Genomic DNA, 121896 nt, shown 5'->3' on the forward strand with positions numbered 1-121896 from the left:
TAGTTGGTGAGGGAGGGGGAGAAAATTCACACAAATTCTGGGGAGAGCATATCTTTCCAAATGAAGAATGTGTGGACCCTTTGAATGAGCAAGTCTGCCTCTGAGCGTGCATCCTATAGATGGTCTCTTTTGTGTAAAAGAATTACATGTGGACAAGGTGAGCGAGGGCAACATTGTTCATAACACCAAATGGTTTGAAATAGTCTAAAGGTATCCACAGGGAAGTGGCTAAACAAATCACAATACATTCACAAAATAGATTAAGAAGTATTTACTTTTTTAAATTTTTATTTCTCTATTTGAGAGACAGACAGAGCTCCCACTTGCTGACTCACTCCCCAAATGCCCACAACAGCTGCGACTGGGCCAGGCCAAAGCCAGGAGCCAGGAGTTCAGAACTCAATCTAGGTCTCCGCTGCGGGTGGCAGAAAACCAATCACTTGGGCTGTCAGCGCTGGCACCCTGGTGCGCCTTAGCATAAGGAAGCTAGACTGAGCCAGAACCAGGGATAAAACCCAGGAATTCCAACATGCAATGCAGGGGCCTCGATCGCTGTCTTCACCTCTAGGCCAAATGTCTGCCCAGAATTAAGGATGATTTTGAATAAGCTCTTTATATACCAACATGGAACTACCTTAAAAATAAAAGGTTCAGAATAATGCTTAATGGAGACACCAATTGTGTTTAAATAAAGACAGAAGGAAAACAAACAAACAAAAACAGAGGGAGCGTCTTCAATATCAATCCAAAAGTTAAAGACAAAATTTAAAAAAGAGGAAGGAAAACCTTACCTAGTTACTGGAATATTCAGGGACCTGCACACACGCCGGCTCCTTCCTCTGGGGAGGAAGACTGGGTGCTGACACCCTTTGTTCTAAGTTCTACACTGTAAAAGAGCACAAGAGGATTTCAAAAAGTTCATGGAAAATGGAATTAATCAAAAGATAAATTTATTTTGGTGCAAAAAAAAAAAACCACTTTATCCACACACAGCTTTTTCACAATATGTATTTCCATGAACTTTTTGAAAACTTCTACATTATTTTAAAAATTAAATTTAAAAAATCCTGGCATCTGGGAAGGAGATAGGTGAAGACGTGAATTCAGACAGGCAAGATGGCTACAGTACAGCAAGGAAGCCCAGAGAATGCATCACTGCATGGCCACCCACCATACTAGCTATTCTACTCATCTATTGCATTTTCCCCTCCTTTAGATTGTTCACTGAGGGAAAGGATTTTGTTTACTTTTTTTTTTTTTTTTGCTCCCACAGTTATATCCATTTTTCAATATACTGCACAATTTTTGCTTTGCATGCAAAAAAACTTTGCTTCTCTGTTGACCTTTACCTACATCTCATCCTCAAATTCCTTGTGTCGAAGACAAGAACCTGAACCCAGCCACCCTGTGACACTAACTTGAACAGTCTGCTCTCAGGCTAGTCTCAGCAGCATTCCTCTTTTTTTTTTTTTTCTTTTATTTAATGAATATAAATTTCCAAAGTACGACTCATGGGTTACAATGGCTTTCCCCCCCATACCGTCCCTCCCACCCACAACCCTCCCCTTTCCCACTCCCTCTCCCCTTCCATTCACATCAAGATTCATTTTCGATTATCTTAATATTCAGAAGATCAGCTTAGTATACCTTAAGTAAGGATTTCAACAGTTTGCTCCCACACAGAAACATAAAGTGAAAAATAATAGATGATTTTTTAAATGATGATGAAATCAGATCAAACCTATTGTCATGTTTAATCCCAGTGAGAGTCAAGTTGGGAATTGATAATTTCTTTTTTTTTTTTTTTACAGAAGATCAGTTTAGTGTACATTAAGTAAAGATTTCAATCGTTTGCACCCCCATAGAAACACAAAGTGAAATATACTGTTTGAGTACTCGTTATAGCATTAAGCCTCAGTGTACAGCACATTAAGGACAGAGATCCTACATGAGGAGTAAGTGCACAGTGACTCCTGTTGTTGACTTTACAAATTGACACTCCTGTTTATGGCATCAATAATCTCCCTATGCACCAGTCATGAGTTTCCAAGGCTATGGAAGCCCCTTGAGTTCTCCGACTCTTATCTTGTTTAGACAAGGTCATAGTCAAAGTGGAGGTTCTCTCCTCCCTTCAGAGAAAGGCACCTCCCTCTTTGAAGACCTGTTCTTTCCACTGGGATCTCACTCACAGAGATCTTTTTGCCAGAGTGCCTTGGCTTTCCATGCCTGAAATACTCTCATGGGCTTTTCAGCCAGATCCGAATGCCTTTAGGGCTGATTCTGAGGCCAGAGTGCTATTTAGGACATCCGCCATTCTATGAGTCTGCTGAGTATCTCACTTCCCATGTTGGATCACTCTCCCCTTTATTTATTCTATCGGTTAGTGTTAGCAGATACTAGACTTGTTTATGTGCTCCCTTTGACTCTTAGTCCTTTCATTATGATCAATTGTGAACTGAATTTGATCACTTGGAATAGTGAGATGGCATTGGCACCTGCCACCTTGATGGGATTGAATTGGAATCCCCTGGTATGTTTCCAACTCTACCAATTGGGGCAAGTCAGCTTGAGCATGTCCCAAATTATACATCTCTTCCCTCTCTTATTCCCACTCTTATGTTTAACAGGGATCACATTTCAGTTAATTTTCAACACTTAAGAATAACTGTGTGATAATTACAGAATTAAACCAGTCATATTAAGTAGAACAGACAAAAAAAAAATACTATGAGGGATAATGTATTAAGTTGTCCATTAGCAGTCAGGGCTATGCTGATCAAGTCACCATTTCTCATAATGTCCATTTCACTTCAGGAGGTTTCCTTTTTGGTGTTCAGTCAGTTGTTACTGATCAGGGAGAACATATGGTATTTGTCCCTTTGGGACTGGCTTACTTCACTCAGCATGATGTGTTCCAGATTCCTCCATTTTGTTGCAAATGACTGGATTTCGTTGTTAGCAGCATTCCTCTTGTGGTGACCATTCATAAAAGTGTACATTCCTGCCGGCGCCGCAGCTCAATAGGCTAATCCTCCACCTGTGGCGCTGGCACACCAGGTTCTAGTCCCGGTTGGGGCACCGGATTCTGTCCTAGTCGCTCATCTTCCTGTCCAGCTCTCTGCTGTGGCCAGGGAATGCAGTGGAGGATGGCCCAAGTCTTTGGGCCCTGCAACCGCATGGGAAATCACGAAAAGCACCTGGCTCCCGGCTTCAGATCAGCGCGGTGCGCCAGCCGCAGTGCGCCGGCTGCCCAGCCATTGGAGGGTGAACCAACGGAAAAAAAGGAAGACCTTTCTCTCTCTCTCTCTCACTGTCCACTCTGCCTGTCAAAAAAAAAATTAAAAAAAAAAAAGTGTACATTCCTGGGGCCAGTGCTGTAGCGCAGCACGTTAACGCCCTGGCCTAATGTACCGGCACCCCATATGGGTGCCAGTTCGAGTCCTATCCAGCTCTCTACTATGGCCTGGGCCCTTGTACCTGCGTGGGAGACCCTGAAGAAGCTCCTGGCTCCTGGCTTCGGATCGGCGCAGCTCCAGCCATTGTAGCCAATTGGGGAGTGAACCATAGGATGGAAGACCAATCTCTCTCTCTCTGCCTCTCCTCTAACACTTTCAAATAAATAAATAAATCTTTTTTTTTAAAGTGCACATATTCCTGAGGTCAGCCTTGTGGCACAGTGGGTTAAACCATGGCCTGCAATGCCAACATCCCATATTAGCTCCAGTTCAAGTCTCAGTTGCTCCACTTCCAATCCAGCTCCTTGCTGATGGCCTGGGAAAGCAGTGGAGGATGGCCTAAGTGCTTGGGCCCCTGCACCCACACGGAAGGCCTGGAAGAAGCTCCTGGCTCCTGGCTTCAGTCTGGTCCAGCTCTGGCCATTGCTGCCAACTGGGGAGTGAACCAGAGGGTGACGATCTCGATCTCTCTATCTCTCTGCCTTTCAAAATCTTTTTTAAAAATAAAGTAAAAAATGTACATCCCAGGAAGACTGTGGCTTCCAAAGTGAGAACCAACAGGTAAAACAAGCTCAGAAACTTGTGCTTCAGGAAGGGATACAGTTGTCCCTTAGTGTCCACGGGGAATAAGTTCCAAGACCCCAAAATCTGTGGATGCTCAAGTCCCTTACATAAAGTGGCACAGTATTTGCATATAACCTATTGAATCCTCCCAAATTCTTTTTTTTTGCCCTGTCTCGGGTTTATTTGTACAAACAGCACAGGAGGACACTAGCCCCACGCAGACAGCAGCCCAGGGGCCACACCAGTCCTTCTGCTCCTCCCAAATTCTTTAGATCATCTTTAAGTCCCTTGTAATATGAAATATAACGTAAATGCTATGTAAATAGATGTTACATTTTATTGTTTAGGGAATAATGACAAAAAATAGTCTGTACCATCCAGTACAGATGTAATTTTTTATTGGCAGTTTTGTTTATTTATTTTTATTTGAAAGAAAGAGTGACAGAGAAAAGGAGAGCAATCCTCCATCTGCTGGTTCATTCCCCAAATGCCCACAAGAGCTGCGGCTGGTCTAGGAAAAAGATCTACAAAGTCAGGAGACAAAATCTCCATCTGGGTCTCCCCCGTGGGTGGCAGGGACTCAAGGACTTGAGCCACTATCACTGCCTCCTGGGGTCTGCATTAGCAGGAAGCTAGGGTCAGGAGCCTGAGCCTGGTGTCCAATCACCCTGGCTGCCTTAACCGCCATCTTAACTACTAGGCCAAATGCCCAGACCCAAGGGCACAAGGGGGCCTTCAGAAGGTTTATGGAAAATGTGCACTATGGAAAAAAAAATCAGCTTATTTTTAGATTCCATTTTCCCAGAAAGTTTCTGAAGTACTCTCATATTTTATGGTTTTTTTGTTGTTGTCGTGAAATTTTTTTCCATTTGTTATCTGGTTCTGCTCTGTTATATGTAAATATTGTTTTAGCTTATTTTCAGTGTTGCTGTATAACTTAGAAGATCTTCAAAAAATAATTTTGTCTCCATTTCAATAGTTCCGCAATTTTTGTTTCTAGTCTTAATGTTTTGCCATAACTTCAGAAAACTGCATTGAACACTAAGGGCGACAGCAGGCTTATCTTGCTGCCAAGAAAAAAAAATCTAAGGAAACACAACAACACATTCTAGTTATAAGAGATTTTTAAAAAGGAACAGTACAGGAGGGCCAGCACTGTGGCACAGGGAGTAGGCTGCCTCTGGGGATGCCTGCGTCCCGTATCAGTGCCTGGGACAGAGTCCCACTTCTGCTTCTAAGCTAGCTCCCTGCTAATGATGAACCTGGGAGGCAGCAGATGCTAACCAAGTACCTGGGCCCCTGCAACCCATGTGAGAGAGCTGGGTGGAGGTCCAGCCTCAGCTATTGTGGGCGTCTGGGGAGTGAACTGGCAGACAAATGGAAGATCTGACTCTCTGACTTTCAAATAAAGTTTTAAAAATTACAGGAAACAGGGACGCGTCTTGTGGCACGGCAGGTTAAGCCACCTCCTGCAACACCAGCATCCTATATGGGCACCGGTCTGAGTCCAGGCTGCTCTATTTCTGATCCAGCTCCCTGCTAATGTGCCTGGGAAAGAAAAGAAAGATGACATGAGTGCTTGTGACCCTGCACCCACAAGGGAGACTCAAATGGAGTTTCAGGCTCCGGCCCATTAGAATCAGTGGATGGAAGATTCTCTCTCTCTCTCTTCTCTCTCTCTCTCTCATATATATATATATATACACACACACACACACATACATATTTTATATATATATATATATATATACCTCTCTCCCTCTCTCTCTAACTCTGCCTTTCAAATAAATAGAATAAATCTTTAAAAAATATATATAGGAGAGCCGGTGCTGTAGTGTAGCAGGTAAACCCACCACCTACAGTGCCGGCATCCCATATGGGCGCTGCTTTGAGTCCCGGCTGCTCTACCTCTGATCCAGCTCTCTGCAGTGGCCTGGGAAAGCAGTAGAAGATGGCCCAAGTCCGTGGGCCCCTGCACCCACATGGGAGACTCAGAGGAAGCTCCTGGCTCCTGGCTTCAGATTGGCGCAGCTCCGGCTGTCGCAGCCAACTGGGGAGTGAACTAGTAGATGGAAGACCCCTCTCTCTCTCTGCCTCTCCTTCTCTCTGTGTGTGTAACTCTTTCAAATAAATAAATAAATCTTTAATATATATATATACACATATACATATATAGGAAACAAATTTGTGAACCTGAATAGGAAACTGACAACAGTAAAAGAAACACAGACAATTAAAAAAAAAAACTGAGCAAAAACTAACGAAAAATCAAATGGTGCCTTTCAAAGTAGAAGGGAAGAACCTGTACGTGCTCAGAGGCAGAGCCTGAGGGTGGTAAGGCCAGGAGCTCAAAACCCTCAGCGTGGAGCCAGAGGGTGGGGTGGCACAAACCGCCCCCGGCACGCACGCTGGAGCACCAGTCAGGCACCTGGAGGGGACCTGTCAGTTAGGATGGATCTGCCCTGTTCTAGGCTTCCAGCTCAATGCTACAAGATTGGTGAGAGAATGGAGACCACGTAGGATGGGACAGTGGCTGGTCCAAGATAAGCCCATGTCCTGAGGCCTCAAACTCAGTTTCTTTTTTTTTTAAAGATTTTATTTATTTATTTGATAGGTAGAGTTACAGACAGCGAGAGAGAGAGACAGAGAGAAAGGTCTTCCTTCTGTTGGTTCACCTCCCAAATGGCCGCCACGGCTGGTGCTGCGCCGATCCAAAGCCAGGAACCAGGTGCTTTTTCCTGGTCCGAAGCCAGGAATCAGGTGCTTTTTCCTGGTCTCCCATGCGAGTGCAGGTGCCCAAACACTTGAGCCATCCTCCACGGCCCTCCCGGGCCACAGCAGAGAGCTGGACTAGAAGAGGAGCAGCCAGGACTAGAACCCCGGTGCCCATATGGGATGCTGGCGCTGCAGGCGGAGGATTAACCAAGTAAGCCATGGCGCCGGGCCCCCTTTTTTTTTCTTAAAGATTTATTTATTTTATTTGAAAGACAGAGTTACAGAAAGGCAGAGGCAGAGAGAGAGGTCTTTCATCCACTAGTTCACTCCCCAGATGGCCACAACGGTCAGAGCTACGCCAATCTGAAGCCAGGAGCCAGAAGCTTCTTCCTGGTCTCCCATGTGGGGGCCCAAGGACTTGGGCCATCTTCTATTGCTTTCCCAGGCCATAGCAGAGAGCTAGATTGGAAGTGGAGTAGCTGGTACTGAAACTGGCGCCCATATAGGATGCTGGCACTACTGGCAGCAGCTTTACCCACTACACCACAGCGCTGGCCCCTCACTTTTAAAAAATATTTATTTATTTATTTATTTGAGAGGCAGAGTTATAGACAGAGAGAAGGAAAGGAAGAGAGAGAGGGCTCCCATCCGCTGGTTCACTCCCCAAGTGGCTGCAATGGCCAGAGCTGGGCTGATCCAAAGCCAGGAGCCAGGAGCTTCTTCCAGGTCTCCCATGCAGGTGCAGAAGCCCAAGCACTTGGGCCATCCTCCACTGCCTTCCCAGGCCATTAGCAGGGAGCTGGATTGGAACACAAGCAGCTGGGATTTGAACTAGTGCCCATATAGGATGCTGGTGCCATGAGTGGAGGCTTAACTTATCATACCATGGCACCAGTCCCTCACTCATTTTTTTAAAAAAAGATTTATTTATCTGCTTAAAAGGCAGAGTTACAGAGAGAAGGAGACACAGAGAGAGAAAGGTCTTCCATCTGCTGGTTCACTCCCCAAATGGCTACAACAGCTATAGTCAGGATGATCATAAGGCAGGAGCCAGGAGCTTCTTCTGGGTCTCCCACGTGGGTGCAGGGGCCCTACTGCTTTCCCAGGCCATATCAGAGAGCTGGACAGGAAGAGAGCAGCCGGGACTTGAACCAGTGCCCATATGGGATGCCAGTGCTGTAGGCAGTGGCTTTAGCCACTACACCACAGCGCCAGCCCCAGCCTTCCAATTTCAACACCTTACTTCTATCCCCTCTCCCTGCTTCATTTGTAACAATTATCATCCTCTACATTAAATATATACACATGTACACATACATATATACATATGTGTGTATATACACATATATACATGCATACACACACACACACACACTCTTATTGTCTTTCCTCCTAGAATGTAAGATCCATGAGGACAGGGATAACTGTCTTTATTTTATTTTTCCCCCCTCATTGCTCTAACCCCAGAAGCTAGAACCACACTATCTAGGTGCATACAAATCCAGAGGGTGAGGGCCTAGGGGGACCACAGGACTGTGAAGTGGCTCCTGGGGAAGAGGTGGAGCTGGTGCCCTTGCCCATAAGGAGCTGCAGACCAGTGGAGTCAAGACACTTAGGAGCACCCTCCTCAAAGGACCGGTGCCATCACGAGGCCATGCTGAGGGTGCTGGAACTGACAGCTGTGAGAGGGAAGAAGTCAGCCAGAGCTGAGCAAACACAGTATCTACTGAGGAACAAGCCGCTAGTGCTGGCTGGAGTGTAACTTGATAAAGAAGCAAGGAGTCAAAAGACACTGAGGGGGCCAGCGTTGTGGCGGAACACAGCGCTGGCATCCCATACCAGTGCCAACTTGAGTCCTGGCTGCTCCACTTCTGATCCAACTCCCTGCTAATGCTCCTGGGAAAGCAGGGGAGGATGGCCCAAGTGCTTAGGCCCCTGCACCCATGTGGGGGACCCGGAAGAAACTCCTGGCTCCTGGCTCAGCCCCAGCCATTGCAACCATCTGGGGAGAGACCCACAGATGGAAGATCTCTCTCACTTTCACTCTGTAACTCTGTCTTTCAAATAAATAAAATGAATCTTAAAAAAAAAAAAAAAAGACACTGAGCTGTTAGCCCGGGGGATTGATGGGTCTATGATACACTGGCAGGTGAGGAGCTGGGTGGATAAGGGGGTTAGATCTGGGGCATGCTGACATAGCCATGTGTCCCTGGTTCTCACCCCCACACACACCTGCCAATGGTGATCTGCCAATTCAGGGCAAGGCCTCCCCCAGTATTTGTGCGAGTCCCCAGAGGCTGTCTTACATGTCCCAGGGAGCAAGTCTGGTCATCAGCAACCACCAGCTATTTTCTGTGACTGTTCCAGCTCAGGGCTCCCCCCGCTGGGTGCCAGCTTGGCCTTGCCTTAGCAACAAATAAATGCCAGCTACGACGAGCTCTAAACATTGAAAAGTGTACAGAAGCTGTGATGACAGAGTTATAAAATGGAAACGCCAGCAGAGACCTTAAAAAACAAATAATCCAAGGGGTAGATATTGGAGGCAGTGGTTAGAACACCAGTTGGGCACTTGCATTGCCTATCAGAGTGCCTGGGTTTGGGTCCTGGATTAACTCCTGATTCCAACTTCCTGCTAATGTGTACCCTGAAGGGCAGGCAGCAGAGATGGCTCAGGTATTTGGATCCCTACCCACCCATATGGGAGACCTAGATGGAGTTCCTGGCCTCTGGCTTCAGCCCAGGCTGTTTGGGGAGTAAACCAGCGAATGGAAGCTCTCTCTCTTCCCTCTTTCTCTGTGACTCTGCCTTTCATACAAATAAGCTTTAAAAATTAAATATCCAGGTGTCAGCATTGTGGCACAGCAGGCTAAACCACCAGCAACAATGCCAGCATCCCATAAGGGCACTGCTTTGAGTCCCAGCTGCTCCACTTCCAATCCAACAGAAAACGGCCCACGTGTTTGGGGCCCTGCCACACATGTAGATCCGGATGAAGCTCCTAGCTCCTGGTTTCAGCCTGACCCAGCAATGGCTATTGCAGCCATTTGGGAAGCAAACCAGCAAATGGAAGATCTCTGTCTCTCCCTTTCTCTGTAACTCTTTTTTTAAAAATTAAATATCCAAAGTCCTGTTGTGTGTTTTTCAGCTGGCCCATAGGCAGCTATTTTATCTCCAATTTTCAACTCTCATTTTTGAATTTTGGCCCAGACACTCTCCAGACTCCAGGGGGAGGTCTAACAAGGCCACTGTTTGGGAAAGGATTGCGGCAGCCTACCTCGGGGGCCCTGACCATGTCCATGCCCTTTCACCATATTCCTGGGAATTTATCCAGGAAAAAAAAAAGACGAATGTAAGAACACCTTGTAATGCGCCCTTGATGTTTTCACCAATCCAGTGCCTCTGTTCCTCGCCTGGTACCTGAATCCCTCTTTCATTCACCAATTTATACTTGCAGGGTTGAAGGCTCTCACAGAATTCTTTTTTTTTTTTTTTTGACAGGCAGAGTGGACAGTGAGAGAGAGAGACAGAGAGAAAGGTCTTCCTTTGCCGTTGGTTCACCCTCCAATGGCCGCCGCGGCTGGCGCGCTGCGGCCAGCGCACCGCGCTGATCCGATGGCAGGAGCCAGGAGCCAGGTGCTTTTCCTGGTCTCCCATGGGGTGCAGGGCCCAAGCACCTGGGCCATCCTCCACTGCACTCCCTGGCCACAGCAGAGAGCTGGCCTGGAAGAGGGGCAACCGGGACAGAATCCGGCGCCCTCACCGGGACTAGAACCCGGTGTGCCGGCGCCGCAAGGCGGAGGATTAGCCTAGTGAGCCGCGGCGCCGGCTTCTCTCACAGAATTCTAACTAGCCAAAAAATGTCTTTTCCTTTTCATAGTTGACAAATGGTATCCCATTGATTTTTTAAAAAGATTTACTTATTTGTATGAAATCAGAGTTATACACAGAGAGAAGGAGAGGGAGAAGGAGAGGGAGAGGGAGAGGGAGAGGGAGAGGGAGAGGGAGAGAGAGAGAGAGAGAGAGAGAGGTCTTCCATCCACTGGTTCACTCCACAATTGGCTGCACGGCCGGAGATGGGCTGATCAAAGCCAGGAGCCAGGAGCTTCTTCCAGGTCTCCAATGCAGGTGCAGGGGCCCAAGGACTTGGGCCATCTTCCACTGCTTTTCTGGGCCACAGCAGAGTGCTGGATTGGAAGTGGAGCAGCTGGTATTCAAACTGGCACCCATATGGGATGTTGGCACTGCAGGTGCCCACTTTACCTGCCATGCCACAGGACCAGCTCCTCCCATCAATTTTTTTGAAGTTATTATTTAAGAAGAGAGAGAGAGAGAGAGAGAGAGAGAGAGAGAAGCATTCCCATTCACTCCCTAAATGCCTGGAACAGCTGGGGCTTGGCTGGGCTAAAACTGGGAGGCAAGAACTCACATCAGGTCTCCGTTGCTGGGTGGCAAGAACCAACTACTTGAGCCATCACTTTGCCTCCCAGGGTCTACACAGCAGCAAGCTGGATGAGGAACTGAGCTGGATATCAAACCCAGGAACTCCAATGTGAGACATGTGCGTCTTAGCCAGCATTTTAACTGCCTGGCTAAACACCCACCTTCCACTGACATCTGAATTTGGCCTTTTTTGGCATACAGTCAGGGAGAACTCTTCTTCCATACATTTACTGCCCACCTGCACTTCCCATACCTATTTATTAAATAATACACAACCCACGCACAGACACACACACACACCCTCGTTGCTTTATAATGTGACCTTTGTCATTTTCACACTACTAGGGCAGGTCTCTGAGCTACACCTTGCCCTCCTTAACTTGTCCAAGCTTCCTGGAGCAGCATTCTGAGCTGACCCTGGACAGGTGAGATCTGAATGCACAGGAACAGGGGGAAAGCAGCTGATGCAGGTGGCAGAAGCTGTGTGGCCAGGTTGTGTTGACAAAGAAAGGCCACTACGTGATACCCATCTGTTCCTAATTGTGTTAACCACAAAATCTAAATCTTGGACTCCAAGACTTTATTTTGCAGTTTGCCCAATATAAATATTGTCTTTTAATTTTGTCAATAAAGGCATGAGGGGAAAAAATTCCTATCAGTGCCACTTTTTAAGAAAAAAAAAAATAGGCACCAGCACTATGGCGCAATGGGTTAACACGCTGGCCTGAAGTGCCAACATCCCATATCGGCACCTGTTCTAGTCCTGGCTGCTCCTCTTCTGATCCAGCTCTCTGCTATGGCCTGGGAAAGCAGTAAAAGACGGCCCAAGTCCTTGGGCCCCTGCACCCGCGTGGGAGACCCCGGAAGAAGCTCCTGGCTCCGGATCGGCCCAGCTCCAGCCGCTGCGGCCGATTGGGGAGTGAACCATCGGATGGAAGACCTCTCTCTCTCTCTCTCTCTCTCTCTCTGCCTCTCCTCTATCTGTGTAACTCTGATTTTCAAATAAATAAATAAATCTTAAAAACAAAAAAGAGGGTCTGGCGCTGTGGCGTAGTGGGTTAAGCATCCACCTGCAGTGCTGGCATCCCACATGGGCACCAGTTTGAGTCCTGGATGCTCCACTTCTAATTCAGCTCCCTGTTGATGGCCTGGGAAAGCAGTGGGGGATGCCAGGTGCTTGGGCCCCTGTACCTGTGTGGAAGACCTGGAGGAAGCTCCTGGCTCCTGGCTTCAGATCAGTGAGGCTCTGGCCGTGCAGCCATTTAGGGAGTGAACCAGCAGATGGAAGACCTCTCCCTCCCTCCTTCCTCTCTCTCTCTCTCTCTCTCTCTCTCTCTGTGCCCCTCTGTAACTGTGCCTTTCAAATAAAATAAACAAATCTTTAAAAAGAAAAAAATGAGGGAGAGGGCTGGCATTGTGGTGTAGATGACAGACGCCAACTAGGGCACTGGCACCCATATGGGCGGCAATTCCTGTCCCGACAGCTCCACTTCTGATCCAGATCCCTGCTAATGCACTTGGGAAAGCAGTGAAAGATGGCCCAAGTGTCTGGACCCCTGCCACCCACATGGGAGACCTGGATGAAGTTTCTGGCTCTGGTCTGGCTTGGCCCTGGCTATTGCGGCCATCTGGTGACTGAACCAGCAGATGGAATATGTCTATGTCTCTCCTCTCCTCTCTGTAACTCTGCCTTGCATGTAAATAAATACATCTTTTAAAAGAAGAAGAAGAAGAAGAATGAAGGAGGGGCAGGCATTAGGTGCCACAGTTAAGATGCTGTTTGGGATGCCCTCTTTGCGTGTCAGAGTGCCAAGGGTCAAGTCCCAACTCCACTTCTGATTCCCATTTCCTGCTCATGCATTCTGGGAGGAGGTGGGTCTTGGCTTAAGTACTCAGGTCCCTACCACCAACGTGGGAAACCAGGTTGAGTTCCAGGCTCCTGACTTCAACTTGACACAACCCTAGCCCCTGCATGCATCTGGGGAGTGACCCAGCAGATCCAAGATCTCTGTCTTCTTGCCTTTCAAATAAATTAAAATTTTTAACAATCACAAAGAGACAACCTCAGCACATGTATGCACGCACAGGCCTCGGATGCGAGCATTTCACTGGGGGCCAGGGCAGATGTCACGTGGGCCAGCGCAGTGGGCAGGGTGTGTTGGGGAACGCTTTGGGTGACAGAGAGGAGAAATAATGCCTACAAAGTCAAGAGTGGTCATGCTGCTTTTCCATGAGCTGAAATCCACCTACGTGGCACAGCAACAGGCTGGGACGGAGGATCACAAGCCCCCACATGTGACTCTCCCTTGCTCCTGGAGGCCTGTCTTCCCTTTTCTTCTTCCTCTAACCCTTACTCTGGATTCAACCTCAGACCTACGGCGAGCCTATGGTTCTTTCACAGGATGCCTCATTTAGAGATTTCTTTTGGTCTAGGGCTAAGGTTTCTGTTCGTCACTGAAAATCATCTGATTTGTGGGGAAAAGCAAGACACCTCCATGATACTAAAAACGTGACCGATGGTGCTTCCCCTTTGCAGCTGTTGCCGAAGCAGCAGCAACAAAAACCAAGTAGAGGGTACAGCCTGAGATACCGGCACCCTCGACCGCAGCACAGGTTCAAGGCCCAGTCCAGCTTCCTGCTAATGCACGTGGGAAGGCAGCAGAAGATGGGCCAGGTGCTTGGACCCCTGCACCCATGTGGGAGATAGGGACAGAGTTCCAGGCTCCTGGCTTCGGCCTGGCTTCACAGCAGCTGTTGTAGCTATTCAAGGGGGTGAGAATCAGGAACCCACTTAGAGGTGCTCCTTCCGGCAACACACACAAATCACTAAGTAAATCTGAACTCACCCTTGAACTGCAGACCCAGGCCAAGTAATCCACATAAACACCGAAGACAACGAAAGCTCTCACGGAGGGTTTCACAACCCCCTCGGTGGTCTGGGCAGAGATCTGCGGGTGAGGAGAAAGCCCCTACGTTGGGGAGGGTGACGCCTCGTTACCTGCCAGGACTCAGCCCTGAAGCCGGCGGTTCCTGCTCTGATACGTTCTGCAGGAGGCGTGCATGGGGGCTGGTGCTCACATCACCGTTCCTCGTGAGGGCCCTAGGACCAGCCTCCTTTACTGCTGGACAAACTTGGGTGGAGCGTGGAACGTGCACACAGCCACACAGCCAGTGAGTGCGCCAGAGTCCGTGCCCTTGGCCACTGCTCTTCCCTGATAAAAGGGAGTTGTTCTCACAGTGAGCAAATATTTGAGCATCTGCAGAAGGCTGGGTAATAAGGGAGCCACACAGGCAAACGTGGTCTTTGCCCTCAGGAAGGGAGAAACGTCATGGGGGTAATTAAGCAGGGGAAATAAGGTAAACGTATGATAAAGAGCAAAGCAGAACGGGACTCTGCTTCCTAAGAGAGGCATGTAAATTTTGATGGGAGTTCAGAAGACAGAAGAGAACCTCCTACCCCACACCTGATGAGGAAGGTGAAGGCGGCCTCACTCAGGGCGTAGGGGCTGAGCTGGGTCCTAAAGAGCAGTGCATTGACCAGGAGACACTCAGCGACAGACGGGGTCGTTCCACGCTCAGGGAGAGTCCACCTGCTGAAGAGGCCACGCAGCCAACAGCCAACAGCCTGCTGAAGTGCAGCCGAAGCAAGAGGCAGGTGGAACAAAGCCTGGACCCAGGTGTCCCAAGGCCCAGTCTTGGGCTCTTCCTGACCTTGTCGACCACAACCTTCTTGGGCTCTGAGGCTACAGCCTGGCTGGTTTCCAGTGCTTCCCAGGCTACTTGCTTCAGCCAGGGGTGGACTTCCGTCTCTGCCCGGAAGCCAAGGCTGATTTCAGGCAAGTCAGGGCCTCCGTTTCCCCATTTACTCTTCTGCTGGTAGGCGTCCCACCCACCTTGATGGGATCCTTTCACAAGCCCCATGGGGTCTTCTCTCCTCTTGGACTATAACCTCTAACACAGGAAAAACTGAGTCTGGTTCAAAGGGTGAAATAAAGTTCACCCCCTAACCTCAAGGGCTCCAGCATCAAGCACCGGCACTCACTGCACTGTCACAGGCCTAGTGCAGCAGGTGGGTTGGGCCCAGGGTGGGCTTGAACATAAGAGGGCGCCTAACCCAGACACAGGGACCATCCGGGTTTCCCCAGCTCGGCTGAGATCCACCGCTGTGAGTAGGAGCAGTCAATGGGCCCTAAGACTTCTAGAAAACCTTCCAGGAAAAGGAAAGGCACAAAGGTAGGGCACTGTGTCACTGGGTGGGAGGCAGAGAATTCAGGCAAAGGGATGGGAGAGGCAGGGCAAGTCCCGGCTCTGCAGGGTTTTCTGCGCGTTTTTGTCTGTCATCCAAAATGCACAGAATGCTTCTGATGCAATGGGACTTCCACGAACACTTTCTTAAAATACAATGAGGGCCGGCACCGCGGCTCACTAGGCTAATCCTCCGCCGCCTTGCGGCACCGGCACACCAGGTTCTAGTCCTGGTTGGGTCGCCGGATTCTGTCCCGGTTGCCCCTCTTCCAGGCCAGCTCTCTGCTGTGGCCAGGGAGTGCAGTGGAGGATGGCCCAAGTGTTTGGGCCCTGCACCCCATGGGAGACCAGGAGAAGCACCTGGCTCCTGCCTTTGGATCAGCGCGGTGTGCCAGGTGCAGAATGCCGGGGGCGGCGGCCATTGGAGGGTGAATCAACGGCAAAGGAAGACCTTTCTCTCTCTCTATCCACTCTGTCAAAAAAAAAAAAAAAAAAATACAGTGAGACAATGGAGGGAATATTCTCTGAAGTTCCTTGCAGTCCTTAAAAGTCCAAGTTGGAGGGCAGGAGCCATGGAGCAGTGGGTTAAGCCGCTGCCTGGGACGCCGGCATCCCATGTAGGCGCTGGTTCGCGTCGGAGGAGCAGCGGAGGGCAGCCCGAATGTACCCATGCTTGTACTTTTCTCTATTTATTACATTTCATACAAAGCAACCCCCAAGCCCTTCACGTCCCTCGATGGGGCTGAGATGCTAACTCTGAAGGGGACCGGGGGGGGGGGGGGGGGGGGCTTCTGGAAAATGAGAATGAAAGCTGGTGCTGGAGGAGAAGAGACCCTCGCCGGGCTCCTTACGCCAGCCTCACTCCCTGCCGCCAAGATCCTAGAACAAACCGCCACAGCCGCTGCCGGCCACGCGGAAGTGAAACGCGGGAGCCCGGCGTCGCGTCACACGCAGCTTTCTGCGCCTGCGCCCTCAGCCCCGCCCCTGGGGACGCGCACGGCCGCGCTCTCTTCCGGCTCTGTGAACGCGCAAGCGGAGGGGCCTGCGCGGGAACCTGCGCCCTTTATCCCCCTGGCGGCCAATAGTGGAACAACAGGACCTGAGGAGACGTTTGGAGGGTTGTGGGGTGCCCAGCTTGGCGGAGGGTGGAGGAACTGCTGTCTTCTGGGACGTGATCTCGTTTTTGCGGAATCTCCCTTCTTCCTCAGGGCTTCACTTCCAACTTAGAGCAAAGAAAAAGGGAAGGCGGCAATCTGGAGCTCTTAGTGCGCGCTACGCCCATGAAACATACTATCTCGTTAAGCCTTCCCCACAGCGTCGCTGAGCTGTTAATAGTCCTGTTTCACAGAGATGAAAAACCCCGAGGCCCAGAGAGGATGGCTTACCCAGAGCAACACGCTTACGAGTGAGGAGCCTGCCACCCAGGTCCGTGTGGTGCAGAACTTCTGGCTGCAGCCTACGCCGCTGGGGATGGGCTCCTACGCCGCTGGGGATGGGCTCCCCCACCCCCACCCGGCACCCCATCCCGCACCTAAGAAGTCAAGAGCCCTTGGCCGCCGCCGAGCAGCTGTAAAGAAGCTGTAATGGGTTGTTCGGGGTCACTCCCTAACCACGTTGCTTGTCACACCGAAGAACTTGTCCGACCAGTCCACGTGTCTGGGGTATCAGGCAAACACCTACAGCTACAGCCCAGGAGGTACAGGAGCTCAGGGCAAGTCTTTCTCAGGCACCTGAAAACATCCTTCTCCAGGCATAAAGGGGGAGATGGTGGAGGAGTGGAGGGGGACATGGTCACAGACGAGGCCATCAGGGACACTGCAGGTTAATGTCAGCCCTGTGGAATTGTTTAGGGATGAGAGAAGCAATTGATACAACTCACATCTGGTGACCAGACCTTCAGATGAAAGACACTGTCCGGTCTCCCCTTGCCTTTCCAAAGACACAAAGGCTGCGTGGCAGAGTGAGGACTTGGGTGAAGCGGAGGCTGCTGTCCTCTGACCTGGAGGGATGAATGCTAAAGCCAGCTGGACAGCTGGGGATGTTCATGAGCCACCATGGAGTACTAGGGACACAGAGGGAGCCTCTGAGCCACAGTAAGCAAAGCCAGCCTGCCTCGGCGAAGGCTTCTAAAATTCTGCTAGAACAAGCGGCAGGACCCCAGGGGCACCCAGGGTTGCAAAGACTCCTCTGGAGGAATAAGATCATGGTGCAGGCTGAGTCTATGATTCGTCAGGAGTGGTGGGTCTTTGAGAACAGCAAGTGGAGCGCATCCGGGGGGTGCTGACACTACGTCTTTCAAAGGGAAAAGAACAATTTAAAACCAAACCAAATTAGAAGTGATGAATATATAAAGGTATTTTTTAAAAGATTAGGGTGAAAAAAAAAGTATGGAAAGCCCCAAAAGTATGCCAAGTACAAAAATTTCAGATCAGAGAAGTCTAAATGAATAACTGAAGGGAAGGAAATCTCTACCGAGAAATGAAGAAAAAGCAAACTGAAAATTTCAAGGAAACCAAGGGTGGAACTGTAGAAATGTCAAAATCAAGTGAGGCAGAAAACCGGCAGATTGCTTTGTTGACTTCTCGAGGAAGCCCACAGACTAGTGAGTGGCTCTCAAGTTTTTCTAGGACACTTTGGGAGACACCAGAACCTAGAAGAAGGCTCATGAAATACTTGAGAACTAAGGGGAGAAGGCAGTGTGGATTCTAGAAGGTGACAGATGTTCTAGAATGTCCTAGAATGAAGTTGAGTAATAGGTTGACATGGGTTAGAGTCCTAAGTTTGTCACTGCATGACCATGGGTGATGTTAATCCAATCAAACCTCAGTCTTCCTGTCCGAAAAATGGAGACAAAACACCTACTTTACAGGTTTTTTTTTTCTTTTAATGTTTATTTCTTTTCATCTACTTCAAGATGGTAGAGTGACAAAGAAACACGTATTTTCCATTCACTGGTTCACTCCCCAAATGCCCACAACAGCCAGGGATCGGCCAGGTTGAAGCCAGGAGCCTGGAATTCAATCTGGATCTCCCATATAGGGGGCAGGAGCTCAAGCACTTGAGCCATCATCTGCTGCCTCCCAGGCACATTAGCAGAGAGCTAGATCAGAAGCAGAGCAGCTGAACCCATATGGAATGCAGGCGTCTCAAACAGCAGCTTCACCCGCTGAGCCACACTGCCTGCCCCTGCAGGGCTATTTAAGGACTAACTGAAAAGCACAGGGAATGCTGGCCCGTGGAGCACAGGTAAGAGGTTAGTGGGCGCTTCTCTGAATAAAGCCTAAACAGTTTGTCCACGTTACTAAAGGTTAACTCAAAAGGCTGGAAAAGTGGATTTTAAAAATTGTAGAAATGACCTATTTATATAAGGCAGCGTCTCGAGGGGAAAACAACCCAAGTGTGTTTTAAACCAGCAGGCCGCCCTTGCAGCCTCAAAGGACTCCCACGGCACTCCCCGTGCCACACAGCTTGCTCATCTGCAGGCAGCTTTGTATTCTATCATTTTCTTGCTAACAAGTAGTCTTCCTGGCCAGATTATAAACTTCAAGTAAACACTGTCGCCCAACTATCCATTATAGTCCAGACCTCGGGTCACTGTCGACAGGTCCCTGAAGACCTGGTGGTCCAAGGTGTCAAAATAAAGGTAGCCAGCAGCAGAGTATGAAACCAGCAGTTAACTTAATCCTACCCTTGGCTGCGCTGGAGACAGAGATCTCTGGTTTTGGCAGCTTGCACGTCAAGACTGGCTGCCCTCAGGAAGTTGTCGAGAAGTAGCTCAAATGTTCAAAGTGGGTAAAAGTGTTTTCCTGAGGACAGGATGAAAACACAGGACTCCAGAGCCGGGCGAGCGGAAGGCAGAGCAGGCGTACGACCCAACCTGCAAAACCTCGCTGTCCGGGCTCTGCCCTGGGCTGGTTGCTCCAAGCCAGAACACCAACCCAGTGCCCAAAGCACCTCATTGCCTAAGGCAAATAAACTACGACTTGAAATACTGAATCACGCCTTGCTGAAGGGCAGGGACCACGACAACCAGGGTCAAAGTAAATCGGGGAGGGGAGGTGCATTAAGACCAAACAACGCATCCGTCACCCTGGAAAACTGGCTCCTTGGGAGACCTTCCTAACAAGTTAGAGGATTTAAGGAAGCAAAGCCATGCCCACCCTGAATCTTTCTATTTGGGAAGGATTTGGTAGCAACCGCCAGGTGGGCATCACCAACTGGTGGTCCCTCTGCCCTCCCTCCCTGTCTGCAAGTCCAGGACAATGAGATTAGAGTTTGGGAGCAGAGATGGAGACACTGGGTGAGCACAAATGATGGAAGGGGAGAAAGAATGGGCTACACACCCTGAGGAAGAGAGGAGGGCGAAGTTCAAACCTGCATCTCCATCCCTGCCTCCACTTCCCTAACCTCCAGCGCCCTGGAGTCCCGCCAGACAACACGAGCCGCCAGCTCCCTGTGTGCTATCCTTTATTAAACGGGTCCTACATCCTCATGGAACTCCAGCCAAGACAGACAGCCCCCCCCCCCCCAATACAGCAAGGAGGCCCCAAGGGGAGGGGAGTCACTGGCGATCTCACCACACCTCCCTGGAAACAGAAACCCACCACAGACAGACGGACGGACCCACTCCAAAAGAAAGCCAAACACCCGGCTTCGCGGCACCCAGCCCCGCCCACCCACCCATAGCAGCGTTGGTGGGACCCAGGCCCTCTGCAAGGGCCGGCCCCGAGGCGGCCTCCCTCCCTCATCCTGCGCTTTGGTTTGCTCCCGGCAACTCCGTGCCCTCTGCCTTCGCTCAGCCTCCGGCCCAGCCACCCCCAGTCTCCTATCACCTACTCGAACCTTCTCTCTCCTCTGCGGCCTTCCCTGACCCCGGGCTCCCGGGCCAGTGGCAGCGGCGGCGTGTCTCCCAGCAAGGCCCTCCCTGCCGGGCCGCGGGACTCACACGGCCGCCCCGCTCTGCTTGAGGTCCGGCGCCGAGCGCTGCCGTCTCATCCGCGGAGGAGTGGTGTACGGCGGGTAGCGCGGGCCCTGAGGCCGCTGCGCCGGGTACGGCTGGGGCTGCTGGGGATAATAGTTGTGCTTTTTGGGCTGGAAGTGCTGGGGCTCAGGCTGCGTGGGACCCGATCCCCGGGATCGGTTCCCTCCGTCCAGGGAGTTCCTGCGGGGACGGTGGGACCTGCGGGGACTTGGAGGCCTGCGGGCAGGGGCTGCCGGGGCAGGAGTGACCTCCGCAGGGGGCTGGGGTGCAGCTGGGGCCTCCCCGCTCCCCATGGCCGCGGGCCAAGACTCCCGGTGCTGGGGGTTGCTCTTGAAGGGGAAGCGCAGCTTGCAGTCGTGCGGGGGAACGAAGCGGGCTGGGGGCCTGCGTAGCCCCCCGCCCCGGCCCCCTGAGCCCTGCAGTCCTTGCAGCCGCAGCTGCTCCTGCTTGAGCCAGCGAAGGCGGCCACGACGGAAAGCGGGGTCCTCCTCCATCAGCCGCGACACCCGCTCCCAGCTGGATAGGGGCGGCGAGGCGGGCCGGGCCGAAGGCACGGGGTCGCTGGACGCTGCCTCCTCCGCTGGCTCGGAGCCCTCTGTGGCCCAGGGGACCTCACTGGCTTCTTCATTCTCATCCTCATGGTCCTGGGAGGCAGAGAAAAGGAAAAGGGAGTAAGAGCTGCATCCTGAGGGGACAGGTGGCTTCAGGAGGGCTCTGGGCGAGGGGAGGCTGGGAGAGCCATGGTTGCAGAGCAGGACGGTCTGTGCCAACCCTAGGCCCACCACTCTCCAGCTGCGCGGTGGGGCTCTCTGGTGGCACCCCCTGACCTTCAGGGTCCTCATCTGTCCAATGGCATCATTAAATAGGGCTGCTAACAAGAATTAGAAAGTTCTATGAGGGGAATTCAAAAACATGTAGATAATGGAATTAAAAAGTAAGTTTACGGGCCAGTGCTGTGGTACAGTGTGTTAACACCCTGGCCAGAAGCCCTGGCATCCCATATGGGTGCCTGTTCAAGACACGGCTGCTCCACTTCTGATCCAGCTCTCTGCTGTGACCTGGGAAAGCGGTGGAAGATGGCTCAAGCCCTTGGGCCCCTGCACCTGTGTGGGAGACCCGGAAGAAGCCCCTGGCTCCTGAGACAGCTCTAGCCGTTGTGGCCAACTGGGGAGTGACCATCAGATGGAGGACCCCCCTCTCTCTCTCTACCTCTGCCTCTAACTCTGCCTTTCAAATAAATAAATATTTTTTTTTAAAAAGTTTACTTTGGTACAAAATGTGTTGAAATCTATGCACCTGAGGCGTCTTATAAACAGTCCTCGAGCGGTAGACCTTTGGCCCAGCAGTTAAGCAGCCTGCGTTCCAAATCAGAGTCCCTGAGTTCCAGCCCAGCTCCGGCTGCCTGCTAATGTGCACCCTTGAGGCAGCAGGTGATGGCAAGTAGTTGGGTTCCTGATACCCGTGTGAGAGACCTGGATTGAAATCCTGGGTGCAAGCTTTGGTCTTGGCTTAGCCCAAGCCATCACAGGCCTTTGGGAAGTGAAAGAGTGCTGAGAGCGATCTCCCTACCTCTCCCTCAAAAAAAAAGAAAAAAAAAAAGAAAAATGTGCATAATGAACGGAACTATGTATGCATTTAGAATATGTTGCACTAAAATAAACATCTCTCGGTTCCATTTTCTACACACTTTTCAAAAGCCCTTCGGATTTTTGGAGATGAACAGAGCGGGGAAAGAGGACAGGAAGCCAGTGTGGGGGTGGCTACAAGTGGACAAGAAGGGATTCACTGAGGTCATCGTTTCAGTAAAGGCCTGAAGTGAGGAGTAAGCCATTTGGCTGTCTGGGGGAAAGTGTCCCAAGCAGAGGGAACGGCAGGTTCAAAGGCCTTGAGGCTGGATTGTGTGGGCCCAGCAAGTTCAAAACACCAGTAAGGCAGCCAATGGGGCTGCAGTGGAGCGAGCAAGGGGCGTGGAGCAGCAGCCGTGTCCCGGGAGCTGAGCCTTTCAACTTGCTCTGAGCTACTGCCCCGGAGGGGGCGAGCTGGGACACAGCCGAATCCGTGTGTGGCTTCAGGAACCCCAGTGGCTAACACAGCGACTGGCACACACTAGACACTCACATGTTTACTGTTGAGTAGGACTACTTACAAAACAGAGCTAGGTGGCAACCCTACCACTCCAGAGCTACTGTGAAGATCAAAGGAGATATATATATATATATATATATATATATATATATATATATATAAAGGGTGCTAAACATTGTGTTTACCATGGCACACGTGGTTAACCACAGGGCTAGAGAGACTATAAGTGTCCACAGGAATGAATGTTTTGACTAGGGGTTAAGACATAGTGCTATGGCATAGAGGGTAAGGGTGCTGCCTGCAGTGCTGGCATCCCACATGTGCAAAAGTTCGAATCCCGACTGCTCTACTTCCGATCTAGCTCCCTGCTAGTGGCCTGGAAAAGCAGTGGAAGATGGCCCAAGTCCTTGGGCCCCTGCACCCATGTGGGAGACCCAGAGAAAACTCCTGGCTCCGAATCGGCCTAGCTCTGATTATTGTGGCCATTTGGGGAGTGAACCAGCACATGGAAGTGCTCTCTCTCTCATCACTCTGCCTTTCGTATAAATTAACAAAAAGAAAGAAAGAAAAGAAAAGCGGATTTGGGTGGGGGCCCAGGAACCTGCATTTTAATTAGCAACCAGGCATGTGATTCACAGACTCTACTGAGCACCACAGTGTTAGAGATCAGGGAGCTTTTCTGAGACAGAGGGGAAGGAGTTGGGCTGGAAGCAGGGGTCAGGTTCCCACAGGCGGGCGCCGGAGGCGGGGGCAGGGGCAGCCGGGAGCAGCGGGCCTGCCTACCTGGGTCAGCGGGATGACCCTCTCCATGCGCAGCATGCGGTCCCGCAGGGCCTGCAGCTCGCGGTCCTTGCTGCTGTTCTGCAGCTTCACCTCCTGCAGAATCCCCGTCAGCTTGTCGATGTGAGCCCGCAGGTCCTCCACCTCCGCACCGCGGGCGCCCTCGTCGCCACCGCCACCGCCGCCTCCACCTCCTTCCTCCTCACCCACCGTGTCCCACACATCCCGGGCCACGGCCCTCCAGGCATCCCCGGGCCCCTCTGGCTTGCCGTAGGTGCGACACAGCTCACGCATCTTGAGGGCGGCCAGGGCCTCGATCTCAGCCCGCCCGTGGCGGAAGTCGGCCAGGGCCACCTCATAGCAGATCTCCTTGACCGCCTGCATCTTCAGGTCAGCCATGGTAGCCCAGCGGGGGTCTTTGCCCTGCAGCCGCCGCCGTTGGGGGATCTGGTACACCCTGCGAGGGGCCCTGCGTTTGCCACTGCTGGGCAGACCGCAGCGCTTGACGATGGTCTGGACCGTGGTGGGAGGCAGCTGCTCTCGCAAGGAGGAGATCAGCCGCCAGCTCTCTTCGCAGGAACGCTTGTCAGAGTCGTCCCCGCTGTCAGAGTCTGCATACTGCCAGAGAGAAAGAGAGGTGGGTTGGGGGCTAAGCACATGCCAGGGCCCAGGGTCCCAGAGGTATGGCAGATGACCCCATCAGGGTGCTGGGGTCCCAAGTCCTGCTCCACCCCTTACTTCCTGTGTGCCGTTGGGGAGCCTGCTCACCCTCTGCTTGTTCAGACAATGGGGGGAATGACAGCATCTATCTAATAGATACGTTCCGAGGATTAAGCATTTAGAAGAGTGGCTGGTACAGATAAAGCAGTCCTCTATTACCAGAGCTAATCAAGTCTGGGATTCTGCCGTGTGTTGCTTAATAATGAGAATACGATGGGGCCGGCGCTGTGGCTCAGTAAGTTACTCCTCTGCCTGCGGCGCCAGCATCCCATATGGGCGTTGGTTCTGGTCCTGGCTGCTCCCCTTCCAATCAGCTCTCTGCTGTGGCCCGAGAAGGCAGTGGAGGATGGCTCAAGTGCTTGGGCCCTGGCACCCGCGTGGGAGACCAGGAAGAAGCGCCTGGCTCCTGGCTTCAGATCGGCATAGTGCCGGCTGTAGCAGCCATTTGGGGAGTGAACCAATGGAAGGAAGACCTCTCTCTCTGTTTTCTCTCTCACTGTCTGTAACTCTACCTCTCAAATAAATAAATAAAATCTTTTAAAAAATTAATGAGAATATGCTCTGAGACAGGCATCTTATCAGAGTGTACCTGTGCAAACTGATGGCTAGGCCACAGAATCTTAAGGGACTGGGGGCAGTACTGGGTACAATGGGTAAAACCACTGCATGTGACACTGGCATCCCATATCAGAGTGCCAGATTAAGCCTCAGCTACTCTGCTTCTGATCCAGCTCCCTGCTAATGTGAGGGAGACTAGGATGGAGTTCCTGGCTCCTGGCTTTGGCCTGGCCAGGACCCAGCTGTTGTGGACATTTGGGGAGCAAACCAGCAGACCAAAGAGCTCGCCTCGTCTCTCCCTTTTGCTCTGTCACTCTGCCTTTCAAATGAATATGTAAATCTATAAAATTAAGAAAAAGGAATCTCAGGGCCTGCATAGTAGCACAGCAGTTTAACCTGTGACCTGTAACATCTGCATCCTATCTGAACACTGCTTTGAATCCTGGCTGCTCCACTTTCAATCCAGCTTCCTGCTAACGTGCCTGGGAAAGCAGCAGCAGATGGCCCAAGTACTTGAGTGCCTGCCACCCATTTTTGGAGAATAAGATGGAGGTAGTTCCAGTTTCCTAGCTTCAGCCTGGCCCAGCCCTGGCCGTCATGGCCATTTGGGGAGTGAACAAGTGGATGGAAAATTCTCTCCCTCTCTCTCTCTCTCTCTCTCTCTCTCTCCCCATCCTTCTGTAACCCTACATTTCAAATAAACAAATACATCTCTTTAAAAAAAAAAAAAAGGATTTAAAAGCACTTTGAAAGAACAGCTTCAGGAAGCGACTGAACAGGTGGTACTTGGAGGGGCAGACAGGCATGGAGGCAGTGTGGGATCAAGCCTGGATCAGCTGGGGTAGGGGCTCTCCCATCCTGATGACATCTCCCTCCTAACTCTCCTCCTGGAAGCCTCCCTGCCCGTCACTGCCCATGCTGGCTCAGACAACACACTCTGAACCAGTCGTCCCGAGACGCAGCCCCACCGCTCATCCGTCCCCCAGCCCCTGCCCGGAACCTCCACCCCACCACAGCCCCGCCTGCCCTCACCAGTCGCTGCTGCTCTAGCAGAAGATCCGCTTCTTCCTTCTCTTTCCGGTACTGATTCTCCAGATCCTGCAGCCTGGGAGCGGGCAGGGAGGGAAGGAAGAGCCTTGTGGGGCCGCCTCAGGGCACAGAGTGGGGAGGGTGCTGTGGGGCACCAAGAAGATGCCGGGCGTGGGACCCCGGGCTGGGGAGGGACCGCTGGGCACCCATCTCGCACCTCTTCTCCATCTCCAGCTTGATGTCGATGCCCTGCTGCTCCAGCAGTTCCTTCTGGGCAAAGTTCCAGTCCACAGGCTCGGACGGGGGCCCCGGCGGCGGGGGCACCCCTCGTTCCCGTTCTAGCCGCGCCTGCTCCGGGTGATTGAAGCGGAAAACGTGGTTCTTGCCCATCACGATCCGATTGCCTAGAGACAGGAGGAGGGGAGAAGTAGAGTCTTGGCCCATAGCCCCAGATCCCCACACCCAAGGCCTGCAGGACCTTGCCACAGAGACCCAGGGCCCTCACACCCTCTGTCCCGTCACTGCAAGGCTGAGGCAGCCAGAGCCAAGAGGTGCCCTGGTTGATCCCAGGAACCACCCCGGCCCCATCAGCCACAGAGAGCAGAGCAGCTCAGCAACCTCTCCCTATTTCCCAAGGGCAGCAAGAGAAAGCCCAACGGGAATCCTCTACCTTCACTTCCCACTCCTCCTCCACAGTCTCATGCTATTTATCTATTTCAGGGTGCGATCCTAGCATGCACCCGGATCCTGTCCCAGAACCCTCACTCTGTTGCCCGTCTTCTACCTGACTTCAGCACCAGTGGCTCCGTCACAAGCTTCCCGTTGACGTACGTCTCGGCGCCTTCACACGGCTCCAGCGTGACCACCACTGAGCAGGAGAGAGGAAGGGAGAAGACCTGACTCTAGGGGAAGCTGAGTTATGGTCACAGACTCCCACCTGAACCTCCCAAAGCCACACATGCACCACCAGTTCACCCCCAGTACCTGTGGGGGTGCCACGGCCCCTCTGGTAACAAGCAGCACGGGAAAGGAAGAGCAGAAGGAGGGTTAGAGCCCCACCTACGATCGCCAGAAGCCTCTGCAGGGGCTCCCAACTCACCCACCACCACCGGCCCCAGCAGCAGCTTGGGAAACAAGTAAATCCCAGAAGGCTTCATTCCTCCCGTTCCACTGGACAGGGGCTCAGTGCTCATGCCTGCCTTTTCCTCCCTGGCTGGAGCTGGATCCTTCCAGCAGGCTCCTAGCCCACCTCTCTGCCTGATGCGTCTTAGAAACTAGCCCTGACTAATGTTGAGTCCTAGCCAACATACGACATGTCAAGTCAATCCAGCAGAAATGCCTGCCAATGCGCTCCCCAGTACAAATCACTGGGCCTGCTGCTTGCTGGGGCGGTGTGTGTGTGTGTGTGTGTGTGTGTAAAGGAGCGGAGCAAGCAGTGGTATCATGGAGGGACTCCTTGGGTCCCAAAGACCAAGCTCTGTGGCTCCTGCGCCAGGGACACCAAGCAAGTCACGTAACTTCCATGATCTTCCATAACAGTGGGATAATGATGTCTTTCTCTACAGAGTGGTTGAAGGGGTCGATCATAAACCACAAAATAATCGACAAACATGAATTTTCACCATTATTTATTTGTATAAATATTATTTATTATATAAAAATAATATAGACCCAGAAACCAAAATGAATGGAACATGAGGCAGAGATGGGGGGACTGCTGACCCTGTGGGAGGCCAAGGACAGCCCAGAAGAACTTAGCTGAGGGACAGAGGACTGGAAAGGACGGTGTGAAGATGATAATTTCGAGGGAATACTCAGAGACACGTGAGGGGCAGGCGTCGTGGTGCAGTGGTCTTAGCTGCTGCACGGGACACCAGCATCGCCTGTCGGAGCACCAGTCCAGTCCCGGCTCCTCTGCTTCCTATCCGGCTCCCTGCTAATTCCCTTGAAGGGCAGTGGATGACGGCCCAAGTGTTGGGGCCCCTGCCACCCATGTGGGAAACCAGGGTGGAGTTCCTGGCTCCTGGCTTCAGCCTGGCCCAGCCTCAGCTGTTGCAGACATTTGGGAAGTGAACCAGTGGATACAAGCGCTTGCTCCCTCTCTCTCTTTGTTGCTCTTCCTTTCAAATAAATACATCCATAAAAAGAGAGACTGAACCTCACTGGGGAGGAGTGATGGAGAAGAGGACTGGCAGAGAGCCAGCTGAGGGCATTGCTGTGTGCCCAGGAACAGCAGTGGGGGCGAGGGCCAGACGCCAGAGGCTAGGACGGGTACCGGTCTATCCTGCCTTACTTCCTTATCTCCACCAGGCCCCAAAATGCTTTCATTGATTCCACAAAAATCAACCCCTACTATAGGCCAGGTACTGCTTTATTTGGTTTTAGAACCTCATAAAGAAATAAAAGCCCCAAAATCTTTGCTCTCGCAGAGCTTATCTCTAGCTGGTAAGAGAAACAATCAACAAGATAAACTATAATAATTTAATGCTGATGATTTTAAACACAGCTGAAGTCTTGCTAAAGGAGGGCACAGATGTCACAGAGGGAAAATGGGGTCAGCTGCGGAGAGGACTGGCCTTCTCCCTGCCCTTGAACATACAACAGTCCCACAGCCCAGGGCAGAGCTCACAGCACAGCCCCCAGGGCCTGCCATGCTGTGTTCAAATTCAGTCCTGCCATTTCCTAGCTCTGTGGCCTTGGGCAAATCACCTTACCCAAGGGCCTCAGTGCCATCACCTGTAAGTTATGCAGGACAATGCAAAGGCATCAAGTCAGTGAGCAGGAACTATTTTTCTGTGTCCCAGTCTTCTCTGTTGCTGACCAAGTCTAAAGTCTGACATTAAGAACAGGGGCTTGGAGGCTGGCACTGTGGCGTAGCAGGTTAAGCCACTGCCTGCAATGCTGGCATCCTATATGGGTGCTGGTTTAAGACCCAGCTGCTCCACTTCCTTTTTTTTTTTTTTTTTTTTTGACAGTTAGACAGTGAGAGAGAGACAGAGAGAAAGGAGTTCAAGACCCAGCTGCTCCACTTCCAATCCACCTCTCCGCTATGGCCTGGGAAAGCAGTAGAGGATGGCCCAGGTCCTTGAGCCCCTGCACCGGTGTGGGAGACCTGAAAGAGGCTCCTGGCTACGGATCAGCACAGGTCTGACCATTATGGCCAATTGGGGAGTGAATTAGCAGATGGAAGACTCTCTCTCTCTGCCTCTCCTTCTCTCTGTATAACTCTGACTTTCAAATAAATAAATAAATCTAAAAACAACAACAACCACCACCAAAAACAAAACCCATGAGCTCAGGGGCCAGCACTGTGGCACAGCAGGTTAAGCCTCTGCCTGCACTAGCATCCTATAGGAGGGCTGGTTCAAGTCTCGGCTGCTCCACTTCCAATCTAGCTCCCTGCTAATGAGCCAGGGAAAGCAGCAGAAAACGGCCCAAGTGCTTGGGTCCCTGCCATCCATGTGGGATCCAAGATGAAGTTCCAGGCTTCCGGCTTCAGCCTGGCCCAACTCTTACTGCTGTGGTCATTTGGGGAGTGAACCAGTGGATGGAAGATCTCTTTATCTTTCTATCTGTCTTTAGCCCTGCCTTTCAAATAAATGCTATGATTGACAACAATTAACAATATTTCAAAATTGTAGGTAGACAGGACTTTGCATGTTTCCCACACAAAGCAATGGTGTATGTCTGAGGTGAGGGATATGCCCGTGACCCTGATCTGATGATGACATACTGTTACTGAAATGTCACACCCTATCCCACAAATACGCAATCACTCTGTGTCAATTAAAAATAAAAATACTGGAGCAGGTGTTTAGCCTAGCAGTTAAGACACCCGTGTCCCACACCAGAGTGTCTGGGTCCAGCTCCAGCTCCAGCTCTGGCTCCTGACCCCAGTTCCCACCCATGCAGACCCTGGGAGGCAGCGGTGATGGCTCAAGTAGCTGGGTTCCTGCCACCCACATGGGAGACCTGAACTGAGGTCCCGGCTCCTGGCTTCAGCCCTTGGCCGTTGTGGGCATCTGGGGAATGAACCAGCCGATGGCAGCTCTGTCTCCTTGTCTCTCAAATACATAATTTTTTTTTAAGTGCTGACCAGCACACCCCTGTCCCCTCAAAGGCACACACAGCGCACAGGTCTGAGTTGACAGTGAGCTCACACACACCATGCCCTTCCCCTCAGCTCCTTGTCTCCACACCACCACCACCCTATTTTCACAGAGTTCATATTTGGGCCTATCTGAACCCAAACCATTCCATTTTTTTTGAGGTAACTAAACCAGAACGAAGTAGTGACCTCAAAGATACACGCTGACTGGCCAAGGACTGTTTGGTTAACATGTCGCACAGGCTACTGCCTCCATTCCCAGGGCCTGAGAATGCTGCTCTGGCCTTACAAGGGCGGAAGCCTTTGAAAGTTTTGGGACCAGAGAAATACATGCTTCCATTTATTTCCAGAAACCTTTGCAGTCATAACCACATCGAAGCAGGTTTTCCACAAAGATAAACTCAGGTATCACTGAAACAAATATGTGTTTTCATTTAAAGAAAAAAGCGGGGGCTGCTGTAGCACAGCTCTGCTTCCCATCCAGCTCCCTGCTAATGGAACCCGGGAAGGCAGCGGGGATGACCCAAGAGGTCGGGCCCCTGCCAACTGTGCAGGAGACCCGGATGAAGCCCCTGGCTCCTTGTTTTGGCCTGGCCTAGCTCCAGCCATTGCAGCCATTTGGGGAGTGAATAAGCAGATGGAAGATCTCTCTCTCTTTTCTCTCTCGGTCACTTTGCCCTTCAAATAAGTTAATTTTTTTTTTTTTTTTTTTTGACAGGCAGAGTGGACAGTGAGAGAGAGAGACAGAGAGAGAAAGGTCTTCCTTTGCCGTTGGTTCACCCTCCAATGGCCGCCGCTGCAGCCGGCGCACCGCGCTGATCCGATGGCAGGAGCCAGGAGCCAGGTGCTTTTCCTGGTCTCCCATGGGGTGCAGGGCCCAAGCACCTGGGCCATCCTCCACTGCACTCCCTGGCCATAGCAGAGAGCTGGCCTGGAAGAGGGGCAACCGGGACAGAATCCGGCGCCCCAACCGGGACTAGAACCCGGTGTGCCGGCGCCGCAAGGTGGAGGATTAGCCTATTGAGCCACGGCGCCGGCTTCAAATAAGTTAATTTTTAAACCTGACCAGGGTACTATTTTAGACTAAAAATAAAAACATCAGAGAGGTGGGAGGGGTCAGGATTTCCCCTTTACCAAAATCCCACGCTCTGGAACACCAGGACGCCAATCCTGCCTGGGACCCTTGCCACGCCCAGGTCCTGCAGTTGTCTGCATTCTCACTGTGGACACAGAATCGGGCCCTCGGGGCACCCTCACTGCTTACCTCTCCCCTCGACTGCAAGCCCCTCTAAGGGCGAGGGCAAAGATGAGAATGAGCCCTCGTTTCTCTGCTTGACCCAGGCCACTGTGTGGGGGACACAGGACCCGCCCCTCTCCCCACCTGGCCACTGTACTCTCGCCCACCAGCCATTACCTTCTCCATCAGCCTGGGGGATGCTCCGGAACACACAGTGTTGCTCCCGGATGAACTGTCCAGTCAGCTTGATGTCCACATCTACCTGCCCAACCCTGGGGAAGCAATGGCCAGCGTCTTCTGAGAATGTCCCAGGCACTCACCCAGCCTCCCTTAAACATGAGATCATCCAACCCAATGAGCCAAGCATAATTATTCCCATTACACAGACGAGGAAGCTGAGGCCGAGGGAGGTGCAGCAACTCGCCCACGGTCATGCAGCCTGGCCATGGTGAAGCTGGGATTGAGCCCAGGTGTGCCTGCCTCCAGAGTCCATGCTCTTAGTCATCCTGTTCTACAGCAAAGGGCAAAAGGAGCCCCAGCAAGGACCCCACTCTCCCCACTCGATCGCCCTGATGGCTCACTCCCTACCCATGAGGGTCACCCAGGATGGCCCATGGTGGGACAGAACCCCATTAGCTTCAGGAGACTTTGAGCCCCAGGGTGTCATTAGCACCTGCCCTCAGCCACCAGGACACTGCCGCTCAACCACGTAGGGCTGGCCCTGTACCCTCTTCCCTCCTCCGCACAGGGTCCCACCAAGGAAGGTCAAGGTAGCGGTGTCAGGGACTGGGAATGCCGTGCTGTTCCCGGCAATTCTTCCGCCCCAGTAAGTCAGACCATCCATGCCAGTGTCAGCCTAGTTTGGTCCCAGGAGGCCTCTTGCCCCAACCAAGCTGTTGGGTTAGAGCAGCATGACCGCCAAGCAGGCAGGCTCAGCAGCTCGCCAGAGATGCCAGAAGAGCAGGTAGGGCTGCCGGGGCAGCTGTCCAGAGACCGGGGGCGCCTCCAGGGACCACCCCGCTGCGGCCACCTCCCCCAGGCCGCCGGGTACATGCTACCTGGTGATGCCATCTTTGATGTGGTAGAGCAGACATTCAGACATCAGGGGGTCTTCATTCAGGTTCACCAGGTGGGGAGTCTGAGAGGGAGAGGAGGCCGGTCAGAGGAAGGCTCCTGTAAGACTTGGTCAGGCGGGCCCCAGAGCCGACAAGGGGGAGGAGCACGGGCGGACATCCCTGCAGTGTCTGCTGTGTGCCTGCCCTCCCGCCCCCATCATCCCTCTGCCCAGGAGCACCGCTGGTCCTTAGGTTCCCCACCTCCCACACCGACCGCCTTCAGGACGGCCTGACCCATGCGTTCCTTCGAGGCCGCGTCTCTTCAGAGGTATCTCGCCCCACCGGGCTCCCTGTCCTGTGTGTCACTCCTGTTCAACATCCAACATGGGGCCGGCAGTGGGTTGAGTCCCAGCTGCTCGACTTCCAATCTAGCTCCCTGCTAATATGGCGGGCAAAGCAGCAGATGGTGGCCAAGTGCTTGGGTCTCTGCCACCCATGTGGGAGACCCGGATGGAGTTTCAGGCTCCTGGCTTCAGCCTGGCCTAGACCCAGCCATTGCAGCCATTTGGGAAGTGAACCAGCAGATGGAAGACCTCCCTCTTTCTCTCTCTCTGTAACTGTGCCTTTCAAATAAATAAATAAATCTCACAAAACAAAAAACAAATAGCAAACAAGACACACAAACCCATTTCTGCAAACCCACTCTCACAGTTGACTCCCAAACTTCCCTGGCCACTGCCTCTCCTTAGTCACTGCCTGCTGCTGTCCCTGCCCCAGAACCCTCTGCCTGAGCACACACACCCCCCACACCGCCTGCCCAGTTCCATCCTGCACAGCTGGCTGATTACGCTGCTCTGCACTGAAAGCCCAGCCTGCACTACCCCCTGCCCCAAGCACCTTTGCCTGACCTGTTTCTGTGAGGACACCTCCGCCCTCCCCAGGTATGCAACCCTGGGTATCTCGCAAGCCCTGCTTCCTGTGCACCGGCTCATGCTGCTGGCTGCCACACCCGGAGAACGTCTCTCCCTACCATCTGTTGCCTTGGCCTATGCCTGTCCTCCCCATGCTCCACCCTGGCTGCCCAACGCCCTGCCCTCTCCACAGGCCTCCCAGCTTCCTGCCCACACCACACAGAGGCCATGCCTTGCTTCTCCACCAAGACCTCTCTGGTTGGCACCCCACGCCCACCTAACTTGAGCCCTGCCTTTTGCCCTGGCCTCCCTGAGCCTTCTTCACATCAGGGCCCCAGCCCACCTGTCCTGTCCCCTTCCCAGTGCCCTTCCACCTCCTCTGTGCTCCTGCCCAGGGAGCTGCTGGGCATGGGCTCCAGGAGGCGGAGCAGCCTGCACGAGCTGCTCACTCAAGGCAACACCATGGCACGCCCCCCATGTTCCCTCTCCCTGGCACAGCCCCGCACGCCCGTCAAAATCATCCACTTCCATTAGGTCCCTCAGTACGCCGCTTCCTCCATGAAGCTTTCCTAAGTCTCCCAACCCAGCACAAGACTCACTGCCTCCACTCACGGATTTACTCTCTCCCACCCCCACCCCACGAGGTGCCTGGTGGGACAGAGGCGAGTCAAACCTGGACACTGCAGGAAATCAGAGCGACCGTAACACAGACGCCTCACGGCAGTTTCTGATCGTTTCATGCCCTCACCTGGCTCGTTCGCTTGTTCCCAGGGAGTTGAGTGCCCAGTGTTCTGGGAGGGACTCACGTGCAGAGGGACAAAGGGAAGGACAAGGGCAGTCAGGGAGCTTGGGGCGGGGGTGGGGGCTCCACGGGAAAGGCACTGCAGGAGCTGGTGTCCGTGGGGTGAGGAGGCCGAGGGCATGCAGAAGGAAGAGCGTTCCAGACTGGACAGAAGCATGGAGGTGGGCAAACAGCTACAGCAGAGACTGGTAGTGGGCTTCTCTAGGACCCACCACGCGGCGTGGGAGTCCAGGTTGCGTCCACGGTGCAACCTGTGTAAATCTGTGCCCGCCCTTCCACCCAGGCACCCCGGCTGCCGCTGCTCCGTTTCCAAGGGACATTCCCACCCCTCCCTGGGACAACAGCAGACACTGATGGGCTCTGGAAGCAGAAAGCAATCCATCCCTGGGGAGAGGAGACACGATTTGGGGCAGTGCTTTTCAATCTTTCTTTGGCCCTGGAACTCTTTGTTCAAATGAAACCTTATCTAGAAGTCCAATACGTCAAACAGATAAGCAAGGAGCTACCCGGGCTCAGGGTGGGGGTGGGGGACCTGGACGCTGCCCTGCCCCCGAGAAGGAAGCTCAGAGTTAGGTTTGAAAATCACGGATTTAGGAAGTCCTCAGGCCTGGAATGTAGGGGTCCCACAAGAGCTGGCCATCTCTAAGGGTCCTGGCTCGCTCGCTCGGAGACAAAACTGTATCTTCTCCCCTAGCACTTCTACCTGACCGTGCCCAGATCGAGCCACGCCCACATATCCATTTCCCCGTTTCTAACAGCCCTCCCTCCTGCAGTGTGTACACCTGTTAAACACATGCAAATACACTCACTCTCATCACCTTGAGAAAAATGCAAAAGCAAATGACTGGAGCATCTCTTTGGCCCCATCATGTTGGCATAGAGTAAAAAGTCTGATTAACCCAGGATGCTGAAAAGGGTGAGGGGAAACGTGGCCTCGTGTGGGTTGCTCTTGCGGGTGTAAACAACAGAGCTGCCATCTGTGGAGGGCACTTTGGCACGAGATAACATTTTCACGTGGCTTCCACCTGACCTTGAATCTGCACTGTTGGAGATTCTGTTCTACAGGCGAAACACCTACATAGAAGACCATGTGTTGTAGCATTGCTTGTAGGATAAAGAACAACACACAGCTTAAATGTCCATCAGTGGGAAGCTGGTGAAATAAACTACCCTATACCCACACGATGGGATACTCTGATGCTGGGAAAAAGGCATCCTCGAAAAATAAAGGCTGCAGCCATGACTACTAGAGAGAGGCCATGTGTGTGGCTGTGTGTAATTACACATCCAGGACACGCCCGTACACGCACAGACTGTCTTTGAACACACCAGGAACTGAACAAGAAGGTGGCCCCTGGGAGAAGCAGCTGGACTTTCCACCACACACGCCTTGCCGAGCTATCTGACGCCCTCGCTGGCATGTACTATCTTTACGGGAACAATTAAAAGCAAAAGAAGAGCTCTCTCCACTGGGTCTCCCAGCTACAGGAGGTGGCATCTGTCTGTGGTGCCAAGCCCTCCAGGGAAGGGACACCCACCCCGTCAGTCTCCCTGCTCCCTTCTGCCTGTCATCCACTCCTGCAATGCTGGTGGAAGCACCCCGGTACACCCAAAGGTGGCTGGAGGCCACACTGAAGGCCTCTGTACCCCCTGCCCTGCAGACATGGCTGGGTCCCAGGAGGGTCTGGTTCCTTCAGAAGGAACCCCAAAGCCCTCGACACCCAGCCCTGGCCCAGGCCCCTCGGCCTGGCTCGCTGCCCTGAATCATCCACCCACAACTCTCTCACTCCCTCGCTGCGGCCTGGGCCGGGCGAGACAAAGTCTTCTCCCTCTGTGATCCCTGCTTGCTAACAGTTTTCCTGATGGATTGACTCAGAGACCACCCCCTCTTCCAGTAACACACCCCGCTTCCAGGCAGCCCCCAGGGACCCTGTCTGGCCCAAAGCAGTTTATCTGATGTATGCCCTAAACCTAGTCTGCTTCACACCATGGACCAGACAGGCTTGGCTGCTTCACCGGCGGGACTGGAAGTTCCTGCTCTGCTCGAACTCGCCCCACATCACCCTTCGTGGTGTGCGCGGTACAGCTGTGCTGGCTGCCGGTGCCCATTCTCTCCGGTCAGTCCCTGTGCGGTGCTGGCTGTTAAATATTTTGAATATCATTCCAACCTTCAGCTGAGCCTGGACATTCCTGCTCCATTTCCTTCCTTCCTCTCAACAAAGAGTGCTGAACACCTGCTGCCCGACACACAGCCCGAGCCTGCTTGGTCTTGTGTTGGCCCCAGTCCTCGCTACTCCATCCATCTTTCAGACTCCATTTTCCAAACAGCCCCAGGCCTCACGGACGCGCAGCCCCTGGCTGCACCTGCAGGCACTGCTCTCCCCCTGCAGTCCTGCCTTCTCAAGTTAGCCTTTTACGGACTGAATATTTTAAGTTAATTTTTTTTAGTAGGCAACACGGAATTAGGGTACAAAATTCAAATGGTACAGAAATTGTGACTTAGGATCCAAAATTCAAACGATACAAAGGCTGTGATTAAGTCTCTATCCCAACCAATCTCCAATTTCCTACTCTGTTTCTGTCTCCTGAGCTATCGCTGTGATCGGTTTCCTATGAATCCAGAATGAATTCTGTGCAAGAACTCACATGCACATGAGTGAGTTTATATTTATAGAGACCTAGATTCTAAGCAGCTCTTTGCAATGCCCCCACAGTCAGGAATGCCGTCATCTTCCTGTGGCCCCTGGTGTCCTTGGCCACCGGCGTTTAATAAGGACACATTGGCTGACTGACGGAGGGAGAGGGACAGGGAAGAAGCGGCAGGGGAGGGACGAGTCAGGGAGCCTAGAGGGAGACGTCAGGACGGGAAGTTCTACCCTGCCCACTCCAACCGTCTTCCCTAAGCATCCAGAAAGCTGCCCACGCCTCCTCACCTTCTTTGGAGAGAAGACGCCCACAGTTCCCCCATCCTCGCGGACGGCGACCCCCATCTCAGCCAGCAACGCTTCTCTGGGGGCAGAGGAGAGGCAATGTGGGTCTGCTGGTGACCACTCCCACAACCGCCCACCGCACAGGGCCCAGCCCCCTGCCCAGGTGTGGGCTGTCAGCCCAGGCCCTCGCACCTCTCCATCCTCAGGGCTTCTGTCTTCCGCAGCTTCTCCTCCCAGGTCTCGTTCAGCTCGGCTATGATCTTCTCTGTCTCCTGGGGGCACAGGGACAGGCAGGGATGAGGACCGGGAGAAGCACCTAACGCGGGGATCACACTACTCCTGGAAGTCCTCCTCCTCCTCCTTCAACCAGGGCTTTGTAGAAGTAAACGCCCAGCAGTCCCCAGACCCTCTCCCCTTGCAAACTCCAGCTTCCCACCTGCAGCCTCTCCATGGCCTCCTCAGGCCCAATCTGGGGCTCGGCGGTGGGCGAGAAAGACGGCTCCAGCTCCCCGTTATGTGTGGGGGGAGAGGAGGGTGACGCTGGGGCAGTGGGAGATGATACAGCTGCCAGAGCACCTCCAGGACTCCCCTCTTCCGCCTTCAGGCCTGGGAGGGAGGACGATATAGGAACAAGGCTAAGGAAAAATGGGACTGACCAGAGCCACAGTCAAGGCCAGGAGCTTCATAGGGGGCTTCCGAAGCCATCCATCTGGTCAACCTCAGGCAAGAGGCCCTCCTAAGCAGACTTTGGAAACAGGCACCCATCCTGACCTGCACCCCGGGAAAGGAGAGCACCTTACTGAATGGGGCAGCTGCTCTTTCCACTGCTACAAGACTTGCTGAGCTGACATGAAATCAGCCCCACATCACGTGTGTCCAGTTTCCAGTTCTGCTCTCTGGGACACGAGACTATTCTACATGGTAACCCTTCTAACACTGGAATGTGAACGTCCCATCTGCCTTATCTTTCTCCTCGTCCCAAGAATTCGGTTACTGGGGCCAGTGCTGGTTGTTGTGGTGCAGCAGGTTATTAAGCTATCACTGCAATACCAGCATCCCACGTGTGCGACGGTTCAAGTCCCGGCTGCTCCACTTCCTTTTTTTTTTTTTTTTTTTTTTTTTTTTTGACAGGCAGAGTAGATAGTGAGAGAGAGAGAGAGAGACAGAGAGAAAGGTCTTCCTTTTGCCGTTGGTTCAGCCCCCAATGGCCGCTGCGGCTGGCACACCGCGCTGATCCGATGGCAGGAGCCAGGTGCCTCTCCTGGTCTCCCATGTGGGTGCAGGGCCCAAGGACTTGGGCCATCCTCCACTGCACTCCCTGGCCACAGCAGAGAGCTGGCCTGGAAGAGGGGCAACCGGGACAGAATCCGGCGCCCCGACCGGGACTCAAACCCAGTGTGCCGGCGCCGCAAGGCGGAGGATTAACCTAGTGAGCCGTGGCGCCGCCCACATAAAAAAACTTTGAAAAGAAATACCCCTCCTCCTCCCACTGTGCCCCTTAGCACCCTAAATATCTTCAGTGTGATGGACCCCAAGACTGCACGCAGGGCCCACGTCTGCCCCATCAACACCCTCTCCACATATGTGGTTTCACAGCAGTGAGGCTGAGCACTTTGTTCTAGGGCCATTGTGGTTAACTGTTAAGGTGAAGTCCACTGAAACCCCAACATTTCACAGAAGCTGCCATCAGGAAAGCACCCCAGGCCGGCGCCGCGGCTCACTAGGCTAATCCTCCGCCTTGCGGCGCCGGCACCCCAGGTTCTAGTCCCGGTCGGGGCGCCGGATTCTGTCCCGGTTGCCCCTCTTCCAGGCCAGCTCTCTGCTGTGGCCCGGGAGTGCAGTGGAGGATGGCCCAAGTCCTTGGGCCCTGCACCCCATGGGAGACCAGGAGAAGCACCTGGCTCCTGCCTTCGGATCAGCGTGGTGTGCCGGCCACAGCATTGGAGGGTGAACCAACGGCAAAGGAAGACCTTTCTCTCTGTCTCTCTCTCTCCATCCACTCTGCCTGTCAAAAAAAAAAAAAAAAAGGAAGCACCCCAGCGGCTTCTTCACAATTCACTGCTTGGACAGTAAGCGCAGGCCTTGCCAGTTATTCCTACTCCTGGCATTTATCAGCTCCAGGAGCCTGTCAAGGTCCTCGAGCCCTGCTTCTCCCCGGGATGAGTGCCTTCCAGCTCTGTGACATGTGAAGACGCTAAGTCCCCCTCCATCTCCGTGTCCAGGACACCGAGACATAAAGGGCTTCATGGAGGGCGGTCCTTGCCTGGCCCCAGGCTGGGCAAAGGCCAATGAGGAGGGATGGGGTGGGCCAAGGGGCAACCCCAGCTGTCCTGGAGCCTCTACCTCCTCCCAGGGCAGAGGCCGAGAGCCCCTGAGCCATGAGCAGTTCCCGCAGCCGGGCCACCTCCTCCTGCAGCTCCCGGATGAGGCGGGCATTAGGGTCCTCGTTGATGACAGCATTGCAGCGGATTTGTTTGGTGCGGTCGGCGTACCTGAGCAAGAAGGGAGGCTTGTGACTGGCGAGGCCACAGGGGCCCCCGGTCTGCCACCTGCCTCCCTCTCGGGTCTCGGGACAGTGTGGAGGGGCAGGGTCCCGAGGAACCAGCCCCTGGCTCTTTTCCTGCGCTAACCCCGCCCCTGCCAGAAGCGCCACCTGAGAGTGCTGAGCGTTTCCTCATAGTTGATGTCAGCGGGGCTCAGGGCTGCAATCATCGCCGTGCGGGAGTTCCCACCTGTGAAGGCAGAGGAGGGAAAAGCTTTGGCTGAGCTGGGTCCTAAGGAAAACCAGACAGGACTGCGGGTCAGGGCGCCTCAGTGCCCACACTAAGGTCTGCCAGGGCCACTGTGTGAGGTCAGGTGAAGCTAAGAGCTGAGGAGCCAACTCGGAACTCCGGTGGCCGGAGGGGCGAGGGCCGCAGACACGTGTGAGCTTCAGGGCAGTCACAGATGAACCGAGGGATGTGGGCCAGGGAGGGGCCGGCGGTGGGCGGGTCAGCAAGGCCCTCAGCTTGGCAGGGAAGGTGTGCCCTTGATCTTGGCATCAGGGAATCTTCAAAGGATGTTCCCTGGCTCCGGGGTAGAGTCAGCAGGACAATGGGGACTTGGGATTCGAGGGGTGGCCAGGGTATTGGTAAGATGAACCAAGGGAGGTGAGTGGGATGATGGCAGGGTCAACAAAGAGAGAGAAGGAGGCGCCCCTCACCCAAATTCTCTTTGAGCAACCAAGTGAGCACAGAGTCCCTGTAAGGAATGAAATCCGACTTCCGCTTCTTTGATTGCTGGAGGGGGGAAAAGGGAGGGGGCTTAGGGTGGGCCACCCGTGCGCCCTCTCCTGCGCCCCTTCTCTCCCCAGCCCCCCGGTCTCACCATATCCGCGAGGGCTGAGATCACCTTCCCTAGAGTCGTCAGGGACTTATTGATGTTGGCGCCTTCCTGAGAAGGGAAGATGAACGGGGGATAAGACCCTCCTCTTCCAGTCGGACCCTCCTCCTCCTCTCCCCAGCGAGAGTCCCAGGCCTTGACCAGAGACTCCACACGCAGCCCTCAATGCTTCCCCCAGCTCACGCGAGCAAAGTGTCCTCACCTTCAGGCGCATGCCACGGGCCCCTGAGGAGTCGGCACGCTCGCTCCCCGCAAGGTCCACCAAACTGATCTTACTGACCTGGGGTGAGAGGGAACAGGCAAGAGGTGACAGGGGTCGGAGAGGGCAGGCAGGCAAGCCAGGGGGGCACCCAGGAGGAGGAGCCAAGGGAAAGGACAGGAGGAGACAGAACCTCTAACAGCGATAAGGCCCCCTCGTGCACTTATTCCTCGTGTACGCAGATTTCCAGGCCCATCCAGGGCCAGACAAGGGACGCATAGAGGGATCCAAGCCCTGCCCTGAGAAGTCTCATGAGGAAGCCAAATAAGCAGAGACTGCAGCACACTACCTGACGGGCCCTCCCCGGGGACAGGGGACGGGGCGAGGGGGTCCCACCTTCTCTGAGTCCAGCCCGGTGAGCTGGTCGTGGCTGCGCTGTGTGAAGACGATGGTGAACACGGCATGGGAACGGCTGCTGGTCTCATTCATGTTGGTGGCGGCCACAGTCCTGGGGGGGAAGGGAGCACTTCCTAGGCGCTGTCCCTCAATTTCCCAGCCCCGGCTCCTTCCCTGCGCTCCACGCGCCTGCCTCACCGCGCCTTATTTCCACAGTCCATGAGGTCGGCAATGTCTGCGTAGGAGGTCACAGCCAACTTGGACAGGTCCTGCACATAGGGGCCCAGGATGGGGTGCTCCCGGACCCGTAGAGAGCCCCGACTCTTGGGGTTCAAGAGATCTCGAACTCGCTCACAATAGATCTCCATGTAGCTCACCTGAGGGGGGAAGCAAGTAAGCAGTTACGAAGCTGGGACCGGTGCTGTGGCAACAGGTTAAGCTACCACCTGCAAAGCCAGCGTCCCACATGGGTGCCAACGGGAGTCTCAGCTGCTCCACTTCCAATCAAGCTCCCTGCTAATGCACATGGGAAAGCAGTGAAAGATGGCCCAAGCGCTTGGATCCCTGTCACCCATGTGTGTGAGACCTGGATGGAGTTCGGCCTGGATCAGACCAAGCCATTACAGCTATTTGGAGAGTAAACCGGCGGATAGAAAAATAGACATCTCTCTCTCTTTCTCTTCCCCTCTCTGTAACTCTATCTCTTAAACAAATAAAGTAACCCTTCTTTTTTAAAAAAGATTTTTTTTTAAATTTATTTGAGAGGCAGAGTTACAGACAAAGAGAGGGAGAGACCAAGAGAAGGGTCTTCCATCTGTTGGTTCACTCCCCAAATGGCTACAATGGCCAGAGCTGAACCGATCCAAAACCAGGAGCCAGGAGCTTCTTCTGGGTCTCCCATGTGAGTGCAGGGGCTCAAACACTTGAGCCATCTTCTACTGCTTTCCCAGGCCATAGCAGAGAGCTGGATCAGAAGTGGAGCAGCCGGGACTAGAACCAGTGCCTGTATGGGATGTCGGCGGCACTGCAAGCGGCAGCTTCACCCACTACGCCACAGCCCTAAGCCCAATACAGTAAATCTTAGAAAGAAAGAAAGAAAGAAAGGAAGGAAGGAAGGAAGGAAGGAAGGAAGGAAGGAAGGAAGGAAGGAAGGAAGGGTAACAAAGCAGCAATAGCACAGGACAGAGCTAATGTGAAGCAGGCCTGGCACTGGGCATTCCACACACACTGGCTCACTGGCCCTCCCCCCAACCCCAGGAGGTGGATCCAATCATTAGCATATCCCAGGTGAACAGACTGAGGAGCTGAGGGGTGGACTCACCACCCAGAGTCACAGTAAGCAGCCGAGCCAGGACTGGATCCGGGCTGTGTGACTCCAGATCACTGCACTCTCCCGCCTCCCTGCGGAGCCCCCTCCCAGCCCCTGCCAAGACCGGGGCTTACCTCCACAGAATAGGACAGCTGCGCACTCTGCTTCTCACTAACACGAGAGAAGAGGTCTTCACAGAGCTGCAGGGGGGCACAGAGAAGCTCCTGCTCACCGCACACCTACGGTGCTCAGCCCTGGGCCAGGCCCTGTCCCAAGGGACCCCATCTGACACCACATCCCTGAGAAAGGGGTGATTCCCACTTGACAGATGGGCAAACAAGAGAGGCTCATACTTGCCCAGGGTCACAGGTGAGTATTTGCTAAGAGTGGACATGAACCCAGGCGTCCTGACACCACCCCCCACCCCCAGCCAGTGTGCACCACACTGCACAGCCGGGGAAAATTATGGCCAACTCCCGGTTATACACAACTGGCTGTTTCTGCCATTGGTACACATAGCCTGGAGAGGACCCACACTCATGAGTCATTATGAGACACAGTAAACAGTAGTACATGGGAAAACTAGGGCTCACAGCCAAGGCTCTCTGATGCCAGAGCCTTGGCTTGTCTCACTGAGCCTTGCTGCCTCTGCTGGGAGCAAAGACACCCCCTCTCTGAGCCCTGGTGTCCAGGTTGCAGCCAAGCCCTATACCTAGCAAATCTCCCATCACTAACAGCCTGACAGAGCCAGGTCTCTGCTCCGTCATCCTTAGACCCCTTTCCTCGCTACCTCCAGCAGATGCCCCTGACCTGGCTGCAGGGCCGGGTCACAGGTGTGTACCTGGGGCACGATGCCTTGCTGCCCTGGCTCCTGCCGCCCCATCATGGTGTAGGATTTCCCAGCTCCAGTCTGTCCATAGGCAAAGATGCACACATTGTAGCCTTCAAAGGCGTGAAGCAGCATTTCTTCTCCAATGTCCCGATACACCTGCTGCTGAGACGCAAACTGCGGGTCCTCGGACTAAGTGAGAGCGGGGCAGAGAGAGACAACAGGAGCGCTGGATGACCTGGTCCTGAGTGTCCCCATCCCTGCAGTCCTGACCCTATCCCTGACGACTGCCCCCCACCTGCTTGCCCCCCACCATCACTCCCACTGGAGGTCCTAGCTAGTTCCTGAGAGCCCTAAATACCCCAGGGGGCTTCCCCTGCCCAAACTTAGCCCTCTTCCCAACCTGCAGGTCCCACCCACCCTGATCCCAGGGACTCAGTCCTCCCAGTCTGGTCTTACACAAACCTCCTGGAAGGCCTATTTCCCAGCAACACCCCCTCACCAAGACCTGACCTCCTGCCCTCACAGCTAAGCTCTTCCCCAGCCCGCAACCTCACCGAAGTGTGTGACCAGTAGGAGTAGTCGAAGGTGAAACTCTTGGTGGCATCTTTGCCTTGTTTGGGATTGACGATGGCTGAAGAGGCAGGAGAAGACAAAGGACGGAACGCCCACGTCAGGTACTCCCAATCTCTGCCCACTCCCCCTACAAGCCCTCGACCCCGAACCCAGGCATCTCACTTCCCATCTCTGTCCTAGCTCATCTCTCCCCTTTAATACTCCCCACCCCCTCCAGCCACCAAAGCTAATTTTGGCTTCCTAGGACCCGCCCCCACGGAGCTGCCTCCCTGGATTGGGCAATGGAGGGCATCAGGCCAACATTCCCCCTCCCAGGGACAGGAACATGGAAAGGCCAGCCTGCCCCAGCCCCCGCCCTTACAACCAGCACCTGCTCTGTGCCCGGCACAGCCCTCCTCCTGGTTCGGCCCAGCAGGACTGGCTCGCGTGGTGGGCCCGGCCATGCCTGCCTGTGCCCACGCAGGCCCCTGGGACTCACTCACAGGTGGTGTTGCCCTGCATGCTGACCACACACTTGGCATCCTGGCTGGTCTCCCGGGCATTGAAGGGCCGGACCCTCACTGCCACTTTCACCGAGGCACCAGCCATGGCTCCAGACACTCCCACCCTCCTCAGCTGGAGGACAGAGAAAGAAGAGGAGGTCAGAACCACAGCGGGGTGGGGTGGGGGGACCCACACATTGCCTCCCAGCTTCTCCTTGGAACCAATCTTCCTCCCACCCTTGCCCTGCCCCTCAAGGCCCCAAGTCCTATTCCCCTGGACTTCCTCCCCGGTCTTGAGGGGTGCCTGAAGGTATTCCAGCCTCTCTCCCCAGCCCAATCCCCGTTTATAGGGACCTGGGCCATGCCCCCAGGATTACCTGGCGTCCTGGCCCCAGAGCAGGGTAGCTGTATCAGTTCTGGCTGCCACCGGCCCTCGTAGGGGGAGCCCCATCCTATACTTGGGGCCTGGCCACACCAGCTGGGGCTGTGGGGGAAACCCTGGTTGGGGGAAGAGTGGTTAGGAGGCACCTGCAGCTCCAGAGGTCTGCCTGGGGTTGTGCAGTGAGCAGGCAAGGGATGGAGGGATGTGAGGAAGGGTAAGCTGCCCCTCTGCAGCGGCCGAATGCAATGTGAATCCAAGGACAGGGACAGTGATATTTTTATTCCTCGTCACTCGCAAGTGCACTGAACGTTCTGATAGAGGAGAGAGTGAGAGAAAGAGAAGCTGCACAGAGGGCGATTCAGAGAGAGAGACGCATGGGCAGAGACGGAGGGAGGCAGGACGGGGAGAGAGGGGCAGAAAGTCACAGACACCAAGGAAAGGAGAGAAATAAGACGGAAGGCGAGGTTGAGGTCACGCTGGGAAGCAGAGGATGGGAGGGGAGAGGAAGGAGAGACGCAGACGATACCAAACAGAGCTATGCAGCCAGCAAGGAGGCAGCTCTGGCCAGAGGACAGACAGGGAGAGCCCCCAACACAAAACCCACCACACGAAACTTGCCCTGAAGTTCTCCCCCAAGCTCAGCAAGGGAGGAGCCTGTTCCCTTCGTGGCCCACCACCTCCCCAAGGGAAGCAGAGACTGCCGGAGGTATAGTGCAGGCTGGGATCCACAAGGCCTGCCCTGTGGGCCCCAAACCCCTTGCCCAGCCCCCAGCACTTCCTCCTCAGGATCCCGGACAATGGGCAGGGGAGGGTGGGGTCATCCTGTATCCATCACACAAGCCCCAGGGCTCCACCACTGGGAGACCCAGAATACCTGGGGGCTCTGGGGGCCTCCACGAAAGGGGAAAGGAGGGAAAGGAAGCAGGTTGGTCCCAGCCTCAGCCTGGGGCTAGTGCTACAGCGCCCGATGCCCTAGGGAGAGTGCCAGGAGGGAGCCCAGGAATGTGGGTGATCGGGTGCCCACACCCTGAGAGGAGAGGCTGAGCAGTCCACACCCACGGATAGCAGGGTGGAGGGCTCTAGAGAGGGATCAGGGATGCCGCACACCCACCTGTGGCTCCCAAGGACCCCAAACCCCTGTCATGCCAAGCCTCATCTCACCACCTTCCTCCGGGGCAGAACATGGGAGCGCTGAGGGGGTCAGTCTGTCCCAGGACAGGAAGGGAGTAGCAGAAATCACTAAGGCCAGCTCAGGAAGAACAGACCAGACCCCACCTCCCCGGGGGAAGGACACCGGCGGGGACCTGTGGTGATAGCGACACGGTTACCCCTAAAGGGACAGAGAACGGGGAGGCTGGGCTGGGGGACAGCGGCGCAAAGGAACAGGAGCAGGGACAGGGGCAGCTGTAAAGCAGCAGTGGGATACAGCAAAGAGCCCGCGGCTGGGGCGAAGCCGACCGACACGAAAGGGGCGCTTGGGCCACCTGCACCTTGCCGTCGCGGCAGTTCTCAACCAGGCCGCCGCCTGGCTGCCCCGGGCGGCCACGCGGACCCCGTCCTCCTGGCCAGCCCACCGACGGCCGCTCGGGCCTGGCACCTCTCTGCGCCTCCGGGACAAACAGCACATGATCCCGGCTCCCGCGCCGGCCCGGGCCCCGCCGGGCGGTGCAATCGGGACCCCGGCTCCCCGCCCCCCAGCCCGGCGCATTCCTCCGCGGGCGTCCCCTCCCTTCCCCCCCAGCTCTCACCTCGTCTCGGCGGGGCTCCCGGCGCAGCTCGGCTGAGTGCTGAGGGACAAACTTTCCGGGAAGCGTGAGACGGGAGCGGGGGCGATCCGAGACCGGGTCGGGGCTGCCCCCGCCCCTCGCCGGGTCCCGGGGCGGTGGGCAGCGGACTCGCGCCCCCGGGGGCGGCAGCAGTAGCGGCGCCAGCGGCCGGCGCCCGCCCGGGCAGCGCGAGCTGGGGCGGGGAGCGAGGGGCGGGGGACGGGCGGGCGCGCGCGCGCGGACGCGGACGCGCGCTGTCCCGAGCAGGGGCCGGGAGCGGCCGGGGCTACTGTTGTTAAAGCGGCAACGCTCCCGCACTGTGGGGCCCACCGAACCGGGACCTGGCAACCGAGGGGAGGAGGCAGAAGGGTGGGCAGGAGGCCGAGAGTCGGGAATCCTAGGAAGGCCTGAGAAGCCAGGCGCGGCGGGGGCGGACCCCGGGGCACCCCCCCCTCCCCGAGCCCGGGACCCGCGCACGCCCGCCGTCGGAGGCGCGCCCGAGGGGGCGGAGCCTCCGGTCGGGCCCCGCCCCCGAGGCGGCTTGGTCCAGGCCCCGCCCCTAGCGCGCGGCACCGGCCGGCGCCTCCCTCGACTCCGGTGACCGCCTCTCTCCTCCCCGCCGGACTCATCGTTCTAGAATTCACCGCGCAGCTGCCTCAGGTGCTGGGGCCAAGTGCGGGCGGCGGCGGCGGCGGCGCAGCCACGGGGGTTGTGTGTCCCTGCCGGGCCCTCAAGTTCGGCAGCCCCGGCAGCCCTGGCCGCCGCCTCAGGCCAGAGCCGCCCTCTCAGGCCGGGAGTGCCGCCTCAGGCCGGAGTCGCCCTCGCCGGCCCAGGCTGCCCCTTCCAGCGACCCAGCGTGGCCGCCTCAGGTGTGGGGCCGCCACCTCAGGAGCTGGGCTTCTCACACCCGATTACGCCCTCAGGCCTGGCTGTTCCGGAGGCCCGGGCAGCCCTAGTCCGCTTGGCAAGGGTCCCGCTGACCCCTTCAGGCCCAAGCTGTACTCCCAAGCCTGGCCCTTCCCCCCAGCAGGCCTCGCCCCCTCCCCAGCGGACACCCAGACTCGGCCCCAGCCTGGCCCCTCGGGTCCTCATCTGCCCTCCTAGGCTTGCGTGGCCCTCCTGTTGCCCTGCGTCAGGTTTCCTGAAGGCCCATCCTGCCCCTTGGATGTTTTAAAAAAAATTTTTTTTTGACAGGCAGGGTTAGTGAGAGAGAGAGAGAAAGAGGGAGAGAAAGGTCTTCCTTTCTGTTGGTTCACCCCCCAAATGGCCGTGATTTATTTATTATTTTGAAAGACAAGAGTTACAGACGTGGAGGTGGCGGAGGGAGAGAGGGAGAGAGAAGTCTTCATGGGGCCGGCGCTCTGGCGCAGTGGGTTAAAGTCACTGCCTGGCGGCCGGCGCCCCGGCCCAATGGGCTAATCCTCCGCGGTGCTGCGCCGGCATACCGGGTTCTAGTTCCGGTTGGGGCGCCGGATTCTGTCCCGGTTGCCCCTCTTCCAGGCCAGCTCTCTGCTGTGGCCAGGGAGTGCAGTGGAGGATGGCCCAAGTGCTTGTGCACCCCATGGGAGACCAGGAGAAGCACCTGGCTCCTGGCTTCGGATCAGCGTGGTGCGCCAGCCGCGACGGCCATTGGAGGGTGAACCAACGGCAAAGGAAGACCTTTCTCTCTGTCTCTCTCTCACTGTCCACTCTGCCTGTCAAAAAAAATTAAAAAAAAAAAAAAAGTCACTGCCTGGAGCATCCTCATCCCATATAGACTCCGGTTCGAGTCCTGGCTGCTCCTCTTCCAATTCCGCTCCCTGCTAATGCGCCTGGGAAAGCAGTAGAAGATGGCCCAAGTGCTTGGCCCCTGCACCCACGTGGGAGACCAGAAAGAAGCTCCAGGCTCCTGGCTTCTGATCCGCGCAGCTCTGGCCATTGTGGCTAATTGGGGAGTGAACCAACGGATGGAAGACCTCTCTCTCTCTCTGCCTCTCCTCTCTCTGTGTGTAACTCTGACTTTCAAATAAATAAATAAATCCTTAAAAAAAAAGGCAGCAAAGAATGGCCCAAGTCCTTAGGCACCTGTACGCATGTGGGAAACCTGGAAGAAGCTCCAGCTCCTGGCTTTGGATTGACTCAGCTCTGGCCATTGTAGCCATTTAAGGAGTGAACCAGCAGATGGAAGATCTCTCTGTCTCTACCTCTCTCTGTAACTCTTTCAAATAAATAAAATAAATCTAAAAATCTTCCATTTGCTGGTTTACTCCCCAAATGGCAGCAACTGCTGGAGCTGGGCCGATCTGAAGCCAGGAGCCAGGAGCTGCTTCTGGGTCTCCCAAGCACTTGGCCCATCTTTTACTACTTTCCTAGGCAGTAGCAGGGAGTTAGGTCAGAAGTGGAGCAGCTGGCACTCGAACCGGTGCCCATATGGGTTGCTGGCTCTGCAGGCGGCGGATTCACCCGCTACACCACAGCGCTGACTCCTCCCCTTAGATTGAGGGCATCCACTTAGGCCCAAGTCTCCAAAGTCATAATGCCCCCCAAGTTGCCCCCTGGGTTCTGCTGAGCTCCTCCTGGCCCAGGATTCCCCGTTTGGACCCCTCTTGCCCTTTCTGCCAATTCTGACACTTTTTGCTCAGCCCGTCCCCAGCTGCCTTTGGATAAATAGTTGTTCGCCTCCAACAGTTTCCAGTTAGCTTTCTCTGTCCCTTGTGCAGCCTATATACATTCTCCTATCTTACATGCCTTTCCTGCCCATTCTGACTGACTGTGGCTGTCTTTTGCTGCCCCTAATTCTGGCTCTGTACAACTGACACCTCTATCTCTATCTCTATCTCTATCTCTATCTCTATCTCTATCTCTATCTCTATCTCTATCTCTATCTCAAGATTGATTTGACAAGCAGAGTGACAGAGGGAGAGAAATCTTCCATCCACTGGTTCACTCTCCAAATGGCTGTAACAGCCAGGTCTAGGCCATTCAGAAACCAGGAGTCCAGAGCTCCATTCCAGCATGCGGATGGCAGGGACTCCAGCACTTGGGCCGTCCTCTGCTGCCTTCCCAGGCACAGTAGCAGGGAGATGGATCTGAATCAGAGCAGCTGGGACTCCAGCTTGTGTCCCAGTACAGGATGCTGCGCCACAACACTGGCCCCCCTCTGCTCACCGTTCCTATAGACATTCCCAAATGCCTCTCTTTCCCATTTGCCAACTGACTACTCTCTCCAACCACACTTCCACCAGCTACTCGTACCTGATTCTTTTACTATCTCTCAATTCTACCACTTCTCTACCTGCCCCCAACCACTGAGTCTATGCCTGCTGCTCCCAAATGCCCCTGCCGCATTCAGTCTCCACCTGTCATTCTTTTCATTTCATCCTTTCCTATTACCTACCTTTTTTTTTTTTTTTTTTTTTTGGACAGGCACAGTAGACAGTGAGAGAGAGAGAGAGAAAGGTCTTCCTTTGCCGTTGGTTCACCCTCCAGTGGCCGCCACGGCTGGCGTGCTGCGGCCGGTGCACCGTGCTGATGCGATGGCAGGAGCCAGGTGCTTCTCCTGGTTTCCCATGGGGTGCAGGGCCCAAGCACTTGGGCCATCCTCCAATGCACTCCTGGGCCACAGCAGAGAGCTGGCCTGGAAGAGGGGCAACCAGGACAGAATCCGGCGCCCCGACCGGGACTAGAACCCGGTGTGCCGGTGCCGCTAGGCGGAGGATTAGCCTAGTGAGCCGCGGTGCCGGCCTCCTATTACCTTTTAAGTCACTTAAAAGCCATCTGCAAATTTTACTTGCTGCATGCATGTACTTCAGAAAATATACTTTCTCCTTTACGTCTTACCACATCCACTTTCCCTATGCTTACCGTCTTCCACCTGTAGGTTCAGCTAACAGTTGAGTATTAGGAATACCTTTTAAACTCTTTTTTGCTTTTTCAGGATGCACACATCTGCTTTCCAAGCTCTAGATTGGTCTCATCCCTACAGCCATTGCATAGTGAGTGATTTGTTTTCCATTTTTCTCCCAGCAGCAAGGAGGAGACTCAGTTGAACTACCCAGCCCAGTCCAGTCATGCAGGTACAGGAATATGGAGACAACCTCATCCCCTTTGCCAAGTGAGTCCTCCCTACTGGGTGGGGAGGATGGGGATAGGATGGAGCAAGATTGCATGGCTGGCTCTTCCCGGAGTAGGAAATAAAGAACGGGAAACTCAAGGCCTCATCTCAGGGGATTTATTACTCTGTGTAACAGTTTTTCACTGTAATCTTCTACCCATTGTATTAGGCACTGGGGATGCAGTAGCTAGCAAGACAGGGGTCCTACTCTTATAGAGCCTATTTTCTACAGAAGGAGAAGACAATGTGTAACATAAAATTATATAAAGATATAATTATATAATATTATAAAGAATGGGGGTGGGCATTTGGCCCAGTGGTTAAAACACTGCTTGGGACACCCACCTCCCATTATCCAAGTGCCATTGTTTGTGTCATGGTGCTGCTTCTGACTTCAGCTTCCTGCTAATGTCCCACCTGGGAGGCAGCAGGAGATATCCCAAGTACTTGAGTTCCTTCCACCCACATGGGCGACCTGAATTAAGTTCCAGACTCCTGGCTTCATCCTGGCCCAATCTGACTATTGCAGGCATTTGAGGAGTAAGCCAGCAGATAGAAGATCTTTGTTTCTCCGTCCTTCTATCTCAATTGATTTCAAGTTAAAAAAAAATTTTAAGATTTATTTATTTATTTATTTGAGAGGCAGAGTTACAGACAGAAAGAGGTAGAGGTCTTCCATCTGCTAGTTTACTCCTTAAATGGCTGCAATGGCCAGAGCTGGGCCAATCAGGAGCCAGGAGCTTCTTTCAGGTCTCCCATATGGGTGCAGATGCTCAAGCATGTGGGCCTTTCTTCCACTGCTCTCTCAGGCCGTTAGCAGAGAGCTAGATGTGAAGAGGAGCAGCCAGAACACGAACTGGTACCATACAGGATGCCGGCACCACAGGCAGAGGCCTAACCTACTATGCCACAGGTGCAGCCCCTAAAATTTTTAAAAATTTTTTAAGATTATTTATTTATTTATTGGAGAGGTAGTGTTACAGACAGTGAGATGGAGAAATAGAGTAAAAGGTCTTCCTTCTGCTGGTTCACTCCCCAAATGGCTGCAATGGCCAGAGCTATGCTTATCTGAAGCCAAGAGTCAGAGCTTCTTCCGGGTCTCTCATTCAGGTGCAGGGGCCAAAGCACTTGGGCCATCTTCTACTGCTTTTCTAGGCCACAGCAGAGAGCTGGATTGGAAGAGGAGCAGCCAAGACTCAAACCAGTGCCCATATGGGATGCCAGCACTGCAGATGGAGGATTAACCCATTCCGCCACAGCGCCAGCCCTGGAAATTTTGTAATAAAAAAATAAAATAAATACAATTTCAGCTAGTGATGATTACCATGAAAAAAAATAGCAAGAGAGGCCAGCATTGTGACACAGCAGGTTAAGCCAACACTTACTTGGTGACACTGGCATCCCATATCAGAGTGCCAGTTTGAGACTTGGTTGCTCTCCTTCCCACCCAGCTTCCTGCTAATGTGCCTGGGAAAGCAGTGGAAGGTAGACTAACTGCTTGGGTCCCTGCACCCACTTGGGAGACCCAGATGAAGTTTTGGGAATGTGACTTTGGCCAGACCAGCCATGGCCATCTGGAGACTGAACCAACAGATGAAAGATCTTACTCTCTGTTGTTTTCTCACTCACTTTGTTTATTTGGAAGGCAGGACAACAAAGAAGGAGAGAAAGCTTCCATTTGGTGAGTTTCCATTCAGTGGTTCAATCCACAAATGGCTGCAATGGCCAGGGCTGGGCCAGGCCAAAGCCAGAAGCCCAGAACTCCATCTGGGTCTCCCTAATGGGTGGCAGGAGCCCAAGCATCTGGACCATCATCTGCTTTCTCGGGCACATTAGCAGGAAATTGGATTGAAAGTGGAGTGGGTGGGACTTGAACCTGGTGCTTATATGGGATGCTGGCATTGTAGGCAGCTTAATATATTGTGCCACAACACTGGCTCCCAAATGAACAAATCTTTTAAGAAAACAGAGGTATAGGGGCTGGCATTGTGGCTTAGTGGGTAAAGCCACTGCCTGTGACACTGGCATCCCATACAAGTGCCAGTTCAAGCCCCGGCTGCTCCACTTCCAGTCTACCTCCCTGCTAATGTGCCTGAGAAAGCAGCAGAGGATGGCCCAAATCCTTGGGCCCCTGCACACATGTGAGAGACCCAGAATAAACTCTGGGCTCCAGCCATTGTGGCCATTTGAGGAGTAAACTTGTGGGTGGGAGATAGCTCTCTGTCTCTCCCTCTCTTTCTCTCTGTAACTCAAACTTTCATATAAATAAAATAAATCTAACAAAAAACACACAGGAGTATACTATAATATAGTATATGTCTTAGAAGATGCAGGGTTACTTAAGATGACTGTGGAAGACTATTCTGGAGAGGAGAATTTGAATTAAGATTTTTTTTAAAGATTTATTTATTTATTTGAGAGGTAGAGTTACAGAGAGAGGGAGAGACAGAGAGAGAGGTTTTCCATTTACTGGTTCACTCCCCAAATGGCTGCAATGGCTGGAGCTGGGCTGCTCTGAATCAGGAGCCAGGAGCTTCCCCCAGGTCTCCCATAGGGGTGCAGGAGCCCAAGCACTTGGGCCATCTTCCACTGCTTTCCCAGGCCATACCAGAGAGCTGGATGGGAGGAGGAGTAGCCAAGACTAGAACTGACACCCATATGGAATGCTGGTGCTGCAGGTAGAGGCTTAACCTACTATACCACAACGCCGGCCCCAAATTGAGATCTTCAAATAAGAGGGAGCTAGTCTAGATTAGAATCAAGGGGGAGAAGTATTAGATTAAAAAACCTCAACAAGCAGGTGTTTGACATAGCAGTTTAGATGCCCATATTCTATATCTAAGTATCCAGGTTCAATATCCAGCTTCCTGATGGTGTAGTCTCTGGGAGACAGTGATGATGGCTGAAGGAATTCTTGCTACCCTGGACTGGGTTCTTGACTCCTGGCTTTGGCCACAGTTGGGGGCTGCTGCAGGCATTTGGGGAGTACATCAGAAGATAGGAGCTCTCTTCCTCTCTTCGTCTCTCTGCCCCCCAAATAAATAAAAATTTAAAAAGGGGAGCGTGGTAGGTGGCAGGCATTTTTTTTTCGACAGGCAGAGTTAGACAGTTGGTTCACCCCCCAAATGGCCGCTACAGCTGGCGCACTGCGCCGATCCAGAGACAAGAGCCAGGTGCTTTCCTCCTGGTCTCCCATGGCAGGCATTTTGAACAGTGGTCAAGAGAACACTTGGATGGCCGGCGCCGCAGCTCAATAGGCTAATCCTCCGCCTACAGCACCAGCACATGGGGTTCTAGTCCCGGTTGTTCTTCTTCCTGTCCAGCTCTCTGCTGTGGCCTGGGAGTGCAGTGGAGGATGGCCCAAGTCCTTGGGCCCTGCTCCCACATGGGAGACCAGGAAAAGCACCTGGCTCCTGGCTCCTGCCATCGGATCAGCGCGGTGCGCCGGCCGCAGCGCGCCAGCCGCGGCGGCCATTGGAGGGTGAACCAACGGCAAAGGAAGACCTTTCTCTCTGTCTCTCTCTCTCACTGTCCACTCTGCCTGCCAAAAAAAAAAAAAAAGAAAGAAAGAAAGAAAAAAGGGAAGACCTTTCTCTCTCTCTCTCTCTCTCTCTCTCTCTCTCTCTCACGGTCTACTCTGCCTGTCAAAAAAAAAGAACACTTGGAAAGCCCACATCCCATATTAGAACACCTGAGTTTAAGTCTGGCTCCACCTCTAGTTCCAGCTTTCTGCTAATGTGCACCGTGGGAGGCAGCAGGTGATAACTCGAATGCTTGAGTCCCTGCCATCCATATGGGAAAGCTAGATTGGCTCTGAGGCTCCTGGCTTTGGTCTGGCTGGGGCCCTGACTTGTAGGCATTTGGGGGAACAAAGCAGGGGATGGAAGATCTATCTCTTTCTCTGTCTCTCTGCCTTTCAAAAAGAAAAAAAAAAAAAAAGAAAACAAAACAACCCCAAGAAGGAAACAAGTTTAGTGTGTTGTAGGAACAGGAAGCTGGCCAATGTACTGAGACTTAGTGATAAAGGGAAAAGTGGAGAGAAAAGTCACGAGTTAGGCAGAGGCCAGGTCATATAGGACCTTCTAGGCCATTGAAAAGACTCTGAATTTTATTCCAAAGAAAATAGAATTTTGTCCTAAAATAAAATCTAATAGAAATCTGTCAAATGTTTAAGTAAGGAAGCAACTTAAACAGATTTTTTTCTTCAACTGTTTTATTATGGAAAATTTCAAACAAATACATAAATGGAAAAATTAGTTTCCTGAACCAGATGTACCCTTCTCAGTAATTATCATTATACAGATAATCATCTCTGCACCTGTCCAGCCCCTTCCACCCCAGATTATTTTGAAGTATGTCTCAAACCTTATATCATGTCAAATGGTTTGAAAAGGTTACTCTCACTTCTCTGCACAGAACAGATTGTGCATGGATGACAGTGGAAGCAGGGAGAGGAGAAAGAGGCCATTGAGCAGTACAGGAAGGGCAAAATGACCTGGGATGTGGTGGTGGGAATGGAAATGGTGAGCAGTGGTCAAATTTGGGCATATTATATATATATATATATATATATATATATAAAATAACCAAGTGAACTTGCTGGTAAACTGACTATGGGAGATGAGGGACAGTAAATACATAGTAGGTTTTGGGGCCCAAGCAAGTGGGTTTTGGGGTTGGGAAGCCTGGGGAGCAGATGCCGAGGGGGAAACCAGAGCTGGAAATTGAGATTTAGAAGTCATCAGCACATTGGAGGCATTTAAAGTCATGGGACTGGGTGAGGTCATCTAAGGAGAGACAGAGCAGATAAAGGGCTCCAGGTCTAAGCCCTAGAACACTCTACTTCCTAGAGGTTACTCAGCTGGGGACTTTGGAAGTGGTGAGCACTGTTCTCAAAAAGCTCTGTATACCCCTCCCTATCTACCAGAATGTTAGTACTTCTGAGATGGGGACACAAAGTAGGAGTAAAGAGTTCTCTCTTGTGGATCCTTGCATAGACCTAAAGGAATATGTCACATCACCCTGTGTGGCCAGGACCCTCTTCTTTGACAACCATGCTTGCTAATAAGGCTATAAGGTATAGAAGCTTGAGCTCCAGTGAGATCTGAGGCTCAAACAATAGCCAGTCTCCATCCCCACCTTAGTTCTAATCTTTCATACTGAAGTCCTCACTTTCTCAGCTAAAATGCAGAGAGAGGACATGGCCTGAGGGAACCTGCATGGTCCCATGGAAAGGATGAGCACCTGGAATGCTTGGGTAAGGGAAGAACCAGGCCCAAGCCTACTTTGTCCTTACCTCAGGTGTTCCAGGGTGGTCAGCCGATCTCCATCGCCCAGCTTACCTTCCCAGAACCTTTCACCCAGGGTTCTGGAGATGTCCCAGCGTTATGGAGATGTCTTCTGGGAGAACCTTAGTCAAAGGCCCAGGTGAGTACAGAAGGATAAAGTGGGTGGGAAGGTAAGATTGTACAATTTTTAAATTTTTATTTACTTATTTTCATTTTATTTGAAAGGCAGAGAGACAGAGACAGCTTCTATCCACTGGTTCATTCTCCGAATACCAGAAACAGCTGGGACTGAGCCAGGTTGAAGCCAGGAGTCCTGAATGCAATCGGATCTCCCACATGGGTTGCAGGGACCCAAGTGTTTTTTTTTTTTCTTCAAGATTTATTTATTTGAAAGTCAGAGTTACAAAGAAGCAGAAGGAGAGGGAGAGAGAGAGAGAGAGAGAGAGAGAGAGAGAGAGAGAGAGAGCGCGCAATGGCCAGAGCTGGGCTGATCCAAAGCCAAGAGCTAGGAGCTTCTTCTGGGTCTCCTACGTAGATGCAGGGGCCTAGGGACTTGGACCAGCTTCCTCTGCTTTCCCAGGCATGTTAGCAGGGAGCAAGATCAGAAGTGGAGCAGCCAGGACTTGAACTGGCATCCATATGGAATGTGGGCACTGCAGGCAGCGGCTTTAACTGCTTTGCCACAAAGTGGCCCCGGGACCCAGGTTTTTAAGCCATCACCTGCTGACAGAAAGTTGGGATCAGAAGTGGAGTCAGGGCAGGCACTATAGCACAGCAGATTAAGCCGTCACCTGTAATGCTGGTATCCCACATGAGTGCCGGTGTGAGTCCTGGGTGCTCCACTTCCAATCTATCTGTCTGCCTGCTAATTCACCTGGGAAAGCATCAGAAGATGGCCCAAGTTGGCTGCACTCACATGGAAGACCAAGATAAAGCTCCTGAAGCCATTTGGAGAGTAAATCAGCAGAAGGAAGATCTCTCCCTCTCCCCCTCTCTCCCTGCCTATTTTTCCTTCTCTGTAACTCTGCCTTTCAAATAAATAAATCGTTAAAAAAAAAAAAAAAGTGGAGCCAGGGGCCAGCACTGTGGCTCAGTAGGTTAAGCTACCACTTGCAGTGCCAGCACTCTGTATCAGAGCATTGGTTCCTGTCTTGGCTGCCGGGAAACCTGCAGAAAATGGCCCAAATACTTAAGTCCCTGCCCATCCTGGGAGATCAGGATGGAGTTCCTGACTCCTGGCTCCTGGCTCTGGCCCGGCCCAGCCCTGCCTGTTGCAAACATTAAGCAAGTGAACCAGCAATGGAAGATTCTTTCTCTCTCTCTCTCTCTCTCTCTCTCTCTCTCTCAATCTCTGTCACTCTGCCTTTTAAATAAATAGATAAGAAAACAAATCTTTATTAAGAGAGAGAGAGAGAGAGATGTGGAGCCAGGATTCTAACCCAAGCCAACTGATGTGAACATTCCAAGCAACATATATTTGTTAAAGATTTATTTATTTTTTTGAGAGGTGGAGTTACAAACATAGAGAAGGAGAGACAGAGAGAGAGAGAGAGATTTCCATCCACTGGTTCACTCCCCCAAATGGCTGCAACAACCGGAGCTGAGCCTATCTGAAGCCAGGAACCAGGAGCTTCTTCCAGATCTTCCATGTGGGTGCAGGGGCCCAGGCATTTGGGCCATCTTCCACTGCTTTCCCAGGCACATTAGCAGGGAGCTGAATCAGAAGTGGAGCAGCTGGGACTCGAACCAGTGCCCATATAGGACGCTGGCACCACAGGCAGAGGCTTAACCTACTATACCACAGCGCTGGCCCCTCCAAGCGACATCTTAACCACTAAGCCAAATGGCCATCCCAGACTGTATAATTTTTAACTACCATAAATTCTTACACCAATCAGGCCTGGGCAGAATTTCCTACCGGCTGACAGACATTTTAGCCCCCAGTGCCAGAAAGGTGGTTGGAAGAACTCATCAGAGAGGAATATGTATGGAGCATGTCCCCTCTGACCCTAGCCCCCTTTTTGTGTTCACAGTCCCACCTGGATGGAGGAAAAGTACATTCCGCCCACGCTGGTATGACAAAGTCTGCCCTTCAGCACTTCTCTGTTAACTGTGCACCCTCTCCCACCTGTCTTCAGCTCCTAATGACCTTTCCCTCTGGTGTTCACCAACAAGGGCGCTGACCAGGCCTTCCTCTCCTCACTCTGTGGAGACTTTAGACTTAGGAGAGAGGGGCTGGACTCCAGGTTTCTTGTCACTGTTCTGTCTGCTCTGAAATACCTCCTGCTGGGATGCAAGAGGGTCTTCCAGATCAAAGCTAGACTTCCCAAGATCCTTGGCTCCCTAATTCAGTTCAAGCTCTCCCAAGACCCAGTTCTCTCCTTTATCTCCTTTTCCATTGTCTGGCACAGAGAGCCACTGGTTGCTCTCATCCTGGCCTGTACCCCCCGGAAGGACTTCTACCCCCTGAGGTGCTCTGCAGAAGAAAGAGAAAGAGGCCACAATTGGAACGAATGCAGCAGGGACCTGGGAGCATCCCTGCCCGGGTCAGGGCTGTCACTTATCATCTGGAGGACATAAGGAAGCGTCAGAGAACCATCAATGAGTAAGGAGGCCAGACAGTGGGCTCTGGGAGCCAAGTAGGGTTTGGGTGCAGGCTGTGTTGAGCTAAGGAAGGGGTTGAGAGCTTTCAAGGAATGAAATTGGGAAGGAGCTGTGGGTTTGGTGCAATCAAAATGTTTGTGTTTATATATATATATATATATATATATCTGAAAGGCAGAGTTACAAACAGGGAGAGACAGATCTTCCAGAGTTGGGCTAGGCTGAAGCCTGGAGCCTGGAACTCCATCCACAGGTCTCCCACGTGGGTGGTGGGCACATTAGCAGGGAGCTGGATTGGAAGTGGAGCAGTAGGGACTCCAAGTGGTACTCATATGAGATGCTGGTATTGCAGGCAGTGGCTTAACCTGCTAAGCCAAAACTCTGGCCCCAAATGGGATTAATTTTTGTAATGTGGAAAGACAGAGGGAACTGAGGGATGGAGGCTGAGCCCCAGGAGGTGGAAGGGGTGGAAACGGGATCACCAGACAGGAAAATACACCATAGAACTGGCGGGTGTGGGATGCTCTGGGGTCACTGCTGGGTCCCTGGAGTGAGCACACTGCAGTCCTAGATGAGAAGAGCTGCGGGTGCAGAGCTGAAGGTCAAAGGCAGTGCCTTGGGTCCCAGCGGTCAGTGTTTCAGTGAAGATTAGAGGCCGGAAGCCTGGCCATCTCCTAAATGCCATCTCCGCAGGCTGAAGAGGGGCCAGTGGGGCAGCTCTGGGGCTGCGTCCGAGCCCCTGGTGCTGGAAGGAGAGGGCTGTGGATTCCCCAGCACCGCGGGATACTCTGAACTGGAAGAGGACCACGGCCTCGCTCCTGACAGTGCCCAGGTATGACTGGGGGGCGGGGGAGGCTGGTGTGAGTCCTCGGTCTTGCGTGGAGACAGCAGAAGCCAAGAGCCAGGTGGGAGCGCTAGTTTGAGAAGAAAAACAAACTTGGTGAGAGCTGGAGACGGGTACCCGGGCTTGGGGACCAGCAAATCCGCTGAGCCTCCTCTCCCATCCTTTCCCCTGTAATTTCTGTCGTCTACAGCTGCTTTGGTCTCCCTGGAGTCCCCTGGGCCAGGAGGTGTCGTGCTCCTCCAGGCAGTGGAGCTCTCTGGCCCCCTTCAGCACTGCCACAGCCAGGAGGAGCCCCTTTAACCGCCCCTGGGGGGTGGAGCTGGAGTCTGAGGAGTAAGCGGAAAGCACCTGTGCCCAGGATGCTGGTGCTGCCTGCGGCCCCGGCCCAGGTCATCGCGATCGCCTCCGCGGCCAGCACGGAGCCCTGTCCCGTCCTCTGAGCCATTCACTCCCACGCCCACCTGCCCTGCCCACGAAAACGCCCCGAGCCCATATTCTCTCTGTTGCGTTATTAAAGAGCAAGCAAATGGAGCCAGCGTCGTCGTCCTCTCTGTGCACTGACGCGGGGACTGAGGGCTGGGGCGCTCCTTCGCTTCTCCAGGGCCAGCTCCCAGGAGCTCGGCCTGGGTCCGTCCTCGGTCCCTCGCCAGCCCCTCGGGTTCCAGCACTGCACCGCCGCCTCCACCCCATTCTCCGGGACCGGGAGTCACGTCCGTCGGCCGAGCTTCCGCCTCCGGGACCCCGGAACCCGTCCCCTCAGCGCGCCTGTCCCTGCAGGGACTTCCCAGCGATCTGTCCCCTCGGCCTGGCTGCGGGCCCGGGAAGCCGGGTCCCTCCGCCCAGCGCCCCACCCAGAACCCCACGTGTGCTGATCCCCAGGTTCCCTTCCCGACCCCCATCCCCTTAATTGGGAGGCTCCGCCCCGTGCGCAGTGACGTCGGACGCCGCTGTCAGCCGGCGCTGGGGGGGGTCGGTGAGGGGTAGAATGGCCGCTGCCGCCGTCACCCGCGGGACCCCGGGAGGTAAGAGCCAGGGCTTCTCGCCCGCCTCTCCGCCCCCGCGCCAGGGGGCGCAGCTCCACCCGTTCCCGACGTGCAGCGCCGCGCCGGGGACCACCGTCCCTCCTCCCGGCTCACCCCCGCTCCCCGCTTCCGTCCTCCTCCCCCGCGCCAGGGGGCGCCGCTCGCCGCAGGGCCCCACGGCGGACCTGCGCGTGCCGGGGACCGTCCCGGGGACCCCGCACCCGACTCCCAGCGCGCCCGCGGACTCTGTTCCGCGGCTTCCCTTGAACATCCTCTATGCGGGGAGACCCTCTCACCTCTGAGGTTCCCCGGAGACCTCCACCCCGCCGTAGGGGGCCGCCCATTGCTCCGGGTGTCAGGGTCCAGCGCCGCCCGCGGACCCACACCCAGGACCCGCTCCGGCTCCGCACCCTGGCAGGCTGCCCAGTCGGGACTGCGCACCTGCGCCCCGGGGCGGAGTCCTTGCCCCAACCCCAGCTTCGCTGCACACAGCCGAGCTCGAGCTCGGCCGGGCCTCCTCCCCCTCTGCATCCCGGACACCTGGCGAGCCCGCGCCTAGAGCCTCCTCCGGCTCCCATCTGTTCCCCGAGGAGGGCGGGGGCTCAGGCTGGAGCCAGAGCGTAGATGGGGAAGGAGTAGGCCCGGAGGCCCCGGGGAGGCAGAGGCGTTTGGGGAAAAGGGGTCTTGGGTAGGGGGAGTGTGGAGAGGACTGTCAGCCTTGGGGCAGGCGGTCATCCTGAGAGCCGGAAGCTAAGCTGTGGGTGTCTAACCCAGATCCTACCAGGGCCTGACCAATCTGGGGGAGGGAGAGTAGCTTGGTACCGGTTATCAGATCTGCCCTTCCCCTTGGAAAAATCAAATAGAGAAGGAACTCAGGGCGTGTCTTCTAAGGCCTAGCTCTCCACTGTCTCCAATCTCCTGCCCTTCCCCCAGCATCCAGGCTCTCTGGCCAAACCATCCTCCAAGGACCTGGTGCCCGGAGTCCCTCCTCCCAGGGCCTGACCCCACAGCAGCCCCAGTGGCTGCAAGAGCCCTAGCTGTAGGGCCTCTGAGACCCCAGCCCCGGCAGCCTTCTCCCTTCCCCCACCCTCCCCAGTTTTTCCTGGTCAGGCCATTCTGTCCTGTCTCCTACTCACATTGGTTCACCTCCGTTCCCCGCACACGTATGGCTGTCACATAGTCACGACCCTTCCTCTCTCTCCCTCATCTTTCCCTGGTGTCACGACCTAGTTCTGCACTCCACCCCACCCCGCCTCATGCTCTTCACCCTGGATTAATGATGTAGAGGCTTCTGCCATGACCTGTTCTCTCCCTTCCCAGCACAGACTCCCCCTCCCCCCGGCCCCTCAGGCCGGGGGTGACCTTGCCCCCTGGAGCCCTCACCATGAATACCAAGGACACCACCGAGGTTGCCGGTGAGTTCACAGCCCCCTGTTGTCCCTGCACTGGGGATCCCTGCTCTCCTTGGTTTCTGTTTCCCCCACACTCTGGGCCGACCCTCACAGGGACGCCGGGCTGGCTTACGAAGCCCTCCCTTCCAACTCCCTCAGAGAACAGCCGCCACCTGAAGATCTTTCTCCCCAAGAAGCTGCTGGAGTGTCTTCCTCGCTGCCCGCTGCTGCCTCCAGAGCGGCTACGGTGGAATACAAACGAGGTTTCTCGGGAGCCTGGGGAAGGCGGGTCCAGCAAGGCCTGGGGGGCGGGAGGAGGGCGAGTGGGGGTCTTCCCGGGTCCAGAGGACTGTTCTAGGCTCTCAGGAGACATGGGAGAGCCCCAAAGGCAGGGAACCTGTGGGAGCCCACTTCTCCTTGCCGTGTCCAGCGTGGGTAAAAACCACAGCTACGGCCTCGACAGTCTTTCTTCCATACCAGGCACTGTGCCAAGTGAGCGCTTGACCTGCATGGATCTCCTTTAGTTCTTTGCAGATGCTACAGAGCAGGCACTGTTACTCCTCTCACGTTGTTGTGAGGAAACTGATTTCCCTCATGTGCTGAAGTTTATCTAACGCTCCAGAGCCCTTGCTTTTTACTGGCTGTTTCTGGAGAGCACAGTCCTTGTATTAAACTGCTCAGTGCTTTGGATGTAGTCGGTGGTCGATAATCATTGGCTTCTGTTAGAACTGGCTGTAAAAGAGGGTGTGTGTGGATGAGACTGCTAAGTGCCGTAGAGCCTCCAGCAGAGGGGCCAGGGTGCTCCTCGGGTCTCTGGAGCTTCTGGGAAGGGGTGTGGCTTACAGGGCCAGGATTTCCAGACACAGGAGGTGTGCCTGTGGCCCTAAAGGCTTGTAGGCCACAAACAGGCCAGAAGTGACTGTGAGGGGAGCAGCCAGCGGCCCCCACCTGGCAGGAATGCTACATGCAATATGGATAAACAGAAAGATTGTTTGATCCCTTTTTGAGAAAAAAAGTCTTGAATTCCTAGCAGTGTGAAACCATTGAAGGGGCACAAACTTGGGATGGGGGGAGAGTAAAATAATACACAGTGTGTAAAATGGGGGCTGGGGAGGAGACGAAGAGCAACTTGGACCTGGCCCCAAGAGAGAGGCTCCACTCAAGAGAAGCGTAGGAGAGAAGGTTCAATTTTGTCTGAGGTGGGACCTGAGACTCCTGGGGAAGCAGCGGCCTCGCCGGGTTCAGGACATTCAGGACACAGCCTCAGCAGAGTAAGGCCCTGAGGGGTGACCAGGAGAAGGGCTGCGCGCCTGAGTGCCTCCTCTCCTGCAGGAGATTGCATCCTACCTGATCACCTTTGAGAAGCACGATGAGTGGCTGTCCTGTGCCCCAAAGACAAGGTGAGGCAGCGCCCCAAGGTGAGGCGGGGCGGGGCCCTGGTCTCTGTTCACAGAACCAGAGGCCCCCCCTGCCCTCCTCAGGCCTCAGAACGGCTCCATCATCCTGTACAACCGCAAGAAGGTGAAGTACCGGAAGGATGGTTACCTGTGGAAGAAGCGGAAGGATGGCAAGACCACACGCGAGGACCACATGAAGCTCAAGGTCCAGGGCATGGAGGTAAGAGCCGGGCATCCAGCCCCTCGCCCTTCCCGCCCCTCCACCCTCGGCTGGACCTGGCCCTGCCTCGCTGCCTCCCACTCACTCTTCCCTTCTCACTCACTCAGCCCATTCTCTGCTTCCCATTCTCCCTCCTGACCCTGCCGTCCTGGTCTTGGAGGCCCAGCCCCCTCGCTTCTCTTGCATTTCCTTTAGGGTCCAAGCAATAATGCTCTAAGCATGGGTTTCTCCACCCCAAATCATTGCCTCTCATCTCAGATGCATTCTTCTCTGCCCTCGGGCTTCTAGATAGTCCCATTTCTCAAATCCCGGACCCAAACGGTGGGCCCGGCCCCACTGTTCCCCATTCTCTGGCAGCTGGGATCTGAAAGGGGTGGGGATTCTGTGGGGGTGGGGAGGAGGTTGAAGAGGAACTGGTGGAACGATTGGGATTCCTGCAAAGGGACTGAACAGAGGAAGAGTTGGGGAGCAGACTAGCCCTCCCCCCACCCCAGCCTGTCTCCTGGCAGTGTCTCTATGGCTGCTACGTTCACTCTTCCATCGTCCCCACATTCCATCGGCGCTGCTACTGGCTGCTCCAGGTAAGGACTCTGCCTGACTCTCTCAGGGACTTGGGGTCTGAAAGGGTGAAGTGGAAGGATGATTAGGTTCCCAGCAGGGAAAGGCTCTGGGGAGAGGGATGGAGAGAGCCTGAAATTGGGGGCGGCAGGCTGGGGGGTACCCAGGAAGAAAGTAAGGTCTAGGAAGCTGAGCCTGTGGCCTCCAGAACCCCATGGCTGTGTGTTCCCTTGCCCTCCCAGAACCCCGACATCGTCCTTGTGCACTACCTGAACGTCCCAGCCCTGGAGGATTGTGGAAAGGGCTGCAGCCCCATCTTTTGTTCCATCAGCAGCGACCGGCGAGAGTGGCTGAAGTGGTCCCGGGAGGAGCTGTTGGGACAGCTGAAGCCCATGTGTAAGGCGGCAAGGCCAGGATAGAGCTCCAAGGGGAAAGTGCTTGAGCGTTTTTTTTTTTTTTTTTTTTTTAAGATTTATTTATTTATTTATTTGTTAGAAAGGCAGAGTTACAGAGAGAGAGGGAGAGACAAAGAGAGATCCTCCATCCTCTGGTTCACTCCCCAAATGGCCACAACAACTGGGACTGGGCCAGGCTGAAGCTAGGAGCCTGGGACTTCATCCGGGTCTCCTCTGTGGGTGGCAGGGGTCCAGGTACTTGCATCTTCTGCTGCCTTCCCAGGAGCATTAGCAGAGAGTTAGATTGAAAGTGGAGCAGCTGGGACTCGAATTGGAGCTCATCTGGGATACTGGTGTCAGAGGTTCATCTTAACCCACTGTGCCACAACACTGGCCCCATCTGAGCAGTCTTGAGGCTGCTGGCCTGTTTGCTTGACCAGAGGTCTTGGAGCAAGTTAGGTGCTTGAAGGAGACTTCAAGGTTTTGGGGGCTGTTTTGTGGGAGTCCCACAGCAACTCCCTCTGACTCTCCTCCAGTCCATGGCATCAAGTGGAGCTGTGGGAATGGAACAGATGAGTTCTCTGTGGAACAGCTGGTGCAGCAGATCTTGGATACCCACCCAGCCAAGCCTGCACCCCGAACCCATGCCTGTCTCTGCAGTGGGGGCCTTGGTGAGTTACCCCCTGACCCTGAAGCCCTCTTGCTGTCTAGATACACTGCGCTTTCTCCAACCAGGGGATATCTGTCTTGATCTGCCTGGCTGGAATTTGCATGCTGATTTTCAAGTCCTTTGCATGACCCAGAAAGGCCAGATGAACAGAGGCCTTCCCGTTTGGGCACACACTGGCCCCAGCTCCCGTCAGTCTACATCTGTGCTTTCTGACCTTTAACCATACCTGTCCCTGCACCATCAATTAAAAGCAGCTGTAGTCTGTTCTGTTGGTACCCTCTTGGTTCTGTTCCTTTGTCCTTTTTCTGTGCATTTGCCTATTGCTCTCAGCGCCTCCCCGCAGCCCTCCCCTGCACTGTTCCTCCAGTCCTGTCCTCCAGTCCTGTTTTGAGGGGAAGTAGGGTGGTTGGTGGAAGGCATTTCTGATGCCTCCCAGTGGCCACAATCAGTACTACACCTCTGGCTTACAGGAAGGTCCCAAGACATAACTTTGTAAAGGCTTCTGGGAAAGGAAGTCTGGAGAAGCACGGTTCTTAACCCCTTCTCTCCTCTCTATCCCTCTCCACTCCAGGTTCTGGGAGCCTTACCCACAAATGCAGCAGCACGAAACACCGCATCATCTCTCCCAAAGTGGAGCCCCGAGCTTTAACCCTGACCTCTATCCCCCACCCTCACCCTCCTGAGCCTCCTCCCCTGATAGCTCCACTTCCCCCAGAGCTCCCCAAGGCACACACCTCCCCATCCTCCTCCTCCTCCTCTTCCACTTCCTCCTCTTCTTCAGGCTTTGCTGAACCCCTAGAAGTCAGACCCAGCCCTCCCACCTCTCGAGGGGGTTCATCGAGAGGAGGCACTGCCATCCTCCTCCTGACGGGACTGGAGCAGCGTGCTGGGGGCTTGACGCCCACCAGGCACTTGGCTCCCCAGGCTGATCCTAGGCCTCCCATGAGCTTGGCTGTGGTCGTGGGCTCTGAGCCTTCTGCCCCACCGGCTCCTCCCAGCCCTGCCTTTGACCCTGATCGTTTTCTAAACAGCCCCCAGAGGGGCCAGACATATGGAGGGGGGCAAGGAGTGAGCCCAGACTTCCCAGAGGCAGAGGCCGCCCATACCCCTTGTCCTGCCCTAGAGCCTGCTGCTGCCCTGGAGCCCCAGGCAGCTGCTCGGGGTCCCCCTCCACAGTCAGGAGCAGGTGGAAGAAGAGGAAACTGCTTCTTCATCCAAGATGATGACAGTGGAGAAGAGCTCAAGGGCCAGGGGCCTGCCCCACCTATACCTTCACCTCCTCCTTCGTCCCCCCCCTCACCTGCCCCTTTGGAGCCAGCAGGCAGGGGAGCAAGAGGGGAGGCCTTGTTTGGAGGACCTGGCACAGCCAGCGAACTGGAGCCCTTCGGTCTTTCGTCATTCCCAGACCTTATGGGAGAACTCATCAGCGATGAAGCTCCAAGCGTCCCTGCCCCAAACCCCCAGCTCTCGCCTGCACTCAGCACCATCACGGACTTCTCCCCAGAGTGGTCCTACCCAGAGGTGAGCCTCGGGCTTGTCTTCTCTCTTGTTCCTCTGCCCTGTTTTCAGACTCCCCAAAGCAAACTGTGAGACCTCCCAGCTCTTAGACTATGGCCTAGTTTCCCTGGCTTCTTAGTTCTCTTTCCAGGCTCTATTTTTCTTTTTTTAACTTATTTTAAAAAATATTTTAGTTATTTATTCGAGAGGCAGAGTTACAGACAGATTGAAAGACAGAGAGACAGGTCTTCCATCCACTGGTTACTCCCCAAATGGCTGTACTAGCCGGAGCTGCGCCAGTCCAGAGCCACGAGCTTCTTCTGGGTCTCCCACGTGGGTGCAGGGGACCAAGCACTTAGGCCATCTTCTACTGCTTTCGCAGGCCATAGCAGAGTGCTGGATGGGAAGAGGAGCAGCTGGGACACGAACCAGCACCCATATGGGATGCAGGCACCACACGTGGAGGCTTAACTACTACCCACAGTGCCGGCCCCACCAGGCTCTGTTTTTTCATAGAGCATAGCTGCTTCCCTGTTCCTGTGTCCTCACAGGAACTAACTTCAGTTAGCTAATGTGGTTCTGTGTCTCCCCAGGGGCCTCATTCCCTTAGTGACTTTTCAGGGGGAGAGGCCTGGGGCTGTTCAACCTGGAGAAGAGAGAGCCCTGCAGGGATGTGATGGCGGACCTTGGGTAGCCCCGAGACAGTGACCAGCAGTAAAGCTCTGTTCTGCGCCTCCTCTGAGAGGGGAAGGAGGAAGTAGAGTGGGTGAATCAGCCCAAGGGCAGGGCTTCCTCCTGATGGCCTTGGGGGAGACTCCCTGAGTTCCCCATTTCTGGCAGATTCAGAAGATTCTGGTAGAACCAGGTTAGCACTGGGCTGGGAGGTTGGGGAGGAGGGAGATGAGTTGGTATCACCTCACAGGGTCTTGATCCATCCCTGTGCCCCCCTGACTCTAGCACAGGGCCTGACATGTAAGTAGATAGATGCTTTGTTAGGGTTTGAGCAGATGACTGAATGGATGAGTGGAAGCACACCCAACCCCGTCACGTGGCTCTCTGCCTTCTCTCTGCAGGGTGGGGTCAAGGTGCTCATCACAGGTCCTTGGACAGAGGCCGCCGAGCATTACTCCTGTGTCTTCGACCACATCGCCGTGCCGGCTTCCCTTGTCCAGCCTGGTGTCTTACGCTGCTACTGTCCTGGTATGGAGATTGGGAGTGGCAGGGGAAGGGACTGTGTGTGGACAGTTAAGGCAGATCAGGGTTTCCAGGCTCCCAGGCAGCACTGGGAGCTGAATGGTTGTTCTGAGAGCACAAGGACCTCTCCCAGTCCTGAGGCTGGCATCCCCCAGCAGGTAGAGGAGCCTGGGCTTGGATGTCGGAAGATCTGGGCCCTGGTCCCAGAACTGGCGACCTTAGATAATTCTCTTCCTCTGTTGGGTCTTCGGCCACCTCTCCTGTAGGTCAGGGCTTTGACCAATGTCTGTCTAGGCTGTGTGGCTATTCCAGTCTGGGGAGAATGACAAGGGGGAGATGTAGGTCTCCTCTGACCAGTCTTGGTTCTGAAGGACATTTGCCCCTAGACCTATGATGCCCAATATGGTAGCCTTGAACCACATGTTTCTATTTGTGCGAAGTTAAATAAAATGTAAAACTCAGTTCCCAGGTCATACTGACCACATTTAAGTGCTCAAAAAGCACATGTGGCCAGCACAGCCTGTTGGATAGTGCAGTTCTAGGACAGTTCTGTCACTGTGTAAACTTCCGTTGGACAGCATTGGTCTACACCCATCTCCACCCTTCTGCCTTTACCCTGCCTCTTACCCTGCTTTCAACAGTCGGCCTTACCATGGGGGCCCCAAGGACCACGGGAGAGAGAGGTGGATGTCTTTACTGTGAGACTACTCTTCCCCAGTCAAGGCAGCCCCGTCCACCCATATATGGTAGGAAAGGAGAGGAGACGAATGAAGCTGGGTGTGAGAACAAGTCTCAGCCGTTAGTCATGGGAGCAGAGCCTGGTTCCATCCTTAGAGCCACAGACATCGAGACCCTTGGACACAGCTCTCCCTGGACAGCCAGCTCCCCTTTCGTCTTTTTTTTTTTTTTTTAAGATTTTATTTATTTACTTGAAAGGCAGAGTTACAGAGAAAAGGAGAGAGAGAGAGAAGACTTTTCTGTCTGTCTGTCTATCTGCTGGTTTATTCCCCACATGGCCGCAACAGCCGTAGCTGAGCTAATCCAAAGGCAGGAGCCGGGAGCTTCTTTTGAGTCTCCTACGCAGTTGCAAGGGCCAAAGCACTTGGGTCATCTTTTACTGCTTTCTCAGACCCTAGCAGAGAGCTGGATCAGAAGAGGAGCAGCTGGGATTCGAACCAGCACCCATATGGGATTCTGGCACTGCAGGTGGAGACTTAGCCTACTACACCACTGTGCTGGCCCCCACTGTCATCTTAGTAGTGGGTCATGACCTCTAGACTCTGATCAAAAAATTTATTCACCATCAAACTGTCCATACATTTAGTTCTCTCTCTCTCTCTCTCTCTCTCAGATTTATTTTTATTTATTTGAAGGGCAGCATTACAGAGAGAGGTAGAGACAGAGAGAGAAGTTTTCCATCCACTGGTTTACTCCCCAAATGGCTGCAATGACCAGACCTGGGCTAGGCCAAGCCAGGAGCCAGGAGCTTCTTCCAGGTCTCCCACGTGGGTGCAGGGGCCCAAACACTTGAGCCATCCTCCACTGCTTTCCCAATCGCGTTAGCAGGGAGCTGGATCAGAAGTGGAGCAGGCAGGACTCAAACCGGTCCCCATATGGGATGCTGGCACTACAGGCCCATGCTTTAACCTGCTGTGCTACAGTGCCAGCCCATAGGTGTCTCTTGACCCTCAGCTTGCAAACCTTGTGGCTGAGTAACATTCTTTTTTTTTTTTTTTTTTTTAAGATTTATTTGTTTATTTGAAAGTCAGAGTTACACAGAGGAGAGGCAGAAAGATAGAGGTCTTCCACCTGCTGGTTCACACCCTAATTGGCCACAATGGCCAGAGCTGCACTGATCTGGAGCCAGGAGCCAGAAGCCTCCTCCAGGTCTCCCATGCAGGTGTAGGGGCCCAAGGACCTGGGCCATCCTCCAGTGCTTTCCCAGGCCATAGCAGAGAGCTGGATCAGAAGTGGAGCAGCCGGGTCTCGAACCATTGCCCATATGGGACGCCAGCACTGCAGGCGGCAGCCCCACCTGCTATGCCACAGTGCCAGCCCCGCTGAGTAACATTCTTGACAGGGCTAGAATCCAGTGGGGTCTCTGGCCCATAGAAGGCATGAAGTTCCTGAAGGAATGGACCCCCTTTGCAGTTAGTGCCCAGACCTCTGAAGCCAGCGACCTCTTGGCCCACAGCAGGGGAGTGGGGGAGACCAATATGGAGTGACTGTGCTTCTGACACAGGTGGTCAGAGAAAGAGCCAGGGAAAGAGAGGTCCTCTCGCTGATCCTGCCCTCCCCAGCCCATGAGGTAGGGCTGGTGTCTTTGCAGGTGGCAGGGCGTGAAGGACCCCTTTCTGCTTCTGTGCTCTTTGAATATCGCGCCCGCCGGTTCCTATCTCTGCCCAGTACTCAGCTTGACTGGTTGTCCCTGGATGGTGAGTATCTAGCCCTCTGACCCCAAGTGTCAGGCCCCACAACCTTTGAGTATGACATGCTCCCAGATCCCTCAGGGCGCACATGGCTACCGCGTAGCCTCCACTTCACCGCTGCGTTTTCAACTCCCTCACCTTCTCTTCCTTGTGTATCTTAGATCCCTCTTTATCTCAGTTCTATGGAATCTAGACAAGGAAGGTCAGGAGGCCAGTGCAGGAACAGGGTCTAGAGCTACTGTGCCTGCCCAGATATGAACACACACACATGCACATTGACATGTGTTGTTTCTTTCCCTGATGATAAAGACAGATGTTCATCATGGAAACTTTGGAAGTTAGAGAAACACCAAGTAGAAAAGGAAAGTTTCGTGTTACTATTGAGCAGTAGCCATTTTGATGAAGTGATGTTGTGATGTCCAGTGTTACACAGATGCACACACGGACACGGATGTGTGTGAATGTAGTGTATTCATTTTGAGTCTGGGTGATCTCTCCTGTGACTTGGAGAACTGTCTGCACCTGCTGCTGTCTTGGGCCTTGCTTCACGCTTTTTCTCCCAGGTGTCTGGTTTCTCAGTTCTGCTGTCATCCCTCTTGGTCGGCCTCTGTTTCCTTCCATCCCTACTCTTTCTCTCCGAGGGCTCTGGGCCCTCCTTGCTTCGCTCTTGGAGCTGCCTGTGGTCTCTGACCACTGCAGCCTGCTGGCCTCGGGGTGTCGCCAGGCATCTCCGTCTACTCTCGTGTGCTCTGTGACTGTTCAGTGCCTTATTTCCTGTCTCTCCTGTGGGCCTCCCCCTTCCTCATCTCTTCACGAGCCAGTGTCTCACCTCGCCCTCTCCTTGCCTGTTGTTATTCCCCCGGCTCACCTTCATCCTTTAGCTGGTCTCCTCCACTTTATCTTGGTGTCCTCTCTCCTTTCCCTGTCATACCTTGGTTTCTGCTCATCATTCTCAACTCCCTCCCCTACTGTCACCTCCGCACCGTCACCCTTTTCTATCCAGTGTCTCTGTGCTTGTTTCCCATCCCCGGTGCCCTCCTGCCTCCCCTCCTTATCCCTGTTTGATCTTGGGAGGGGCCGAATATAGCTCGGGGTGTGTGTGCGTGTGTGTTTGGAGTTGAGGGGAGGAGGAGGAATGGACATGGCTATCCATCTCTGTCACCTTCCCTCCCCTGCCATCCTCTTTGTGGACAGCTGCTGGGGGCCGGGAGGAGGGGGTGGTGCTTTTCAAACCACCATCCCTGAGCTCTTTTGGGCAGTGGTTAACAAAGAGGAGGGACCCTGGAGCCCTTCAGCCCCAGCATGGGTGACGAAGGTAGCGTCTAGGGCAAGAACTGTGGGAACATTTCACCCAGGAGAAGGCCAGCACAGGGGGCAGGCATGAGGGAAGTGATTTGGGGTGGTAGGGGTCTGAGTGGACTTTGGGGGAATGCCCACCATCTGTGTCTTGAAGGAAACAGCTTTGGTTCTGGATCCTGGCTCTACATCCATGGGTCCTATTAGCAGCCTGGTTTAAGGATGAGTCCTGGCGGGCTTAGTTTAGGTGAGCAAGTAAAGGGGCAGTCATTTGGGCAGGGAGGGCAGAACATGATTCTGCATCCTCACCTCCAAGCTCCTGGGACAGGTCCAGTCTTGGTGTTCAGGGCATCACCCAGGCCCCACCCGCTCAGCCTTCCATACCCGTGCCCCCTCAGACAACCAGTTCCGGATGTCCATCCTGGAGCGGCTGGAGCAGATGGAGAAGCGGATGGCAGAGATCGCAGCAGCCGGGCAGGTGCCTTGCCAGGGTCCTGAGGCCCCTCCCATCCAGGTATTCCATGGGGAGGGAGGTGGTCTGTGCGGGGAGACCCAGGAGGGCCGCCTAAACCCAACAGCTCTAGTGGACAACTCTCCTCTTCTCACAGCCGTCCCCAGCCGGGCCTCCTCCCTCTCCCTGATGTCATCCTGCTCCCACCCCCACCCCGTGGCAAGAGTGGCTATTCTGGGCACCCTCTTGGCATGACAGGCTTCAGACTATTTCTGGTCTGAAGAGGGGTGGAGGTAAAGGGGAGGGTGGGGGAAGGGGTCAGGAAAGTTGGGGCTCAGAGCTGCATGGGTCCTGAGTCTCTGGAGGAAGAGAGGTAGGGAAAGGCTGTGAAAAGACGCTGGCTCCTGAGGGGGACGAGCCACATGTGGCCGTGGCAGTAATCTGAGCCGTGGGCAAGGGTGTGTGAGGCCTGGCTGCCAGGCTGGCTGGAGGAGTGGGGGACACACAGGCCACCCAGGAATGGAACTGGGGCAACTGGTGGGCTGCCAGAGGTCTGGGTGGTGGGAACCTAGAGAAGTGTGACAAGAACAAGAAGCTGGGAGGACAGATGTAGGGTGGCCAAGGCCATCCCAAGCCCAGGAACCAGATGCCCAGGTGTATGCCTAAGGGTGTGTATACCACAGGATGAAGGCCAAGGGCCCGGGTTCGAGGCACGAGTGGTGGTCTTGGTGGAGAGCATGATCCCACGCTCCACTTGGAGGGGCCCTGAACGCCTGGCCCACGGGAGCCCCTTCCGGGGCATGAGCCTTCTGCACTTGGCTGCTGCCCAGGGCTACGCCCGCCTCATCGAGACCCTGAGCCAGTGGCGGTGAGCAAGGGCAGCAGGGAGGGGGTAGGACAGTCACTGGGATGGAGGACACCCCCAACCCTGCCACAGGGGAGCTGGTGTCATCGCCATGAGGGGGAGGGACTGGGAGAGGACTGGCGATTTGGGGAATTTTAATATCCTGACCCACTGAACACTTGGGCTTCCCGAGTCTCTGACTGCCTCGTCCCATGGTGTTGGGGCTTCTAGACACTTGCCTCCAGGTCCCTGCTCTTTCAATGCTCCCACTCTGTCTCCCTGACCGGGCTCTGCTGCCCCCCTCCCAAACCCCCTAGGAGTGTGGAGACTGGAAGCTTGGACTTAGAGCAAGAGGTTGACCCGCTCAACGTGGATCATTTCTCCTGCACCCCTCTGGTGAGGTTGCTGGGCGCCTACAGGCAGTGGGCAAGGGGCACAGTACTGCAAGGGGAAGACATTTTGAGGGAGGTGAGGGGAGAGTGGGGAGGGCCAGGGTCTGAAGACCTGGTCAGCCTCAATGCCCCCTTCTCCCGTCCTGCCTCGCTCCTCAGATGTGGGCCTGCGCCCTGGGACACCTGGAAGCTGCTGTGCTCCTTTTCCGGTGGAACCGACAAGCACTGAGCATTCCCGATTCTCTGGGCCGTCTGCCACTGGCCGTGGCTCATTCCCGTGGTCACGTGCGTCTGGCCCGCTGCCTTGAGGAACTGCAGAGACAGGAGGCCTCAGCTGAGCCCCCGCTCGCCCTCTCACCACCTTCCTCCAGCCCGGACACTGGTGAGGGCTGCCCCTGGTGTTTCTGAGAGGATGTGGGTACAAGGATAGAACAGGTCAAAGTCCAACAGTGGGAGACAGAATGGGGGGGTGGTAACAGGAACTGAGAACAGAGTGTGAGGACACGGATGGAGGTAGGAGACGAGGGATGGCTGCTGGCTCCTCCTGCCTCACCTACTTCCCTCCCCTCACAGGTCTGAGCAGCGTGTCCTCACCCTCGGAGCTGTCGGATGGCACGTTCTCCGTCACGTCAGCCTATTCTAGTGCCCCCGATGGCAGTCCTCTGCCAGCCTCTGAGACTGCAATGGTGGAGATGGTCCCAGGCCAGCTCTCCTCTGGAGGTCCAGAGGCCCCCCTGCTCCTCATGGACTACGAGGCCACCAACCCCAAAGGGCCTCCAGCCTCCCCTCCCGCCCTGCAGCCAGCTGTAGACGACGGGGCTGCTCCAGAGGACGCCGACAGCACTCGGGCTGTGGATGTGATCCCGGTACTGCTTGTGGTGGTGGGAGCTGGGAGCTGGAAGCGGGGTGGGGGAGGCAGATTGTTTCACGAAGCAGGATCAGAGTCTGGCTTTGGTTTGGTAAGAACAAGCCATTTCCTCTCATTTTGGACAGGCCAGGCAACCCTATGTTTTAGCTCCTTTTACTCTGACTCAAAAGTCATAAGCAAAGAGTATAAAAATTCTGGGAATATCTTCAGGGAGAGCTGTTATAGGGGTAACTGGTCAGTCCATGAAGGGATAAGGCCCTTGGGAGGCAGCTTGGAGATGTGTGGAGTGACAGGGGTGGTTAGAAGTGTCTGGCAGTGACCTGGGCGGCAGAGGTGTGCATATGGTACAGGCTAAGAAAAAGTGAACCCTCACGTGTAGCCATGTACCTTTCTCCTAGTATCTGGGGACACACCTGCTTTTGAGAGGCTAACGGAGTGGTATTTGGGTAGCAGTGTAAGTACAAAACAAAGAACTCCAGGAGGAATGCTGCAGGAACAAAGGCCTGGCAGGAGCCGGTCACCGGGCTGTCATGTGGTTGGCAAGCACTAGGCTGGTTCTTGGAGAGCTGAAGGGGGTGGGGTTGTGACGTAGAAGGTGCTGGTCAGCTGGCCGGGGGCAGGCCCAGGTAGGGCACTGGGTGACTGGCATGGAAGGGCAGCAAATTCTTCACCTGCTCAGCTCCCAAAACCCCATTTGGAACACGCCCTTCCTATCCTAGATTCTCAGAGCAGGACCCCCAAGTGGGAGCCCCGTAAGTATGTATGAATGAGTCTGGGACAGTGGCCAGGGACAGGGTCAACAGAGGCACAGTCCCGGAGGCCTCAGCGTCTGGTGGTGAGAGGAGCAGGCAGATGGGGAGCCAACAGAACTCAGAGCTTTGGCAGGACAGAACATCTGGCAGTGAGTGACCCTCAGGGCTCATCCAGCCTGTCCCTTCATCCAGGTGGACATGATCTCATTGGCCAAGCAGATCATTGAAGCCACACCAGAGCGGATTAAACGTGAGGACTTCGTGGGGCTGCCTGACGTGGGAGCCTCCATGCGGGAGCGGACAGGGGCTGTGGGGCTCAGCGAGACCATGTCCTGGCTGGCCAGCTACCTGGAGAACGTGGACCACTTCCCCAGCTCAGCCCCTCCCAGGTGACCAGTTCAGACAGAGCCCCTGGAGTCTTCTACAAAGGGAGGATGAAGGGGAGGGAACAGACTTCCCACAGCCAACGCTCCATCTTGGCTGAGGCCCAGGGCCTGTGAGAAGGGAACTGACTGGCTGATGGCTGCTGCTTCACGGCCATCCTGGGTGGGAGAAGAGGGGCTCTGGAAGCTCCCTGACCTTCCTCTCCCGCTCCCTGCAGTGACCTGCCCTTCGAGCGAGGGCGCCTGGCTGTCCCCCCAGCACCCTCCTGGGCAGAATTTCTCTCGGCATCTACCAGTGGCAAGATGGAAAGTGACTTTGCTCTGCTGACGCTGTCGGATCACGAGCAGCGGGAACTGTACGAGGCAGCCAGAGTCATCCAGACGGCCTTCCGGAAGTACAAGGTCGGGGCCACGGTCCTTACAGTGACTCACACAGCCTTGGGTGAAGGGAGATGGTGGGCTTCCAGGGCCTTTGGACAGAGCAGTCAGTCACCCAGTGAGGAAGGCTGCACAGATCAGATGTCCACCAGGTGGACGGCGAGGTGCTGAGCCTCCCTCCCTCCCCGCAGGGCCGGCGGCTGAAGGAGCAGCAGGAGGTGGCAGCGGCTGTGATCCAGCGCTGTTACCGCAAGTACAAGCAGGTGAGACCCTTCTCTGGCAAGGCTGGTGGGCAGCCACCCCTCACACACCATCCCGGCCCAGAGCACTGCGAAGGCTGCCGGGCCCTAACTCCCCTTCTCTCTCCACAAGCTGACCTGGATTGCACTTAAGGTATCAGGCCTGAGGCCTGGGTGTGAGGTTGTCCAGACTTGCATCAGCCTGACCTGGGGGTGGTCCTCGGGGGCCTGGCCTCCTCTCTCCTAGTCAGCCCCTCTCCCTCCTCCCCACCCTGCAGTTCGCGCTCTATAAGAAGATGACCCAGGCCGCCATCCTGATCCAGAGCAAATTCCGCAGCTACTACGAGCAGAAGCGCTTTCAGCAGAGCCGCCGGGCGGCTGTGCTCATCCAGCAGCACTACCGCTCCTACCGCCACCGGCCCGCGGGCGCCCTGCCTGCCCGCAGCAAGTACGGCCGGGCTCCGGGGGCCCGGGCGCGGGCTGCCCGCGTGCTCTGTGCGTCCCCATCTTTATTTCTTCTCTCCCTCCCCCAGAGGCTCCTTCCTCACCAAGAAGCAGGACCAGGCAGCCCGGAAGATCATGAGGTTCCTGCGGCGCTGCCGACACAGGTGCCCCTCCGCCCCGCGCTGGGTTCGGCCCTGCGCCTCCCCGGGCCCGCTGCACCCCTGACTCCTTGTGTTTCCGCAGGATGCGGGAACTGAAGCAGAACCAGGAGCTGGAAGGGCTTCCGCAGCCGGGACTGGCCACCTGACCACCCCGCGGGGACGAGGCTTCCCAGAGCGGGGCAGCCCCCCACCCCCCGTCGGCAGCTCTCCCCGCCACCGACCCCGGAGCCCCCGTGGGCCTCCAGCCTCCACCTCGCCCGCTCCCCTCTCGGCCACCGGCCCCGGAACCCCCCGTGGGCCTCCAGCCTCCACCTCGCCCGCTCCCCTCTCGGCCACCGGCCCCGGAACCCCCCGTGGGCCTCCAGCCTCCACCTCGCCCGCTCCCCGGCTCCCGGAGCTCCCCGTGGGCCTCCAGCCTCCACCTCGCCCCACACGCCTGCATCCTCCGCTGTGACCTCCACGCCCCCCTGCCTGCGCCCGACTCGGCCCCCTCCCGACTTGCCTTATTTATTTGTTCGACGCGTCTCTGAATGTATCCGCCTCGGCCCCCGCCTCCGCCCTGGCTGCGCGCGCCCCGATCCCAGCCCCGGTCCCGACCACCCCGACCCCGACCCCGACCCCGACCCCGACTCCGCATGTCTGCGTCCGTGCCCTTCCCCCCGCGGCCCCCGTCTCCCCCCACCACCCCGACTCCGGCCGCCCGGGGCCGGAGGGGAGGGGGCGCACCCAGGAACGCGCGGCGGAGTCCCGCCCCCGCCCCCGAGGGGAGGGGGCCTGTACATACTGTAACATACAGAGTATAGTGAAGAATCTATTTAAGGCGCCGCGGGGAGGGCTGCGCGGCGGGGGCCTCCTGCCGGCTCCACGAGCACTTTCTACTTGTGCATGGGCTTGGTTTCTACGAATTGCCATTAAACATCGCTGCACCAGCCAGCCTCCGGCGTCTGTCTACGGGGGGCGGGGCGGGCGCCGGGTTTTCCGCCGCCGACGCGTTTCCGGCCTTAAAGGCATTGCGCCTTCCCCTTTAAGACGCACCGCCCCTTCTCAGTCACTCCCAAGATGGCGGACCTACTGGGCTCCATCCTGAGCTCCATGGAGAAGCCACCCAGCCTCGGAGACCAGGAGACTCGGCGCAAGGCCAGAGGTGAGGCCCCCGCATTCACAACCGCCTTTCTTCGCCCGGTTCGCAGGGCTGCACTCTTCCCTCTTTAGACAACGCCGCTTGCTGACCCCTAAAAGACCCCTCACAGGCCCCTTCGGAGACCCTCAGAGTCCCTAAAAGGGCTGCGACCCGCCCACTGTTCTTAGCGGACGATGATTGGCTGTCTGACGTCTAGCTCCGGCCTCCCGCCTCTTTTCCCTGCGAAGGCCTTCTTCAGTCCTTGTTTCTAATTAGCAGATGGCCCCGCCTGTCTGCTGATGGCGTTCTCTGATTGGTTGCGCGACTCCAACCCCTCCGCCCTCTCGTCCCTTCTTTGGATTGGAGAATGTTGTACTCGACTGCGTCCCCATCCCGCCCACCTCCATCTGTATTCCGATTGGATGTAGGACACGCCCAACCACGATCCTTTTATTTCTATTGGCTTTCTAGACTCAAGGCTCTGCCCCTTTTGGACCCGCCCTCAGCACCTCCCACTGGCTGCTGGGTCGCCTGCCTTCCTGCTCCTCCCGCTGGCTGTAACCCCGTATCTTCTTCACCCCCCGGACCTCTCTCCTGCGGCGCTTCTCCCGTCCGTTGCTTTAGGTTCCCTAGCTGCCCGGGCGGACCAGGGTGCCGACTGGGGGGTGGGACTGCTCTGCCGGGTCTGATCGGCCGTAGTCTTCTCTGCCTGGCGGGCTCCGGCTGGGCGGCCCGGCGGGCGGTGGAGGCCTCTCGGCGGGCTAATGAACCTGGCGGAAGGACTGCCTTGGCGCGACCGTGCACGAGCCCCAAGGGGACCCAGGGCAGGCTGGCTGCCTTCACAGGGATCCCTGGCTGCTGCCTTCTTCGCCGAACGCCTGCTAGGCGGCTAGGGATGCCCTCAGGGCGCCCACAGTCGGGGCCGAGACGCGCCTCGAGAAAGTGACCACGCAGAAGCTTAATACGTGCCCTGAAAGCGAAATAGGAGCGTACTTGGGGGCCCTGATCTGGTCTACATGGAGTGGAAAGCCGAATAGTTGATTCCGGGGGGCCGTGTTGCAGGCGGAGATAGGAGTTCGGGGAAGCTCTGAGGGAGGAAGGGGCGTACCGGAAACGAGCGCTCAGGTGACCGTTCAGGTGGGGATGACTGGAGGCAGCTGACAGTGCCCGTGTCAGAGTTTAGTCACTTGCCAGAGGTCACACGGCTAGGAAGTGGCGGAGTTACAAACCCAGGTGTGGCCGGCACGTCTTTGTTCTTAACCATAATCTAATGCCACCTCTCCCGATGCACAAAAGACTTGACAACCAGTTAGAGACCAGTCGCTGGCTGGGATGGGCTGCTCTGGTAGTCACGAGGTCAGAGGCGAGCAGGCCTTGGGGCACAGAGGATAAGGGACAGGAGATGACCAGGGACCCCGCCTTCCAGGTAGGGGAGACAGACGCAAAGTGCCGGTTAGTTCTTAGCAGGTGCTTGGCGCCCAGAGGAAGAAGTGAGGAGGCACGGGGTGACTGGGAAAACAGGAAGTGGGTCAGTGCAGCCGGGTGCAGGCAGGTCCTGTGGAGGAAGGACCCGAGGGGCCTGTGCCAGCGCCCCAGGAGGCAGTGAAGTCACCTGGGGGAGGATGGGAGGAGTGGACATACCCCTCCCGCAGAGGCCAAGGCCCCTGTGGAGGGTGGGAGGAGAGTTAAGAGGCCCAAGGGGGGAAGCTCCTTTTTGCTGACGTGGAGGACCCCTACACCCCCCAGGAGAAGGGTGTCACCTTAGCCATCTCGTCTTCGTCCTGTCTGCAGAAGTAGGGGGTGGGTGTTGGAAAATACGGGAAGTTAAGTAGTTCCTCCTTTCTTACGTACACAGTGAGATGATGAAAGCCTTTGAGGCCAGGGCTTCATCTGTTTGCCTTCCGTCTCCATGCCTCAGAGTTCATTCCATGTTGCAGGTGTCAGATGTTCTTTGGTGGGGTTCTGAAATAGGTTACGCATGAATCTAATATCTGTCCCTCGCACTAAACTGTGAGATCTTATTTTTATTTTTTAGATTTATTTATTTGAAAGGGAGAGGGAGAAAGAGAGAGATCTTCCATCTGCTGGTTCATTCTTCAGATGGCCACAGTGGTCAGGGCTGGGCCAGGCTGAAGCGAGGAGCTCCATCCGGGTCTACCACTTGGATGGCAGGAGCCCTAGTACTTTGGGCCATCTTCCACTGCCTTCCCAGGCAGACTAGTAGGGAGCCGAATCGGGAGCAGAGCAGCCGTGACTCCGATAACTGGATGCTGGCGTCACAAGTGGCAGCTCACCCACCGCGCCATGAGCTGGCCCCAGCTGGGAGCTCTTGAAGGGCAAAGCTGTGTCTTAGTCATCTTGGTGCACCTGGGCCTCGCGCGGCACCCGGTGCATAGTAACCATCAGTAAGTGCTTGGCGAGTCAATGGTGATCCTGCCTTCCCAGCCTGACCCCTCCCGCAGGACATCAGGCGTCTGCCCCCCCCCCCCAATGCTCCCAGGCCTGGCCTCACGCTGCCATTTCTCACCCCCAGAGCAGGCTGCCCGCCTGAAGAAACTGCAGGAGCAAGACAAACAGCAGAAACTGGAGTTCCGTAGAAGGGTGAGAACAGCCGGAGGGGAGTGAGGATGGGAGGGCTGGGGCCCGCCGTCCTGAACGCGTCTGAAGTGAAGGCCGGAAGGAAGCCGGCGGCACAGAGGCGGGGGAAGGGGCAGGGCTCCTGGGGCAGGGCCGTCATCTCACATCTCTTTCCCTTTCCCTCTCCCAAGATGGAGAAAGAGGTGTCAGATTTCATCCAGGACAGTGGGCAGATCAAGAAAAAGTTTCAGCCAATGAACAAGATAGAGAGGAGCATACTGTGAGTGTCACCGGGGTGGGGAGGCAGGAAGTGGGGTCTCTTGGGGGGCACGAGAGGGCCACAGGGGCTCCTGGAAAGGAGGCCGCGGCCCCAACAGACGCTTGCCCCTGTGCCACCTCTCGCAGACACGACGTGGTGGAAGTGGCCGGCCTGACCTCCTTCTCCTTCGGGGAAGATGATGACTGTCGCTATGTCATGATCTTCAAAAAGGTGAAAGGCCTGGGTTCCTCACTCCCGCCTCCTTGCGCAGCCCGCCCCACCCTGGGAGGCCAAGGAGATGAAATGTGTTTGTGACCTCTGAACCTCTGTTCCGTTCCTCCCCAGGAGTTTGCACCCTCGGATGAAGAGCTGGACTCCTACCGCCGCGGGGAGGAATGGGATCCCCAGAAAGCTGAGGAGAAGCGGAGGCTGAAGGTGAGCCGTGCCTGGGTCACCAGAGGCCTGCAGCCTCCCGCCCAGGTCTGGGGTCCGGCCCCTGAGCACCAGGGCTCCACTCTGCACCCCTAGGAGCTGGCCCAGCGGGAGGAGGAGGAGGCGGCTCAGCGGGGACCCGTGGTGGTGAACCCCGCCAGTGACTACAAGGACAAGTACAGCCACCTCATTGGCAAGGGAGCAGCCAAGGATGCAGCGCACATGCTGCAGGCCAACAAGACCTATGGCTGTGGTGAGACCCCGCTGGGCTGGGCTGGGCTGGGCTGGGCTGGGGAGGGCGGGGAGAAGCGCTACGGTGTGGGGGGCGGGGAGGGGGCTGAGGCACAGGGCTCCTAGGCTCTCCCATCCTTCCCCCTGCCCCCAGTGCCCGTGGCCAACAAGAGGGACACGCGCTCCATCGAAGAGGCCATGAATGAGATCCGAGCCAAGAAGCGCCTGCGGCAGAGCGGGGAAGAGTTGCCACCCACCTCCTAGGCACCCCACCCGGCTCCCTTTGACCCCCGGGGGAGGACGGGGGACAGGGAAGGACAAGGCTGCTGCTATTAGAATCCATCCTAGAGCCCCATCTCTGAACCACCCCCTACCAGCTGCCGCTCGGACTTGGGGGAGCAGGTGTTTAATCTGTCACTGTTGGAGTGTGCATGTCTGTGGTGTGTGTGTGTGTGTGCGTGTGTGTGTGTGAGTGAGTGAGTGAATGTGCAGGTGGGTATTTAATCTGTATTATTCTCTGTTCTCCCTAGAATTTTCTACCCCATGGGGCTGGGGTTACTTTACATTCAATAAACACTGTTTGACCCAACGTCCTAATTTTTTTGTACTCAGAAAGGTGGGTCCTGGAGCTCCTGGCAGAAAGGAAGAGGAATCGTTTTAAGGTAGAAGAGTGTGAAATTGTTGTTAGAGTAGGCCAGAGGTGGCTAGTTAGTAGCCCTTATCATAGGGATTTATAAGAAACAGCATTTAAACTTTTTTTATTATTATTTATTTTATTTGAAAGGCAGAGAGAGACATCTCTCATCTGCTGGTTCATTTCCCCAAATGCCTGTAGTAGCCAGGGCTGGGCCAGGCTGAAGCCAGGAGCCTGAAACCCAACCCATGTCTCCAGTGCGTGTGGCCGGGACCCAAGTACTTGAGCTACCACCTGCTGGCTCCCAGAGTGCACATCAGCAGGAAGCTGGAGTCGGAGCGGAGCCAGGGCTTGAACCTGGCACTCCAGTGCGGGACGCAGGCATTCCGAGCAGCGTCTTACTGCTAGGCCAAGCAGCTGCCTCAGATAGGTATTTTAAGAACACAGTTGCCAGAGCCAAATGACTTGGCTTTGAGTCCTGGCTCTGCCGGTTGCTAACTCTGCTACCTTGGGTAAGACATTTTTTCACCTTCTATGCCTTAGTTCCCTTGCCTGCAAAATGAGGAGAGCTGCCGCTGTGTGATTCCACAGGTCATGGACGGCAGGTACTTAGAGCAGCTGCAGCCCCTCGTGAGCTCCCTGGAGGGGTCACTGCCCTCGTCATCACTCGCAGAGCACTCGGCACGCACTGGCCCTGACCACACACAGTGCCCCAGCTCCTGGTCATGACGGGACCCTCAGTGCCCCACCCTGTACCTCTTCAGCTTCATTTCACCTGTGGCACCTGCTTCCCCCAATCTCCTTCCAAAGTGTGAACTCCTCTGTTGTCGCTCCACGCAGCTTCCTCAGCCCAGCAGGTTACATGTCTGCTCTCTGCCGACTGTGCCTGCCCCCACCCGCCACCTTCTGTCTGTCACAGCCCAGACACCAGCATCTCTTCCCTCCCTCCCACGAAGGAGCACACCACTGTTGTGACTGGCACCAGTGTTTATTTCAGGGGAAAAGGCTCAAAGGCCAGGGTGTGTCCAGTGGAGTCCCAGGGCCTCCTGCTTCTCACTTGGCCTTCGGGTTACGGAACTTGCGTCCAGCGAAGACAGCCTTGTCCCCAAGAGCCTCCTCGATCCTAGAGTGGACAGAGTCAGAGCTGCCATCTTCCAGCCCGGGGCACTCAGCTCCCCAGTACCCAAGTCTCCCTGCTCCCACGTACCTCATGAGTTGGTTGTACTTGGCCAGCCGCTCCGAGCGGCAGGGGGCGCCAGTCTTGATCTAAGAAGGGAAGAGATTTGGAGGGTTAGGCTTGGCCCCAGGGGCGGCCTGTCAGTCAAATTCCACTTGGGACAAAGGCTGGGATCCCAAGCCGACGTCCCCCAGGAGAGGGATGGTGCAGTACCTGTCCCGTGCAGAGCCCCACCACGAGGTCGGCGATGAAGGTGTCCTCCGTCTCCCCGGAGCGGTGGCTCACCATCACCCCCCAGCCGTTAGACTGGGCCAGTTTGCAACTAGGGAGAGAACGTTTGATGAGGCCTTGTGGGCCCTCCTTAGTGGGCAAACCAGGGGCTGGGTGGGCCTTCTCCTTTCTCTTCTGCATAAGAGGGCACTTTTCAGGGAAGGCAGTGCCTAAGTTCTTTGGGAAGTGGGAGATGAGATTTTTTTTATCTTCAGTTTGGGCCTCTGAGATGCTGGTGGGAAGAATGGCAGAGAAAAGGCATGGGCTCTGGACGGCCTGAGTCAGGCCAAGGGACTAGTGAAAGCCAGGTCAGGTGCCAGGAGCGAGGCAGAGCTGCAGTGGGTGGGCAGCAGGAGGCGCGGGGAGCTGGCCTGGAATGGTGGGAGGTGCGGGAGGCGCGGGGAGCCGGCCCGGGGCGGCGGCACTCACGCCTGGATGGATTCCGTCACTGAGCCGATCTGGTTGACCTTCAGCAGCAGGCAGTTGCAGGCCTTCTTCTCCACGGCCTGGGCGATCCTCTTGGGGTTAGTGACTGTGAGGTCGTCCCCCACGATCTGGATGTCCACCCCCGAAAGGAATGAAGTCCAGGTGGCCCAGTCATCCTGGTCAAAGGGGTCCTCGATGGAGACCACTGGTTGGGGTTGGGAGCGGACTCAGGGTCAGGTCAGAAGCGTTCGGGTGGGGATGGCTGTGGGGCTGAGGAAGGGAAGGACCAGAACAGGTGGCAGAGCCGGGACTGGCAGAGGGTGGGGGCGCGATGCTGCAACACCCGCGAGCCTCACCAGGGTAGTTCTTGATGAAGCTCTTGTACAGCTCCCCAAGCTTCTGCCCAGTGATGTGCCGCGCGGGATCATCCGGCGACTTGAAGTCCAGGTCGTACTTCCCGTTGCGGTGGAACTCAGAGGCCGCCACGTCCATGCCGATCACCACCTTGTCTGGGTAGCCGGCCGCCTGGATGGCGGTCTTCAGCAGCTCCAGGGCTGCGGGAGGGGCACGAGAGCACCTGAGACTCAGGCTCCTCCCCGTGGGGACCCAGAGGTCTGGCCCAGGGTGCTCGGCACTGACCCTCATTGTTCTCCAGGATGTTGGGCGCGAAGCCACCCTCGTCCCCCACATTGGTGGCGTCCTTCCCGTACTTGGCCTTGATGACCCCCTTGAGGTGGTGGTAGACCTCGGCGCCGATGCGCATGGCCTCCCTGAAGGAGCTGGCCCCCACGGGCAGGATCATGAACTCCTGCATGGCCAGCTTGTTGCCTGCGTGGGAGCCCCCGTTGATCACGTTGAAGGCCTGAGGAGGGGAGGGGCGGAGGCCTGAGCCAGGGCTGGGGGAGGGGCGGAGGTGGAATCCCGGCCTCCGGCTTGCTGGCTAAGTGGTCTACCGTGAGTAACTTTGCTCCCCAGAGCCTCTTCCCTCACTTCTAGAAAAAAGGAGGAAGTAAATAACCTCCCTGCAGAATCTGTCGCTGAAAATTAGTGGGAAAAAAGTGACAAAGATGTTTTTAAAAATTGTAAAATAATAGCATTAGTGAAACAGAATATGAAGCTCCTAGCATGCGCCTGGTGAGTGAGACAGCCAGCACTTTATGGCAGTGTTTTAAGTGCTCTACATCCACTGGCTCATTTCCGGCTCAAAACATCACTCAGCCGGGTACTGTTCCTACTCCTCATTTTCCCACAAGGAAACTGAGACAGAGAGAGGTTACACAACCTTCCTGAGACGGCTCTAAGAAACAGGCAGTCTGTCTGGCATCCATGCTCTGGTACAGTCCTCCTAGTAAGCCAGGTTCAAGGGGTCCCCACTAAGGTCATTAGTTTAATAAGGACTCCTTATTAAACTTATTAAACTCCTTATTATTAGTTTAATAATAAGGAACCCACGGGAAGGTGTGGGTTCGAGTCCTGGCTGCTCCACTTCCCATCCAGTTCCCTGCTAATGGGCCTGGGAAGGCATCGGAAGATGGCCCAAGTGCTTGGGCCCCTGACCTGTGTGTGGGAGACCTGGATGGAGTTCTTGGCTCATGGTTTCAGCCTGGCCCAGCGTTAGCTGTTGCAGCCATTAGGGGAGTGAACAAGTGGATGGAAACTCTCTCTCTGACACTCTGCCTTTCAAATAAATAAAAACGATTTCTTTTTAAAGGAGATATAGAGAAATGTCAAGATCCATGTCAAAGAAGCTGGCGCACTCACTTGGGGGATGGGGTGCAGGGGTGGAATGAGGTCAGAGTTAGCAAGGCTGGGATTGGAATGTGAAGGAACCGGGTTGCATGGCAAGGGAAGGGAAGGTTTGGATTGTGGGAAAGAGGGAGGGGTGGGGAGATTCGGTTTCAGGAAACCACTTCTTTGGAGCTGAGTCTGAAAGGTGGATTTTCCAAGGGCTGCCTAAGCACCCCTCACTGGGGGGGGGGGGGGGGGGCTCGGTCTTGGGAGTGGGAAGCTGCACTCACAGGCACTGGGAGCACGAGGTCATGGTTCCCAGCGAGGTCTGCGATGTGTCGGTAGAGCGGGACCCCCTTCTCTGCCGCTCCAGCCTTACACACGGCCAAGGACACGCCCAGGATGGCATTGGCCCCAAACTTGGCTGGAAGGAGGCAAGTGGGGAAGAAAGGGTGAGCACGTCTCTTGCAGGGATTGGGGTGATCTCCAGCCACCCCGGGAAGAGTCCCCAGCTCTAACAGATCTCTCCCCGGAGACCTGGCTGCAGGGGCCCCCGCCCCGGGGACTGTGTCTGTTGCACATTTGCGTCCACAGCCCCACGCAAGCCTGGCAGAGGGCAGGCCTCAGGAAATGCCTGTGGGATGAATACAAATCCACCCAGCTACAGTGTGCCCCGAAAAGTGGGACACAGAAGTCATGCTGGCCAGGTCTGGCTCCCGCCCCCCACACCGGTGCCTCCCCTCCCAGCCTCCGGCCCTGCACTCACACTTATTCTCTGTCCCATCCAGCTCAATCATAAACTTGTCCACTTTTTCTTGATCCACGACGCTTAGTTTCTGGAAGGGCAGATTGGCAGGGGTGGGGCAGAGGTCAGGGCATGTGTGGGAAGACGGAGAGGGGCTGCCGGGGGGAGGCAGCAGGGGCGCTGGGGGTGCGGTGGTGGGGGCAGGCTCCTCCACTTGCCTTTTCCAGCAGAGCAGGGCCTAGGGTCTTGTTGATGTGTTCCACAGCCTTCAGGACACCTAGAACCCAGCTCAATCAGGCCTCAGTCCAAGGACCGCGACTCTCCCAAAGCTTTGGGTGCCAGGCCTCTGCCCATGCCCACAGCCTCCTGCTGCACCTCTCTGTCCTCACCTTTCCCCAGGTAGCGGGATTTGTCTCCATCTCTCAGCTCCAGAGCTTCATAGATCCCCGTGGAAGCTCCGCTGGGCACCGCTGCTCGGAATCGGCCTGGGCAGGAGGTGTTAGGAGGTCACGGGAGTCCCGCCCACCCCCAAAGGGCTGCGGTCCGCTCTCCGTGCCCAAGGACAGGAGACAGTGCAGAGAAGACTGGGCCTCTCCCAGCTCCCCCAAGCCAGGCTGGAGGAAGTCTGCAGGGGTGGGGGGAGCAGAGACAGGCGAGGATGTGGCCCAGAAGCAGGGTGGGGTGGCGGTGGCCAGGTGCGGTTGGGGTCTTGTGAGGCACACCGGTTCACGGGCCCGTGTTACCCTTGGCTGTGTGCAGGTCCACCTCCACCGTGGGGTTGCCCCTGGAGTCCAGGATTTCCCGGGCGAAGATTTTCTGCATGGCCATGGCTGCAGGACAAGAGGTGCGAGCGTGGACAGTTGATCCCTCGAGGAACCAGAAATCCCTTGCCCTTTAAGAGTCTAACCCACCCCAAGAAGGCAGGTGGTGGAGCTAAAAATACCCCTCAAAAAGGTCACAGACCAAAGAGGCTGGCGCAGCCCCCTCCCCCACTCAGGACAGCTCCTGTTCCACCCTCCCGCCATTAAGGAACAGGCACCCCTCCTTTATAACTTCTTGGATTCCACTGCACCTCTCCGCGCTCCCTGGCCTTCCCCTAAGCGGCCCTTGTGCCTTCTTCCTCCCCACTGGTGGCTGACCCATGCCCCAGCCGCTCTCTAGACCTCAGATACTTTCTGGCTCTCATTCCCCTGCTCCCCAACATCTCCACGGGCTCCAGATTCTGCACCTAACTCCCCTTGGCTACCCATCCCTGCTGTCCCCTGCACACTCTCCAGCCCCGCCAGCTCCCCGAGGGGGAAAAAAAACCATGCTGAGATCTCCCAAGCCAGCACCACCCTCGGGCTGGGGGCTGCAAGGTTCACCAGACCTGGGATGTCTTCGCTGGAGTTTGGATGGAGCTCTGAGTCTAGGTGGCAGCTGGGACAGTGTCAGATCACCCCCCTCTCAGCCTGGGCATTTATCCCCGGGCCACCCTGTCCCCGGCCAGCCCCGCCCTCTCTCCATCCTCCCCCCTGCACACCAGGCTGGCAGCCAGGTGCCCACTATAGCCTAAAGCAGAAGCCTTTTGGCCCAGGGCACCTGCCCCCCTCACAAAGGTCAGGGATTAACACACCCCCTTTCTCTCTGTCCCCCAATAAAACTCCCTGCTTTTTAATTCCACGCCTTTGGGAGGAGCCGGGGAGGGACTTCACATTGGGGGGTCTTTCCCCTTTCCGGGATCCTGCTCCCCTTTTGCAAAGGTTAAAGAGGAACCAGTGCCCTTTAGAAAAGGCCATGAGAAACCTGAGCCCTGCAGGGCTGAGGAGGGGGCCTGGAAGAGGGGCTGCGGGATTGACATCCACACATGCTCAGCTCGTTTGGCCGGGCTCAGCCCTGGGTGGGGGAGGTCTAAAACTGAAGCCCCACCCACCCAGAAGGCGAGAGGGTCTCACCTCTCAGGATCCTCATAGCGGCCCCTCGCGCCTCCACCTCCTCCCGCCCTCCCCCGGCCGGCGAGGGCGTGAGGGAGGGGACCGAGGACGAATTTAGAAGCGCCCCGTGCGCTGGCGCGGCGCCGGCCAGCAGCGCCGGGCCGGCCCATGTCGCCCCGTGGAAGCCGCGGGTCCGCCCGTGGGCGCTTTGGCGCGCGGCCCCAGTGCCTCAATGAATGGCGTTGGGTCAGCAGGCGAACGCATGAATGGATGGGCGGCCCTCTGAGAGCGGCGGCCTGTTCCAGCACGGGAGGGAACGGGGTCTCCGGGTCGGCGAGGGGCGGGGGGCGGCGGCTGCAACCCCCGACCCGAAGCTCCCCGCCGCCGGCGCCGCGCGGCCCGCGCCAGGTGACTCATCCCGGCCGGCAGCACGAGCCCTCCTCCCTTATCGCTGGCCGCTCCCTCCGGGATTTTTCCAGCCCGGGGTGGGGGGTGCGGCGGGCCAGAGGTCGGGCGAGCATCGCCGCCACGTGCCCCAGGGCGGGCCCCGCCCGCGGCTCCGCCACGCGGCTGTCGAGGAACGCGGCCCGGGGGGCGCGCGCTCGGGCCTGATCCCGCGCGGGGACCCCGACCCCGGCGCGCCTGCCCCGAGGGGCCGGAAGCGGCGAGGGGTCGCGAGCGGCGGCTGCCGACTCGCTCGCCCGCCCGCCCGGTTTCCGCTGTGCTTCGCCTCGGTTTTTGCTGAAAAAAGATCAGAGCCTCCACCGGCCCGAGTGGAAGGGACTTTCCCCTCCTTGAAAAAGTTTCCAGCCTTGGAGCTTCGGTGTTCTTCCGCCCTGAAAAAGTAGTTCGGCCTGGCTCGCCGCCGGTGACCTCGGCGGACACGGGGTGACAGACGGACAGGGACAGAGGCGAGAGGAATGGCACAGTTTATTGCGTATGCGGACTTGACGGGCGTCGAGCCCCGACGTTTCGGTCTCCTTTGCATTTATACATTTCCAACCAGGAAGTTACAGTTAACAAGGCAGTTCCTGCAGCACGCAAGCATACAGAGAACTCTTAGGCACGCAGCTGCGTTTTGCAAGAGCAACCTAAGCTAAACCTACTCCGGGGAAAGGTGATGGCCAGGGGAGCCGGTCTACCGGGGAACTCAGGAAGGTGGGGACAGCCTCTCGCCTGGCCTGAGGTTGTTCTAGTCTCTGCAATAGAAACGGCATTCTTGGAGAAACAGGCAGAGGCCTCCGTGGACAGCGGGTCTGCAGAACCACGGCGGCCAAGGAATCTGTCTTGGGGACGAGGCGGAGGGGTACAGACTGAGGTCCGCGGAGTCGGTGGTGATCTGTTCCCTCAGAGACTAGTGTTGAGCCTGGGACAGCCCCGTGCTGGCGGCCCCCCACAGCAGCCCTGGCAGGGGCCGGAAGCCCCAAGGCCAGGGGAATTGTAGTAACCAGAATGCATTTAGGTCCATGTGGATAGGAGGGGGGCCTGAGACCCTGGGGTCAGAGAGAGCTCGGACAGGAGCCTGACTAGCTGGCAAGGCACAGGAAAGACTGTGTAAGGAGGCCAGGGCAGTGCGGCTGGGGGCGACCCTGGTAGACCTGGATAGAATAGGGGACTTGCCAAAGATAGGGACCTGGGCCGTCAGGATCCTGTCGGTGGTGGAGCCCTGTCCCAAGGAGGGGGCTATGGATGAACTGACAGCTAACCCGAGGTACTGTGAGGGTCCTGGGGCCATACAGGCCCAGCAGTCCCTACCCCAGGTTGGCTTGGGCTGGTTTAGGGCGGCATGGGTAAAGTTAACCACTTGGGAGTCTGAGCTGAGCCATGGTCTCTCTCTAGTTACCGGGCCCCTCCTGGGTGGCCTGTGGCTTGATGTCCTTGACCACAACCTGGGGAAGGAATCGCGATTTCACTTTGAAAATCACCATGGGGTTCTTATTAGGCCTGGGGTGGTGCTGGCCCAACTGGCGGGTGACTCCAGAGGCCCACAGGTCAGGCTGGGCCGTAGGACAGTGAGGTTGAGATTGACACTTTGTTCTGCCAGCAGTTTGAAGGTGGCCTCCCGCCATTCCACCACAAGGAAATAGGGGTGTTGAGCCGAGGTTTTGGGGTCCAACACAGGAACCCACGAGTACCGGGCCTTAACAACCCAGGGCTCGCAACCCCATCCGGAAGCGCAATATCGGGTGCATGTATTGGCCTGAGTAGGGGTGGGCCCACCGCAGAGGTAGGTAGGTGTCAGCCAGGCGGTAATTGGTATGGGGGCCCCCCAAGTAAGAGCGGGGGGGGGGGGGCTGCTATCTTTGGCGAGGTCTAGGAGTTCACACCCATTGAAATTGAGGCTAATGGATGCTTGACCCTGAGACCAGGTGGCTGAGGCAATGGGGTTTATCACCTCAAAGAGGAATAGCTCAAAGCCCACGTGCCCTGGAGAGTAACCTGACTCTGCACTCTATTGTAAGAAACCAGACTCCTCCTAATGGACTCAGCGTTCCCACATAGGGCATGGCTACAACAACTCTTTGTGGCCTGCCCCACGTCTCTGGGGCTGCCTTGGCCGAATCTGTGGACAACAGCAAGGTCAATATTACCGTTCGTACCAACGGAGCAGGGTGACGGTGGGACCCTGGTCCCAGGTGTCCCTTGTTGAGTTCTCCAGGCTTCCGCCGGGCGTTGACCAGAGGCTCTCTGGTTTGCGCCTGGAGCAGGGCTGCAGTCCTCAAGCTTCCATGTGTGTAGACTGACCAGCCTCTGGTGTATGGACAGAGCAGGGTGTCGGTGGGCGGGTCCTCTGGAGGGGGTAACTTTTGTGGTTGGTTGTCGGGGTCCCTGGACAGGTGGGGTTCGATGTTGAGGTGGCGTGTGGGGTCAAACCTGCAATTTTAAGAGCAGTGGGAACAACGAGCGCAACAGAATATGGTCCGTGCCGTAAGGGCTTAAGGGGCTCCTTTTCCCAATCTTTGACCAAAGCAAGGGGACCTGGTTGGTATGGGTGAGTGTGCTGCCTAGGGCGACTGCGGCTTGTTCTAAGACGGTTTTGCAAGTGTGTGGGACAGTCCTCCCCAGGGACTGCAGGCTTTTTTCTGGATGGCTATCACCCAGGCCCTGCAGACTGCCCTTGAAGAGGCAGGGCAGGGGTGGAGGCCGGCCATAGAGAATCTGAAAAGGTGAGTACCCTGCGGCCCGGGGGTCCACCTGACCCTGAGCAACGCTAATGGAAGCAGGCTGACCCAGGACAAATTGGTTTCAAAACATAATTTGCCTAGCATGTTTTTGAGAGTCTGCTTCATTCTCTCGGCCTTTCTCGAGCTCTGCCGTCTCCAGGCCGTGGGAAGTTTGCTTGGTTCCAACTGCAGTGGCCAAGGAAGGCAGGGCCATTGTCGCTTCCAGTTGTCAGGAGAAGCCTATGTTGGCGAAGCGTATCACGTAGGACAGGCTCGTCCAGTCTGAGTGGGGAAAGCCTTGACCCACCCCGAGAAGGCACAAACCATTCCCAGGAGATACCTGAGCCCTTGACAGGGCTTAATCTCTGTGAAATCAATGACTGCATCCTCAAAGGGGATGTCCATGTCCTTTGGACTCCTGGGGTTGGAGTCCTAGAGTTTTTAGGGTTGAACTTGGCACAAGTGTGGCATTGGCCGCTTACAGCCGCACTTAAGGCAGATAAGCAGCGCACAAAGAAGTCTTTGGTCGGAGCGGCCATGAGTGCAGTCTTCCCCGGGTATGTTAACTGGTGACATGGTTGCCCTAAAGCTTGGGCTAGATGTTAGGGCATGACCCAGCATGCCTCGGCCAGCCCCCAACATCCATGGGGTTCTTTTGTGCCACCTTCTGACCAGGCCCACTTTTCTTCTGGAGTGCCCAAGTGTTTTAGATCTTTTGCGTGTACAGCGAGCTCTAAGGCTGCAGAACCACACGGGGTCATGGCGGCTTGTTTTGCTTCCTGGTCGGCCACAGCGTTGCCCTTAGAAATGTGGTCAGTCCCAGCTTGGTGGCCCCAGCAGTGTGTAACTGCTACTTGCGTGGGATCCCACATGGCCTTAAGGAACTTTAAAATTTCTTCTTTGTTTCTGATTTCTTTGCCCCTTGCGTTGAGAAGGCCCCTCCCCTTGTAAATGACCCCACCGGCATGTAAGGTGGCAAAAGCATATCGAGTCTGTGTGGATGCTGACTCATCCTTGCTCAGTGGAGGGCCTGTACTAGAGCCCAGAGTTCAGCCCTCTGGGCGGACCAGGTCCCCGGGACGGACCTGCTTTCCACTGGAGTGGTGGCCGTCACTACCATGTACCTGGCCACTTGTTGTCCTTCATGGGCCAGGCTGCTCCTGTCTGTGGAGAGTTCCTGAGCTGGGTGGGGGGTGGCTGGTCGGTTAAGTCTGCCCGGGTCAAGGAGACCTCGTCCAGGGGCTCCTCGCAGTCACGATGGGGTGGGAGGGGTCCCTCCTCTTCTGGTAAGGAGGTGGCAGGACATGGGCTCTGCCGGGCTCAGAGCTGAGCTGTGTGACTAATCACTCTCAGTATGGTTCAGGGTGGTCATCACCGCACGGGGAATGTGTAGGTGGACTCTGTCCCAGAGTCAGCTTTTCAGCCTCAAGCACAGGGAGGACAGAGGCAGCTGGAGACCGGAGGCAAGATGGCCAGCCGCTGGCGACTGGGTCGCTCTGCTTGGACAGGTAGGCCACCGTCTTTGCCATGGTCCCAGTGTTGTGTCAGAACCCTTAGTGCTTGTTTACCTCTCCCGTGTACAGAAATGTTGAAGGGCTTGGTCACATCTGGGAGGCCGAGGGCTGGGGCTGTCTACGTGGCAGCCTTACGGGTGTCGAAGGCCTGACGATGTTCCTCTGTGAGGACAGAAAGGGAAGAATGCAGTCCTCACGAGGAGCTGGTAGAGAGGCCTTGCAACCAGCGACAACCCAGGGACCCCGATGCCGCCGTAGCCTGCTGTCCTGAGGGGCTCAAGGCCGTGTGTGCAGCCTTTGGCCTTGGGGATGCCGCACACTGCCCGGGGCTCGTGTTCCTGGCGAGCTCCCAAATCCCAGGTATTGAACAGTTTGACTAGTTACCTGGGCCTTTTTCCAGGACACTTTGGAGCCTGCCTCTTCTCGCAGCGCTGGGAGGGCCCGTGCTTCCTGGTCGCAAGCGGCCTGTGTGGCCAGCGGAAGGCCATCAGCAGACTGTGGAACTGTGGCTTAGCGAGTCTGCAGGAAGTTTGTCAAGGTCTGTCGCCAGGGCTTCCACAGAGAGGGAGAATTTTTGAATCCCTGCGGCCGCCCTGTCGAGGTGAGCTGTGTTTTCCTGCCCTTGGCAGTGTCCTCCCATTCAAAAGCGAACAGTGGCTGGTGGACGGGGGCCACTCGTAGAGAAGAATGCATCTTTTGAATCTAGACAGGTGAACCAAAGGGCCTTCCGTGGAGCCAATCCCCAAGGGGTGTACAGGTTGGGAACTGCCGGTGTGGTGTGACCATGGCTGTTTATGGCTCATAGGTCCCAGACTGCCTGGTATCCCGCACCTCCTGGCTGCTCAACTGGGGACAACGGAATGTGCCATTGAGTCGCACGTTCAATCAAGACTCACAGGCGGGTGATGAGTTCTTTGATCCCACCCTGGCCTCTCCGGGTGTGGGGCTGCTCCCGGCTCGAGGTCAGCTATGAGGGGTGCATGGTTTCTGGCTAGACCAGGCGGGTTGTCCTCAGCCCAGACCCGGGATTTTCCCTCTGGAAGGCCCCTGGATTGGCTTCAGGGCCTTTTTTCTCCCAGGTCTTATATTCATCCTCCCGGCATGAAAGAGAAGAAGGGCAGGGTCTCCAGGTAGGCTGCTCGCAGAGTCAGGGGGTCTGGCCCCATGGGCCCTGAGTTTTCTGAGGACATCCTGTCCTTGGAGAATGTCATAGGGCACCCAGGGATGTGGAGGAACTCATGATTTATTTAATGGCCACCCAGGGTACATGTCGTGCCTTGAAGAATGTTTTCTCAGTTGGGCGCTGGTCGCCCTCACGGATGAAACAAGGACCAAAAAGTCTTAGATCCATGTTGACCTCTCACCTGCACAACAAGCAGGCTCCCAGTTCTCTGCGCTGCTAATGCAGCCCCAGCCTGCCCTGACCAGCCCTGCTCTGCCCCTGCTGTTGGACATATCACTGTCTAGCAGTCCAGCTGTCAGCCTGAGCGTTCTCCCCCAGCTCAGCATCTCAAAGGACCTTTCGCGCCAGCCCAAGCTCTCCCTCTCTCTCCCCAACCCCCTTCCTGCCACTCTGTACTGTGTAAACCACTAGTCTGTAAGGGAGGGGCTTGCTCTCTGCGTGCTCCCCTCCCAGGCTTTATTCTGAGTAAACCTGCTCTGGGGGCTTCATGCTCGGGCCCCTTTTTCCTGACACCCACGACGATGACAGTCTCCTCTCCCAGTGAGTTCCCACCGAGTGTTCAGCTCCAGTGTCCGTGGTGTCCGTCACTGAATGATCTTCTGGGGGGCCAGCCAACATGATTTTTTTTTAAAAAGCTTTATTTAATTGAGAGGTAGTTACAGACAGAGGAAGAGATAGAGATCTTCCATTCACTGGTTCACTCCCCAAATGGCTGTAACGGCTGGAGCTGGGCGGATCCAAAGCCAGAAGCTTCTTCTGGGTCTCCCACGTGGCAGCAGTCCAAGCACTTGGGCCATCTTCCACTGCTTTATCAGGCCATCAGCTGGGAGCTGGACTGGAAGAGGAGCAGCAGGGATTCAAACTGGCGCCCACATGGAATGCCCCCGCACCACAGGCTTAACCCACTATACCACAGCATTGGCCTCACCAACCAACATTAAAAGAAGGACATTCAGTTGTCCAGAGCCTACCACGGGTTAGCGTCATCCTCACTAAAACCCTTTTTGAAGTTTTGAAGGGGGCTGGCACTGTGGTGCAGCAGGTTAAACCACCTCCAGCAGTGCTAGCATCCCATGTGGGTGCCAGTTCGGGTCCCGGCTGCTCCACTTCCAATCCACCTCCCTACTATTGTGCCTGGGAAGGCAGCAGAGGACAGCCCAAGTCCCTGGGCCCCTGCACCCAGCTGGGAGTCCTGGAAGAAGCTCCTTGCTTTGGCTTGGCCCAGCCCGGGTTGTTGGAGACATTTGGGGGGTGAACCAGCAGATGGAAAATTTCTGTCTGTAACTGCCTTTCAAGTGAATAAATAAATCTTAAAAACAGGAATAATACGTTTTTAAGCACGCCGTCCAGCACAGTGGCCTTAGAGTAGGACCCACCCATCTTATGACCTCCCTGTGAGCAGGGCTGCAGGACAAATGAGGGGCGGTGCCTCCAATGGGAGACCACTCAGACCTGTCCCACCACCTCCCTCACGGGAATTTAAGGGCCTCTGCGTCCTTAACTCCCTTTCCGCACCTAAGAGCCATGTGAGGAGCACCACAGAACCGCTGTTTCAGACCCACTTGAGACCCTGGCTTGCCCCGGGGGGTAAACACACTCAGACCACTAGTGCGCCCAGGAGCCGCTGTACAGTCACACATAGCGTCTAAAACATTCCCTCCCTCTGAGGGTCAGACCTAGCCTGAAATCCAATAAAGGATTTCCCGGGGCGGAAGGGGGTCCCCCGCCTGCCCGCAAGGGCCGGCCGCTCAGACTTCAGTCCCCGGGCACTCTTACCTGCTCCGACGGTCCCGGGTCTCCGGGAGCCCGCGTGGGCGGCAGCGGCCACCTTCGCCGCCGAAGGGCGGACTCTTCCGCCCTCAAAGCCTAGGGGGTGGCGCCTGGCCGCCCGGCCAGCTGTGGTCACCGCTGCCGCGTCTGGACCTGGAGCCCATGGCTCAAAGGGCCAACGCGCCCAATGGGACCGCCGAGAGACCGGAAAAACCAAGCGGCACTCGGACTTGGGGGAGGAAAGGCACACAGGGTATTACGCATGCGGACTGGACTCCCGTCCCACGTGTCGAGCCCCGATTTTCAGCTCTGCTTTGCTTTTACACATTTTTAAACCAGGAAGTTAAAAGTTACAAGGCAGTCCACGCAGCACGCAAGCATTCAGATAACTCAGGCTCGCAGCTGCGTTTCTCAAGAGCAACCTAAGCCAAACCTGGTTCGGAAACTGTTTGCTCTGGGTGCGGTCGAGCAAGCGGAGTTTAAAGTCCCTGAAGTCAGCAGCAGCCTGTCCCAGACAGAGCTGGCCAACCTAAGTGATGGGGGGAGCGGGGAACACCCCGAGAGGGCCCCGACAACGGGACTAGGGGCACACTGCTGGCCCGGAGCCGGCCGGGGCTAGGCCGCCGGGTGAGGCCCTGGGCCGGCCGGGGCGGATCCAGCGAAGCGATGCTGCCCCGGGGAGGGATGCGCGCTAGGCGGGGCGCGGCCCGGCCAGACGCTGGGGACAAAAGTGCCCCCCGGTGGGTGACCGCGGCGCTGACCACGACCGGGACGTCTCATCAAAATGCCTCCTTAATTGCTTGAAAAAAGTAAAATTAGGAGGGGAGCGGCGGTCGCCCGCACGCCGCGGGGCGAGAGACACCACCCCGGCGCGCCTGCCTCCCCACAAGGGTCCGAGGCGGTCCGGCCGGGCGCGCGCCCGCGCAGACCGGCCGCCGGCCCCAACCGCCGCACGCGCTCCCGCGCCCGGCCCGGCGCAGGCGCGGACGCACGCGCCGCCGCCGCCGCCGCCGCCCGCCGCCCCTTCCCTCCGGCGGAGGTGGGGGAGGGAGGAGTCGTTCCGTTTAACCCCGGGTTCCCCGCACTCGCTTTGCTGCGCCCAGCTTCTGGCCTGCTGACTCTTGCTCCTCTCTTTTCCTCCCTTCCTTTTCTCTGGGCTCACTCCCTCGGCCGGTACCGAAGTGTGGCTTCTAGCAAATGCGAGCGCGGAGCGAGCCCTAGCCTTAACCTCTCCCCATCACACCGGCCTCCCCCCGCCCCATCCTTTTACATAGCTTTCCATCGAACTCTGCACATTTTGCAGTAGGGGGAGGGATTTTTAAAATTGCATTTGCAAAGTTCGGTATCTGGGCAGGCAAGGCGGGGGGGGGGCAGGGAGGGAATGGGGAGCAGGCCCCGCCCCTACCGCCCTTTGCAAATAAAAATCTAGGGGGGGGGAGGAGCAGGAAGTGGCGGTGCGAGGGCTGCTGCACAGCTAGCAGAGCCGCGGTCCGGACGGCAGCGCGTGCCCCGAGCTCTCTGCCTCCCCCCGCCCGCCAGCCCGAGGCAGCCCGAGCCCAGCCCGCGGCCCCAGCAGCAGCGCCGAGAGCAGCCCCAGCAGCAGCGCCATGGCCGGGTGGAACGCCTACATCGACAACCTCATGGCGGACGGGACCTGTCAGGACGCGGCCATCGTAGGCTACAAGGACTCGCCCTCCGTCTGGGCCGCCGTCCCCGGGAAAACCTTCGTCAACATTACGGTACTGAGAGGCCTGCGCGATCCGGGGCACCGGCCGGGCGTGGATCCCGAGGCAGGGACTTGGGTGGGGGCGGGCGCGGTCTAGGGAGGGCAGCGAGAGGCCGCGACCGGCGCGAATGGCGGCTGCACGTGAACAGGTCCCTCCGTGGCCGCCCAAGTCCTACACCCCGGGCGGCGGCGACCATTGCGCCCGCCGCCCCGCTTTCCGCGACGGGGCGTTACATCCGGGGCACAGGGCGGGGAGGGGCGCGCCGCCCGGCGCGGCGGCCCACTTCCGCCTCGTCCAGGGCGGGGCGGGCACGCGCTGCAATTTTCACCAAGGATTGTGATTGAGGAGGGACTTGGGGACCCCCGCGGGCCCCCTTCCGGCCACCAGCTCGCGCCCCCCCACCATTGTTCCCCCTCATGCGGCAGGGAGCCCCCGGCGCGTGGCCTTGGTCCCATGCCCGTCCACCGTGGGCTCCCTGCCCCTCCCGACTCCGTTAGAGAGGGCGAGGCCGCCACACGCCCCCCCCCCCCCAGCTCGGCACGTTGGGCTCCACATTCCTGGGAGGCCAGTCCCGGAAGTCCCCTCGCCCGCCCTTCCCGCCATCCGGCCGGGCCTAGAGCGAGGGAACTTTGTGAGAACTTCGCAGATAGTGTGAGTGAGGGAAGGAGGGATGGCCACTGCTGGCTCCACCGCCACCTCCCTGGCCACACTGCCCGGAAGTGGGGAGGGGGAGCGGAAGTTCAGAAGGGGGGGAAGGGGATTTCCGGGCGGGAGGGGACCGGATATGGGGGTTTGGGGTGTAAAGGGGGAGGGGGAGAAAGGTTCCCTGGGGTATCTAGAACCGGGAGCCGCTTGGCGAGTCTGGCCCCCAGCCCCCTTCAGAACTTTCCCAACTTTCCCCCAGAAAGCCCCCGGGGGCTGCTCCCGGCTCGCAGGTCAGCGATACCCAGGCCTCGACTCTAGGTTCCTGGGAGACCCTGGCGTCCGGGCCCCTAACAACTCCTGCAGAACCTTTGACCAAATAAGGGCAAAGTTGCCTCTCCTGCCTCGCCCGCCCCCTCCCTTCCCCTCTCCGCTTCTGCTTTTCCTGACGGAGAGTTCTGAGCATCCAAAGGCTCCCCGCTCTGCTCGCCGCCTTCTGGCCCTTTTTATTCCCTGGGTCTGCTCTCCGCATTCAGCCACTGCGCTCTGAGCCTCCAGGGGACCGTGGCATCCCTTCCTCCTGGTCCCGGTGGCTGGGTCTGAGGGCCATCTGTCTGCACCAGCTGGAGTTCCTCCTGAGAGTCTCACTGAGGGGATGGAAGCACAGAACACCTCATCCTTTCCCCAGCCCGGGTTCCAGCTCCCACAGGGGTCGAGGGCACGTGGGCTCACAACAGGGTGGGAACCTTGGGGCACTGACTTAATGGGTGCTTGGTTCCCCCTTGCAGCCGGCTGAGGTCGGTGTCCTGGTTGGCAAAGACCGGTCAAGTTTTTTCGTGAACGGGCTGACACTTGGGGGCCAGAAATGTTCTGTGATCCGGGACTCGCTGCTACAGGACGGGGAATTCACCATGGATCTTCGCACCAAGAGCACCGGCGGAGCACCCACCTTCAACGTCACCGTCACCATGACTGCCAAGAGTGAGTGGAGTCTTACTCCTTTTAGCTCTGAGATCCTTAGCGTGCCCCCCTTCTGCTAGTCCTGTGGGTTCTTTCTCTGTGTGGTTCCCCTGCATGAAAGGGTCAGACCGGGGTTCTCCCAGTGTGCTGGGACACTGGTTAGTCCCCACCCGTTCTGCCTCAGTTCCTCATCGGATACAAAGTTGAACTGCAGTACCTCTTAGGTTCCTCCCTCTCTTGAGCTGTTCACACTAGAACCTAGAACCGTGTGTAAGAGTGTGTAGATTGTTGGTCTTCAGCCAGCATTTAGCTTTCACCTTTTGGGTTCTTTCGTTTAAAAAGTTTATGAAGTGGCAGGCTCATACACAGCCATTTGTAGCTTGAACACAGCCTGCAGCCTGAGCCTCAGACCCCTAAATTTGGGTCTGTTCCTCTCCAACATTTAAGCACACCCCCTCCCTTGAAAAGCCCTATTGTTTCAGGGTGACTGACAGCCTGCCTGTGTGTGGGGGGTTGGGAGGGTGAGGTTGGGTTACAGCCTCCAGGGCTGGACAGCTGCTGAACAGCTGGCAGGGTGGGCTGACACCTGGGTCCTGGCCTCCTTTCTCTTCTCCAGCGCTAGTCCTACTGATGGGCAAAGAAGGTGTCCATGGCGGTTTGATCAACAAGAAATGCTATGAAATGGCCTCCCACCTGCGGCGTTCCCAGTACTGACCTCGTCTGCCCCTTCCCCTCCACCGCTCCCCACAGCTTTCGCACCCCTCTCCTTCCCAAATACACACATACACCATTTTTATTTTTTGGGCCATTATCCCACATCCCTTATTGCTGCCAAAACCACATGGGCTGGGGGCCGGGGCTGGATGGACAGATACCTCCCCCTACCCATACCCCTCCTGTGTGTGATTGGAAAACATTTTTTGTTTTTTGGGGTTTTTTTTTTCTGAATAAAAAAGATTCTACTAACAAGGTGCTGTGTGATTTTGAGCATGGGTGTTAGGATGAGGGATAGGCACTGTCTTGCCTCTTTCTCTGGGCTTGGGGAGAGGGTGAAGCACCGGAACCCCAGACTGGGACGAGACTCTGCCTCAGGTCTGCCTGCCTAGCCCTTCCACGGCCTCGGTTCTCAGGCACGCTAGTGGAACTGGTGGGTGACAGAACAGAGCCGTCCAGACGGAGAATGGGTCCAAGCCTGCGGGTAAGGCAGGGCCAGTTGAGTCATCCTCATGTGGGTGGGGCTCCCCCTCTGAGTCACAGCAGATGCCTGCTGGGGCTGTCCCTATGACTACAGGTTACTCCTCCCAGGCTCCCTGCCCCCTTCACAGTTCACCTCTGCGACAATAATCTATCCTTGGTCCACAAAAACAATTTTATTAACCCAAGAAGTGAAGATCCAGTCCCCTCGCCCCTACCCCCTCAAAGGATGAGGCTGGGTAAGGGAGAAACCCGGAATGGAGAAGTCCCCTGTCCCTCAATTTAGAAGAGCAGAGGGAACAGGGCCTGTGCAAATAGGTCGCCAGAGGTTTGGGAGGGGGAAAGACTAGACCAGGATGGCGGGCAAGGAGGAAGAGGAGGAGGGAGACGGTGGGGCATCTGTTGAGGGCCCAGGAAAAATGAGGGGAGCTGGAGCTAGGGAACCAAAGGAGGTGGGCAGAGTAGGGCTGGAGCCCAGGAGCGGGGTCCGCTCTGAGGCAGGGTGATCTCTTGGCTCCCCTTCCTCATCGCCCTCCTCTTGCCCTTGAGTTTCTTCCTCCTGCTCTTCATCTCCAGGACCCCGATGCACAGGCTGCTTGCAGATGGGGCACGTCTTCCGCGTCTGAGTGAGCCAGGGGTCCACACAGCGGCTGTGATAGGCTGTAGAGGGGAAATGAGGTGAAGTGGCTGGTGCCTGCTGCCTACGGGCTGACCATGTGGACACGGGCAGTGATGGCCTTACCATGAGCACAGGGGAGTACCCGCAGCTTGTCCCCGTCCTCATATTCATCCAAACAGATGGCACACACATCATACTGGTCTCCTGGAGGGAGAGAGACCTAGTGCTGAACAGTGATTCTGAACCGTGGCTCACAAGAACACACGCTGGGGGGTCTGGCAGAGCTGAGCCCCGAGCAGGCAGGGGGAGGCCAGTCGGGGTTAGAGAGGACAAGCAGAGAAGCAGAGGTAAGGGAAGTGGGTTTGAGGGAGGAGGTGGGGGGGGGGTAGGAGGAGCGGAAATGGGGCCGGGCTTCTGTTATGGCCTTATATGGGCACTGGAGGCTCCAGGGCCAGGAGACCCGGCCTCTCCTTACCTGGTTCTTCGTTCCCTGACTGCATCTTCTCCACTCCCATATTTCTGCCCTCTGCACCTCCTCCCTCATAAGCAAAGTCCATTCCTGCATTATCTCCCCAGCTGCCTCACTCCAGCACCTTTTCGTCCCATCTCCCGTCCCCACTGATTTTCTGGGTAAAGAGAAAGGTGGCACCTCCAGTTGAGGCCCTCTCACTGCCATCTTTTTCACTCCTCATCGCCCACGTCAAACTCAGAACCAGGTAAGCTCTGAAAATGGCTCTCCTCTCCCCTCGGCCCTTACCCTTCTGATAATCATGCGTAGGAATCTGTCTCAGCTGCTCTTTGGTGAGTCGATTTCGCTGGAGCCGTTTCCGGTGCTGGATACAACGAACTATCTGGGGGAAGGGAGGTGGACGGATCAGACTCAGAAGAAAACCGGACAAGTGTGAACTCTGCCTCCAGTTCCAATCTGGGTTCCTAAGTCCAGCTCTTCCTATCATGTCCCCTGAGCTACTCACCATCACCGCTCCCATGGCCAAAACCAGCAGTCCCACAATCCCGGTGAACGGGATGAGGTAATAGCCCAGAGGGAAGCTGTTGTCTGGAACCAGAAGCACCCGAGCCCTAGGGAAGGGACAACAGTGTCACAGGGGCAAGAAAGGCCGGAGGACAAAGCACACAGGACAGAGTAACTGGTGCTGCGGCCACGGGGCGGGGCGGGGCAGGAGTGACCTGAGCTGAGTGCTGGGGGCCAGGAGGAGAGGGAGGGAGGCGCGTGTCCTACCCCTTCTCATAGACAAAGAGGGCGCGCAGGTACTCGGAGCTCCTCTCCCCGATGAACACTGACGGGATCCAGATCTGCTGCTGGATTTCCTCTGCAAGGAGCACGCTGTTGGGGGGGCTCACCCTCCACTTCTCAGGCCCTCGGGGAGCCCTGCCGGCTGACGCGTCTGTCCCCTCCCACCCAAAATACTGGCTGCTTTGGCCTGAGCCGTCAGCCCTCCCACCAGCTCTGTCAGCTCTCCGACAAACCCCGCCTCGCAGAGCCACCCACTTACCACTGTTCCACACCATGTTCAGAAGTTCGTTGGAATTCACGTTGTGCACCACGGCTGCCCCGTACCCGGCCTTCTGTGCATTCAGGACCTAGCGAAACAAGGCAGGGGTAGGGAGCCATCATGGGCCTTGCCTTGCTTCATTTCTGGTCCACTCTTTTTCACCCTTAGCTTCCCAGCTCCCACTCCACGTTCAGCAACCTTGAGGTCAAAGTTGCAGTCGAATCTTCGAAGCAGTGCAATAAAGACTGACCCATTGACCGGGGCTGGGGGTGGTGGGGCAATGGGGCTGCAGGCATTGTCTGGGTGAGCCTCCACAAGGAACCCCTGCGGGAGAGAGGCAGATGACAGTTAGGTTTCTCCTCTCTAGGTTCTGGCCCCCCCATACCACACAGCCTCTGTCCTCACTTCCTTCTCACTCCTGGGTCTCGGCACCCCACCCAAACCAGAGTCTGTCTCCTCCCTCAGCCTCCTGAAAGTGCAGCCACATCAAACAGCTGCCTCTCCCGTCCCAGGTCGCCTGCCTGCACGCCATACCTACACTGACGCAGTCCCGCAGATTCAGCTTCCCCACAGATTGTAATTCCATTCTCTACGCAGCCACGTTTTCCTAAATTGTTTTACATTCGCAGCTCCAGTCCACACTGCCCTCCCTTCAGTCAGTTTCCCAACTACCCATCTACACCCAAATCTGCAGCCCACCGAGAGCTGCTATGTGGCAGCCCTGGCAATAAAGTCCTGCAACGCCGCTTATCCAATTGTCACTAATTTAACTTATCTAATTGTAATCACGGTAACTCTGAAGTAACTTCCATGATCACCCCACTTCGCAGTAATCAAAGGCTCAGAGAGATGATATCGAAGGTCATGCGACCAATAGCTGGCTGGGGACCCTACTGCTGAGCGCCAGTCATCGCCTTTGCAGTCTCCGGGTAAGCCCAGAGTGGAGAGTGGGCACTGTCTTCTTCCCCTAGATTCTGGATTCCACGCATGTTCACGCACTTCGATCCTAACCGGACTCTAACTATCCCCAGCCAGACCCGGGGCATGGCTCCTCAACCCCGCCCAGGATGGAGGATTTGGACAAAGAGGGGAGGGGAAAAAAAAAAAAAAAAGAACGCCAATCACCTGGAGTCCCTCCTGGCTCAGGGAGGCCCCAAACAGAGCTGGCAGGTCTGCAAAGTCCATGCTGGCATTGTGCTCCGAGGTCTGGGGGCACAAAACGTCCACGTTCCCCTCCGGCCCGCAACGCCCCCCTCCGGCGCCCTTCCTCCACCCGCCCCACAGACTCACCGCTCGGATGAGGCCCCGGATGGGGGCTGCTCCCCACAGCACGGCGGCCACAACCACAGGAAGCGGGAAGGCCGCGCGGTGCATGGCAGCGGGCGGGGAGAGGCCGAGGAGGCCGCGGCCCGGGAGCAGAAGCAGAAGCGGGGCTCTGCGCCCTCCCCGCCGCTCCCTCAGGATCCCAGGGGTCCAACCACCCCCAGGTCCCACTTCCCAGCTACATGGGGGCGCCGGGGAAGGAACCCCGACCCGGGGAGCGAGGCCCCAAGCCCGTTTAGCGGAGCTGGGTCGGAGACTCTAAATGGACCCTTTTCTGGATTGGGGACAAAACGGGGAGAGGGGACGGAAGGAAACACAGGTGACAGCAAAACTTCTGGAAGGGTGGGGGAGCCCCGGGAGGTGGGACTTCCGGCCAGGTGGGCCGTCTTCCTATCCCTGGGAAAAAGGTTTCCGACAAAGAGTCAGGCCGCTTCCAGCATTGGCCGCTCAAGATGAAGGACTTCCGGTCCTGAAAGGCCGGTTAAGAGAAAAATTAGAGATGGAGGGATTGTCTGTGGAAACGGAGGGCGCACGGCTGCCCCCCAGAAGAAGAGCGAATCATTTCCCCCTTAGTGCCCGGGAACCTGGGGCTTCCCTGTTTACAAACCTCTCCGCTCCCTGTGGCCGCCGCTGCCGCCGCACCTGCAAGTCTCGCGAGAAGGCTTACCAGCCCACTCCCCCGCCCCCACGGCTGCCGAAAGCTTGCTCTACATATCGCGAGAGCCCTCCTAACTCTGGGAGCCGGACTGACTAGATCTCGCGAGACCTCGAACAGCTTGTCTAGTTTCCCGCGATTCCAAGTCGGTGAAGACTGTGCCTATACGCCAGTTTCCAACCAAGCCACGCCCCTTCCCGCACGCAGCCTTTAAGCTCCTCCTTCAGGGTCGCCTTACTCCCGGCGGCCTTTGCGCTTTGCGCCTGCGCGGGCGCCGGCTTGCAGCTGGTGCTGGACCTGGGAGCCGGAGGGGCGTGCGCGCGCGCCCTCGCCCTGTTGCGCGCGCGGTGTCACCTTGGGCGCGAGCGGGGCCGCGCGCTCTCGGGACCCGGAGCCAGGGCCATTGAGTGGCGATGGCGGCGACGGCGAGTCCCGGGGCCGGCGGGATGGACGGGAAGCCCCGTACCTCCCCTAAGTCCGTCAAGTTCCTGTTTGGGGGCCTGGCCGGGTAAGCTCAGGCCCCAGGGATGGGAAAGGAGGAGGAAGGGACGGACGGGCCCGGTTCATCTCTGGGACTGTTTCAGTGAACTGAGCCTGCTTGAGGGTCAGCGCGATCCCCAGCGTGTTGGGAGGTTCCTGATGGGCTGCCCCTGACTGCATGCAGGGTCTTGGCACGATCCCCCACCCCGCACCTCCCCAGTCCGTTGCTTGGTTCCGCAGGGCTGTTTAGGGTTCCATGACTCTAGGGGACTACTTAGTGCCCCAGGTCGTGGATACGCCCTTGGCCCGCTCCCTGGGTCGCACTGCATGCGGTCCCGGCCCACCGGGCCCACCGATGGACTCCCGTGGATCTGCTTGGAGTAGTTTCATTGCATGACCCCTAATGGACAATGGACTTTCCAGAACCCGCTGCTGTTGGTACACACAGAGACTGTCAGACACATGCCTACCAGCCCTCCTTAATCCCTAATCCGAGGCAGGCCCTGACCTTAGTAACCCCTTGTGCTAGGCTGCAGTAGGCAGCGGGAGATCTTGCACACGTGGCCCTTGACCCTGCTCCCACCTTCCTCCAGGATGGGAGCTACGGTTTTTGTGCAGCCCCTGGACCTGGTGAAGAACCGGATGCAGCTGAGCGGGGAAGGTGCCAAGACCAAAGAGTACAAAACCAGCTTCCATGCCCTTACCAGCATCCTGAAGGCGGAAGGGATAAGGGGCATTTACACCGGGTACTGGGGCCTCCAAGGTTGGGGGGAGGGTGTGGGTTTGGCAGATGCAAGCCTTGGCCCCACACACTGACCCCTCTGCTCTCCAGGCTGTCAGCTGGCCTGCTGCGCCAGGCCACCTACACCACTACTCGTCTTGGCATCTATACCGTGCTGTTTGAGCGCCTGACTGGGGCTGATGGGACACCCCCTGGCTTTCTGCTAAAGGCTGTGATTGGCATGACCGCAGGTGCAACTGGTGCTTTTGTGGGAACACCAGCGGAGGTGGCTCTGATCCGCATGACTGCCGATGGCCGGTGAGTTCCAACTCGGAGCCTGACCTCAGCCCCGATCCCCGGGATCTAGAATGAAATGACTTGCTTTTCTTTTTCTTTTTAAGACTTATTTATTTGAAAGGCAGAGTTACAGAGAGAGAGAGAAAGATAGGGAGAGCAAGAGCTTCCATCTGCTGGTTCACTCCCCAGATGGCTGCAATGGCCAGGGCTGGGCCAGGCCAGAGCCAGGAGCTTCACCGGGTGTCCCACATTGGGGCAGGGCCCCCAGGGCTTGGGCCGTCTTCCACTGCTTTTCCTAGGGGCATCAGAAGTGGAGCAGCTGCAACTTGAACCGGCGCTGATAGAGGAGTTGCAGGCGGCAGCTTAACCTGTTGCACCTTGACGCCTGCCCCCAAATGACCACTTTTTAACCCCAGATCTGGAACAGAGCGCTCACCTGTTCAGGCTTCCAGTCCAGTGCTCCCACGGGGCCAGGTGGGCCTTGCTGATCCTGTCCTCTCTTTGCCTTCCCACCAGGCTTCCGGCTGACCAGCGCCGTGGCTACAAAAATGTGTTTAATGCCTTGGTTCGAATCGTCCGGGAAGAGGGGGTCCTCACTCTGTGGCGGGTGAGTGAAGGGGCTGGAGACCTCGCGGGTGTGGGGTCAGGCCTCCGGCCTTTCTGACTGTCCACACTCCCCACCTCCAGGGCTGTGTCCCCACCATGGCCCGGGCTGTCGTCGTCAATGCTGCCCAGCTCGCCTCCTACTCCCAGTCCAAGCAGTTTTTGCTGGACTCAGGTGAGACCCAGAGCCGGACCCGTGGCCGCCAGCCTGACCCGAGCCACGTCCAGGCTGACGGTCATCCCCTTCCCCCGGCTCTCTCCCTCCAGGCTACTTCTCTGACAACATCCTGTGCCACTTCTGCGCCAGCATGATCAGTGGCCTCGTCACCACTGCCGCCTCCATGCCCGTGGACATTGTCAAGACCCGGTGCGTGCAGGCCCGGACCTGGTGAGGGGCTGGAGGACCCCCTCTCTGTGGCTCATGCCCCTGCTGCTTCTCTTTTAGGATCCAGAACATGCGCATGATTGATGGGAAGCCAGAGTACAGAAACGGGCTGGTGAGGAGCAGGACTTGGGGCTTGGGCTGGAGTGTTCGGATGCCCCGGGAGGGCCATGGGTCAGGGGCACAGGGCCCTACAGGCCAGGTCCTGGCCCCAGCGCCCCGCCTGCTTGTCTTCCTAGGACGTGCTGGTGAAGGTCGTGCGCTACGAGGGCTTCTTCAGCCTGTGGAAGGGCTTCACGCCGTACTACGCCCGCCTGGGTCCCCACACGGTCCTCACCTTCATCTTCTTGGAGCAGATGAACAAGGCCTACAAGCGCCTCTTCCTTAGTGGCTGAGGTGGCTGGGGGCTGGAGCCGGCGGCCCCTGCAGTGGCTGCGCCCCGGCGAGGTGGAGGGCCTGGACTCTGCCGCCCGGGGCCCCTCTATTTATTTCCCCTCCGCAGAGTGGTCTTCTCCTCGGTGGTAAAGGACTTTGGGCTGCTCTGTCCCCTGCTCCAGCTTGCCCTGCTCCGTGTGACCCACCCCATTCCTCGGGAGGAGCTGGGGGAACTCCCTGACGATTTCTGGGCTCCTCTTGGGTGTTAGCTTCAGTGGAAGAGCGCCTTCCCAGTGGGGGGCCTTCCAGGCAGAGTTGGGGGGATCAAGAGACAGCAGAAGCCATCCAGATGGCCAAGGGTCTGCGCTGGACTGACATGGTCCTCTTCCTCCATCACTGAGGACTTAATAAACTGGCTTGACGACACCACCCCCAAATCTAGAGAGTTGTGGAGGTGAAGAAGGGAAGGAGACTGGACAACGAGGCTGATGCCCCTGGGGAACAGGAACTGGAGTTTTTAACAAATTATTAATTAAAGAAAAAGCCCCTGCTGGTTTATGCAAATACTATGTAAGTCATTCCTGCCACCAAGCCTCCAGGCCTTGAGTGATGCTTCCCTGCCACTGACCCAAGGTGGCAGGTGCACACGTCATCTCCCATAATCCCCAGGAAAAGCTTCTGGGGTCACTGCTTCTGCAGCCTCGTGTGGTGGGGTACTAAAGAAATTCTTGAGTGTGGCCTTTGTGGGCTGGGGCCAGTGAGGGGTGGAGGGTTCCAGAGACCTGGCCTGGCGGCAGGCTGGAGAAGTGATTACCTTGTCCCTTTCTTGAGGAGCTGTGTGGTTCCCAGGCCCTGCTCTGAAGGAGCCTGAAAACCTCCTTAGGCATAAAAGGATATTGGAAGGTCAAACCGGGAGGAGCGCTGAGCAGCCAAAGGCCCGAGGGCCAGGTGCCAGGCAGGGGACAGGCAGGCAGCAGGTGGGAGCTGGGCCCTGGGCAGAGCCTTGTGGAAAGCCCAGCATCCTCGCTCCCCGGCCGCTGCCTCTCTGCCCCCTCCATGCACACGGTGCCCTGGGCTGTCGTAGCTACTTGGATGACCCAGGAGCAGTGGGAGATGGGGTGTAGCAATGGACGTGCAGGGGAGCTTGGGGCACCTGGCTTAGCCTGGGAGGAAAGGACCTGTGCCCGGCAGAAGTTGGGCTGTTGGCAAGGGGAGTGGGTGCTGCACTCCGGCCTGCAGGAGAAGCAGGGAAACAGATCTGTGGGATGTTCATGGTCACTGCAGCACAGATGGAAGCATCTGTCACGAGGGAGGAAGCTGGTGTGAACTTGCTCCCCTGGCTGGCCTAGGGACGAATACAAAGCACGAGGGGTGGGCCTTTGCTGCAGTAGTTCAGACACTGCTTGGGGCCCCTCTGGTTTCTGGCTTCCTGCTAATCTGCACCCTGGGAAGTAGCAGTTGATGGTTCGAGTACTTGGGTCCCAGGCTCGTGGCTTCAGCATGACCCAGCCCCAGCTGCTGGTAGGTATTTGGGGATTAAACCAGGGGATGGAAAATCTTCCCCTCTTTGGCTTTCAGATAGAAATGAACATACACAGAGGCTTACAGAAGAGGGAGATGCAGGCAGAGTTTCAGTTTGGGAAGATCTTTCCAAAGGCGTCTAGGGATGGAGGCACCATGGAGCCGGCTAGGCAGCGTCTGAGGTCCCGTACTCTTGGGCTGGAGGCAGCAGAATGAGCCTCACCTGCGTGGCTTAGGGAATGGCACAGCATGTGGAACCATGGGACCTACATCCTGGGTGGAAGGCGGGGAAACCCAAATAATTCACTCAAACCCCTAGCCTGGCCCACGATACCTGGGCCCGCCCTTCTGTGGGCAGTGGGGAGAGGTGCATGAACAGAGCTGCAGGTGCAGCAGGCAGATAGGCCGCAGCAGCCTCACCAGACTCCAGAGAGACTTAGCGTTCTTGAGCTGGATCTGCTGCTTGGGGCAGCCAGGTGGGTGGTCACCCTGGGGCGGTGCAGGCTTTGGCTCTGAGTCATTGTGACCAGGGTGGGGGGCCATTGGGACGGACCTTGAAGCATCTCATGACAGGTACTCAGCTATAAACATTTTTTCTTTTATAAACAATATACAATGATGGCATTGTGTATTAAAACTAGAAAATGCTAAACACAGTAAAAGAAAACTACCCTTATTTCTAATACCCAGACAATCAGGGCCCACATCGTGATAAAATTGCTGTCTATATTAGGAACAGAGGCAGGTAGGAGCCATGCTCTGTTTATTTGCTTTCGTCTATGAACTTCCCCGACATGTTGGGAATAACCACTTAAGTCTACCCCCCCCCCCCCGCATCAGGTGTTTGTTCCGTGCCCTGGCTCAAGCCCTCCATCCCACATTCCCTTCTGATACCTGGGGGCCGAGTGTGCCTGTGTGTGGAGAGGGGTTTTCAGATGAAATATGACTTCCCCAGAACGTGTGCTCCTTACCCAGCCACCCCAGCTAGACCCCGACAGGAAAGCCCCTTGGAGCTTCTCTCAAGGTTCCCAAACTACCCACCCTCAGAGACTGTGGCCAGCATACCTGATGCCCACTGTGCCCAGCAGGTCCTCACCACGTCCCTGACTCCGGGCTGAGGGCCGTCGGCCTGCTACCAAGGGCCCCACACGGCCATTAGGCCGTACCCACAGGAAGAGGCTGGAACGGAAAGTGGGGAGTGAGCCTTGAAGGAAGAGCAGCCAAGCTCGGGGCACGGTCACTTGCCTTCCCCTCTGCAGCTCCAGATGAGTGATTTGCGTGGCTGTGGCTGGAGCAGCAGCCTGGCCAGCGTCCAGGGCCTGTGGTTTCCCGTGCCGGACACAGGTCAGCAGTAGGATAAGGACCAGAGAGGCAAGCAGGAGCCAGAGGAGACCCAAGATGTAGAAGCCCAGGGATAGGAGGCAGCAGGAGTCAGAGTTGAGAAAAGGGTCTCTTCTGGAGCTTTTGAAATTCCCTCGAGACACCTCATGGACCACTGGGAAAGCTGAGAATTCTAAGCCAGTAGGGAGCGAGGCCATCAGGACTGTGGTGGGCTCAGGGGTGGTCGGGGCTGAGCTGGGCCCTGAGGTAGTCAGGGCTGTGGTGGGCTCAGGGGTTTTGAGAGCTGTGGTGTGCTCAGGGGTTTGGGGGGCTGAGGTGAGCTCAGGGGTTTTGGGGGCTGTGGTGGGTTCAGGGGTGGTTGGGGCTGAGGTGAGCTCAGGGATGGTCGGGGCTGAGGTGGGCTCAGGGGTTTGGGGGGCTGTGGTGGGTTCAGGGGTGGTTGGGGCTGAGGTGAGCTCAGGGGTTTGGGGGGCTGTGGTGTGCTCAGGGGTTTTGGGGGCTGTGGTGTGCTCAGGGGTTTTGGGGGTTGTGGTGTGCTCAGGGGCTTGGGGGGCTGTGGTGTGCTCAGGGGTTTTGGGGGCTGTGGTGTACTCAGGGGCTTGGGGGGCTGTGGTGTGCTCAGGGGTTTGGGAGGCTGTGGTATGCTCAGGGGCTTGGGGGGCTGAGATGTGCTCAGGGGCTTGGGGGGCTGTGGTGGGCTCAGGGATGGTTGGGGCTGGGGTGGTCGGGGCTGAGGTGTGCTCAGAGGTTTTGGGGACTAAGGTGGGCCCAGGGGTGGTTGGGGCTGGGGTGGGCTCAGCCATGGGTGTTAGAGCTGTGGAGGATGGGGTGGGTTCTCCAGCGCCTGGGGCTGTGGAGGAGTGGAAGACCCGCCTCACTGTGAATGTGATGTGTTTCTTGGTGGATTCTTGGGTGGGCGGCAGGGAGGACATTTGACCCCACATAGCAGCCGAAGACTGTGAGTGGAGGAGGACCCCCTGGTCTGTGTGGGCTTCGGTGGTGCCAGTAGAGAACTCGTCCACCACTCTCGTGGCAGGAAGCACGTCACCTGCAGATTTCTTTTCATCTGGGTAGAAATCGTCATAGTCGTCCGCAATGATAACAGGAGGGCAGCCCTTGCCCGGGTAGGCGTGGACCGGTGTGTTGTGCAGATTGCCACAGCGCACGCTGTCCAGGTCGCGGGTCATGCTCTTGACATCCACACCTGCCTCCCACAGGTAGGCATTGGGATTTTCCTCCAGCCAGTTACGCAAATAAAGGATATCACAGTCACAGATCCAGGGGTTGTCGTGGAGAAAAACATAAGGCAGGAGGAGGTTCCCAAAGAAGCCATTGGGTATGTTGCGCAGCCAGTTCCGGTGAAGGTAGAGGGTGTTGAGATATCCCAGCCCAGCCAAGAGCTGGGGGGGCAGTTCGTGCAGCTGGTTCTCAGCCAGATTGAGCTTCCTGAGCTGGCGCATGGGCGCCAGGAGCCCCGGGGGCAGAGCTTTCAGCTTATTGCCTTGCAAACAGAGCTCCCGGAGTTGGCTCAGGCCGTCCAGGGCTCCGGCAGACAGCGAGGCCAGCTGGTTGTAAGAGACGTCCAGCGTGGTGAGGGCGGGCAGCGCAGGCCCCAGCGGGGGCAGCGTTTTGAGCTTATTGTGGGAGAGAATCAGCTGGTCCAGCAGGGGCAGCGTCCCCTTCACCTGCAAACTCGTCAGCTGGCTTTGATGCAGGTAGAGCTGAACGAGGCGAGAGAAGGACACCAGGGCGTCCATGGAGAAGGTGACCAGGGGGTTCTCCCCCAGCCGGAGGATGGTCATGTTCGCTGGCAGGCCCGGGGGCAGCGCCTTCAGCTTCCGCTGATCACAGTTCACTTCCACCTGGCTGGCCACCTCGGAGACCTCACAGTTGTTCTGGAGGTGTGAGGGGCCGGGCAGCAGCAGCAGCAAGAGGAGGAGCAGCATGGGCACCTGTGGGCAAGGGGGGGCTTGAGTGGCCGCGCCACCAGCCTAGCCCTGCTCCTGCAGCTCCCAGGGCCCCTTCCACGACTCGCAGGCCTACTCCTCGCCCCAGGCCCTTAGCAACCCCACTCCCACCCCCAGACCCCAGTGCTCCCCCAGCCGACCCCAGCTTACAGGCAAGCAGAGAGCCCTCCGCAGGCACAGGGCGACATCCAGGGTGCGACCCACGGTGTGACTTGCTCCTTCTCTCTTGCAGCTCCAGGGAAGGCTGGGCAGAGGCAGGAAGAGGGTGGGGATTGGGAGGAAACCCCAGCCCGATAGGGACCCCTGTGTCCCGGAGAGCGGACACAGGCACTTATCACCTCCCTCCACCACTTTCCTCCAGCCCCTCTCTCCGTGTACCCCCCGCCCCCGCCTTCCTTCCACACCCACCAGGGAGCCCAGGGTGGACTCCTACAACCCCACCCTGGCCACCTGTTACACCGCATCTTTCCACTTGCCACCCCTTCCCCATTCACAGCTACGCTGCCTGATTGAATTCTCCCGCCTCATCCCCCACCGCCCTCTCGCCTCACTCTGGGCTGTTGCCTTCCCTGTGCCACCCCACTGACTTCACTCTCGCTAGGGCTGCCTGCGCCCCTCCTCTGTGGCCCTGCACCTGCACACACGCATGGCCACGCTCTGCTGTGGGCTTCCCTTCAGCCCAGGTGCCACCTGCCAGTGATTTTCCAGGTTTTCCTCTTACCTGTCTGGGCCCCTTTTCCTCGCTTCCTGAGCAGTCGCTGGCCAGCACTTGTTCTTTCTTCCCCACTTCTGCCCCATGTCCCTCAAATTCTTATCTCTAATCCAGACCCATCCCCCAAGACTCAAACCCTTTTGGCCAACTGCCGATGTGGAGGACTAAAACAAATGTCTCGGGGCCAGCGCTGTGGCACAGCGGGTTAATGCCCTGGCCCGAAGCACCGGCATCCCATAAGGGCGCCAGTTCAAGACCCAACTGCTCCACTTCCGATCCAGCTCTCTGCTATGGCCTGGGAAAGCAATGGAAGATGGCCCAAGCCCTTGGACCCCTGCACCCACGTGGGAGACCCGGAAGAAGCTCCTGGCTCCTGGCTTCGGATCGGCACAGCTCCGGCCATTGCGGCCATCTGGGGAGTGAACCAGCAGATGGAAGACCTCTCTCTCTCTCTCTCTTTCTTTCTCTGTGTGTGTGTATATAACTCTGACTTTCAAATATATATATATATATATATATATATATATATATATATATAAAGAAGTCTCAAACCGGACTCATCATCTCTCTCCTGCGTCCTCCTGTGTCCAACCTGGTGGATGACAGTGCCCTACCCTCGGGCACCCACCTGACAGGCAGCCCTGGCTCCTCTCTGTCATCCCCACGTCCAGCCTATCTGCAAGTGCCACTGATCTCGTCCCTGCCTCTCTCACACCGCCTCTCGTCCAGCACCACCCGACCCCAGCTACAGCACGGTCCCCTCCACCGCTTCCATGTAGCAGCGTACTGCCCGCTGCCCCGATCTGCCCATCTGCCCGCTGCTCTCTGTTCCCCACAGAGCCGTCTTTCAGAGCTGCAGGCCTCCTTATCTCCTTGAACTGCCTGGGGCCAGAGCTGTCAGCTGGAAATTCAACCCAGGTCTCACACGCGGGTGGTGGGAACCCAAGGACTTGAGCCATCACCGCTACCTCCGAGGGTCTGCATTGGCAGGAAGCTGGAGTCGGAGCCAGAGCCAGGATCTGACCCCAGGCACTCTGAAATGGGACATGGTCAGCTTGTCAATTTTTTTTTAAAATAGATTTATTTATTTACTTGCGAAGCAGAGTTAGAGATAGAGACAGGAGAGACAGAGAGGTCATCCATCTGCTGGTTCACTCCTCAAATGGCCACCATGGCCAGAGCTGGGCCAATCTGAAGCCAGGAACCAGGAGCTTCTTCCGGGTCTCCCGTGCTGGTGCAGGGGCCCAAACACTTGCGCCTTCTTCCACTGCTTTTCCAGGCCATCAGCTAGATCGGAAGTAGAGCAGCTGGGACTCGAACCAGTTCTCATATGGGATGCCAGCACCACAGGCAGAGGCTTAACCCATCTATGCCACAATGCCGGCCCCGTCAAATTTTTTTTAAGAATTATTTTTTTTAATTTATTTGAAAGGCAGAATTATAAAGACAGAGAGAGAGGGAGAGACAGATCTTCCATCTGCTGGTTCATGCCCAAACTAGCTGCAATGACTAGGGTTGGGTTGATTTGAAGCCAGAAGCCCAGAGCTTCTACTGCTCTCCCAGGCATATTAGCAGGGAACTGGATCAGAAGAGAAGCAGCTGGGTCTTGAACCGGCACCCTTATGGGATTCTGGCATCACAGGCAGAGGCTTAACCTACTATGCCACAGCGCTGGCCGCCAGGTTGTCATTTCCTCTCCTGTGCCTGAACTCTCCCTTCAGCCCTTGCCCGTTTCTGCCTAACTCATGGGTAGCTGGCAGGTTGCAGCTCAGAGTTTGTCCCACTGGAAAGCCTTTAATGACTTCCAAAGAGCAGGCCGGGTGCTTGTTCCAGAGAGCCAGCCACCCTGCCTCTCCCAATGATGGAAACACCCCGCTCTGCTCTCCAGGAGGGGCACCAGGCAACCACGTGAGCCCACCTCTGCCTCCTTTCCACTTGCGACCCGCAAGGGGCAGACGCCCGAGTCAGAGGCAGGGAAGCCACAGGCCCACCTTTTTTTTTTTTTTTTTTTTTTTTTTTTTTTTTTTAACAGGCAGAGTGGACAGTGAGAGAGACAGAGAGAAAGGTCTTCCTTTGCTGTTGGTTCACCCCGCAATGGCCACTCCAGCTGGCGTGCTGCAGCTGGTGCACCGCACCGATCCGAAGCCAGGAGCCAGGTGCTTCTCCTGGTCTCCCATGGGGTGCAGGGCCCAAGCACTTGGGCCATCCTCCACTGCACTCCCGGGCCACAGCAGAGAGCTGGCCTGGAAGAGGGGCAACCGGGACAGAATCTGGCGCCCCGACCAGGACTAGAACCCGGGGTGCCGGCATCGCAGGCGGAAGATTAGCCTAGTGAGCCACGGTACCGGCCCCACAGGGCCACCTTTTACTTAAGCTGCGAGCTGCAAGGAGCGTTGGAAGATGTGGAGAAAATGTGGCAGTGTCAGGGAGACAGCAGAGAGAGAAGCCGCGCTGTTGAGCGAGGGTTGGCTTTCACTGTATTGCTGCCAAAGTTTCCACTTGTAAGCAACAGAAATGTTCTGGCTAGTTTAGGCTAAAGAGGAATTTATTACAAACACATTTTCTCTGTCTCTCCCTCTCTGTCACTCTGCCTTTCAAATAAAGAAATAAATCCTTTTTTAAAAAAAAAATGGGGCTGGCATTATGGCACCTTGGGTTAAGTCTCTGCTTCCCGTGCTGCATGCATGGAGTGCTGGTTCGAGTCCCGGCTGTTCTGCTTCTGACCCAGCTCCCTGATAATGTACCAGGGAAGGCAGCAGAAGATGGCCCACGTACTTGGGCCCCTAGAACCCATGTCGGAGACCTGGATGAAGTTCTTGGCTCCTAGTTTCAGCCAGAGAGTGAGCCAGCAGCTGGAAGATCTTTGTCTGTCTCTGTCTCTCCCTCTTTGTCACTCTGCCTTTCAAATAAATAAATAAAAATACATTGGTTGCATCTCGGGCCTCTCGCTGGGGGCTAGAGAAGCAGACATGAGCTGCGCAGCCCCGAGCAGTGCCCGGACGCAGGCTGCAGAACCAGTCTGGTAGCAGCACTGTTCCTGCTGCCGTGCCAGCTCACTGAGGCTTGCCCGGCTCCAGCTGCGGAGCCAGCAACCCAGTCACCACCGCCTCCTGTGCATGGAGCGGGAACCCTGCCCAGCCCTAGCCCTTGGTGCTGCCGGCTCCTAAGTCCCTGCGTCATTCTCATCCGTCCTGAGCCTATGACCAAGCCACAAGGGAGTCTGGGAAAGCGAGTGTCTGGCATTTGCAGTTTCTGTAACAGGAAGTGTGTTCAGCTTCCCCAAAGATTCCTGAGGGAGAGTTTTCCACACACAGACGAGAGACTCACCCCGGCACCCACCGAGTGATCCTATGTTTTACTCTCTTCAAATGTTAATCTTCTGGATTATGTTAACACATTTCAAACTGAAGACCTTTGAGTCCGTGGAATTAACACTGCGTGGTCATTGTGCATTAATCTTAAATTTTTCTTTAAATATTGATTTATTTATTTGAAAGGCAGAAGGAGTTCACTCAAATGATAGCAAAGGCCGGAGCTAGGCCAGGCTAAAGCCAGAAACCCAGAAGTCCACCCAGGTCTCCCAGGTGGGTGCAGGGGCCCAAGCACTCAGGCCATTCTCTCCTGCTCTTCCAGGTGCATTAGCAGGGAGCTGGATTGGAAGTGGAGCAGCTGGGATTTGAATCGGCACTCATCTGGGACACTGGTGTTGCAGTTGGCAGTTTAATCTGCTATGCCACAACACTGGCCCGAGACACAGAGATTTTAAACAAGTGATAAAAATATAATCAATCTTATAATAAATTTTGACTTCTACATGAAATCGATGATTTTATTAGAAAAAATAAATTATAGACACTGACTCAAGAAGTGGAAACATCCAATGTAGCAATTAGAAAAGCATTTGGCCAGTGCTGCAGCTCACTAGGCTAATCCTCTGCCTGCGGCGCCGGCACACCGGGTTCTAGTCCCAGTCGGGGCGCCAGATTCTGTCCCGGTTGCCCCTCTTCCAGGCCAGCTCTCTGCTGTGGCCAGGGAGTGCAGTGGAGAATGGCCCAAGTACTTGGGCCCTGCACCCGCATGGGAGACCAGGAGAAGCACCTGGCTCCTGCCTTCGGATCAGCGCCATGCGCCGGCAGCTGCGCGCCGGCCGCAGCGGCCATTGGAGGGTGAACCAATGGAAAAGAAAGACCTTTCTCTCTCTGTCTCTCTCTTATTGTCCACTCTGCCTGTCAAAAAAAAAAAAAAAAGGCATTTGAAGAGTTCTCTCCCAAATGGCATCGGGTGAATTTCATCAACCAATGTGGGCCAGACAATGGCTGTGACCTCTGTCTCAGAGAACACGGCTGGCATCATACTGATCACCAAAGAAAACAAAGACACCCCCAACTCCATAGCCCACTCCTGTTTTCTGGCTCAGATGCAGAAGTTCTTAATAGAACTGAGCACATCAACCCAGAATGATAGTAAAAGAATAATGCAAATAAAAAAAACACATTGTGGCACTGGCATAGCAGGCTAAGCCTCTGCCTGCTGTGCTGGCATCCCATATGGATGCCGGTTCAAGTCCCAGCTGCTCCTCTTCTGATCCAGCTCTTTATTAGGGCCCGAGAAAGCAGTAGAAGATGGCCCAAGTGCTTGGGACCCTGCACTCATGTGGGAGACCTGGAAGAAGCTCCTGGCTCCTGGTTTCAGATCAGCATAGCTCTGGTTGTTATGGCCATTTGGGGAATGAACCAGCAGATGCAAAACCTATCTTTCTTTCTTTCTTTCTTTCTTAAAGATTTATTTTATTTATTTGAAAGAGTTATAGAGAAAGGTAGAGACAGAAAGAGAGGTCTTCCATTCACTGGTTCACTCCCTAGATGGCCCCAATAGCTGGAGCTGTACCGATTTGAAGCCAGGAGTCAGGAGCTTCTTCCAGATCTCCCATGTGAGTGCAGGAGCCCAAAGACTTGGGCCATCTTCTACTGCTTTCCCAGGCCATAGCAGAGAGCTGGATCAGAAGAGGAGCAGCCAAGACTTGAACCAGTGCCTATATGGGATGCTGGCACAGCCTTTACCTGCTACACCACAGCACCGGCCCCTAGACAACTTATAATTAATTAGTGATAGTTTGGAGCTTAACTATGAGATTATAACTTTCTCTTCTCTACTTCTCTGCTTTCTTCTGGGTTTCTTGAATATTGCCTAGAATTCAATTTTATTCCTATTGTTTTTGAATGTATCTCTTTGTATAACATGTTTGGTTTAGTTACTGCATTTATATACATAAATTATCAGTCTGTCTGTGCTGTCATTTTACCAGTTCAAGTAAAGGGATTTTATCCTGCTCAACACTCCTTTATATACCTTCATCCATAATCATAAATATTTCCTAATGTTTCAGTGTTCCTTTTATTATTTGCTTTCTGTTTAGAGAACTTCCTTACCCCCCCCCCTTTTTTTCTTTTTTTCATGTAGGTCTGCTGGTGAACAGATCCTTGGCTTCCTTCACCTGAGACGGTTTTAACTTCCCTCAGTCCTGGAGGATACTTGGGCTGGGTATAGGAGGCGGGCTCAGCAGTTCTTTTGTTTCTGTCCTGAGCAGCCATCATGCCACTTCTTTGTTCTCCACGGTTTCTGGAAAGGGGTCCACTGCCATTCAAATTGGCTTTCTCCCTTGGTAAGGGATCATTTTCTCCTGGCTTCTTTTAAGATTTTTCACTTAAAAAGAAATTTGGGGGTGGGAGGGGTTGTGGTATAGACAGAGATTTTTCTATCTGCCGGTTCATTCTCCTGATGGCTGCAATGGCTGATGTGGGGCCAGGCCAGAGGCAGGAGCTTCTTGTGGGTGTCCCGTGTGGGTAGCCCCAACACTTAGGCCATCCTCCACTGCTTTCCCAGGCACATTAGCAGGGAGCTGGATCACAAGTGAAGCAGCCAGGACTCGAACCAGCGCCCATATGGGATGGCAGCATCCCAGGCGGCTGTACCCACTCTGCACAGTGAGGGCCCTGCCCCCTCCCCCACAATGTTTCATCTTTACTTTATTTGAAGGGCAGAAAGCCAGGGAGAGGGAGACAAATACAGAAAATGGCCTTCCGTCTACTGATTTCACTCCTCAAATGCCTGCAACAGCTGGGGCTGGGCCAGGCCGAAACCTGGAGCCTGGAACTTGGTCCGAGTCTCCCACCCAGGTGTCTGAAACCCAAGCACTTCAGCTAGTGCCTGCTCCTCTAGGCTGTGCGTTAGCAGGAAGCTGGCTCAGAAGTGTAACACCAGGACTCAAACCAGGAGACCTGATATGGGATGCAGGCGACGCAGTCTCAATTGCTGTACCAAATGTGTGCCCTGAGGTTCTTTAGTTTTTAAAAATGTGATTATGGTCTGTTTTGTCTTGGCATGAATTTCTTTGGGTTTATACCGTTTAGGGTTTACTTAGTTTAAGTTTTCAGCTATTCTTTTTTAAAAGATTGATTTATTTGAAAGGCAGAGTCAGAGAGAAAGGAGAGATGGGGAGAACTTGCACCTGCTGGCTCACTCCCCAGATGGCTGCAACAGCCAGAGCTGAACTGATTCGAAGCCAGGAGCTTCTTCTCGTGCAGATGTGGGGGCCCGAGCACTTGAGCCTCTTCTGCTTTCCCAGGCCATAGCAGAGAGCTAGGTTGGAAGTGGAGCAGTTGAGACTCGAACCGGCACCTGTATGGAGATGGTGGCTTTCAAGCGCTATGCCACAGCGCCAGCCCCCAGGAGCTCCTTTTTTTTTTTTTCCTTTGTTTTTTAAGGTTTTATTTATTTGAGAGGTAGAGTTACAGACAGTGAGAGGGAGAGACAGAAAGGTCTTCCTTCCAGTGGTTCACTCCCCAAGTAGCCACAACGGCCGGAGCTGCGCCGATCTAAAGCCAGGAGCCAGGAGCTTCTTTCCAGTCTCCCATGTGGGTGCAGGGGCCCAAGCACCTGGGCCATCTTCTACTGCTCTCTCAGGCCATAGCAGAGAACAGGATTGGAAGAGGAAAAGCTGGGACTAGAACCGGCACCCATATGGGATGCTGGCACTGCAGGCAGAGGATTAATCTACTGCCCCACCAGGGGCTTCTTATGGGACTCTCGTGTGGGTGCAGGGGCCCAAGCACTTGAGCCATCCTCTGCTGCTTTCCTAGGCCATTAGCAGGAAGCTAGGTCAGAAGTGGAGCAGCCAGGACTCAAACCAGCGCCCACCTGGGATGCCGGTGCTACAGGCTGTAGCTTTAACCTATGGTGTAAGCCCAAGGCTCTTTATTTTAAAGCTTATATTCTCTGTTGTTTATGTTGGGTGATTTCTCTTGTACCATCCAGTTCTGATTATTTTTTCTGTTCTCTCTATTCCATTTGTTTTTTCTTTGTATCTTATGTTTCTTTGCTGTGGCTTCATATTTTTTCATATATTTGAAGTCTACTCATAATTTCTTATTAAAGGACTCTAATGGCTGCTTTAAAATATTTTTCAGATAATGCTAATATCTCCACCAATCCATTCAGATGATTATGGCTCTTGGTTTGGTGAATGATTTTTTTTTTTTTGGGTAGGAACTTGGACAATTTCTAAAAAGATTTATTAAAGACTAATGATTTATTTATTTTAAAGATTCACTTGAAAGGCAAAGTTACAGACAGAGAGAGGTCTTCTATCCACTGGGTCACTTCCCGATGGCCACAACGGCCCAAGCCAGGAGCTTTTTCTGGGTCTCCCACGAGGGGCAAGAGCCCAAGCACTTGAGCCATCCTCCGCTGCCTTCCCAGATATGTTAGTAGAAACTGGACCGAAGCAGAGCAGCCAGAGCTGTGTCCCGTATCCGAGAGCCTGACATGCAGTCCCACCTCTGCTTCCAATGCAGCTTCCTGCTCTGGTGCCCCCGGGAGGCGGCAGATGCTGGCTCCAGTACTCGGGTTCCTGCCACCCACGTGGGAGAGGAGGATGCACTTCCTGGCCCAGCCCTGGCTGTTCTGGGCATCTGGGGAGTGAACCAGAGGATGCCAGAACTTTCTGTCATCAGCCCCTGTCACTCTGCCTGCTTCTGGTTCAGGAGGCCAGAGTGTGGAGTCAGGGTGTCCCGGGGCCCCGGAGTCCCTGGTGGCTCCAGAAGAGAACCCCTTGTTCCTGCAGCCCCGGCAGCCGCGGCAAGGAAAGGGTATCCCTCGGCTTCTGGCTCTTCCTCTGCAGTTGCTCTCCTCTCCTTGTCGTCACAGTGCCTCCCCTCCCGTCTCTTCTGCAGACACTGTCATTAGGGTCAGCACCCCCTCGAGTAATCCAGGATGGTCGCCTTCTGTCAAGATCCTTAACTGACTCCCATCTCGGAGACAGCTTTTCCAAATGACATTGCCGAGTTCCGGGGATTAGGATATGGACGTATCTTTCGGGCAGGCATCTTTAGCCTACTACAAGTATTACAGCCTCTGGGTGGATTATAACCTTTATAATGATGATCTGTCTCTCCGCTGCCTTTTAATTATTTCGGTGTTGAATTCTATTTTGTCTGGCATTCATGTTGCTGTATGTTAGAAGTTTGATGTCACAATCGTTGTAGTCTCCTGTTTGCCAGATTTCTACCAGATTGGTTTTGGTGTCTATTTTTATTTTTATTTTTTTTATTTTTTGACAGGCAGAGTTAGACAGTTAGAGAGAAAGGTCTTCCGTCCATTGGTTCACTCCCCTAATGGCTGCTACAGCCGGCGCTATGCCGATCCGAAGCCAGGAGCCAGGTGCTTCCTCCCGGTTTCCCATGCGGTGCAGAGACTCAAGGACTTGGGCCCTCCCGGGCCACAGCAGAGAGCTGGACTGGAAAAGGAGCCACTGGGACAGAACCAGCACCCCAACCAGGACTAGAACCCAGTGTGCCGGCACTGAAGGCGAGGACTAGCCTAGTGAGCCGCAGCGCCGGCCTTGATGTCTTAAAATAGCAGATAGCGGGACGATCTTGAGGTGCAGTCTGAGTGTGCGTCTCTTTAACACGTGGATTTAGCCTGACATGAGATGCTTTCTTGGGTGTCTTTGGGTTTATTCAAACCCTGTCAGCTGATAATTTTTTTCCTGTTTTGCTTTTTACTAAGTTATGATTTTTCTTTTTTTTTTTTCTAAGTGGAAGTTGTATGCTCTGTATGCTAATTGTGATTAATTTTTTAAAAGATTTATTTATTTGAAAGTTACTCAGAGGAGAGGCAGAGAAAGAGAGAGGCAGAGAAAGAGAGAGGCAGAGAAAGAGAGAGAGAGAGAAAGAGAAAGAGAAAGAGAGAGAGAAAGAGAGAGAGAGAGAGAGAAAGAGAAAGATTCCATCCGATGGTTTACTCTCCATGGCTTCAATGGCTGGAGCTGTGCTGATCCGAAGCCAGGAGCTTCTTCCGGGTCTCCCACCCGGGTGCAGGGGCCCAAGCACTTGGGCCATCTTCTACTGCTTTCCCAGGCCATAGCAGGGAGCTGGATTGGAAGTGGAGCAGCCAGGACTCAAACCGGTGCCCATATGGGAGGCTGGCCCTCCAGGCTGGGGCTTTAACCCACTGCACCACAGCATGGGCCCCAAGATTTACTTATTTTAAAGGTAGAGTAACAGAGAAAGGGGAGGGGGAGGGCAAGGGAGAGAGAGAGGGCCTGCATTAGCAGGAAGCTGGAGTCAGGAGCCAGAGTTGGTACCAAACGCAGGTATTCCAAAGTGCGATTTGGACAACCTGATTGACATTTGACCACTCTGTTGAATGCCTGCCCTTACTAATATTGATTTGTTGGACCGGTGTTGTGGTGTAATAGGTTAAGCTGCTACCAGTAATGCCGACATCCTCTGTGGACACTGGTTTGAGTCCTGGCTGCTCCCCTTCCAATCCAGCTCCCTGCTAATGCTCCTGGGAAGGCAGTGGAAGATGGCCCGAGTCCTTAGGCCTGTGCACCCACGTAGGAGACCCAGATGGAGCTCCTAGGTTTGACCTGAACCAGCCCTTAGGCATTGAGGCTATCTGGGGAGTGGCGCT

The 121896-nt window shown here is 55.9% G+C and overlaps 9 protein-coding genes and 1 long non-coding RNA gene across 46 annotated transcripts; 6 read left to right on the top strand and 4 right to left on the bottom strand.

Moving 5' to 3' along the window:
* Positions 1-18281: 18281 nt before the first annotated feature.
* KIF1C (kinesin family member 1C) lies at positions 18282-46056 on the bottom strand. Its single transcript, XM_002718839.5, has 23 exons — positions 45918-46056; positions 44165-44285; positions 43788-43920; positions 43287-43363; positions 42742-42921; positions 42035-42100; positions 40790-40968; positions 40592-40703; positions 40199-40276; positions 39982-40047; positions 39818-39893; positions 39269-39347; positions 38959-39107; positions 37052-37221; positions 36808-36887; positions 36619-36694; positions 31976-32055; positions 31095-31189; positions 26357-26440; positions 25790-25976; positions 25576-25648; positions 23269-23883; positions 18282-21044 (listed from the first exon to the last, which is right to left on the bottom strand). The coding sequence occupies exons 3-23, from the start codon at positions 43891-43893 to the stop codon at positions 20361-20363; spliced, it is 3312 nt and encodes a 1103-aa protein (XP_002718885.2). The 5' UTR covers positions 43894-43920; positions 44165-44285; positions 45918-46056; the 3' UTR covers positions 18282-20360.
* Positions 46057-46459: 403 nt separating this feature from the next.
* On the top strand, positions 46460-59295 carry INCA1 (inhibitor of CDK, cyclin A1 interacting protein 1). 7 transcript variants are annotated; one of them, XM_051825308.2, is made up of 7 exons: positions 46460-46595; positions 49944-50028; positions 55330-55455; positions 57350-57389; positions 57728-57921; positions 58614-58752; positions 58955-59295. In XM_051825308.2, exons 2-7 carry the CDS (start codon positions 49985-49987, stop codon positions 59099-59101), a joined length of 690 nt encoding a protein of 229 aa, XP_051681268.2. In that variant the 5' UTR covers positions 46460-46595; positions 49944-49984; the 3' UTR covers positions 59102-59295. The 7 variants fall into 7 exon arrangements, with proteins under 7 accessions (XP_051681268.2, XP_051681273.2, XP_051681270.2 ...); XM_051825310.2 differs by having other exon boundaries at positions 46479-46595; positions 49941-50028; XM_051825311.2 differs by having other exon boundaries at positions 46504-46804; positions 49941-50028.
* Positions 59296-59660: 365 nt separating this feature from the next.
* CAMTA2 (calmodulin binding transcription activator 2) lies at positions 59661-76674 on the top strand. 15 transcript variants are annotated; one of them, XM_008270835.4, is made up of 23 exons: positions 59661-59786; positions 61107-61201; positions 61292-61440; positions 62510-62577; positions 62659-62794; positions 63289-63375; positions 63595-63748; positions 64284-64418; positions 64989-65938; positions 66988-67114; positions 69409-69543; positions 71232-71347; positions 71968-72152; positions 72446-72524; positions 72680-72902; positions 73094-73386; positions 74333-74529; positions 74742-74925; positions 75093-75164; positions 75274-75294; positions 75419-75588; positions 75674-75748; positions 75828-76674. In XM_008270835.4, exons 2-23 carry the CDS (start codon positions 61171-61173, stop codon positions 75889-75891), a joined length of 3651 nt encoding a protein of 1216 aa, XP_008269057.1. In that variant the 5' UTR covers positions 59661-59786; positions 61107-61170; the 3' UTR covers positions 75892-76674. The 15 variants fall into 15 exon arrangements, with proteins under 15 accessions (XP_008269057.1, XP_008269058.1, XP_008269061.1 ...); XM_008270836.4 differs by having other exon boundaries at positions 63304-63375; XM_008270839.4 differs by having other exon boundaries at positions 61337-61440.
* SPAG7 (sperm associated antigen 7) lies at positions 76649-80953 on the top strand. Its single transcript, XM_002718833.5, has 7 exons — positions 76649-76889; positions 79399-79466; positions 79634-79722; positions 79848-79932; positions 80047-80136; positions 80230-80386; positions 80519-80953. The coding sequence occupies exons 1-7, from the start codon at positions 76805-76807 to the stop codon at positions 80626-80628; spliced, it is 684 nt and encodes a 227-aa protein (XP_002718879.1). The 5' UTR covers positions 76649-76804; the 3' UTR covers positions 80629-80953.
* A 356-nt stretch (positions 80954-81309) lies between these two features.
* On the top strand, positions 81310-81760 carry LOC138846194 (uncharacterized). The gene is made up of 2 exons (XR_011383638.1): positions 81310-81428; positions 81542-81760. It is a non-coding gene; the product is annotated as an uncharacterized lncRNA (long non-coding RNA).
* Positions 81761-81969: 209 nt separating this feature from the next.
* Positions 81970-95544, bottom strand: ENO3 (enolase 3). 16 transcript variants are annotated; one of them, XM_070059918.1, is made up of 15 exons: positions 94895-95094; positions 92320-92454; positions 91990-92097; positions 89858-90131; positions 86088-86174; positions 85734-85829; positions 85559-85621; positions 85366-85435; positions 84890-85023; positions 83511-83733; positions 83228-83425; positions 82875-83076; positions 82389-82497; positions 82206-82264; positions 81971-82121 (listed from the first exon to the last, which is right to left on the bottom strand). In XM_070059918.1, exons 8-15 carry the CDS (start codon positions 85394-85396, stop codon positions 82052-82054), a joined length of 1026 nt encoding a protein of 341 aa, XP_069916019.1. In that variant the 5' UTR covers positions 85397-85435; positions 85559-85621; positions 85734-85829; positions 86088-86174; positions 89858-90131; positions 91990-92097; positions 92320-92454; positions 94895-95094; the 3' UTR covers positions 81971-82051.
* Positions 95545-95640: 96 nt separating this feature from the next.
* Positions 95641-99186, top strand: PFN1 (profilin 1). The gene is made up of 3 exons (XM_070061276.1): positions 95641-96627; positions 98046-98238; positions 98834-99186. The coding sequence occupies exons 1-3, from the start codon at positions 96496-96498 to the stop codon at positions 98929-98931; spliced, it is 423 nt and encodes a 140-aa protein (XP_069917377.1). The 5' UTR covers positions 95641-96495; the 3' UTR covers positions 98932-99186.
* A 386-nt stretch (positions 99187-99572) lies between these two features.
* On the bottom strand, positions 99573-103716 carry RNF167 (ring finger protein 167). 2 transcript variants are annotated; one of them, XM_002718831.5, is made up of 10 exons: positions 103475-103611; positions 102835-103336; positions 102670-102750; positions 101743-101868; positions 101545-101632; positions 101271-101361; positions 101005-101110; positions 100788-100881; positions 100154-100234; positions 99573-100071 (listed from the first exon to the last, which is right to left on the bottom strand). In XM_002718831.5, exons 2-10 carry the CDS (start codon positions 102916-102918, stop codon positions 99758-99760), a joined length of 1065 nt encoding a protein of 354 aa, XP_002718877.1. In that variant the 5' UTR covers positions 102919-103336; positions 103475-103611; the 3' UTR covers positions 99573-99757. The 2 variants fall into 2 exon arrangements, with proteins under 2 accessions (XP_002718877.1, XP_017204351.1); XM_017348862.3 differs by lacking the exon at positions 102835-103336 and having other exon boundaries at positions 103475-103716.
* Positions 103717-103743: 27 nt separating this feature from the next.
* SLC25A11 (solute carrier family 25 member 11) lies at positions 103744-106944 on the top strand. Its single transcript, XM_002718828.5, has 8 exons — positions 103744-104030; positions 104596-104748; positions 104835-105041; positions 105537-105627; positions 105708-105798; positions 105891-105990; positions 106069-106120; positions 106245-106944. The coding sequence occupies exons 1-8, from the start codon at positions 103936-103938 to the stop codon at positions 106398-106400; spliced, it is 945 nt and encodes a 314-aa protein (XP_002718874.1). The 5' UTR covers positions 103744-103935; the 3' UTR covers positions 106401-106944.
* Positions 106945-108849: 1905 nt separating this feature from the next.
* GP1BA (glycoprotein Ib platelet subunit alpha) lies at positions 108850-111188 on the bottom strand. The gene has a single exon (XM_051825919.2). It carries the CDS (start codon positions 111186-111188, stop codon positions 108945-108947), a length of 2244 nt encoding a protein of 747 aa, XP_051681879.2. The 3' UTR covers positions 108850-108944.
* Between the last annotated feature and the right edge of the window lie 10708 nt (positions 111189-121896).

The sequence above is a fragment of the Oryctolagus cuniculus genome, chromosome 17 (assembly GCF_964237555.1).
Source record: "Oryctolagus cuniculus chromosome 17, mOryCun1.1, whole genome shotgun sequence".
NCBI lineage: Eukaryota > Metazoa > Chordata > Mammalia > Lagomorpha > Leporidae > Oryctolagus > Oryctolagus cuniculus.

Bases quoted from the DNA above. Each gene is read 5' to 3' on its own strand.
- INCA1 (XM_051825308.2), top strand. From the start codon at position 49,985: ATGCAGGTACAGGAATATGGAGACAACCTCATCCCCTTTGCCAA. The intron at 55,456-57,349 runs GTGAGTACAGAA...TTGTGTTCACAG, and splicing joins AACCTTAGTCAAAGGCCCAG to TCCCACCTGGATGGAGGAAA. The intron at 58,753-58,954 runs GTATGACTGGGG...TGTCGTCTACAG, and splicing joins TCGCTCCTGACAGTGCCCAG to CTGCTTTGGTCTCCCTGGAG.
- SPAG7 (XM_002718833.5), top strand. From the start codon at position 76,805: ATGGCGGACCTACTGGGCTCCATCCTGAGCTCCATGGAGAAGCCACCC. The intron at 76,890-79,398 runs GTGAGGCCCCCG...TCTCACCCCCAG, and splicing joins GACTCGGCGCAAGGCCAGAG to AGCAGGCTGCCCGCCTGAAG. The intron at 79,723-79,847 runs GTGAGTGTCACC...CACCTCTCGCAG, and splicing joins AAGATAGAGAGGAGCATACT to ACACGACGTGGTGGAAGTGG.
- PFN1 (XM_070061276.1), top strand. From the start codon at position 96,496: ATGGCCGGGTGGAACGCCTACATCGACAACCTCATGGCGGACGGGACC. The intron at 96,628-98,045 runs GTACTGAGAGGC...TCCCCCTTGCAG, and splicing joins AAACCTTCGTCAACATTACG to CCGGCTGAGGTCGGTGTCCT. The intron at 98,239-98,833 runs GTGAGTGGAGTC...TCTCTTCTCCAG, and splicing joins CGTCACCATGACTGCCAAGA to CGCTAGTCCTACTGATGGGC.
- ENO3 (XM_070059906.1), bottom strand. From the start codon at position 86,172: ATGGCCATGCAGAAAATCTTCGCCCGGGAAATCCTGGACTCCAGGGGC. The intron at 82,498-82,874 runs GTGAGTGCCGCC...TTCTCTCCCTAG, and splicing joins GTGACGGAATCCATCCAGGC to TTGCAAACTGGCCCAGTCTA. The intron at 82,143-82,360 runs GTCGGCTTGGGA...GGAAGATGGCAG, and splicing joins CCATCCCTCTCCTGGGGGAC to CTCTGACTCTGTCCACTCTA.
- KIF1C (XM_002718839.5), bottom strand. From the start codon at position 43,893: ATGGCTGGTGCCTCGGTGAAAGTGGCAGTGAGGGTCCGGCCCTTCAAT. The intron at 36,888-37,051 runs GTGGGAAGCTGG...CTGTGCCCCCAG, and splicing joins AGGCCATGGAGAGGCTGCAG to GAGACAGAGAAGATCATAGC. The intron at 26,441-31,094 runs GTAATGGCTGGT...TCTCCTGCTCAG, and splicing joins CCCCCAGGCTGATGGAGAAG to TGGTGGTCACGCTGGAGCCG.
- GP1BA (XM_051825919.2), bottom strand. From the start codon at position 111,188: ATGCTGCTCCTCCTCTTGCTGCTGCTGCTGCCCGGCCCCTCACACCTC.
- SLC25A11 (XM_002718828.5), top strand. From the start codon at position 103,936: ATGGCGGCGACGGCGAGTCCCGGGGCCGGCGGGATGGACGGGAAGCCC. The intron at 105,799-105,890 runs GTGAGACCCAGA...CTCTCCCTCCAG, and splicing joins GCAGTTTTTGCTGGACTCAG to GCTACTTCTCTGACAACATC. The intron at 106,121-106,244 runs GTGAGGAGCAGG...TTGTCTTCCTAG, and splicing joins CAGAGTACAGAAACGGGCTG to GACGTGCTGGTGAAGGTCGT.
- RNF167 (XM_002718831.5), bottom strand. From the start codon at position 102,918: ATGCACCGCGCGGCCTTCCCGCTTCCTGTGGTTGTGGCCGCCGTGCTG. The intron at 101,869-102,669 runs GTGATTGGCGTT...TCTCTCCCGCAG, and splicing joins TGAGCCAGGAGGGACTCCAG to GGGTTCCTTGTGGAGGCTCA. The intron at 101,111-101,270 runs GTAGGACACGCG...TCCCTTCCCTAG, and splicing joins CTCTTTGTCTATGAGAAGGG to GGCTCGGGTGCTTCTGGTTC.
- CAMTA2 (XM_070061275.1), top strand. From the start codon at position 61,171: ATGAATACCAAGGACACCACCGAGGTTGCCG. The intron at 65,939-66,987 runs GTGAGCCTCGGG...TTCTCTCTGCAG, and splicing joins CAGAGTGGTCCTACCCAGAG to GGTGGGGTCAAGGTGCTCAT. The intron at 71,348-71,967 runs GTATTCCATGGG...TGTATACCACAG, and splicing joins CTGAGGCCCCTCCCATCCAG to GATGAAGGCCAAGGGCCCGG.